Source organism: Xenopus laevis, chromosome 7S (genome assembly GCF_017654675.1).
Source record: "Xenopus laevis strain J_2021 chromosome 7S, Xenopus_laevis_v10.1, whole genome shotgun sequence".
NCBI lineage: Eukaryota > Metazoa > Chordata > Amphibia > Anura > Pipidae > Xenopus > Xenopus laevis.
Window position 1 is genome coordinate 106,815,153 of NC_054384.1, and position 144,179 is coordinate 106,959,331.

General features: G+C 40.5%; 5 protein-coding genes and 1 long non-coding RNA gene across 7 annotated transcripts; 1 reads left to right on the forward strand and 5 right to left on the reverse strand.

Annotated features, from left to right (window-relative positions):
- Positions 1-7,690: 7,690 nt before the first annotated feature.
- On the reverse strand, positions 7,691-12,984 carry MGC84384 (protein). The gene is given in 5 exon segments (NM_001093942.1): positions 7,691-9,249; positions 9,352-9,486; positions 9,718-9,867; positions 10,869-11,065; positions 12,937-12,984. Coding segments are annotated over 4 exon segments (522 nt in total). The 5' UTR covers positions 11,044-11,065; positions 12,937-12,984; the 3' UTR covers positions 7,691-9,187.
- An 11,245-nt stretch (positions 12,985-24,229) lies between these two features.
- LOC108705601 (hepcidin) lies at positions 24,230-25,961 on the reverse strand. The gene is made up of 3 exons (XM_018242493.2): positions 25,818-25,961; positions 25,137-25,199; positions 24,230-24,780 (listed from the first exon to the last, which is right to left on the reverse strand). Exons 1-3 carry the CDS (start codon positions 25,896-25,898, stop codon positions 24,676-24,678), a joined length of 249 nt encoding a protein of 82 aa, XP_018097982.2. The 5' UTR covers positions 25,899-25,961; the 3' UTR covers positions 24,230-24,675.
- A 6,900-nt stretch (positions 25,962-32,861) lies between these two features.
- LOC121396180 (hepcidin-1-like) lies at positions 32,862-35,096 on the reverse strand. The gene is made up of 3 exons (XM_041570744.1): positions 34,760-35,096; positions 34,588-34,650; positions 32,862-33,390 (listed from the first exon to the last, which is right to left on the reverse strand). Exons 1-3 carry the CDS (start codon positions 34,838-34,840, stop codon positions 33,289-33,291), a joined length of 246 nt encoding a protein of 81 aa, XP_041426678.1. The 5' UTR covers positions 34,841-35,096; the 3' UTR covers positions 32,862-33,288.
- A 19,457-nt stretch (positions 35,097-54,553) lies between these two features.
- On the reverse strand, positions 54,554-74,097 carry usf2.S (upstream transcription factor 2, c-fos interacting S homeolog). The gene is given in 10 exon segments (NM_001095231.1): positions 54,554-54,839; positions 56,110-56,238; positions 56,437-56,531; positions 58,080-58,138; positions 59,687-59,774; positions 62,359-62,512; positions 64,677-64,796; positions 65,744-65,859; positions 66,171-66,217; positions 73,963-74,097. Coding segments are annotated over 10 exon segments (933 nt in total). The 5' UTR covers positions 73,998-74,097; the 3' UTR covers positions 54,554-54,749.
- A 285-nt stretch (positions 74,098-74,382) lies between these two features.
- LOC121396598 lies at positions 74,383-75,360 on the forward strand. The gene is made up of 2 exons (XR_005963091.1): positions 74,383-74,504; positions 74,594-75,360. It is a non-coding gene; the product is annotated as an uncharacterized LOC121396598 (long non-coding RNA).
- Positions 75,361-102,226: 26,866 nt separating this feature from the next.
- LOC108697060 (free fatty acid receptor 2) lies at positions 102,227-140,920 on the reverse strand. 2 transcript variants are annotated; one of them, XM_041571700.1, is made up of 3 exons: positions 140,763-140,920; positions 120,427-120,588; positions 102,227-103,511 (listed from the first exon to the last, which is right to left on the reverse strand). In XM_041571700.1, the coding sequence occupies exon 3, from the start codon at positions 103,493-103,495 to the stop codon at positions 102,527-102,529; it is 969 nt and encodes a 322-aa protein (XP_041427634.1). In that variant the 5' UTR covers positions 103,496-103,511; positions 120,427-120,588; positions 140,763-140,920; the 3' UTR covers positions 102,227-102,526. The 2 variants fall into 2 exon arrangements, with proteins under 2 accessions (XP_041427634.1, XP_041427633.1); XM_041571699.1 differs by lacking the exons at positions 120,427-120,588; positions 140,763-140,920 and adding an exon at positions 119,059-119,117.
- Between the last annotated feature and the right edge of the window lie 3,259 nt (positions 140,921-144,179).

A 144,179-nucleotide genomic window follows, 5' to 3' on the forward strand; every position in this document is an offset into this window, starting at 1 on the left:
ATCTCTCTCTTTCCCTACTGTCTCTATCTTGCCCTACTTTCTCCATCTTGTCCTACTGTCTTCATTTACCCTACTCTCTCCATCTTGCCGTACTTTCTCAGTCTTCCCCTACTTTCTCCATCTTGCCCTACCTTAATATAATTTGAGTTGAACTCATGTCTTTGCTTTTCTAAGCTTTCTTATAACATTTTCATAATTAAAGGGTTTGTTTACCTTTAAAGGGCACCTGTTGCCAAAATATATTATCCCCAACCAAAGGTGTAAGCAACTAGAGCCTGAACTCTGGTTGGGGGTAATAGTAGTTTGTTTTTTTAAAATGCCCCTTGCCAGCTCTAGGACACCTGCACCAGGAGGGAGCTCCTGTTCGAGAGGCCATGTTTGGGCACACGCATGTGTATAATAAGCGAATGCTGCAACTTGCTCATTATGTGCATATGCAGGGTCGGACTGGGCCAGCGGGTCGCCGGGAAAAAACTCGGTGGGCCCCGGATCCGTTCCTTGCCTTTGCTGCCGTGATCTATGTTTCCGGCCCTAGTCGTGTAAAAACAGGTACGCACAAGCGGGGGTGGGGCGCTGGTAATGCCAAAGGGGGCTACAACCGAGGTCTGGAGAGGGATTTGCAACAAGGTCTGGGCTTGGGGGGGGGGCTTGAGACATCACCCCGGTGTGCCCTGGGCCCCCCAGTCCAACCGCGCACATACATGTAACATCAGATAAACGTTATGCACTATGAAGTTTCAGTTCCTCGTGAGGCAACTTCAGACGACTTTGGAAATGAAGCGCTCCGAGTGCAATCCCGCCGGCGATTTACATTCTAGCTGGTGGGAAGGCAGGGGAGGCAGTTTGGGGAGATTAGTCGCCCTGAAGAAGAAGAGATTTGTTGCCGGGTAAACTAATCTCCCCGAATCTGACCTTGTGTCTCTACCTTTAAGCATCAACATTGTATTTAATCCTACTAAGAATCCTACTAAGAACTCAAAACCCTGCAGTGAAATAATCAGTCAGTTTCAGATATGTGTGGGTCCCTGTGTCTGTCCCCTAAAACTCCCTGGCTGCCTTCTCAGCTGTTTCACGGAGTTGCAGGAACCGCAGTCCTATGAGGATACAGTTGATCACCTGAGTTTCCAATAAAAAGTCATATTAAAGCTGCTGTAACCACATCCTTCATTCCCAACTGACTGCACTTCCCCTCGTAGGTTACCCAACTATTTCCTGCTGCAAGAGTCCCCGGAGCCTCGGTGTTGGGCAATGCAGCAGGATATAAACTCAAACCACTGAACTGGCCGTCTGTCCTGCACTCGCCATCTCCCACAGTCACTATGAACCCCAACCGGCCAAGGTAAGTCAACACTTCTCTTCTAGACCTTTGTGGCTTCCATAATGAGTCCCACCATGCTGATGGCTAGACCTTGCCTTTGCCCTAAACATAGGAGGGTAACGAGAATTTGCAGCAACTCCCAGGAATCCCTGCAGCTGTGGGAGAGGGTTATGGGAAACAGCTGCAGTATAGGCATTGCCATGTCCTTGTGAACATTATTGTATTTGTTATTATCTATATATGTCACACATATATGTTTATTATTAGAGGTGTTTGCCTTAAAGGGGTTGTTCACCTTTAAATTAACTTTTAGTTTGATGTAGAGAGTGATATTCTGAGACCATTTGAAATTGGTTTTCATTTTTTATTATTCGTGTTTTCTGAGTTATTTGGCTGATTTAAATAAGAGCCATTTGAAAGCTGGAAGGATCCTGTGTATCCTGTGCTTGAATGGCTGCCCCCATGGCTACACAGCAGCTTGTTTATATAAACTATAGTAGTACTTATCTGTTATCTACTGTGTATCCTGTGCTTGAATGGCTGCCCCCATGGCTACACAGCAGCTTGTTTATATAAACTATAGTAGTACTTATCTGTTATCTACTGTGTATCCTGTGCTTGAATGGCTGCCCCCATGGCTACACAGCAGCTTGTTTATATAAACTGTAGTAGTACTTATCTGTTATCTACTGTGTATCCTGTGCTTGAATGGCTGCCCCCATGGCTACACAGCAGCTTGTTTATATAAACTATAGTAGTACTTATCTGTTATCTACTGTGTATCCTGTGCTTGAATGGCTGCCCCCATGGCTACACAGCAGCTTGTTTATATAAACTGTAGTAGTACTTATCTGTTATCTACTGTGTATCCTGTGCTTGAATGGCTGCCCCCATGGCTACACAGCAGCTTGTTTATATAAACTATAGTAGTACTTATCTGTTATCTACTGTGTATCCTGTGCTTGAATGGCTGCCCCCATGGCTACACAGCAGCTTGTTTATATAAACTGTAGTAGTACTTATCTGTTATCTACTGTGTATCCTGTGCTTGAATGGCTGCCCCCATGGCTACACAGCAGCTTGTTTATATAAACTGTAGTAGTACTTATCTGTTATCTACTGTGTATCCTGTGCTTGAATGGCTGCCCCCATGGCTACACAGCAGCTTGTTTATATAAACTGTAGTAGTACTTATCTGTTATCTACTGTGTATCCTGTGCTTGAATGGCTGCCCCCATGGCTACACAGCAGCTTGTTTATATAAACTATAGTAGTACTTATCTGTTATCTACTGTGTATCCTGTGCTTGAATGGCTGCCCCATGGCTACACAGCAGCTTGTTTATATAAACTATAGTAGTACTTATCTGTTATCTACTGTGTATCCTGTGCTTGAATGGCTGCCCCCATGGCTACACAGCAGCTTGTTTATATAAACTATAGTAGTACTTATCTGTTTATCTACTGTGTATCCTGTGCTTGAATGGCTGCCCCCATGGCTACACAGCAGCTTGTTTATATAAACTATAGTAGTACTTATCTGTTATCTACTGTGTATCCTGTGCTTGAATGGCTGCCCCCATGGCTACACAGCAGCTTGTTTATATAAACTATAGTAGTACTTATCTGTTATCTACTGTGTATCCTGTGCTTGAATGGCTGCCCCCATGGCTACACAGCAGCTTGTTTATATAAACTATAGTAGAGTTTCTGAAGCAAAAACACCAGTTGTACCAGTGCAGGACTACGGTACAGTATATTGTCATTCCTTTAAATTTTTTGGTGTTCCTGTTCCTTTAAAATGACTTTATCATGAACTAAGTTGCTACTGTGACATTTGATTTATTGCCTCTATAGTAACAAAATTCTTTATCTCCCTTCTTTACGTTCCCCTTCAGCGCGGAGTCCTCCTTCCGGCTGAGGTTGGCAGTGGCGCTGATGATAACCGCCAGTAATCTCTTCCTACTCATTGCTTTGGTGTCAGATTATTGGATCAATGCTCGCAATGGGTTACTCTACTTGGGCCTATGGAAAGGCTGCGATGCCAATGTTTGCTATTCACAGACGGGACTGGGTAAGTACAATATAATACGATAATAGTATAAACTGCCATAGATTCAGACACACCAAATGCAGAATGTAACCCTTTGATGAATTTAATTCCATATCTGTCTTATTCCATAGGACAATTTTGTCTCTTTTGGCTTTCCGTATGTCCTGATACTGTACATGTATTTCTGCCAACTTTCTCTCTCTTTCAGGGTACGTAAAAGCCGCCCTCATTACCTGCTTTATCTTAGCGCTGCTGTTTAATGCCGCCACCATGCTTCACTTCAAATACGACTTCTCCACCATTTCCAACTTCAAGAGAATGATCGGACGCGGGATGCTGGTTATAGGTAAATAGTGAGCCGCGGCGTTTGCCTGCTACACTCACAGGGCTGACAGCGATGATAAACCCCGAATTGCACTTGAGCAAATACAAAGGGGCAGATTCTCTAAAGAGCGAAGTGACTAATTCACCAGCTTGACGTCTTTTCGGAACTTCGCTGTTTCCCTAACGGGCGCAGGCGCCAGTTCGCTAGCGGAGGAGATACACGTAAGCATTGCTTCGCACTCTAACGGCAAATTTTCGCTCTGGCGAACAGACGTAACTACGCAAATTCACTTATATGCAGATTTTACTGAACGTTACCTCTTGCGCCAGACTTGCCTTTGCCAGCTCAGACCAGGCAAAGTGCACTGGAGTGTATAGATCTTCCTCAATTTTTAGTACAAAAAAAACTCTGGCGTCTTTTTTTTGGGTAACCGGGTTCCCCCCTACATTTCCTAACATATGGAACATAAACTATACAGTGGGCTCATGTGTAGGGCAATATAACAACTCTGTTGTCTTTATTAAGGTTCCCTGGACTTGTGTAGTGTAATGTATTTGCTGCAACAATTACGTCCATTCAACTTTATCATTTCCCGCCGTATGTAAATTAGGCAATGCTAGTGCATCTTCGCTTTGATTGCCGAAGTAATGCTAGTGAAAGTTCACCAGCATTCGGTGCCCTGGACGCGACTTGGCGTTGTCCTATCGAATTTATGCCTGGCGAAGTGTTGCGATGGCTGCAAAGCCGTTGCTGCCGAATTTTTGCTGGTTAGGGAATTTGCCCCATAGAGAAAGCAGGGGCTGCATTTATTGCCATTATTCCAGCTGGGGTTGGGAAGGCCTGGGCCAGAGCTGGGCCAAACCGAAAGGGCACCCTAGGCAACACCCTAGGAGGGGGGCTGAAAGTAATTGAAATTGCCAAAGGGAAGGAAGAAGACCAGACAAATACCGAAGCGCCGGAAGATGGCGCCAGTGAGCTTTGCTGACTCTGCATGTGCGGTCAGTATTTCTAGAGGGGACACAATTCCAGGGTAACACTGGGCCAGTGGGGACTTGGCTAAAGGAGGGTTTAGTTCTCCTTTAGGGATTCTAGTGTTGTAAATAGATGGACAAAGGACCAGTTATATTCTGTTAGATAGTTGTAGCGCACATCAGGCATGTTGAACCTTGCAACCCCTCAGCTGTAGTTGAATGGGATCTTGGGATTGTAGTTGAACAGCAGATGGAGGCCGGCCATGTAAATTATATTTTTCCTTCTCAGATAGGGGCTGTTCCTTCCTGTATTCTCAGTTCTGGCCTTACCCTGAGTGTAACAGTCATAGCGCCTGTAACAGGTCTGGCCACCTCCAAGAAACAAAATTGTGTCTTCTTCAGGACATAATTGACTCGATTCCAACTGAGGATCCACAGACCCTCCCACAAGGGGATTTATTCCTTTAATGCCATGTTGAAGGGATGACAGGCATAGGAGTTTGGCTCATGTTTTCGATTATAAAGCATTATTCCTGTGTTTACAGGATTTTTCGAGCTTTATGGAATGACCCACGGAACGATTCATTTCGTTCTCTCCATATTATTTGAGAGTGTTTCGTGGGCACTGATCATGGGTTGGATGGCGGCCGTTCTTGCATTTACAGCAGGTAAGATTTTCGCTAACTGGGGTAAAAACTTGCAGAATTCATCTTTTCTCATTAATAATATGCCATACACATGTGATATATGCGTAATATTAAAGGCATTAGGTTGCAATTATAAATTGGGGCCATAAAGGTGTCAGTTGATCTAACAGGCAATGATATATTGTGCATGAGTTTGGGTGCCACTAGAAAGGGGCCATCCTACTCCAAAAGTGTTCAAATAAGCATCTCCCAGAAATGGTAGGCCCCTTAAGTTATGGGCAATCTACAACACTTCTGGAGGAATGTTATCACAAGGGCAGTAGAATAAGATTGAGACAGTAGGGCAATATGGTGACAGAAGAATAAGGTGGAGACAGTAGGGCAATATGGTGACAGTAGAATAAGGTGGAGACAGTAGGGCAATATGGTGACAGTAGAATAAGGTGGAGACAGTAGGGCAATATGGTGACAGTAGAATAAGGTGGAGACAGTAGGACAATATGGTGACAGTAGAATAAGGTGGAGACAGTAGGGCAATATGGTGACAGTAGAATAAGGTGGAGACAGTAGGGCAATATGGTGAAAGAAGAATAAGGTGGAGACAGTAGGACAATATGGTGACAGTAGAATAAGGTGGAGACAGTAGGGCAAGATGGAGACAGTAGAATAAGGTGGAGACAGTAGGGCAATATGGTGAAAGAAGAATAAGGTGGAGACAGTAGGGCAATATGGTGACAGTAGAATAAGGTGGAGACAGTAGGGCAATATGGTGACAGTAGAATAAGGTGGAGACAGTAGGACAATATGGTGACAGTAGAATAAGGTGGAGACAGTAGGGCAAGATGGAGACAGTAGAATAAGGTGGAGACAGTAGGACAATATGGTGACAGAAGAATAAGGTGGAAACAGTAGGGCAAGATGGAGACAGTAGAATAAGGTGGAGACAGTAGGGTAAGATGGAGACAGTAGGCCAATATAGTGACAAAAGCAAAAAGGTGGAGAAGGGCAAAATGTTATGGTGACAGTAGAAATAACATGGAGAAATTTGGGCAAGATGGTTACGGTAACACTTTAGTATTAGCACCCACTACCAGTACCCACCAACAACCTAAAGTGGTTTAGATTTGCTGCATTCCACATTACTCCCAAAAAAAGTTCAGTAAATTTACCCCAGTAAGGTCTCTTTACTTGGTTTTGGTTTTTCCTTACTATATTTATTTTTATATATTTTAGGAGGGGTGAGCTACTATCATGCCAGGATAGAACCAGAAATACCAGAACCTTATACTGCTCCCATCTCAGCAACCAACCCCGTGGCTGTAATAACCACCAAAACAGACCCACCCCCCAGTTTTATTACTGTATCTTAATTTCTCTTCATTTCATTCTCATCAGGTGCCGCTTTTTTGTTCACCTGCCATTTTTCACGCACAAGATGCACTGAAGCGAATAAATATAATTGTGACAATGCTAAAAAATGCCGATGTGTTTTTCTCCCCCAAAAGTAAATATTCCAACCCTGCTGATCATTTCTGCATAGAATCTCCATTACCCCTATGCATACTGTTGTAAATATGAATAATAAAAAAACATTCTTGTGTGGGTTCTGGCTTCAATAAATGTGTATAAACAAAGTTGACTTTGTGGACTGGATCTTATTCATCATTTCTTTTCATACAGAACCATGATGGGCCCATTGACATCAGAATTTATGTGATGATTGGTTGACAGTTATCATTTGTGTACGTGGTGGTGTTTTGGGGAACAGAATGTGTGCGTGTTTAATCCTTTAAAAAATAAGTAAACCTTTAAAATAAGTGAATGTAAAACTGATGAGGGGGCTATTCTAAGCACTTTTGCAATGTAAATGCATTATTTATTTAGTTTTTATTCCAAGATATTAAGGGATACACATGCAGTTAATATGAATGAATTGTGTTACAACAGCGCCACCTGCTGGTCATTTTCCCACCAGTCTGACCACCAAGTAGTCAAGGAAGTTGTCAGGAGAAAGAAAGAGGCTGCTCTGATGTTCTTCTGCTTAGGAAAGATGTGAGAAAGGTTTCTAATTTTATTCCTAAGCAGAAGAACATCAGAGCAGCCTCGTTCTTTCTCCTGACAACTTCCTTGACTACTTGGTGGTCAGACTGGTGGGAAACTGACCAGCAGGTGGTGCTGTTGTAACAAAATTCATTCATATTAACAGTACATGTATCCCTTAATATCTTGGAATAAAAACAAAATAAATAATGACTTTACATTGCAAAATTTCTTAGCATAGCTCCCTCATCAATTTTACATTCACTTATTTTAAAGATTTACTTATCCTTTAATAAAATAAAAGTAATAAAATCAGAAAGGAAACACTTGGAACTTCTACTTCACCACTGAAACCTTGATGAAAACATCAGGTTTCTCTTTTATTATAAACACATTTGTGGGCAAATCAGAACTTGTAAGTACAAGAGGTGAATGTCCTTAGGTGTTTGCAAGTACCTTGATATGGTTATTTTTCCTCAGGGGCAACCGGTTAAAAAAGGCGACACAAGCAGTTATGCGGGGTAATTTATGACCTAGGAGTGAGACCATTATAATCTGTGTAAGCTCAAAAGGAGAGTTTAGATAATAACTGTAGTTTGGGGTCATGGCATCTGAGATGTCCAGAATCGAGAACCAAGCTGTGTAGAGGGCTACTGGCCAACCCAGAGGCTGCTAAGTTAGATAACTACCTAGCCAAAAGATGCCAAAATAAAATCCACTAATTCAACCGGCAAGCCAAATAGAAACAGCTTGTAAGGGACACTCGGTAGCAACACTGTCCCTCTGGCTTCCAATCTGGCCTTTGAGCACCCATACGTGAAAATACGGCTGATTCTTCCTTATGAACAAAACCATGAAGTGCCATTTGGTGGGATCACAGATTGGTCTGTTGAATCAATGGTCAAATAAGTCTAGTTTGCCGGACTACGTTGCTCAGTGTATGACTATCTTTAATGTTTAAAAAGTTGCTCATCTACAATTTCCAACACATCATTCTGTTCTGTTGTTTGTATAACCCAAAATATGCCCAGCAAATGCAGAAGAATGGGATAGTTGAATTTACATTGTGATAATTCTCTATAGTCTAAGATGCCTTTTTTTTTTAAAGCTCTACCGTCTTCAGACACATTCATGAGTGGACAATGTCATGTCAACTGAATATAAGATCTTCTGCTCAGTGTAGTACTCTAATATCTGAGTGCATGTCCTTACACATTTATATACAATTTGGATGATTTCCCATAGTCTTAAAGGATCTTCAGCTGTTCTTCAAGATATCTAGCAGGAGGCCTCTAGGGTTGAGTAGTACTTATTGGTTGTTTCCACCATAAAGGGTATTTTGTTTTATTACTAGTCAGAGATCATATATTGGGCAGCATTCAACAGTTTGGAAATTGGTCCTAGCTCAACTTATGCACTCAGCATATGTTAAACACAAAGGCAGGAGAAGACTTTTATGGACTAAAGGTTCTAAATGTACATACTGTTCAAAGTCTATGCATGGTGATCACCATCCAGCTTTTTCTAAACATATTCCAGAACCTACTACCCTCTATAGTCCTGGAATCTGTAGATCTTGGACACTATAATTCATCAGGAGTCGGAGAACTACATAAGAGAGTCCCTCATAAATGTATCTGAAACAGTTTGCCATAAAAAAGAAGCATGTTAGGACTTAACAGAAGACCCTTTTACATAGTGCATAGATGTACTGTGCAACCTGAGAAACGTGAGGTTATGGATACAGAGAGTAAGGTTTGGAGGTCTTTTCATTTGGAGGTTCATTTCTCAATCAGGACTTGCTTTGTTAATCTTCAATGGGGCTTCTTCACTATTAACGAGGTCCTGACCCTCGCCGACTATCGTGCATTCTATAAGCACACATGTAGAATATACCTGCAAATAAAAAGGTATTGTGTAACTAGACTGCAACTTGGGAGGGTGCTGGTCACTAAGAGGGGACACAAACAATGGGATGTAAAGGCAAAAGACACATACCTGCAAAGAAGGTCATGAGCATAGCCACCCAACCGAGGATGTAGGACCATGAGAATCGCCAGTCTCCGAAGCGCTTGCCAAGGTAATTGATGGTTACTCCAGTGTAGACAGCCATGGCCAGCAGTACAAAGAATGCTAGGGAGAAAAGGCAAAGAGAGAGCAATAATGAGAGAAGGAGGACCTTACCTAAAACTACTAACCCAGCCTCTTGTGGGTGTTATGATTTAGGAGACTTAAGTTATTCTGGTTACATATCCCAACATGCACTCAAGCAACATGATGCAGGCAAAGAGCTGATAAACGAAATCTAGGAGCTACAGTTTCATGAGCAGTCTGATATCCCTTGTTTATGCCCTGACTACTTACTGGAAATAAAGAACATGATGCCTGCAGCGAAGGATCTGTTAAACCTTTGGAAGGTGGAAAAGTGAGAGAAGGACAGAATTCCAGCGATGATCCCACCAAAGCAACTCAAAGCGGAGAGAATCATGAAGGCACGGGTGGCATTCCAGTAAGCTGCCACAACAAGAGGCAATGTTTTAACAAAGTGATACTCCAATACCTTATAATACCACATCATTATAGTAAAATACTTCAAGTTAGAAAAAGAAGCAAAGATAATAAGAATAATTGCCATGGGCTGATGGGACTGGTGCAGTTCAGCACTTATGTCAGAAAATCAGTCCCTATGATGGAGTAAATTTCTCCAGATACTAGATTATTCGGTGAAACCATACATCCATGGTTCAGTTATCCTTTATTAAGTAGATCATTGAGTAGTGTAGGACACAGGCCAGATATATGCCCTTCAGAGAGAAGATTGCAAATTCCATTGAATAAGTTGAGAGTTGGAGATATGATACACATTGAAGGGAGTAGTCCCTAAGCACTTGTTTAGTCCTACACATTTTCACTGAATAGTCTCATCAGGGTTGGACTGGCCACTAGGGCATCTCCTGTGTGCCAAAGCCTACGAGAATTTCCATGTACCCATCATTATTTCCACTGTGGGCTTTTGACGTAGTTTGACGTAGTTGGCCAGCTTAAATATATTGCAATATATGGACAAACAATCCCTGCTTTGTTTAAAGGGTAAGGCACTTTTAGTAGATTTAGGCAAAATGTTTCAATATTGATGGGTTGAGTGCAGAGGACCTCTTGTATTTGCCTTCATAAAAACCCATACCAGACATTAGGCACTACCCATATTTAATATATGTTGTTCCGGGTGTCAGGTTCTCTGATGGGCCCTAGAAGACCTGGTCTGAAACTGGTTTCCATGGAATATCATAAAACCTGGAGAGATAACACAGCTGTAGATAAAAGCCCCCGGGAAATTTAAGCCAAAGTCAGCATAATGCCAATGTTGGGAAACAACCGATTCCTCACTAGATGGGCAGTCAGTAGGGATGGATTAAGCTAGGCTGATGTGATTGTCTGCCCCCATTCCAACAATCCAATCCAACAGTTCAACAAATTTCCAAAATAACACGAGATGGTTGAGAAGAGACACTCACCGATGCTCTCTGTCTGCATGTGACACTTGCTGGACAAGCAGTATCTCCACAGGCCCTGATGGGCGAAGGCCCCAGACAGCCGGTACTGCATCCAGAAATCAGTGGCTGTAGAAACCACCAGCAAGATGTTGGCCACACAGGCACAGAAGAGTCCTCCACCCATAAAACTGTACATCATGGCGTCCTTGCGGTTCTACCTATGGGAAATGGAGATGAGAATAGAAGGATAGAAGTTTTGTGTATCACACACTGTGCAAATGTATCACGCATGCCACATGTATGATGCATGACACCCTATTGGACAGGGGTGTCCAAGACGTTGATCGCAGTCTACCATTCGATCACTTTAAAGTTCCTGGTCGACCACAGAAAAAATTGTTGCGCATAAAAGTCGCCCATAGACTTCAATGCTTTTCGACAAATTGGGGTACTTGGGGTATTTATAAATGGAATTGCTTCTGTGCCATCCTGCTATGAGTTCTCAAGGTAAAACGTCAGGTGCCAAGTGTAGATCATCAGGTGACAAAGTCTGGGCACCCCTGCTATAGGAGACACAGGAGACCCTATAGGAGATACAGGAGACTCTATAGGAGATACAGGAGACTCTTATAGAAGATACAGGAGACCCTATAGGAGATACATTAGTGGCCAGCCACAGAGCCATTTTGTTGCAACATGGAAATATCTCTGTATTTTCATGTAGACTCTTTTGGGTCCCAGCAATGTCCCTGTACTAAAAACAACTTTATTAAAGGTATGATGTCATCAAAAAAAATAATGTGATTGCGCCCCAAAGATTTTGGAAAAAATGCTACGCAAATCCGTTCATGTCCAAGCCAAACTCACAGACCCCTCCAAAAAGAACAATGAAGGCCATAGGCGATGCAACTTATATACAGGTATGGGATTCGTTATCTGGAAACCCGTTATGCAGAAAGTTTCCAAGCTTCCGATGGGAGAAGGCCATCTCCCATCGACTCCATTTTAATCAAAAAATTCAAGTTTTTAAAAATAATTTTCCCTTTTCTCTGTTATAATAACAGTAGCCTGTACTTGATCCCAACTAAGATATAATTAATATATATCAATATAGTTAATCCTTATTGGAAGCAAAACCAGCCTATTGGGATTATTTAATGTTTACTTGAATTTAGTAGGGTTATTTAGGGGGTTATTTATCAAAGTCCGAATTTATCTCAATATTTTCTGCTACAAACTCCGATCAAATCCACTCTGGTTTTTTACGCTTATTTATTATTAAATTTTGCCGAAAATTTGCTTTGCTGTAAAAAAAAAACAGATTTTCGAGATTTTTTCATCCCAATTTTTTCTGAATTTTTCTGAATTTTCACCGGAAAACTCTGGGGTATTGCACGAAACCCAGCACACATCAAAAAATCATTGGGACTTCTCCCATTGACTTATATACAACCTCGATTGATGCTGGATTTTCAGACTTTTCCATCCTCGGGTTTTAATAAATTCCAAAAAAATTTTGATTTTTTAAGTCCAATTTTATAAAACAAAAATCACAATTTTTTTGTGATTTTTGCATTCAGAGTTAAGTAAATAACCCCTTTAAGGTATGACAATCCTCATGATAGCAAGACCCCTTATCCAGAAAACCCCAGGTCCAGAGCATTATGGATAAAAAGTCAAATACCTGTAATTATATACACACCTATGTTTTTTAAGAAACATCTGTCAGGACTGCAGACCCCTTATTTTAAAGGGAGAACCCCCTTAAAAAGATTTTTTTTCTAGACCATGAAAGAAAATTGTATTTTAAGTAACTATCTAATGTAGATGAGTTCAAGAAATGAAATAGTTTTGAAGTTAAGTGTAACTGAAAGCAGGGTTTGTGTCTTTCTTTCTGATGCCTTTCAGGAGTCAGAACCAGCAGTGCAGAGAATATAAACAAGCAGACAGAGAGGGTTTCTAATGTCAATTACGTTTACAAATAACCACTGAACATTATTTAAAATGTATAAACAAAAGTCTTTTGGGAGGTTAAAGTTGTAAGTCCAGTGAGTGGCCATGTCCCATGCCAGTAACAAGATGTACTTACCTAGGTGTGAAGCCTTTGCAAGAGGTGAGTTGTCAGAGATGTTTCTCCTGCGCTGAGCAGAGCTGAAAAGACCCAGACTAGGCTGGGTTCCAAAAAAAAACCCCATGATGCCCAAACACTTTGCTTGTTTTTTGTTGACGCAGGTAAAAACAGTTTCCTCCCCCCCGTTACCTGATAATAGAAGTCACTAGATCCCACCCCTCTCTCCCGGAGCTGGTATGGTCCATGATAAAAGCATGTGCTTAGCTGGCACTCTGGGCCCTGAATGGATGTGATGAGAGGGACAGTTTTCTTTTTCTGCTCCTGGAAACGAGGCCTCTGCAAACAAAGCGTCCAGGGTTAACCCCTTTATTGCTGACACTCACTTTTGCACAATGTTTGGTACATGATTCATCACTAGGGAGGTGAGGGGGAAGGTTTGGTGCTTCCCACATTTATGTTATTGCCCTTTATTACTCTATACCTGAATTCAGTTATTTTTTTATACGCAGGGTAACTCAGTACAGTGTACATGTATGGGACCTGTTATCCAGAATGCTTGGGACTACTAAAATCAATCACATTACGGGCCTTATTTATCAAAGTCAGAATTTATCTGACTATTTTGATGAAAAAAGTCCGACCAAACTGGAATCCACGATTGGTCCTTATTTATTATTTAAAAAAATCACAATTTTATCGATTTGGGGCTAAACACGAAAAAATCGAGCTGAAAACTTCAAATTGTACGTTTTTTCTGACTTTTTACCCGAATTGTTCAAATTTTTCAAATTTTTGTCCGAAAAGCCCAAAATAGTCAGATTTTCGACCACAGAAACTTCCAAATAGGATAGGGACCTCTCCCATTGACTTATACACAACCTCAGCAGGTCTGAGATGCCGGATTAATAGATTCTGACTTTTTCCTTCCTCCGGGTTTAATAAATCTCGAAAAACTCAAGGTTTTTTTTCTACTAAAAATTTATTTTTTTATACGCAGGGTAACTCAGTACAGTGTACATGTATGGGACCTGTTATCCAGAATGCTTGGGAACCGGGGCTAAATACGAAAAAATCGAGCCAAAAACTTGAAATTGTACGTTTTTTTCTGACTTTTCACCCAAATTGCTCAAATTTTTTACATTTTTGTCCGAAAAGCCCAAAATAGTCAGATTTTTGGGCTAATTCCAGCTCAGAGCACAGAAACTTCCAAATAGGAAAGGGACCTTTCCCATTGACTTATACACAACTTCAGCAGGTCTGAGATGCCGGATTAATGGATTCTGACTTTTTCCTTCCTCCGGGTTTAATAAATCTCGAAAAATTAGAGGTTTTTTTTTTACTAAAAATTTATTTTTTTATACGCAGGGTAACTCAGTACAGTGTACATGTATGGGACCTGTTATCCAGAATGCTTGGGACTACTAAAATCAATCACATTAATGGGCTTATTTATCAAAGTCCAAATTTATCTGACTATTTTAAAGAAAAAAGTCCAACCAAACTGGAATCCACGATTGGAACTTATTTATTATTAAAAAAAATCTCATTATATCACATCGGGGATAAACACGAAAAAACGAGCAAAAAATTAAAATTGTATGTTTTTTTCTGACTTTTTTCCCAAATTGCTAAAATTTTTGTCCGAAAAACCTAAAATAGTCGCATTTTCGGGCTAATTCCAGCGCAGAGCACAGAAACTTCCAAATAGAATAGGGACCTCTCCCATTGACTTACTGTATATACAACCACAGCAAGTCTGAGATGTCGGATTTATGGATTCTGACGTTTTCCTTCTTCAGGGTTTAATAAATCTCGAAAAATTCCAGTTTTTTTTTCTACTAAAAAATTATTTTTTTATACGCAGGGTAACTGGTACCTGTTATCCAGAATGCTTGGGACTACTAAAATAAATCACATTAAGGGCCTTATTTATCAAAGTCAGAATTTATCTGACTATTCTGTTGAAAAAAGTCCAAACAAACTAAAATCCACGATTGGACCTAATTTATTATTAAAAAAAAATCACAATTTTATCGGATCGGGGATAAAAACGAAAAAATCGAGTGAAAAATGTATCAAAGTCTGAATTTATCTGACTTTTTTAATGAAAAAAGTCCAACAAACTGGAGTCCACAATTTTATCAGATCGCTGACAAACAAAAAATGTTGAATGAAAATTCAAATTGTAAGATTTTTTCTGACTTTTTTCCCTAATTGTTAGAATTTTTAAAATTTTTGTCCGAAAAATCTTTTTGGGTAATTCCAGCCCAGAGCACAGAAACTTAAGATAGGGACCTCTCCTACTGACTTATATACAACCTTAGCAGGTCTGAGATTTTTGGATTCTGACTTTTTCTAACCTCAGGGTTTAATAAATCTCGAAAAAAATTCTACAAATAATTCTATAGTAAAAAATATATATATATTTTTTTCGAGTTTTTAGCATTCGGACTTTAATAAATAACTACCTAAAACATGACTTCACAATTAACCCGATTTCGGGTGACAATGAAGCAGAAAAGTCAGCATTTTGGGGAGCAAGCATTTGGTCAGGCTACATAACAATGTAACATTATTACACCTCATGGTAATGTCACCCTGCTATACTTCCTGGATTGTTCAGGATATAAAACAACATTACAGGTATGGGATCCATTATCCGGAAACCTGTTATCCAGAGAAAGCTCTGCATTCTGAAAAGTCTCTCTCCTAAAGACTCAGTTTTATCCAAATAATTAATTTTTAAAATAGTTGATTTTAAAAAATGATTTCCTTTCTCTGTGTAATAATAAAACAGTCGCTTGTACTTGATCCCAACTAAGATATAATTAATCCTTATTGGAAGCAAAACCAGCTTATTGGGTTTATTTCATGTTTATATGATTTTCTAGTAGACTTGGGGGCAGATTTATCAAGGGTCGAATTTCGAGGGTTAAAAAACCCACGAATTCGACCCTCGAAGTAAAATCCTTCGAATTAGAATATCGAATTCGAAGGATTTTAGTAAAAAAAAAAATCGAACGATTCGACCGATTTTAAGCATAAAAAACTTAGAAAAGTGTTCTGGAAGGTTCCCATAGGCTAACATTGCACTTCGTTAGCTTTAATGTGGCAAAGTATGAAGTCAAAGTTTTTTTTAAAGAGACAGTACTTCGATTATCAAATTGTCGAATAGTCGAACAATTTTTACTTTGAATCGTTCAAATCATTCAATTTGATCGAACTCAATCGAAATCGACCAATTCGATGGTCGAAGTACCCAAAAAAATACTTCGAAATTTGAATATTTTTGCATTCGAACTATTCACTCGAGCTTAGTAAATCTGCCCCTTAAGGTATGAAGATCCAAATTATGGAAAGATTTGTTATCCAGAAAAGCCTGCGTCCTGAGCATTCTGGATAACAGGTCTCATACCTGTACCAGCCACCTAAAAAGAATATGGATTAAATACTGGCGTTCTGCTGTCACTATAAATATGATCAGATATGGAGTCCTTAAAGGGGTAGTTCCCTGTTAAGTAGTGATGTGTGGGCCGGGCTTTTCCTTCCACCACCAGCGCCCGACTTCCTTTTATAGACGCACCGCCCCGCCAATGATGTCACAAAAGGGGCAGGGCTAGAGGCGCGCATCTAAAAAAGATCAACCCGGATATCAGAAGCCGCATTTCGAAGATCGCGTTGGCGTGCGAGGTTGGCCCGAACATCACTTCTGCTAAGGTAACTCTTAGTATGTTATAAAATGGCTAATTCTAAGCAACTTTTCAGTTGGCCTTTATTTTTTTCTAGTTTTTGAATTACCTGGATAAATATATATATATATATATATATATATATATATATATAATATATATATATATATACGCCTTCTTCTTCTAAATCTTTACAGTTGATTTAAAGGTGAACAACCCCCTTAATTAAAAAAAAAATCACAGCTTTTTCACAATTCTACGTCAGGATAAATCCTTGCAAGGGGCTGGCTATGATCTGTCAATAGGATGTCGGGGGCTTTCAGTGCTTTCTATGTGGAATTTAAACAACCTGGCAGAACAAGGGATTATCTGCTCTGTTTTTTGACAGACTCAGGAAAAGCCTTTCCCTGCAGGTTTTGTGCCACTTCGGCTACAGCTTTATGGATTAGCCCCATTGTGTGCAGATATTTGTCTCTTGTTGGAAAAGTGACAAAAGTGTTCATTGTGTAATAAACAACTGACTGTACAACATTGTCTGTATGTCACATAGTGCTACCAATCTGCCATGGCTTTAATCTGTCCGGTCTGGTTTTTATTACATGGGATAATGTTTCCCCTGTCAAATAAAATATAGTATCACTCATAATGTACCCCCTACTGTAAATGATAAGGATATTAGAAGTCACTGAGGGGTTGTTCTGTGACCATATAAAGGCACAAGGCTGCAGGCTGAGTTATACAGGGAACTCTGAGTATCACTCATGTATTATAAGGGATAATGTACCCCCTACTGTAAATGATAAGGATATTAGAAGTCACTGAGGGGTTGTTCTGTGACCATATAAAGGCACAAGGCTGCAGGCTAAGTTATACAGGGAACTCTGAGTATCACTCATGTATTATAAGGGATAATGTACCCCCTACTGTAAATGATAAGGATATTAGGAGTCACTGAGGGGTTGTTCTGTGACCATATAAAGGCACAAGGCTGCAGGCTGAGTTATACAGGGAACTCTAAGTATCACTCATGTATTATAAGAGATAATGTACCCCCTACTGTAAATGATAAGGATATTAGAAGTCACTGAGGGGTTGTTCTGTGACCATATAAAGACACAAGGCTGCAGGCTGAGTTATACAAGATCATTTAAAGGTGAACAACCCCTTTAATTGACTAACAACATTTTTTCTACCGCCTCACACAGTGACGTAACTAGAGTGCACGGGGCCCCTGCAAAAAATCTTCAGAGGGACCCGACATACTCCGATTCCCATTCTCCCGAACCCTCTCACCCACTCTGCACCCTGCCTCCACCCACTCCCCATCCCGACTTGTGCCCCCCCTTCCTCGCCGCAGAGGAAGGGTATAAGTGGATATTGTTACATCCCAGGTGCAGGACTTTACATTTATCAACATTGAATCTCATTTGCCACTTAGCTGCCCAGATTGCCAGTTAGTCAAGATCCTGTTGCAAGTGTCACATCCTGGATGGAATTAATTGGGCTGATAGTTTTGTGTCATCTGCAAACACTGATACATTACTTACAATACCCTCCCCTAAGTCATTAATGAACAAATTAAATAAAAGTGGACCCAATACTGAGCCCTGAGGGACCCCACTAAGAACCTTACTCCAAGTAGAGAATGTCCCATTAACAACCACCCTCTGTACCCGATCCTGTAGCCAGTTTCCTATCCATGTGCAAACGACTTCATTAAGCCCAACAGACCTTAGTTCAGAAAGCAGTCGTTTGTGGGGCACAGTATCAAATGTGAATGTGATCCCTTAACACAATGAAAGCTAAGCCTGATTGGTTGCTATGTGAGCCAATAAATTATATATCTAGTGTGAGTGTGACCCCAATTTAGAAAGAGTAAATACTGCACTCTTATCTTTACTCAAAGTTTTCAATGAAGCTCCATTTTTTTATTGTGCTGTTGTAATATCTTCTGTGTACAGTAGGAGGAGCTCCTGCTTCACAGTGTGATAGGTTATTCTTGACCCTCCTCAATATTTGTACTTATCATTAATTTCAAAAATTAACCACTCTAAGGGGCACATTTACTATGGGTCGAATATCGAGGGTTAATTAATTATCGAAGTCGAAGGATTTACCGCATTTCATTTGTTCGATTGATCGTAGGAAAAATCCATCGATCGAACGATTTTCCTTTGATCCCAAATTGACAGGAAAGCCTATGGGGACCTTCCCCATAGGCTAATATTGATGTCCGGTAGATTTTAGTTGGCGAAGTAGGTGGTCGAAGTTTTTTTTAAAGAGACAGTACTTCGACTATTGAATGGTCGAATAGTCAAACGATTTTTAGTTCGAATCGTTCAATTCGAAGTCGTAGTCGAAGGTCGAAGTAGCCAATTCGATGGTCGAAGTTAGCAAAAAAAAACGTTCGAAATTCGAAGTATTTTTCCTTCTATTCATTCATTCGAGCTAAGTAAATGTGTCCCTAAGGTCATGGCCCCCAAATTGTTTTTTGGTGGACAAAGTAAGAGCAGAACTCACATTAGAAGTCGTAGAGTGGAGTTGTGTGTCAGGCAAGGCACAAAGTTGTCCAGGCCTTTGTCTGTGATGCTGGAGATGTCTACATAAAGCTCCTCTAGGGTCTCATTACTATTGAGCGCGTCCCACAGGTACCGCACGCCTTCTGAGCCAATGCTATTGCCACACATACTGGAAACTGAACAGCAGAGTAAGGTACAAACTGTGCCAGAATAAAGTACCGGCTGGCACCTTCTCCTGGCTGAAGACAGTGTTGCAATAGGATTGCTCTCCTAATTATTCATCTCTCGTTTCATTTTAGTTGGGTTGGCGTTAATTGGGGCTGTGAATGTGCTGGAGCCACGGTGGAGGGAACCCATGAGCAAGAATGTCTGCCCTATGACAATTCAAAAGTGTTAAACTACAACCCCTGATATGCAAAATTAATATAAAGTGTTACTGTCTCCATTTTGCCCTAATGTTGACAATTTGTCCTTCAGACCTGTAGAACCTTCAGGAGGCCACACAGAATGACTTTAGAACTTCCAGGAGACTTCTCACTTCACAGTCAGACTTCAGCACCTTGGAAACAATCATGGCGGCCTCCTTGGTCAGAGAGTTGTAGCGAAGGTTGGAGAAAAGGCAAAGGGGTAAATTTATCAAAGAGTGAAGTTCCGCCACTAGAGTGAAATTCTGCAGCTCTCCATTCATTTCTATGGGATTTTGAAAGGCGTATTTATCAATGGGTGAAAGTGAAATTTCACCCTTTGATAAATACGCCTTTAAAAACCCCATAGAAATGAATGGGAAGTGGCGGAATTTCACTATTAACTTCACTCTTTGATAAATATACCACCATGAGAGGGTTATTGTTCCTGGCTTTTTCTATCAGTCTTTCTCTTTTGCCTCTGTATTACAATTAATTGGTTGATAAGTTGTCTGTATTTGGAGCAGATTGTACATCTATTGCTCCTGATCAGTTGCTCTGGATCTCTAAACCTGGAGTAAACCATGCATCTGTTTTACTTTATGGAGCAAATTGTGCCCGTGCTACTAGAGGCCGAGTACTCTAGGTTACTATACTTGAATTGATTTGTCCCATAAGGCCTTACTTTCTAGTGTCCATTTACAGATGAGCAGTGATGCAGCCAATACTCACTAGAGGGTTTGGCAGAGATGTAGTAGAAGCTGTAGAATCCGCAACCCTTGGATCCCAATATTGGCATAGCCGATGTTTAAGATCTTGAGGCTGGTGTTGCAGTGCTGCAGAACGTAGCACAGATTCGCACAGTCAGCGGGGTTCAGTGTAACCTTAAAAAAATTGACTTCATCAATCTTGGAGGAAACATTTTGGACCACCGCTTCCTGCTGGAGTTCCCTCAGGCAGTGCCGCAGATTGAGGAGCTTCTGATTGACTTCAGAGGATCCAGGATGTCACAGCTCAGACAGTCTACAAGTCCTTTCAGCTTCCCTTCTATCCTATAACAGAGAAGGCTCATAAATAACCTGCAGAACATATGCAGCCTTTCCCATTGGTTGTCTGTTTGTATTTCCAGAATGGTGGAAAGAAGCTTGCATGGAATGACTCCAAAGCACCACAGATCAAGACCTTGTGTCAGCTCTTCTGCCATGGGAGTCAGAGATATGACACAGTAGAGAGCAGTAGAGAGCTTGAAATACCCTATGTACCATGGGCCTGAAATACTCCAACCTACCACATGCCTGAAATAATCTGCTTACTAAAGGCCTGAAATAACTACCCTACATAGACCCCCCTACCTGCCCCCCCAGCCTAGGTGTTACCCCTGGTAAATGCCCTTAACTCTTTACTTACCCTCGGTGCAGATTCTGTGCAGTGGAGTTCACGGGCGCCATCTTCTTCTCTTTGGAAATCTTTGGGTCTTCTTCCAGTGCTTTACATCACTTTCGGTGCATGTACAGTTGTTGCGAACCGGACGATTGTTCCAACTGCACATGCGCTGATACGTGGATCTCTTCCTGAACATTACCAAAGAGAAGAAGATGGAGCCTGTGAACTCCACTGCATAGAATCTGCACCAAGGGGTAAGTAAAGAGGTAGGGGTATTTACCGGGGGTAACACCTATGCTGGGGGGGGCAGGGAGGGGGGTCTATGTAGGGTAGGGGGTAAGGTTTTTTATAATTAAGGGTTTGGTTCTCCTTTAACATTGGAAGAGTGGATGAAAGATCTTTCGTATGACCAATGATGGGAAATATCGTAATTGTAGGGTGTGAGTCTTCCCAGCTTGGAGTGGTATGGTAATGATAAGCAAGTACTGTTATTCATACTCCTAAAATATACTAAAATACTAAAATAATGTATCCTTTACTCATATAAAGTATGGCTATCTATGAACACCCTGCAGGTTGGAGAACATCAGTACAAAATTAAACTTTTTACATTACTTGCATTACAGTTGTTGGCACTAAAGTTAGTCACCTCTGTTTGAAACCCATTATAAATACAGCTCTGTTCATGACTGGCTCCCTTTCTGGCATTTCCAGGATTAGCCTGGTGAGACCTGCTAAAATGAGCCTACCACCTCCTACAAAATGTAATTAACCTCAATATGTTTCCCATTCCATTTTCCTTACCAATTGACCCAGAGGTTTGCTTGAAGTAGACTGGGAAGGTGTTCCTCAGCCAGTTTTGCAGTTGTTGGCAGTAATAATGCTGCACCTGCTGGAGAACGTGGATGAACCTCCGACAAGACTCTTCATCTTTGTTTACCATCTCTAACATGGACATGACCTGGTTTCTTTCTGGTCGGCATTCCAGAAGCTTGAAGTATATCTTCTGGGAGAAATATCCCGCTTCATAAATGTGCCTGAGAATCATAACTGGGTTCCTTTCCAACAATTGGGTTAAAGCCGATAGGAACAACAGGACTTCACAGAGACATTTTTCTTTGAAAGACATCTACAGAAAAAAACATGATCAGCCATTATCATGAAGCTTGGTGCTAAGGAGGACCATGCCAACTACTGTATATAGCAATATATACTGAAACATGCTTTCGTTTTCCTACCAGTAAGGAATCAGTCACACTGATGACTAGTCTTAGACCGGTCATTCCTGGGGTTGCTATAGGCTGCCAAATCCACCACGTCTGATGGACAACATATTGCTTTCAATTGCAACTGCATTTACAAATCATTGTATTACTATTGAAATTGTGTAATTCATATATTTTGGAAAGTTGCCCAGAATTAGATTTTTTGAGGTACAGGTATGGGACCAATTATCCAGAATGCTTGGGACCTGGGGCTTTCCGGATAACGGGTCTTTCCATAATTTGGATCTTCACACTTTAAGACTACTAGAAAATCATATAAACATGAAATAAACCCAATAGGCTGGTTTTGCTTCCAATAAGGATTAATTATATCTTAGTTGGGATCAAGTACAAAGTACTCTTTTATTATAACAGAGAAAAGGAAATCATTTTTAAAAATTTGGATTATTTGAATATAATGGAGACTATGGGAGATGGTCTTTTCATAATTTGGAACTTTCTGGATAACGGGTTTCCGGATAACGGATCCCATACCTGTATAGGACCCCTTTTTTCTCCAGAAATTGACCCTGTCATTATAAATGGGACAATTTCAGGCAGAGAAGATTCTTGAGTAAGAGAATTGCACCCATGCATCACAGTTGGGATCAAGTACAAGGTACTGTTTTATTATTACATAGAAAAAGGAAATCATTTTAAAAAAATTGGATTATTTGGATAAAATGGAGTCTATGGGAGATGGCCTTTCTGTAATTTAGAGCTTTTTGGATAAAAACGTCCTCCTCTCTCACGTTTCACATTTCTTTATTAATAATAACACTTTCTAACCCTGTTCCCTTTCACTTTACCTTCCTTCCATAATCCTCCATCCCCAATATATCTTGTCCTCCCACCACTCATTCTATCATTTCACTCCTCCTTTGGGCCGGTTCTATTACTGGATTGGGCAGGAGGAACAAGAGATCCTTGGGTCTTGTAGCTTGGGGAGAGTAGGATACATATGGTGTGTTCCAGTTTCTTGTTAGTAGTAATACCAAACTCCAGCTGATTCCAGTTGTTGCAATATGAGCCACTCTCTCAGCTGGGCCCTCACAGGTTTGTGGAGGAAAGGAATAAAGAACGCTGCACTGTAACTCTCAACACTTCATCATTATTGAACAGTACAAAGATACAACAAAGAACGAGGCAAAACTGAGTTACATAGCAAATATAACACAGAATATGATGGCTCACACCACTATGTGCTTAGGAATTAGAACTAGTAAATGATTAGTTTTACCACTCTGTGCTCCTTAAACTTGAAGAACTAATGCCACACTATTACTCCTCATTGATGGATGTTGCCCTCTATAGGGTCCTAAGCTTGATACTGGGGCCTTATACTGCAGGCCACCACCACATATACCCCTGGGGACCAAAGAGATAGAGCTGTATTATCCATCCCTTTATATAATATAAGGACAGGAACTAGTCATAAGATCCCTGGGTCATTAGGGGAAATAGTCTACTTCCTGAACAGCAGAGAAGATTAACCTTTGGGTCTTCTACAGCTGCACATAGGCAAGGGTGACCAGCTGCCTAAGGGAAATGTTGGGGCTGAATTATGTCTGGACACACAGAGAGTTTTCCTGGTGGGATGTGTCAACTTGCCTGTTTTTCATACCCGATGATTTACTATTAGATGCTGAAGCAGAAGAGGGAAACCAGGCATACAAGAGGAGGAAAATCAGTAAAGAGGAGCAACTGGGAGCATAGCTGGAGTAGGTAGAACAATTATGAACATGCCTGAAGGGAAAGAAGTAGTAGAATAACATTTATAGCTAAGTTAAAGAACAATTATAGGAAAGCAAGACTCAAAACAATAAGGGGTCCTAGAGGACAGGGAAGTAGGAAGAGAAAGTTATCATGGTTGAAAGAAGAGCATCATTGAAAAGCCTGGAAACTCAATTCCTTAAAGGGAATGTTAGCACTGCGTCTGATGTATGAGGTTTGGATGGCACTTGACACTAACACCATTGTGAAAATTCAAATGAAAAATGTATTGTAAAATATATATATATACAATTTGTGTATCCACAAGGCAGGTTTTGTTCTATTATATAAGAAATTTTATTGTTACCGGTTGACCATTGGCAAATACTGTATCAAACATGTATTAAAGAGTCGACTACAATGAAATAGTTCTAATACAGAGAGTAAGTAGACATAGGCCTTATATAGTGATATAAAAAAAGAATATAAATAAATGAGAGAAGCAGCATTATAATAAATAAATACATTTAGTTGTTGAGGGGGCTGATGGGCAGAAGGAATCATTCGTAAGGACTGCAAGATCCAGAAGGTGTTTTACTCCTTATAGTAACAGGCAAGTCTCAATCAGAACCTGGATTTTATGGGGGTGGTGGAATGACCCCAAAGGACCTGGGCTGATCCTTGAAGACCATCAGGATCACAAGGGTGTGTTTGTAGCTGCTCAGCCTTGATGTTGGGTCTTGCTTGATGATGTTCCTCCTTTTTGAAGCAGAATGAAGAATTTTCAGGTCCGACAACACATGCCGCAACCCTTCTGTTTTTTGCAGCAGTTGCAGCAGTATATGCAGATGTGGAGGTTGGGCTCTCTCTTGGTCCTCAGCAGAGGTCCCTGCAAGACAAAGACAGTGGATATCAGAGAGGGATTCTGGCAGGGGAAACTGGGAAAGGGGAGAGATTAATATCATACTGCATGTTTAACTAAAATTTTGGGTCCTAACCTTGCACTGCCATTAGGTACTGACTGTGGATATTATTATTTTCTAATTCTACTAATCCTCCTACTATCAGGCTTGTACTCCCACCCCCAGTTTTCTAACCAACAACTTAAATATAGAATGCTGTTACAGTATCTTACATATTTTACATATGGAGATTATTGTGTAATTTTAGCTTCAAGAATACCATAGACATACGGGATATTACACTGAATGGGATTGTACAGGGGAAGACATGGGATTTACTCACCAGAGCATCAGATTCCCCCCACTGAGACTCAGAGATCGGGTGTTCGGGAGCCTTTATTTCATTCTGTTGATGGGGAATAAAATATAACAATATTAATAAACAGATCTTCAGCTGATGTGGAAGTGCAGCCTCCTGCATTGAAGGATGCTGGGACTTGTAGTCCAACAAAAGCTAAAGGTATGTGGTTGAGTGAAGGCCACCAAAAACTCTTGCCAACTTTCCTTACAGTTCTATGACCCACGGGCATTGCCCAAACAAGTGGAGCTGGGAAGTGCATAACCGCGGTCTTCTGATGCCCCATCTCCTGGTCTTCTAATGCCCAATCTCCTGGTCTTCTGATGCCCCATCTCCTGGTCTTCTGATGCCCTATCTCCTAGTCTTCTTATGCCCCATCTCCTGGTCTTCTGATGCTCATCTCCTGGCCAAGAGGAGCATGAGCAGTTTTTTCACTTTGGACTAACTATGCTCTGAAGGAATGTCTGTTACAGAAAGTCTGCCCAAAAGGTGTCCTAGATGGACTGGTAATATGGTCAAAGTCAATCAAATTTCCACCTAAACTTTAACATACACCACCTTGTCTTACTGTACCCAATATCCCACTGTTGAAGAACCATCTCCCGACATCTGGCCATACTATAAACACTCAATCTCTAATCTCTTTGGTTTGTGAGTGGCACTTACCCCACCAAGGGATGCGCTGTGGCCCCTGTGGCAGATCATGGAGAGAAGGAGCAGCAGGCAGCAGAATGGGAGACACTTCATGTTCCTGGTGGGCCTGTGACTCTCTGTTGAGCAGATGAATGGCTAATTCTGTCTCACCTGTCCCCAGACAGATGTATTTATGGGAAATATCTGGTTCAGGGGTCACTCAGTAGGTCACACTGCTGATAATTCCATGCGCCAGGGTGTCCTCCCTCTTATCTCCCCTCCTCCTTATCTGCTTTGTTTATTTCTTTCTTACTGGCAATCCGAGTTCCCATTATCCATTGGAAAAATCCAGAGTTAGGAAATATGTATAGATGTTACAACCACATGAAGTCACACTAACATATATGCAATTTCCTTTACGTAGAATAATCTATAAAAGGAGGTGCCAGCCAGTAATGGGCAACAAATAGTACATTGCTGTGAATCATGATACACTGATGTAACTTTTACATACAAACCATCTGTGATTTTCTGGGATTTATGTAGGGGCATCACTACAGAGACAGCAGATCCTTAAACTGCTGGGGGGGGGCAGGAGGAATAGGGTCCCATAAGCATTTTAAATATATGTACAAATTTGGTGGGGTCCTAAAATTGGTGGTGGCAGAAAGAGGATGTACATGATGGTGGCATTGGGGTTTGTGACCAGGATGGGTGATCTCCACGACAGAGTTGAAGGATTCTTGAGATGAAGGCCCCCTCCAGTGGGTCTCCAACACCAAGTCCAACAATGCCTATCCTTCATCGACTACACTAGGGGAGGCAGGTGCAAGTGCAACAGTTGTGCTCAATATCTGCATAGGGATTCTGGCATGATTTTTATGATGTCGTTTTTATTTCTAAAATACACTGTTTACACGGCAAATAATTAACTCAGCCATGTAAAATTGAATTCCTGAACAAGTGTATTTGGATTAACACCATTTTGTTTCTATTATGTACTGTATTTACTGTATATGGCTGAAATGACAATAAAATCCACTTGACTTGACTTGTTTTAGTTACAGTATAATATTGGTGTGTAGGTGCCATCTCAGCTCATGTTTCTTTTGAAGGAGTGGGACCTGGATTTTACTATTGAGTGTTGTTCTTAGATCTACCAGGCAGCTGTTATCTTGTGTTAGGGAGCTGTTATCTGGTTACCTTCCCATTGTTCTGTTGTTAGGCTGTTGGGGAGGGAAGGGAGTGGGGGGATATCACTCCAACTTGCAGTACAGCAGTAAAGAGTGATTGAAGTTTTCAAAGCACAAGTCACATGACTGGGGGCACCTGAGAAACTGACAATATGTCTAGCCCCATGTCAGATTTCAAAATGAGTATTAATAAAAGATGCAACACGTTAGGTGGGGGTTTGTATACTGAGGTGCTGCCCACCCACTGCTCATACTGGTTGTTATGGGTAATTGCACTGGTGTCATTTAGCCTCATGTCAGTAAATGAGCCCCAGAATGTTCTAATGATGAGGGAAAATAAGAGCAAGGACTGAATGGAGACAAGAGAAGGTTATTGGACAGGTTGGTCAGGTTCTAACGTTCCCACTTGATCTTTTACTTGATTCTGACGGGATGTATGAGAGAAGCTCGTCCACAAGAAACATCTGTGCAGTCAATGTGGCCCTGAAATTACAACCAGGTGTTTTTATGTTTTTTTAAATAAATGTAATAACGAGAAAGAAAGTTCTGATATGGAGACTGTGATCTCTACTTAAATTTCATCTCCACTTGCCCCATATGAATAATATCAGGGGATATTTGGGGTGGGGGAGACACTGTATAGCAACACGGCTATGGCTGATTAATATCACAACAACAAGGATCTTTCCTGTAATAATCTCCCTGATAAGGAGCAGAGTCCCTGCCTCTTACCCGTGTGTTGGGCTGAAGTCCAGAAGTTCTCGGCTCCCGGGTGTCGGTGACTGTCAGACCCAGGGTCGCCCAGCTGAGATCAGGACATCAACCAACCAAACTGGGGAGGGACAGGGGGGGGGGGATTCCTGCTATTTGTGCATAGGGGACAAAAAGTATAAAGAAATCTCCCCAAAATATTTGTACATGAATTGATCTTCCTGGCAAAGATGAAAGAGATTGATTAGAAATTAGATTTAGAAATGATTAGAAATGAGATTTAATTACAATGTTTAAACCATGGAAAATAGAATGACGTGTGATACAATTAAATACACATATAAAGTATACGTAGGCACAGACATCAGATTTTTTCCCGTCTTGGGCAAGTCCCATTCACAAAGAAGGTACAGTGTGTGTGTGTGTGTGTGTGTAAGTATGTGTGTAAGAGTGTGTGTGAGTGTGTGTGTAAGAATGCATGTGTGAGTGTGTGAGAGTGTATGTGAGAGTGAGTGTGTGTGTGAGAGTGAGTGAGTGTCTAAGAGTGTATGTGAGTGTGTGTGTGTGTGTGTGAGAGTGAGTGAGTGAGTGTGTAAGAGTGCTTGTGTGTGTGTGTAAGAATGTGTGTGTGTGTGAGAGTGAGTGTGTGTAAGAGTGTGTGTGAGTGTGTGTGTGTGAGAGTGAGTGTGAGTGTGTGAGAATGTGTGTGTGAGAGTGAGTGTGTGAGAGTGTGTGAGTGTTTGTGAGTGTGTGAGTGTTTGTGTGTGTGTAAGAGTGTGAGAGTGAGTGCGTGTGTAAGAGTGTGTGTGAGAGTGAGTGTGTGTATGAGAGTGAGTGTAAGAATGTGTTTGTGTATGAGAGTGTGTGAGTGTGTGTGTGAGAGTGTGTGAGAGTGTGAGTGTAAGAGTGCATGTGTGAGAGTGTGTGAGTGTGTGAGTGTGTGTGTGAGTGTGTGTGTGAGTGTGTGTGTAAGAGTGCATGTGAGAGTGAGTGTGAGAGTGCGTGTGTAAGAGTGCGTGTGTAAGAGTGCATGTGTGAGAGTGTGTGAGTGTGTGAGTGTGTGTGTGAGAGTGCATGTGTGAGAGTGTGTGAGTGTGTGAGTGTGTGTGTGAGAGTGCATGTGTGAGAGTGTGTGAGTGTGTGAGTGTATGTGTGAGAGTGTGTGAGTGTGTGAGTGTGTGTGTGAGAGTGCATGTGTAAGAGTGCATGTGTGAGAGTGTGTGAGTGTGTGTGTGAGAGTGCATGTGTGAGAGTGTGTGAGTGTGTGTGTGAGAGTGCATGTGTGAGAGTGTGTGAGTGTGTGTGTGAGAGTGCATGTGTGAGAGTGTGTGAGTGTGTGAGTGTGTGTGTGAGAGTGCATGTGTGAGAGTGTGTGAGTGTGTGAGTGTATGTGTGAGAGTGTGTGAGTGTGTGAGTGTGTGTGTGAGAGTGCATGTGTAAGAGTGCATGTGTGAGAGTGTGTGAGTGTGTGTGTGAGAGTGCATGTGTGAGAGTGTGTGAGTGTGTGTATGAGAGTGCATGTGTGAGAGTGTGTGAGTGTGTGAGTGTGTGTGTGAGAGTGCATGTGTAAGAGTGCATGTGTGAGAGTGTGTGAGTGTGTGTGTGAGAGTGCATGTGTGAGAGTGTGTGAGTGTGTGTGTGAGAGTGCATGTGTGAGAGTGTGTGAGTGTGTGAGTGTGTGAGTGTGTGTGTGAGAGTGCATGTGTAAGAGTGCATGTGTGAGTGTGTGTGTGAGAGTGCATGTGTGAGAGTGTGTGAGTGTGTGTGTAAGAGTGCATGTGTGAGAGTGTGTGAGTGTGTGTGTGTGAGAGTGCATGTGTGAGAGTGTGTGAGTGTGTGAGTGTATGTGTGAGAGTGTGTGAGTGTGTGAGTGTGTGTGTGAGAGTGCATGTGTAAGAGTGCATGTGTGAGAGTGCATGTGTGAGAGTGCATGTGTGAGAGTGTGTGAGTGTGTGAGTGTGTGTGTGAGAGTGCATGTGTAAGAGTGCATGTGTGAGAGTGCATGTGTGAGAGTGCATGTGTAAGAGTGCATGTGTGAGAGTGCATGTGTAAGAGTGCATGTGTGAGAGTGCATGTGTAAGAGTGCATGTGAGAGTGTGTGTGAGAGTGTGAGTGTGTGTGAGAGTGTATGTGTATGCCTTTTTATATGAGCTCCATAATGTATGTTTATTATAATTTTTTCAAAATTATTTGTGCCAGAAATGAGCTTGTCCTGTGTAGAAAGACTAAGGTCGTACAAAATGATTTACTTACATATTTAAAATGATCAAAATAGTTTTTTAAGTGGGAAGAAAAATGTGGATTACTAAATACATAAAGTAGTGGGGGCCCCAAAGAGCACAGTCTGTAGGTGGAAAGAATAATGAAGCAATATGGAGAGAGCATGAGAAAATAGACACAGCGGGGCAAGATGATCCCAGTTGTGTAATGTAGGGAAAGTAACACATTACTTGGGGGAAGGTGAAGTCAATGGGACAATATGGTTCCAGTGGGGCAAGATATGGACAATAGGACAAGAGATGGTGACACAGGGGCAAGAAGCAGAAAGTAGGGCAAGATGGAGATTTTAGGGCAAGATGATCCCAGTTGTGTAATGTAGGGAAAGTAAGACATGAGATTGGGTCACTAGAATAAGAAGGTGACAGTAGGGCAACATAGAGAAATTAGGGGAAGATGAAGACAACAAGACAATATGGTTCCAGTGGAGCAAGATATGGACAATAGGACAAGAGATGAGGTCACTGGGGCAAGATGGAGACATGATAAAGATATTGGGGCAAGATGGAGACATGATAAAGATATTGGGGCAAGATGGAGACATGATAAAGATATTGGGGCAAGATGGAGACATGATAAAGATATTGGGGCAAGGTGTCGACTATAGATGAACAGTAGAAAAAGGGACAGTTATTCTGAACAAAACATTTTTATATTATACTGGGGACAAAATGTGAGTGTTTAGATATAATCCCTACAGATGCTGTGCAATAACGGCCATATTTTTTCATTTTTGCCATAGGAAAAGATTGGTTGTCAGAACACAAATCAAGTGATGACGGCAAAATAAAACTTGGGAAAAAAATGTTTTTTTTTGCGCTCATGTTATCATAAAATTGGCCTCATTAATCAGTTCACTTTTCTTGACGTGCAACTCTGGCACTCACCAACATGGCAGAAATTTGTCAGCACTCTATAAATAAAACATAATGATTCCTTAAACCTGGGTTAAAGGAACAGTAACATCAAAAACTGAAAGTGTTTTAAAGTAATGAAAATATCATGTTGTGTTGCCCTGCGCTGGTAAAACTGATCTGTTTGCTTCAGAAACACTACTATAGTTCATATAAACAAGCTGCTGAGTAGCAATGGCGGAAATTGAAAAATGCCTATATGGCACAGGATAAATAATGGATAACAGATAAAACCATTATGTTCTACAGAGCTTGTCTGCTGTGTAACTTGAGTCTTTTCTCCTTTGAATGGCTGCCCCCATGGCTACACAGCAGCTTGTTTATATAAACTATAGTAGTACTTATCTGTTATCTACTGTGTATCCTGTGCTTGAATGGCTGCCCCCAGGGCTACACAGCAGCTTGTTTATATAAACTATAGTAGTACTTATCTGTTATCTACTGTGTATCCTGTGCTTGAATGGCTGCCCCCATGGCTACACAGCAGCTTGTTTATATAAACTATAGTAGTACTTATCTGTTATCTACTGTGTATCCTGTGCTTGAATGGCTGCCCCCATGGCTACACAGCAGCTTGTTTATATAAACTATAGTAGTACTTATCTGTTATCTACTGTGTATCCTGTGCTTGAATGGCTGCCCCCATGGTTACACAGCAGCCTATTTATATAAACTATAGTAGTACTTATCTGTTATCTACTGTGTATCCTGTGCTTGAATGGCTGCCCCCATGGCCACACAGCAGCTTGTTTATATAAACTATAGTAGTACTTATCTGTTATCTACTGTGTATCCTGTGCTTGAATGGCTGCCCCCATGGCCACACAGCAGCTTGTTTATACAAACTATAGTAGTACTTATCTGTTATCTACTGTGTATCCTGTGCTTGAATGGCTGCCCCCATGGCCACACAGCAGCTTGTTTATATAAACTATAGTAGAGTTTCTGAAGCAAACACACCAGTTTTACTAGTGCAGGGCAACACTGCATTATATTTTTATTACTTTAAAACAATTAAATGTATTTTATGTTATTGGTCCTTTAACCTGTGTAACTTACCAGAGAAACAATATATATTGTGTTATATTGTATGTATTTAAGACTTTAACAGCACCACCTACTGGCCACAGTTGAAAACATATTTGTCAGACATTTCAGCCCATTTAGTGTTTGATACTCAGAGTTCCCTGTATAACTCAGCCTGCAGCCTTGTGTCTTTATATGGTCACAGAACAACCCCTCAGTGACTTCTAATATCCTTATCATTTACAGTAGGGGGAACATTACCCCTTATAATACATGAGTGATACTCAGAGTTCCCTGTATAACTCAGCCTGCAGCCTTGTGCCTTTATATGGTCACAGAACAACCCCTCAGTGACTTCTAATATCCTTATCATTTACAGTAGGGGGTACATTATCCCTTATAATACATGAGTGATACTCAGAGTTCCCTGTATAACTCAGCCTGCAGCCTTGTGCCTTTATATGGTCACAGAACAACCCCTCAGTGACTTCTAATATCCTTATAATTTACAGTAGGGGGTACATTATCCCTGCGTGTGGCCAAATGACTCCAGTATGTAGAGATATATGTCTGTATATGGCCTAAGGCACTCCAGCTCTCCCGTGTATCCCACTAACCCCTATTGTTGCTTGACTGGATGAAGTGGTGTAGTTGATGATTAGATTGCTAATTTTGAGACCCCAATTTTATATTTCTTAGTATACTCTTGATGCCCAGTGTTCATAACCCACATGCCTCCCACGTGTTCCTTTCCCTCACAGTCGTGGAGTCAGTGGGTACTGGAAAGTGGGTGAGTTTGGGGTGAGTTGTAAGTTGTGTGTTGCTTGGGTGGGTGATGTCAATGCTCTTAAATGTCATAAAATGTTGTTAATCATGAATATTAGAAGATCCCATATGCCTCAGTAGCAATTAATGTCATTATGGCAAGTACGGATAGAATGGAGATTTCACATCTATTATGAAATATATAGTGTTTTCTTCTTTATTTTTTCCTCTTAAACATACACCCATAATAGATCTAATTGAACATTTCAATAACTACAATGTACAGGGTTCAAAAGCAAAACTGTTCTCTGCAAAAGCCACAGAGTCAAATAAAAACATCAGACGTAAAACACAAACCGAGCTATAAATACAAAGGAGCGGCCACTGGTGTGACAGAGAGAGTGTCAAATATAATAAATAAATACATAAATTCAGCCTCAGCAGGTTCAGAGAGAATAGGAATTGGCAAGACTGTATCTTGTTTTTGGGAGACAACGTCCAACCACAACTGAAGATCCAAAGAGCAGCCTCCTCCGACCATGAGTTAGGACTATTTCTCCAGCCAGACATTGTGTCCCTTGATAAGGTCCCTCCTCTCTGGTGTAGAAGGCGGAGTCTTTAGGTGAGACAACATTTTCCACAGCCCTTGAATTTGCAGCAGTTGCAGCAGTGGATGCAGATGGAGAGGTGGGAATGTCTCTTGCTCCTAATTAGAGGCTCCTGCAAGATAAAGTGGCAGTTATCAGAGAGAAGCCCTGGGATAGGTTCCAAGTTGGGATGTCTATATTTCCAATTGGCTAGAGTTATAACAGATCCTGGTATAGGTTCCAAGTTGGGATGTCTATATTTCTGATTGGTTAGAGTTATAACAGATTATGGGATAGGATCCAAGTTGGGATGTCTATATTTCTGATTGGCTAGAGTTATAACAGATCCTGGGATAGGATCCAAGTTGAGATGTTTATATTTCTGATTGGCTAGAACAGGGATCCCCAACCTTTAGAATCCATGATCAACATTCAGATGTAAAAGGAGTTGAGGAGCAACACTAGCATGAAAACTATTCCTGGGGTGCCAAATAAGGGCTGTGATTGGCCCTTTAGTAGACCCTATGTGGATTGTCAACCTACATTAAAGCTCTATTTGCCAGAGTACGTTTTTATACAACCAAAACTTGCCTCCAAGCCTGGAATTCAAAAATAATCACCTGCTTTGAGGCCACTGGGAGCAACATCCAAGGGGTTGGAGGGCAACATGTTACTCACGAGCTACTGGTTGGGGATCACTGGGCTACAGTTATAACAGATCCTGGGATAGGATCCAAGTTGAGATGTCTATATTTCTGATTGGCTAGCGTTATAACAGATCATGGGATAAGATCCAAGCTGGGATGTCTATATATCTGATTGGCTAGAGTTACAACAGATCATGGGATAGGATCCAAGTTGGGATGTCTATATTGGGATGGCTAGAGTTATAACAGCTCATCTGGGGACCATGATGACTGATTCACATATTGAAACCAGACCCAAACTGCAGAGGGAGACTACCATAGAGCAGACCTCATGGCCCAGGCCCAACTCCCCCACCCTGTACCACTACTACTGTATGATAGTGATGCCACTGAATGCAGTCAGCATGATAGACCTATTTAAGAGACCTTGGTCAGTAAGATTCTGAGAGTTGCAGCAAAAGAAGACCAAAATCAGGTTGAGCATCACTGATGTATAGAGATTTGGACTGGCCAGAGTATCAGAGAATCTCCTGGTGGGCCTCAATTGAGGACAATTGAGGACAATTCCCATCTTCCCATCTCTTATTTCCACCCCTATAACATTTAGTATTAGATGCTACGCTGCTCGATGCTAAATCCAGACCCACCAGACGTTCTACAAGAGTAAGAGGAGATTTACTCACCAGAACATTGGTTTCCTCCATCTCAGTTTCGGAGATCTGGTTTCCCAACACCCTGACTTCATTCTGTTAATGAAAAGACAAAGGTGATGTTACAAAGCTGCACTTATCTAGGAATTTCTATAGAATGGAAGTGAGAATGTGTTGCCCCTCACTCTTTGTGGCCAGGACTTACCCCATTGATGGAGGCACTGTGGCCCCTGTTGCAGATGAGGGAGAGGAGGAGAATCAGGCAGAAGATTGGAGTTGATTTCATGGTCCTGAAGTGTCTATGACTCTCTGTTTTACAGGTGAATGTGACTCCGGAGCTGATTGTATCTCACCTGCCCTCACACAGACGTATTTATAGGCAGCTCCCGGGGTCACTCAGTAGGTCACACTGCTGATAATCCCATGCGCCAGGCTGTCTTCCCTCCTTATTATCTGTTTGTTTATCACACGGGCAATGTGAATTCCTGATATCTATTAAAAAACTAATTTAGGTTAACTTTTAGCATGTTAAAGAATGGTTAATTCTAAAAAAAATTTCAGTTGGCCTTAATTTTTACTTTTTCTATATAGTTTTTTAATTATTTGGCTCCTTCTGACTCTTTCCAGCTTTCGAATGGGGGTCACTGACCCCATCTAAAAAAGCAAATACTCTGTAGGCCTACACATTTACAGTTATTGGCACTTTTTATTACTCACCTTTCTTTTCTGGCTTGTCCCATTCATATTCCAGTCTCTTATTCAAATCAATACATGATTGCTAGGGTAATTTGGACCCTAGCAACCAGATTGCTGAAATTGCAAACTAGGGATCTGCTGAATATGAAACATCAAAGCCAGTTGCAAATTGTCTCAGAATATCACTCTCTACATCATACTAAAAGATAATTCAAAGGTGAACAACCCTTTTAAGGTCAAACCCACTTTAGGGTCCCATGTGTAGTTAGTAGGGTTGCCATCTTTTCTGGAAAAAAAATACCAGCCTTCCTATATATTTATCTTTATTCCCTATTAATAACATTGGGATCATATCACTGACCTTCCTATATATTTATCTTTATTCCCTATTAATAACATTGGGATCACTGACCTTCCTATATATTTATCTTTTTTCCCCTATAAATAACATTGGGATCACTGGCCTTCCTATATATTTATCTTTATTCCCTATTAATAACATTGGGATCACTGACCTTCCTATATATTTATCTTTATTCCCTATTAATAACATTGGGATCACTGACCTTCCTATATATTTAACTTTATTCCCTATTAATAACATTGGGATCAACTATCATTTTTACTGGCCAGGCTGGTAAAATACTGGCCAGGTGGCAACCCTAGTAGTTAGGGCCCTCCATCCCAAAGTTACAGATATGGGAAAATATTGCAGTATCTGCAGTTCAATCATAGCCCCAAGAATAACTAGGGTTCACCCCCCAAATCTCATTGCTATTAACCTTTGAGGTGGACTTCTATAAGTATCTAGGAGAGAAGATACTCACCTTAAGTGGCCTATAGGCCTATAGCCTATGGCCCCCAGCCATTTCTTCAGACTCACCTAGAGGGGACAGACTACTGTATAGTTTGGTAACCATTGGTCACCACTGAGATTGGCTGCTCATCAAACACACATCAGAAAATATCCCATTGTCAGTCATGGTAGTTCATCCAGATCAACCTCAATTTCCAAGCTTTGTCCAGTGTAGGGCTCTCACCAATAGTTGTAGTCTCATCAATTTAAATGGGTTGGCCCTCCTGCTTGGGGGTATTTGTTAAAATAAAATAACCTAGCTGTCTCTGTCCCCTCTCAGGACTAATATTCTCTGTGTGCATGTTAGCAGTCCCAGCTTTCCACCTTCAATGACCGATCTGGTCAGTGTGAAAACTCAAGGGTACAAACTGGCAAATGTGTCATTGCCCTTTCTTTGTAGATCTTGAGGGAAAGGACGCAGAGGGTGTTGCAAAGCCCCCATTAATATTTTACCTGCAGTAGCTACTACCTACATTGTGACCTTTTGGTACTACAGAGCTGTTGGATAACATTGAGCTTGACCACATATGAACCTCCATCTTACCACCTCTCCCAAGCAATAGCATCATGGGTCCAAGCTTTATCCAGCCTAAAGTTGTGCAATAAGCAGTGCTCCCACCAACGTATAGTTGTAGTCTCATCGAATTAAATGGGTGGGTCCCCCTGCTCTGGGCTCTCATAGGCTACTGGAATTTTGTGGTGGCCCAACAGCCTCATGACTTTACTTCAGTAAACAAACATTTTATTGAATCCCAGGATAGTTTGTAAAGTGGTGATTGATGTCTGAATAACAAAGCCCCTTGTTGGAATAGGCTCCTTGTAGAGGTGATGGGTTCCTCCCTCTAAACGTGTGCTGGGCTGAAGTCCAGACCTTCCCGATTCCCATCCACTGGTAGACGCAGGGGCGCCAACTCAGACGAGGACATCAACTGACCTCACTCCAAAGGGGAGGGAAAATATTGCAGTCCTTGGTGACTATGTGACAACAAACAAAGATCCGACAGAGATTCCCAAATATAATGTCTATATGACAAATTATTCCATGAATGTTATAAAAAGATGCTTTAACTTTATATGTCTCATTAGCATCTGCCTATTACTGGTCACGTTTCCAAACAGCCAGTTAACTGGCCAGTTTGGACACTGATTTATATAAATATATACTCCTGAAGACTTTTCAGATGAATAAGTAGCCGGCAGAAGATAGAAGTCCACATACATGGGCCTTGAAGGTCGTATAAACACAGGTTGTTGTGATAATTGCCTGAAAAGATCTTTCTACTATCTCCATTCAGAAGTTCTAATCATTCTAAATAATACACACCCACTTTCTGTGGTTAGTTATGGTGGGCCATGTTCTAAAAGTCTCAGACTGGCTCCATGTCACAGCAATTTGGAACAGAGTTGCAACTACACAGCTCTCTCTCTCTTTATTGCTGATTCAGGATACCAGAGGTACCTTCAGATGTCCAATTTCTAGTCTTCAATCTGAGATTCAACCAAGTCTATCCAGAACACCATAGAGTTCCACCATAACTCAACACCAACACCATCTGATATCTCACAGCCCTCATTTGGAATTGTAGTCTGCACAAGTATCTGAAAAGTGACAGTGTCATGGCATCAAGTAGGAACATGTTGGATGACTGGGTTGGTATTTTGGCTAGAGCCTTTGGCTGCTATCGTTAAGCAAGTCATGGTGGGGAATGCCAGGAAGTTCCTTGAGAAAAACTAAAGGCATCAGTGTTTTGGGGAGATCATCTTGTATGGCAGGACAGAAAACATTTTATCTAAGGGCTGCCAACCAGAGAAGGGATCTCCTTGGGTATACGTTGAAGAACATATCATCTGTAATGCTTGATTGATGTTTGTAATACTAATTTCAGTACTAGTTAGCTGTTGTACAACTAGTTTTCTAACTAAGCCATGTCTGATGGATCTGAGTGTATTTGTCAAGTCAATGTTCCATACATATTGGCAGACCATAATAGTTATTATCCAATATGGGGCAAAATAATGCCGAAAATTGTGTGACAAATGTGTAAAGGCCGTATGCCTGTCTCCAACAAAAAAGCTTGTATATGCCCTTTAAGCCTAAAGGGGAAGCAGGAAAGAGTGTACAAACATTCACATGTTTAAAGGAGAACTAAACCCTAAAAATGAATGTGGCTACAAATGCCATATTTTATATACTGAACTTATTGCACCAGCCTAAAGTTTCAGCTTGTCAATAGCAGCAATGATCCAGGACTTCAAACTTGTCACAGGGGGTCACCATCTTGGAAAGTGTCTGTGACACTCACATGCTCAGTGGGCTCTGATTGGCTGTTGAGAAGCTAAGCTTAGGGCTCGTCACTAATTATCCAGCAGAAAATGAGCTTCCCTGGCTGTAATATAAGCTGATGCTACAGGTTTGCTGATTATTCAATTCTGATGCTAATTGCACTGGTTTCTGTGCTGCCATGTAGTAATTATCTGTATTAATTACTAATCAGCCTTATATTGTGACATTTCTATTCTATGTGTACTGTATATTGTGAGTGGGTCCCTAAGCTCAGTAAGTGACAGCAGCACAGAGCATGTGCAGTGAATCAGCAGAAAAGAAGATGGGGAGCTACTGGGGCATCTTTGGAGACACCGATCTTTACTGCCAAAGGGCTGTGGTTGCCTTGGGCTGGTACAGAAGCACAAAACATCATGTGCAACATTTACAGCTACTTCTTTAGTTAAGCTTTAGTTCTCCTTTAAAGGGAAACTATACCTTGCTTTTGATACAGAGATCCAGATTGCAAGGAAGCCAAGATAGAAAGGAAGCCAGTCCCCCACTGCCCCTTAGGCTCACAGTGTAATGCAACCCCCTCCCTCGTCTTTTCCCATTGTGAAGTGATGGATTCTGGGACTTAAAGTCTCCCTGCACCACCCGCTATGGCAAGCAGAAGAACTTCAAGTTACAGAACACCTCACTCCGCAAAAGAACAAGGTGAGTATAGCGCCTCTAGTGGCAAAACAATCAAGAACATGGCAGAACATCTGACTTTAACTGGCACTACCTATCATTTACATTGCAAGAATCGGTTTGCACGAAAGTCTAAGTGGGTAGTGCAAAACAGAAAGTTGTTTCCTGGGGGTTGTGAAACCCCCAGGAAAATATTGTAACCCAGAAGTTGGGCTTGGAAGTATAGGATGAGTTACTGTGATGTACATGAGCTTGGGGCACGTCAGAGAGCAGCGTTGCCAGAAGAGGGCTTGTTTATTCCTCGGCTCTTGTAATTTCCCAGCGATTACAACATGTTGTGACAGAGAAAGGAGACAGAGGTAAAGTTCAAACACAGCAAACAGCAGTGGCGCCGCTCGCAGCCGGGGCGTCAGGGAGACTGGCCAGTAAATGGGACACAGACGAGAGGGACACTGGACAAGGACCTTAGGGTTTTTTAACCCTCACTCCTGATAAAGGTCACATATAACAAAAACACAGAAATATGTGTATGTAAAGGAGAACTAGGAATTGCCATAGCAAACACTGCATTACATTGTCCATAACAGACTATATACACACATATATATCTATCTCCATGGAAACATTCCCTGGCCTCAATGCTGATGACGTTTAGTGGAGGAGGAATAATGGCCTGGGGCTGTTTCCATGGTTTGGGCCAAGTCCTGGTTTCACTTTAAAGGAGAACTTAACCCCCCACTAATAAAAACCCCTACTCAGTACCCTACATAGTCCCCCCTCCCCCGCACAGGTGATAACACCTATAAGTGCCCCTAATCCTTTCATTGCCAGGAAGTTGGATGCATGGACACGTGATCATCTGGAACCTATTGGTGAGCTCCACACTAGTGAGAAAAAATGCCCCTAATCCTATACTCACCTATAGAGTAAGCGCAGAGGAGCTCATGGCGCCATCTTCCAACTCTTCTGTATTCTTTGGGTCCCCTTCTTTCCCTTCTGCAATTTCCGTCACTTTGTCAAATGCCCAGTTCATACAAACAGGAAGACTTCTCCAACTGCACATGCGCCAATACCACATTCAAATACACAGAAGAGGTGGAAGATGATGTCCATGAGCTCCATTGCGCTTACTCTGCACCTAGATGTGAGTAATGAATTAGGGGCATTTTCAGGGGTAATCAACTATGCGGGGGGGCTATGTAGGGTAGTGGGTATGGGTTTTTGATTAGTGGGGGATTTCTCCTTTAAGGTAAGAGTAAAATTACATTCTTGGCTATTCTACACTTCCCACCTTGTGGCAACAATTTGGTTTCAGCACCATGATTCCCCATGCATAAAGGCTGGAGTGATACAGAATAGGTTTGCTGATATGGGAGTGGAAGACCCTGACTGCACAGAGCCCTTAGCCCAGCCCAATTAAACCCTTGTGGGATAAACGGGAACCCCCACTGTGAGCAAAGCTTGATCCCCAACATCCGTTCCCAACCTCACTGATGTTTTTTTTGGCTGAATGGAAGCAGCTCCCACCAGCAATATTCCAACATCTAGAGGAAACGTGGAGGACCAGCTTTAGAAGAAGAACCTTGGTTTGGGAATGAGACATTAGTATTGTTTACGATTTATTGTTCCCCACTTTCCTGCGGGCTGAGAATATATATATATATATGTCCTCAGTGTATGAGGAAGTTGCCAGTGAGCAAGCCTTTCTTATCAGTGACTAAAACACCCTGTGGTGCCCCACTACTACATGATTCCATTCATGGTCTTTAGCTCTACAAGGTCAGGTTTTTATCCATATTTTTATCTATGGAATATTTATATAATCAAGCACACTGTAACCAGAGCTACCCTAAGTACCCACTGGCACCTCCAGACTGTCATGTCAAAACAAAACCTTTTTTAAAAAATTTTTTAACTCCTTTGTACCAATTACTTGCAGAATCCACCAACAAAGGCTTCTTGTTCCTGTGTTATAGGCTCTATGACCCTGCAATGTATACAGCTGTGTTCAGAATAATAGCTCAAAATCCTTATAAAGGTATCAGATATTTTATCCAGAATGCTTGGGACTTGGGGTATTCCAGATAAGGGATCTTTCCATATTTTGGATATGGATACCTTAAGGGTGCTAAAAATCATATAAACATTAAATAAACCCAATAGGCTGGTTTTGCCTCCAATAAGGATTAATTATATCTTAGTTGGGATCAAGTACAAGTTATTGTTTTATTATTACAGAGAAAAAGGAAATAATTTTAAAAAATGTGGTTTATTTGATTATAATGGAGTCTATGGGAGATGGCCTTTTCATAATTCAGAGTTTTCTGGATAATGGGTTTCCGCATAACGGATGTCAATCTTGTTGCTCTGGAACCAAGATGTCACTCATTTACTGGTGTGTTTGGGGTCGTTGTCTTGTTGAAACCCCTATTTCAAGGGCATTTCCTCTTGGGCATAAGGCAACATGATCTCTTCAAGTATTCAAAGTATTGAAACTGATCCATGATCCCTGGTATGTGATAAATAGGCCCAACACCACAGTGTGAGAAACATCCCCATATCATGATGATTGTGCCACCGGATTCTTTCTGTACTGTGACTTGAATTCAGTGTTTGGGGGTCGTCTTAAAAACTGTCCCCTAGACTTAAAAAGAACAATCTTGCTTTCATACTCTGTAGGCCAGTCAATGTGCTCTTTGGCAAGTCTTTTTTTCAACAATGGGACTTTGCCATTTTGGCTATTCTTCTATCCATTCCAATGGGCGTTTTCCCTTTTCTTCCACATCTTTCAGGTTTTGATGCCATGTTTAAGCATTTGAGATCATTTTAGCTGAGCAGCCCATCATATTCTACACTTTTTATATGTTTTTCCCATTCCAATCAACTTTTTAATCAAAATCCCCTGTTCTTCTGAACAATGTCTGGACTTTGTCTTGAGCAATTTGATTTTCAGAGAGAAATGCACTATTACCAGCAGCACAACATTTGCTCCTTCCTAACTTAAAGGAGAACTAATGTTTAACTAAAGAAGTAGGTAGAAACGTTGTACATGATGTTTTGTGCTTCTGTATCAGCCCAAGGCAACCACAGCCCTTTAGCAGTAAAGATCTGTGTCTCCAAAGATGCCCCAGTAGCTCCCCATCTTCTTTTCTGCTGATTCACTGCACATGCTCTGTGCTGCTGTCACTTACTGAGCTTAGGGAGCCACTCACAATATACAGTACACATAGAATAGAAATGTCACAATATAAGGCTGATTAGTCATTAATACACATAATTACTACATGGCAGCACAGAAACCAGTGCAATTAGCATCAGAATTTAATAATCAGCAAACCTGTAGCATCAGCTTATATTACAGCCAGGGAAGCTCATTTTCTGCTGGATAATTAGTGACGAGCCCTAAGCTTAGCTTCTCAACAGCCAATCAGAGCCCACTGAGCATGTGAGTGTCACAGACACTTTCCAAGATGGTGACCCCCTGTGACAAGTTTGAAGTCCTGGATCATTGCTGCTATTGATAAGCTCAAACTTTAGCCTCGTGCAATAAGTTCACTATATAAAATATGCCATTTTTAGCCACATTCATTTTTAGGGTTTAGTTCTCCTTTAAAGAGATTGTGACACCTGATATTAAACCTTTTTTACATTTATCATAACATTGTCTCTGCATGCTATTTATAATTTTGCCATAAAAGTATTTACTGATGATTTTACGTTACCTATCTGATCCCCCATGTTCCTATATGAGGGGGCTGCCATATTTGTGCAGCAGGAGTCCGTTAGCATTAGAAAATTTAACCGACAGGTTGAGAAGGGACAGTCAGGTTTAGGAACTTCAACACTTACAAAAGCAGAGCTATTAGTGAAAAACTGTCAACATGACCCACAGGTAATTTTTTGGGTACATTAATATTTTGAAGTTGTTTTTTAGTGCCAGTATCACTTTAAAGGAGAAATCAACTTCCCAACTAATAAAAAAACTCTAACTTACATAGTTCCCCCATCCCTGCTCCCCCCTCCCCGCACAGGTGTAAATGCCCCTAATCCTGTAATTACCCCTCGTTGCAGTCAGCTCAGCAGAGCTCACGGGCACCGTCTTCTTCTCTTCGGTCTTCTTTGGAAAGTACCGTATATACTCGAGTATAAGCCGAGGTACCTAATTTTACCTACGAAAACTGGGAAAACTTATTGATTATAAGCCTAGACACAACTACAGCCCTGTCTCCCAGCAGCGCACATTCCGCCAAAGCGACCCCCCCAGCGATCAACCGGACTTCTTTGCAAAGTTGATGGTGACAGAGAATTGCCAAACAGATTACTGTGTGCATTGTCCCACTGTCCCACTACCATGTGCAGAGGGTTCTGTGTGATATTGCAGTCACTGTTAATCCTTCATATAACCAACAGAGGGCGCTGTGTGATATTGCAGTCACTGTTATTCTTTCATATAACCAACAGAGGGCGCTGTGTGATATTGCAGTCACTGTTATTCTTTCATATAACCAACAGAGGGCGCTGTGTGATATTGCAGTCACTGTTATTCTTTCATATAACCAACAGAGGGCGCTGTGTGATATTGCAGTCTCACCCCAAGCGAACTGTTGGTATAGGAACGATTAAAAGTGACTGCAATCTCAGCTACTGCCCACTGACTCGAGTATAAGCCGAGGTAGACTTTTTCAGCACATTTTGGATGCTGAAAAACTCGGCTTATACTCGAGTATATACGGCCGCCAGGGCCGGATTTCTATTTTGGACGCCCCTTTGGCCGGCCGAGTCTGTCTGTTCCCCTGCCCAGGTGTGTATGCAAACATGCGCACATGCTTTCGGCACTGAGGACTGCGCGCGGGTATGTAAGAATTGTATTGCGCGTAGTCCTCAGTGCATTTTGAAAATTATGTGGCTGGGAGGCATGCCGTCCCTGGAATCGCTCCGCCCTAGGCCCGGGCCGTTGTGGCCTCGCCACAAATCTGGGCCTGAGTGCCGTATCGGCGCTTGCGCAGTTAGAGTAGCCTTCTGCTTTGTGATAACTGTGCCGAAATTGCCATAAAAAAGAAAGAAGACCCGAAGATTAACGAAGCGCTGGAAGATGTTGCAGAGTCAGCGGAGCTCACGGGCGCCGAGGGGTAATTACAGAATTAGGGGCATTTACACCTGTGCAGGGGGAGCTGGGAGGGGGAACTATATAGGGTAGGTTTTTTATTAGTTGGGAGGGTTGAATTCTCGTTTGAATAAGGGCCGGAATTGACAGCTGATTTGTCACAGAATGAAGTTCACTCATTGAACCCCACACTGCTATTATTTGGAACAAGCCTCAATGAATGATTCAATGATACATAATTAGTGTACATGTGATGACTATTGGGTCTGTCAATTTCTATTACTCTACTACAGCTACTAGTAAATTATTAGCCTGTAGTAATAGAATTTCTACCAAAACCAGTGATTGTGAAGTCGGACTGGTATTATTCTGAACACAACTGTGCAACTTCCATTTTTGTATTAAGTGGCAGATTTATCAAGGGTCAAATTTCGAAGTTAAAAATACTTGGAAATTCGACCATCGAATTGAAATACTTCGAATAGCGACATTTTTTTCATCGAATTTGGGTATCCTGCGGTAGAACGATTCGAAGGATTTCAGCGATTGATCGAATGATTTTACTTCGACTTCCAAAAACGTGGAAAAAAATGCTCTAGAAGGTTTCCATAGGCTAACATAGCACTTTGGCAGGTTTAATTTGGCAAAGTTTTGAAATCGAAGTTTTTTTAAAGAGACAGTTCGAATATTCAAACTATTTGAGTTCGAATCGAATTTGAAGTCATAGTATACTATTAGATTTTTTCACTTCGAAATTCCCCCTAAAAGTGCCGCCAACAGTGGTCGGCAAACTATTGGGCTCAGTTCCTCTTTAATCAATCATATTATACTGCAAAACCCGTCTCTGATAAATCGATATCATGCAAATAAAGACAAGTGAAACGTCATGTTTAAATAAAAGTGTTTATCACCTTTCAACGTGCTATTTACATTGTTACACGTCATCCAGCGAATAAAAGAAACTCCCCCCCACCCAAAAAAAAGTATTTTTCCCATGGCAGCTGTTAAATGAAGGTCTAGGGGGTTGATAAAAATGTCTGATTGGAGCCATAAAGGCAATAGAAAAAGGGGCAGTTTTGGCATGATCCTAACATCATCTCATATCCAGTATTATTAACCCTAGGAAAACATACTACGTAAAAAACCTGCTACTTCTCTAGCCGGGGGTGGGGTGGAAGACACAGGAGACATGAGTGAAAGAATGGGGCTAAGCACAAATAAATACAACCTGCTATAGTGGCATGTGGATATTCTGCCAATAGTCTTCTTAGTGATCTTATGATGCAACAGGGGTCTTGTAACCCATAGCAACCAATCAGTAGGTAATATTTATCGGTTTCCTGGTTTGAAGCAGACATATTGGAAAGAGTGGCCATGCATTTCCACATCCATCCAATTGCCCTTTATATAAAAATGTTTCTATTTATAGCTGAAGTCCTTTTTTCCTGCCCCTTCAAACAGGTAAAGCCAATCACAGCAAGATCTGCTCACAGGAGAATCTCAGCCCAATTTGATCTCACACGAGTGAATTATACAGTTGGGCCTATAGAGATCTATTGCATTAAAACACTCCAAACCATCCAATAGATACTGGTTGGGCCCCACACATAGGTCAATAAGCTTTCAACTGGGTCTGAAAAGCCCATTTTATTGGCCCATGTCTGACCATCTTAATAAATATACACAACCTCCCCCTAAAAGTCCGACCAAACTGAGCTACAGGCAGATTTATTTTACGGATGATGAGGAAAAACTTTTGAATTTTTTCAGCCGTGAAAAGTATTTCTAGAGATGGCAAAGAAATTTCAAGTCATCAGCAGAGGGGTCCAACGGAACCGGTACATGGGATGATTTTGGTCACTGTGGGGGTTATCAAAATCCGAAAACACGGAGTATTTTCTGAAAACTACTCTAACCAAATCCACACAGGTTTTTTTTCCCTCTTATCTATCAATACATTTTCTCTGAAAGTTTCCTGTGCGAGAAAAAACAAAAGATCGAAAAATAGTACCAATTGTTTTGATTTTCCACCTGAAAACTCTAAAAAAAAAAAATCTTCGTATTATTGCACAAAACCCAGTGCAGATCAGGATATGTACTCAAAGTCTCCCAATTCAGTGAGTTATTTATCAAAATCCAATTTTATAATTAAAAAAAAGTTCAACTAAACTAGAATCCACGATTTGACCTTATTTATTATTAAAAAAAAGCTTGATTTAACCGGATCAGGGGAAAACTCGATAAAATCGAGCAAAAACCCAAATTGTACGATTTTTATCCCGAATCACTATTTATTTCTTGCTTTTTCCCCGAAAAGCCCACATTTTTTTTATATTTTTGCCGAAAAAGCCAGAAATGATCATGCTAATTCCAGCACCAATCACATAAAATTCCAAATAGGAAAGGGACCTCTCTCATTGACTTATAGACAACCTCGGCAGGTCTGAGATTTCGGATTCAGTCTTTTTCCATTCTCGGGGTATAATAAATCCATAATCCAAAGAGTTTTTGGCACTCGGACTTTAATAAATAACCCCCCTCAGTCCGCCATTTTTCTTTAAAATAGGCTGAAAAATGCAAGGCAAAATGGTCAAAATTACCCTCTTAGAACAATTTGAAAGTGTTTTGTGAATGTTATGAGTAATGAAGGGTAATTTGGGTGTTCAGGCCAGTATTTTTGGACTACTGAAACAAACACAGCTGTTAAAGAGCCCAAAAAGCCAATGGGTTATGGCTACAAACAGAAAACATACTTGGGGAAAGGTCAGCACTATGGCAGCCAAAGTACCTCCTCTTACTAGTATTGCTCTTTGTCTGCTCTGTCTGACCATGGATGGGACTTGACTTAGCTGTAAAATTGCAAAAGGGGGGGGGGGCAGCAACGGATTTATTAGCAATGGGGAAAAAAAAAAAAAACCAATCCTGAGGGCCAGAAGACACAAGAGTAGCAGACGTTTCCTATGACAACTCTGATCTTGTATAATGGCTGATAAAAATTTTGATCTCTTAACCTTGAACTGGAAGAGTCTCCCATTCAGCACTGGGAATATGTCAGATTAAAGAACCAGTAACTTGAAATATATTTTTTAAAAAAAAATACGTAAGTATACAATGAAAAAAAAAAAAGACAAATTAAACTTAAAAATCGCCAAGTCTTTATTAAGAAATAACCTACTGAAACTCCACTTGTGCTCCTCTTCAGAAAAGGTGATCCATCGTGTGGCGCTTGATTACTCCTCCCTGCCTTCCTTATAGGAGATGGCCAGGGTGGAGAAATCAAGCGCCGCACGATGGATCACCTTTTCTGAAGAGGAGCGCAAGCGGAGTTTCAGTAAGTTATTTCTTAATACAGATTTGGCAATTTTAAAGTTTAATTTGTCTTTTTTTTCATTGTATACTATTTAAATTTTTTTTTTATGTTACTGGTCCTTTAAAGGCCAACAAACCCCCTTCTTAGAATTATCAATGTAACCCCCCTGTGTAATAGAAGACAAAGTTTGCCCAGGTGCAATAACCCATAGCAACCAACAGGATATTTGCCTTTAAACAGGTGATCAGCAAATGCTCCTTGGTGATTGGTTGATCTAGGTGAGGGATCCCCAACCATTTTTACCTGTGAGCAACATTCGAATGTAAAAGAGGGTTGAGGAGCAACACAAGCATGAAAAATGTTCCTGGGGTGCCAAAGAAGGGCTGTGATTGGCCATTTAGTAGCCCTTATATGTGAGTATAAGCAGCCTACAGGAGACTGTTTAGCAATACACATGGTTTTTATGTAACCAAAACTTGCCTCCAAGCCTGGAATTCAAAAATAAGCAGCTGGGAGCAAAATCCAAGGGGTCGGGGAGCAACATGTTACTCATGAGCTACTGGTTGGGGATCACTGGTCTAGATGAAAAGACCTGCAGCAAACTTTGCACCTTTTATTACATAACCCAGTTTACCATGATTATATATCTACAAGGAGTAAATAATAAACAAAAAAAAAGTAGGTAGATCCAACCTGCACTCGTACAGCTCTTGGACGTTGCATTACAGTTGGATATGGATCTATAATCCTATATTGATATTACAGATAGGTGACTCTGCCCTAATGGCTATAGAATATAGAATAAACCTTGGCTAAACAACCAGAGCAAATGGCTAAGTCAAAGTGACAATACTTTATATACAAGTACAAAGTATGAAGACCACTTAAAGCCAGCGGCACCCATTATGTTTTCCTGCCAGCGCATTCCTATTTTTGGACCAAAAACTGCCATCAAGAGTGTTGGCAGCAAGAGGTAGAGGGCGGAGAACCATTGTGTGCGCCAGTGGCCTAAAGACAAGCATGGCTGCCTCTGCACCTCTTCACACAGACTGAATTAGAGCATACAATTGTTTCGGTGTTCCAGACCCTTTAATGGGCAACTCAAGTCCCGATGTAAAACTTTTAGGGGCAGATTTACTAAGGGTCTAATTGAAAATTCAAATTTCGAATTTTTTTATGGCCAAAACTGTCAAATTCGACTAGGGAATAGTTAAAATTCTAATCAAGTTTTTTTTTTTAAAAAAAAATTCAAATTCAATTGTCCAGATTTATCATACTCTGGCCCCCCAAACAATGTAGGTCTCCATAAAAAGAAATCACATAAAACAGCTCATATGTAAAACCCTGCTTCATGTAAATAAACCATTTTCATATTAATATTCTTTTTTAGTAGTATGTGCCATTGGGTAATCTTAAAAGGAAAATTGCCATTTTAAAAAAATAAGGGCCGCCCCCTGGGATCATATGATTCACTGTGCACACAAACAAACCATACATGTTAGGTCACATGAGCCAATTAACAGACAGAGTTGTGTCTATTGCTTCCACATTTCTTCCAGTTACAGCTGCAGTATTTCTGCTTAGGTGATCTCTTCCTGTTACAGTTAGAGCTGCAGTATTTCTGGTCAGGTGATCTCTGAGGCAGCCCACAGACCATCACTAAATGGTGGTTCAAAGTAAGAGATGGCACTCACCACTCGCAGAGTCTTAATTAAATGTAACAGTCCATGAAAGCACTCACAGCAATCACCATCTAGCATGTATCAAAAACTCATTTATTGGTGCATGGTGTATCCACGTGTTTCGGCTCACGTCACCTGACGACAGCTCCATGTGAGCCGAAACACGTGGATACACCATGCACCAATAAATGAGTTTTTGATACATGCTAGATGGTGATTGCTGTGAGTGCTTTCATGGACTGTTACATTTAATTAAGACTCTGCGAGTGGTGAGTGCCATCTCTTACTTTGAACCACCATTTAATGATGGTATATCACTATGATATCACTATAGATATATATATATATATATATATATATATATATACACACATTCATTCTTTAATATGCAACTTAAAAGTTTTCCTTTAAGAAGGCGAATTAGACTATTTGTCACCAAAAACCTGCCGAATTGCTGTTTAAGTCAATGGGAGACGTCCATGGATCAATTTGGAGTTGTTTGCAGCCTTCCTGACACTCCGTTTTTAAAACTCAAAATCGAATTCACTTAAGAGTTTTCAGATAATCCTATTCATCAGATTTTTTTTTTTAATACATTTCTTTAATTATTTTTTTTAAAAATTCCAAAGAATTTGAAATTCAACCTTTGATAAATCTGCCCCAAATGTAAGAGAACAGAAAATTCACCCATGAACCTTTGCTCTGAAGAGCTGTCTGCACCATATAATGGAGGCTACTGGGGTTATATCCTTGCAGGTTGTTGGGTATCGGGGTAACAGGGTTTATAGTCAGTACTTTGTAATACTAAAAAGGATTGCTGTGATTTTAGATTTCAAACTTTAATAAATGGTTGCCCCATGTACACCCAGAGAATTGTCCATTGTCCATGCTATAGAGGGGTTTATTTGAAACCCTCTGTGTTGCTCAGCCATATCCATTTAGGTTTCAAGTGAAGGGATTATAAAATAAGAGAGGTCGCTATTCATAATAAAGGTTATGGCAGCATGGGCAAGGGGCAAAAGCAATAATAAAATACATAATTCCATTGAACACATACACAAGGTAAAACAACTGAAGGTATAGTTGCCCTTTAAACAAAGTCTCATCTGTGCTAATCTTGTCCAGAACACATGATCAAACAAAAGGGCAGCGAGACACAACAGGCTGGATTAAAAAGGTCAATAACACCAAAAAGGGAAAAAAAAGATAATTTTCACTTAACATTCTACTTATTCGAGCATGTAAAAAGCTTTGCTTTTAAAAAATAAAAAACAGAGTTTAACACCAGCCCAATGATATTGCTTCAGAAATGCCTTCTGTCGATCTTTAATAAGTTGGAGGACTTTAAATCAGTTTGCCGTTCTTAAACAACCCTGTGAAAGGGACTCCTCCTTATCTGTAAAATTGAGACAGACAATTTAAAAAGAAAAAATCAATATAGGCAGAACACATTTTCAATAGTTGTTCCATCTTCTTTCTAAACAAACCCACCCCCCACCAGTCTATTGTGTTTGACGTAGGGTTGCCACCTTTTCTAAAAAATGGTACCGGCCGCTGGTGGGCGGGAACAAACGGGGCGGACCATGATGCAAAAGGAGGCGGAGCCACACAGTGACGTAAAAGGAGGCAGAGCAACACGCACAATGGCCAGAAGCCTGAAAAAAAACAAAAAAGTCAAGTTCTGAGAGAATTAGGGGCTGGCCAAGGGCTTTTTTTTTTTTAAAGTGTATTACAAATTACCGGCAAATACATTGCCGGTTAATTTGTAATACCGGCCCCGGCCTTGGCAGGTGCTTTACCGGCCGGGTGGCAACACTAGTTTAATGGAGACATATGTAATCTGGGCCCAGACTACCACCAATGAAAATGCAAGTAACTGTTAACGACCAGTGACATAAAAACATTTTTTTAAAAATTAGTTTGTACTTAACGAAAAAAAAAACAGCCAGACACATTTAACTTTAAATTCGCAAAGTCTTTATTAAGAAATAACTTACCGATTCTCGGCTTGCGCTCCTCTTCAGAAACGAGGATCCATTGTGCGGCGCTTGATTACTCCTGCCTGGCTATCTCCTATAATAAAGGCAGGGATGAGAAATCGAGCGCCGCACAATGGATCATTGCCCTGTCTGAAGAGGAGCGCAAGCGGAGAATCTGTAAGTTATTTCTTAATAAAGACTTTAAAGTTAAATGTGTCTCGGTGGGTTTTTTTTTTTGTTATGTAGAAACTAATTCATTAAAAAAATTTTTTTAATGTTACTGGTCCTTTAAGTACAAATATCAAGCATTCTAGACGCGGTGATCTCAAAAGTTCAGAATCTGTGGACATTACAAGAGATTGGTAAGACAATTCTATTTCGCTGGACCGATGAAGACCCTGCCTATTTTAATTGGAGACTATCGGCAATGAAAAAAGCGTGGCCTTTGTTATCAAGACCTGCCTGACCAATCAGCTGCTTGTGAACCCATTTGCCAACAACCAATAAGGGGGATATTAGCTAGCCATCCCATCTCCTTGAATTTGCCGGTTACAGGAGTCACATTCTGTGCATCAGTACAGTAGTTCCCAACTTGTAGGGCAACATTTTGGGCACTTATTTAATGGCTGATGCAGAAATGTTTAGATATTTCTACCTGTGTTATTGGCTAAGAGAGGTCCTGGCCAAAAATTCGGCTTAAACGAAACAAGCCTGATTACCACTGCATTACAACCATACTCAATACTGTCATTTATACAGTTATGGGATCAGTTATATGGAAACCCATTATCCATAAAGCTATGGGAAAGGCCGTCTCCCACAGACTCCATTTTATCCAAATTTTTAAAAAGGATTTCCTTTTTTTTTGTAATAATAAAACAGTCGCTTGTACTTGATCCCAACTAAGATACAAGTAATCCTTATTGGAGGCAAAACCAGCCTATTGGGTTTATTTAAAGGAGAAGGAAAGCTACTGAATCAGTTTATTGCCAATAGATTATGCAAAATAGTGCTATAACACTATTTATTCTGCAGAATACTTTACCATACCTGAGTAAAAAGCTCTAGGAGTCTCTCCCTGCTCACTCATAGCTCTGGGCTCAGATTACAGCAGGGAGAGAGGAGCAAACTGAGCATGCTCAAGCCCAAGCCCTGGAGGTTTAAGCTGAAAACAGGAAGTCTGATACAGAAGCCCATAAGTACACAACAGAAGGAAAGAAGCCCATAAGTACACAACAGAAGGAAAGAAATGTGTTTCTTTTGACAGAGGACTCAGAGCAGCATTACTTTGAGGGGTTACTGGTGTATTTATATAGACTTTTCTGATAAAGCTTACTTAATGTTAGCCTTTCCTTCTCCTTTAATGTTTACATGATTTTCTAGTAGACTTAAGGTATGAAGATCCAAATTACAGAAAGATCCATTATCTGGAAAGTCCCAGGTCCCAAGCATTCTGGATAACAGGTCCCATACCTGTACTTTGTTGAATTGCTCGACCCCACAAAATCACCCGGTTAAAACTGCACCCCTATACATGCAAGCTCATGACTAGTCCATAGTTCCAATGGAACTCCCAGGGGCTGCATGAAATTTGAATGAAATGAAACGCCCTCAATGGGGGGAATTCACAAAAGTGTCGGTAAAAAAAGTAACCCAGAAGTGGTGGTCGACAAATTTGTAAAATGTCGTACGAACCGTAAATTCACAAAGGCAGATGTTACCATCTCAGAATGTCTCGTAAGTCTGTCAATTTTCTAAAATGTCGTATATCTTTTCATCGTACAAATGACATTTACCAAGACTTTTTAAAAGACAATTTGACTGACATTTTCATTTTGGAGAGCCTAATGTGTCTGAAAAATAGTCAGTAAAAAAAATGAGTTTACGAGAAATTCATAAAAATGTCGGGAAAAGTGGCGCCGAAAAAACCACGCCCACTTTTAACGACACTAATTCAAAAGTGTCGTACATGTCGGAAAATTGGCAGCTGTTGCTACGACACTTTCTACGACATTTTAAAGACATTTTTAAGACATTTTTAAGACATTTTTTCGTTCCCGACACTTTTGTGAATTCCCCCAATGACTTCAGTTGCAACTATGTGAAATCATGACAACACCTTCAGACTTTAAAAGGAAATGCAAACGTTTTAATTGGAAAGGTGTTAAGCCCAAATAATTTTTTGGTAGTACTTTCCCTTTAAAAAAGCAGAATAAAGTAGAGGGATGCATAGATGCAAGGACTCTGGCACATCCCTGCTCAGTATATCGCTCCTGCTCCTTGCAAAACCGGTTGTACAAACAGGCTAGCTAAATCGTTTTTGGCATCCACTTTAAAGGGGTTGTTCACCTTTAAATTAACCGTTTGTATGATATAAAGAGTGAGATTCTGAGACAATATGCAGTTGGTTTTCATTTTTTATTTGTGGTTTTTGAGTAATTTCAAGTTTCAGCTGGTTGCTAGGGTCCAAATTCCCATTTACCATTTATTGACTGGAATATGAATAGGAGAGGCCTGAATAGAAATATGAGTAATAAAAAGTAGCAACAACAATACATCTCTAGCCTTAGAGCTTTTTTTTTTTTGGATGGGGTCAGTGACCCCCATTTGAAAGCTGGAAAGAGTCAGAAGAAAGACAAATAACTGAAAAACTCAGCAGCTCTCCAGTTTCAGCGATGTGGTTGCTAGGGTCCAAATTCGCCTAGCAACCATGCATTGGTTTGAATAAGAGACTGGGGTATGAATAGGAGAGTCTTAAATAGAACTATGAATAATAAAAAGTAGCAACAATAATACATTTGTAGCCTTACAGAGCTTTTGTTTTTAAGATGGGGTCTGTGGCCCCCATTTGAAAGCTGGAAAGAATCAGGAGAAATAGGCAAATAACTCAAAAATTATTAAAAATAAATAATGAAGACCAATTGAAAAGTTGCGCAGAATTAGCCAACATACTAAAAAAAATTGTTAACTTAAAGGTCAACCACCCCTTTAAAGATGCAAGTACACAGTAAACTGGATGATCCTTTCTGGGCTGCAGAAGCAACCAAGTTTTTGCGGAGGGGGGGGGAAATGGCTCTAGCGCATAAGGGCAACTAATACTACAATCTGCTCATCCACACACTTGGGTTTAAAAATAGTTTTAAAACGCAAAAAAAGAAAAAAAGAAAAAAAAAGGCTGTGTTGCCTATATTCAATTGCTAAAAGTCTAAAGTATGTTCATATTTATATATTTATAATAAAAAAAAATGGTAAAGCAATTCATTAACCCTCTTCTGCTAAGCACAGACCTTGAACATATTGCATTGCAATAGTGTGCAGTGGAATGAGGAGGGGGGTGAAAAGGTTCTCCCCAGCGAGTGTTAATGGCTATTGCTGAAACCCCACCCTTGTGGCTAACAAATCCACAAAGTCCTTTAGAGGGATCAGTGAAACATTTTTTTTGACACCTTAAAGGAGAAAAAGCTGGAGGGGTCGGGGGAGGTTTGAATGACGGGTGGTGGCAAGTGAGATGCTCAATGAAGGAAGGGTGCGGATAGTTCTGTCTCGTGGCTTTTTTTCCCCCCCATTTACTCTCCCAGGAGAAGGCTCTTGTTGATGAGCGAGTGAAGAACGTTACTGCCTCGGAGATTCTTCCACCACTTCAATGCCGTGCTGCTGTAGCTGTGCCCTCAAAAGTGCATTCTCGTTCTTCTGATCTTCTATCTGCAAATAGAGGAGAAAGTAGCACAATGGTGAATATTGAATCCGTTCCTTTAAAGGAACAGATTTTTTTTTACATTTAATTTTTTAAATCTGACATGGGGCTAGACATATTGTCAGTTTCCCAGCTGCCCCCAGTCATGTGATTTGTGCTCTGATAAACTTCAGTTACTCTTTACTGCAGTCATATCACCCTCCCTTTCCTCCCAGCAGCCTAACAACAGAACAATGGGAAGGTAACCAGATAACAGCTCCCTGACACAAGATAACAGCTGGCTGGTAGACTTAAATAACCAGTAACATTAAAATTCTTCATTTAAAAAAAAAAATCGGTTCTATAAGCTACAAATTATAGCCATACCCCAAAAGATTTATATAACATAGCTTACATTTAAAAAAAAAAAAAAAAAAAAAAAAAAAAAGTCAAAATCTTCTCTCCATTTACTTTGGAAAATGGCAAAAGGATGACCAGCTTGCCACTGTGTACGCGCCCCCAACGCCTTCACATAGCACTTCCGGCTGTAAGGAACCCAGATGTTGGAACTAATTCAGAGCAGCTGGGAGGCATGTATGGTCATGCTGGCTGGGGACAGGCAGAAGGACTAAACAGGCTGTGGTGAGGGAATGGATGGCCAAGCGAGGCTGTGGGAAATGAAAAGTTATGGGGAGGGAGAGAAATGCTGGGGGGGGGGGGAGAAACAGAATGGCTGGGCAAGAGAGGCTGTGAGAAGAATGGGAAAAGCAGCATTCCCTGTGACAGTGACTGCCCAATACAGGAAGCCAAGTCACGAAGAGGCTCAAAGCAGCGCACAAGTAGGGGAGAAGAAAGAAGAAGCAAGAAGATGGCAGGGATCCCTTGGGACAGTGGGGATTTGATTTTCTAATGGCTTACTTAAACAGCAGGAAAGAGCAGCATATTGGAGGTAAGTAATGTATATCCATTATTTTTATTATGAATTAAAAATGGTGTTACTGGTCCTTTAAGAACAGCACTTAATAGTAAAATCCAGGTCCCACTGCAACACATTCAGCACTGGCTCTTTCTGAAAGCACATGACCAGGCAAAATGACCTCAGATGCACCTACACACCAATATTACAACTAAATACACTTGCTGGTTCAGGAATGACATTTTATATTGTAGAGTGAATTATTTGCAGTGTAAACTGTCATTTAGAAATAAAAACTACACCATAAAAATCATGGCAGAATCCCTTTAAACACCGACAAGCAATGCAACTGATGCAAGGCCTGCTATGAAATCACAACTGACCTGTTGTCGCAGCAGTTCGTTGTCCATCTGCAGTCTCTCCGCTTCTTTGTAAGTCTCCTGCACGCGCTGGTTTGTCTGCCGGAGCTCACGGATGTAGTCACAAGCTTTAGACAGTATGCCACCTTTACTCTATTGGAAAAAATATAGGAATAATAAAAGGATCTCTGACAAGTAACAAGCCAAGCAAGAGCATGGGAGCAAGATGGTGGTGTTGCAGATCAGCCCTCCAGTCGTACTGTGGTATAGAGACTTTTTTTCTGATTTGTATGTGCAATGAGGATGGCCAGAAAAAAAGGGGGGGGACATAGGAACAGAAATTCTACTCACTGCTGCGGTTTTGGTGCTTTCTGCGTTGCAATCTGGAATGATTTTTGACAGCTGAACGATCCAGTTGTTAATCTTGTCTCGCCGTCTCCTCTCCACTAGAAGTAAAAAATACACTGAATAAGTGAGGCAAAAGCAAAAATAATTCACTTAAAAGAAAAGGCTAAAACGAAGTAAGCTTTATCAGAAAGGTCTATATAAATACACCAGTAATCCCTCAAATGCTGCTGAGTCCTCTGTCAAAAGAAACACCACATTTCTTTCCTTCTATTGTGTACTCATGGGCTTCTGTATCAGACTTCCTGTTTTCAGCTTAAACCTCCAGGGCTTGGGCTTGAGCATGCTCAGTTTGCTCCTCTCTCATCCCCTCCCTTCTGTAATCTGAGCCCAGAGATAAGAGTGAGCAGGGAGAAACTCAGGCAGGAAGTGATGTCACACCAAGCTAATATGGCAACTGCTATCCTAAACAGACAGTATCCAGAGCCATTTACTCAGGTATGGAAAAGCATTCAAAAGAAAATAAATAGCCTTCTAGCTTTCACTATTGTTGCTGATCTATTGGCAAAGCTACATGGACAGCGTTCCTTTTCCTAAAAGTAAAAAATCTCCTAAAATTGGTCCCAAAACTTGTTAATTGAAATAGAAACTGGTTAAGAAATAGAATTCTCCTGTTAAAGAGCAACTAGCTATTGAAGGAGAGGCTGCATCAAAATACTCCTATAAATGTCTTTGCTTGTGAAACATTAGCCTAGAGAAGAGTTATGAGCTGGCAGCTCAGATCAACTAGGCCACAATAAGTTTAAAGGGGAACTACTGTGAAAATTAAAACTGAATATAAACTTCATCATACTGAAATAAGAAACTTTATTAATAAAACATTCTGCATTGTTTCTGAAATAATCAAGTTTATCTTCACTATCCCTCTCTCGGCATCTGTTTCTCTTCATTCTCTCTTCATGCATGCTTTATAATGCGCCTCCAAGTCTTTTAAAGGGGAACTATCACGAAAATTTTATATAAGTTTTATCATACTGAAATAAGAAGTTTTCTAAATACAATCAATTAAAAATCCTTTACTGTTTCTGAAAGAATCAAGTTTATCTTCACTATTCCTCTCTCAGTATCTGCTTCTATTCATTCTCTCTTCATGCAGTAGTTGGGTGTCAGATATTCATTGACAGTTAGATCCAATATATCTTATAGGGGGGGCTCCTTTCCTAGCAGATGAATTTGAGTTCACTCAAATAACCGATTCCAGTACAAACAAAAGCTAACAAAATAACTGCCTTTTGCACAAAACCTGCATGTAGAGAGACATATCTGGGGATTTTAATAAAGTGAGCTCTAATTCATCTGCTAGGAAAGGAGCCCCCCTATAAGATAAATTGGATCTGTCAGTGAATATCTGACACCCATCTGCTGCATGAAGAGAGAATGAAGAGAAACAGATGCTGAGAGAGGAATAGTGAAGATAAACTTGATTATTTCAGAAACAATGCAGAATTTTTAATTGATTGTATTTAGAAAACTTCTTATTTCAGTATAAGCTTTTATTAAATTTTCATTTTCGCTATAGTTCCCCTTTAAAAACCAAGACTTGGCAGCACATTATAAATCATGAATTATTAGCTCCCCATACCACTTACCTTCATTGTGCTGAGCTCTGCGCCTCTCATCGCGAGGGGTTCTGTTCCCATCCATTTTACTGGTGGCAAAAATAAAAAAATAAATTAAAAAAAGAGTTAACAGACACACTGAACCCCACATCCTAGGCTTCCATCTCTTCTCTTTTAAACTTACAACCAATAGTTTAAATTGACAACATGACTGTGGCCTCAGAAGTTTAACGTATAACTACATATTAACTAAAATTATAACTAAATATTGCACTGGATTAACTGTTTCTCAGTGTGGAGCCCCTCACAAGGGCAGGGACTTGGCTTCATGTTTCTTTTAGATATTCATTTAATACACTAGAAAACATTCATGGAAAACTTTACAGATAACCAGCAAGTATATAATGGTCTTATAGCACCTCCAATTAATTTTTCTACATTTTTACGATAGTTAAGGTTTTATTTGCCGTCATGCTACTGCCATCTATGGGCAACTTTATGGAGCGACACATTCCCTGGGCTGAAATATTCCAGCACGGAGAAATTCCCAAAAGAGCAGGGCAATTATTTGGAATTTCAAATTCATGCGAGTTTTTTTTTTTAGAATCAAATTAGACTTTTCTCCGAAACATACTAACATATCCAAATCGGTTCCTGGACCTCTCCCATTGGCATATATAACAGAACTTTCTGTAAATTGGATCTTCATACATTAAAGGGACACGGTCATGGGAAAAAAAATGCTTTTTCCAAAACACATCAGTTAATAGTGCTGCTCCAGTAGACTTCTGCATTGAAATACATTTTTCAAAAGAGCAAACTGATTTTTGTATATTTCATTTTGAAACCGGACATGGGGCTAGACATATTGTCAGTTTCCCAGGTGCCCCCAGTCATGTCACTCGTGCTCGATAAACTTTAGTCCCTCTTAACTGCTGTACTGCAAGTTGGAGTCATATCACCCCTCCCTTTCCCTCCCAGCAGCCTAACAACAGAACAATGGGAAGGTAACCAGATAACAGCTCCCTAACACAAGATAACAGCTCTCTGTAGATCTAAGAACAGCACTTAATAGTAAAATCCAGGTGCCACTGAGACACATTCAGTTACATTGAGTAGGAGAAATAACAGCCTGCCAGAAAGCAGTTCCACCCTAAAGTGCTGGCTCTTTCTGAAAGCACATGACCAGGCAAAATAACCTGAGATGCACCTACACACCAATATTACAACAAACAAAATACTAATTTGCAGTGTAAACAGTGTAATCTACACCATAAAAATCAAGACAGAAACTCTTTAAGTCTAATAGAAAATTATGTAAACATTAAAAAAACTAAAAAAACAATAGGCTGGTTTTGCTTCCTAGAAGGATTAATTTTATCTTAGCTGGGATCAAGTACAAGCTACTGTTTTATTATTACACAGAAAAGGGAATTTTTTTTTAAAAAAAGTTTGATTATTTGGATAAAATGGAGTCTATGGGAGACGGCCTTTCCATAAATCAGAGCTTTCTGGATAATGGATTCCGGATAACTGATCCCATACCTGTACTTATTAGGCATTATGGTTGGGAAATGTAGCAAAGCACTATAGAGGGATGCAGCTTAAGAATAGTTATCACTTGCTCATATACATACGGCGAATAGGGATGAGTACGTGGAGCAATCGACCTTTGTTGTCCAGCAGGAAGTACATCTTGTGGGGTCATCATGACGTAGAACTGACCTATGGATAGAAGACAGTGTTAGCAAAAGTATCAGGAGCTCTTCTGTTGTGTGTTTATAAACCATATAAGGTTATTTTCATGTACATCAGGAGTGCCCATACTTTACTAATGCTACTACTTCGTGATGTTGTCCCATTATGATCTACATCCGTATAAGCATTGTTAGCATTCTGTTCCATGGAAAATATTACTTAAATATTGAATTATGAGAGAATTTATACCGCTAATTTAAAGAGGAAATAAAGTCTAAAATAGAATAAGGCTAGAAATGCTGTATTTTGTATACTAAACAAACTTATTGCACCACAAGTCTAATCAAACAAATGATTTATGCTTTCAAAGTTGGCCACAGGGGGTCACCATCTTGTAACTTTGTTATACATCTTTGCAAGACCAAGACTGTGCACATGCTCAGTGTGGTCTGGGCTGCTTAGGGATTGTCATAAATTATCAAAACAGCACAAATAATATCTGATAGAAGCCGATACAGCAAGACTGATATAATCAGAATATACAGACTGCACTGGGTCCTGTAGTCATGTAATGCAAAATTTTCTGGGCCCCCTGGTCCCCGACCCATATCTCACAGTAAAAAAGCTAAACAGAAATCAGAGCTAAAATAGTAACCACTATTGGTGGCCAGCCCCCCGACACGTTATAAAAAGCCACTGGAGATTAGGGGCCCCCTGCAAGTAAAAAGATTTTGATGGTCTGCCCCCCCCACAAGTTACAAAAAGCCACTGGTGGCCAGGACACTCCTTTTAAAAAATTGCTTGCCAGTACACCGTAAGTTTGGCTCTTAAGAGGGGGCCAGCCATGCTTCACTTACTGGATTGCCAGGCCCCCGCTGCCAGCATTCTGCAAAGTTTAGAAGAGAAGACAGGAGTTCCAGTGAGTCCCAATGAAGCTGCATTGGGATTGGATAGGCTGGAGGGGATGTTCCTACTTCACCAGATAGAGAATTGGCTAAAAGATAGACTACAAAGATTGGCCGCAGGGCTCTGTACTAGGTCCTTTGCTTTTCAACTTGTTTATTAATGACCTGGAGGTGGGCATTGAAAGTACTGTTTCTATTTTTGCAGATGATACTAAATTGTGCAGAACTATAGGTTCCATGCAGGATGCTGACACTTTGCACAGTGATTTGTCTTAGTTGGAAAACTGGGCAGCAAACTGGAAAATGAGGTTCAATGTTGATAAATGCAGGTTATGCACTTTGGCAAAAATAATATAAATGCAAGTTATACACTAAATGGCAGTGTGTTGGGAGTTTCCTTAAATGAGAAGGATCTTGGGGTCTTTGTAGATAACACGTTGTCTAATTCTGGGCAGTGTCATTCTGTGGCTACTAAAGCAAATAAAGTTCTGTCTTGTATAAAAAAGGGCATTAACTCAAGGGATGAAAACATAATTGTGTCTCTTTATAGGTCCCTGGTGAGGCCTCATCTGGAGTATGGGGGCAGTTTTGGACTCCAGTCCTTAAGAGGGATATAAATGAGCTGGAGAGAGTGCAGAGACTAAGTGCAACTAAACTGGTTAGAGGGAGGGAAGAGTTAAATTATGAGGGGAGACTGACAAGGTTGGGGTTGTTTTCTCTGGAAAAAAGGCGCTTGTGAGGGGACATGATTAGACTTTACAAGTACATTAGAGGACATTATAGACAAATAGTAGGAGACCTTTTTACCCTTAAAGAGAATCACGTACCAGAGGCCTCCCCTTCAGACTAGAGGAAAAGAAGTTTCATTTAAAGGAACAGAGTAGGGGGTTCATCACAGTCAGGACAGTGAGGTTGTGGAATGCACTGCCGGGTGATGTTGTGATGCTGATTCAGTTAATGACTATAAGAGGGACTTGGATGATTTCTTGGACAGACATAATACAAAGGCTATTGTGATACTAAACTGTATAGTTAGTATAGATATGGGGATATATAATTTATGTGACAGTAGGGAGGGGTGTGTGTGTATGGGGCTGGGTTTTCATTTGGAGGGGTTGAACTTGATGCACTGTCTTTTTTTCAACCCGATTTAACTATGTAACTATGTAACTCATCCAATCCCTATACAGCTTTACAGGGACTTAAACAACCAATGAGTGCACACCGGAGCTCCTGTCCTCTATTCTAAATGTTGCAGCAGGCTGACAGCAGGGGGGCACGACAAATCAAGTTGTAAGTGAATCATGGCCAGGCCCCCCCCTAACACACAAAAACCAGCAGGCCTAGGACAACTGTCCCTCCTGATAGTGGCCCTGTCCAGAAGTATGGAACAGGTTTGAACAGCAAAGGTTCACTGTAAGAATTGTGGTAACTCCATTAGTTACACAGTAACCTTGTTAACTGCACAGAATACAAGGTAGAAAGCAGCAGATTGGCTGTAAATGATAAAGAATAATATCAGCTGCTATCAGGAAAAATTACTTGTTAGGGCAAAAATCAGTTTCTGGAAAGATAAGCCTCTGGGGCCTAACAACTCGCTGAAAGATTAGCCTTATATGAAATTGTATAACAACTAGTCAGTATCTGTAGCTAGAAGACGCCTTCTAACTTGCATGCTGATCTGTTTGTGCAAAGTCTAGATTCACCTCCTGCTTGTCCCAGTGTGGGGTCGGACGTCTGCACAGACACAGCTGTAGTGTCCCCCACGGTGGAAGCTGGAAAATAAGCAAATCGCGCCTCCCCACTAACTGCATCTGTAGTAGGGCTTCCGCCATTGCTGAACGGGTTCTGGATCACAGCCTGCAACAGACAAAAGAATAAATGGATAGACAAGAGTTGGAGAGGCTGAATGTTAAACTGGAAGGGAAATTTAGATTTTGCATTAAAGGGATACGGTCATGGGAAAAAAGGTTTTATTTAAAAACAGATCAGTTAATAGTGCTGCTCCAGCAGAATTCTGTACTGAAATAGGTTTCTCAAAAGAGCAAACAGATTTTTTTATATTTCATTTTGAAATCTGACATTTCAGTTTCCCAGCTGCCCCCAGTCATGTGACTTCTGCTCTGATAAACTTCAGTCAGTTTACTGCAAGTTGGAGTGATATCATCCCCCCCCCATCAGCCTAACAACAAAACAATGGGAAGGTAACCAGATAACAGCTCCCTAACACAAGATAACAGCTGCCTGGTAGATCTAAGAACAACACTCAATAGTAAAATACAGGTCCCACTGAGACACATTCAGTTACATTGAGTAGGAGAAACAACAGCCTGCCAGAAAGCAGTTCCATCCTAAAGTGCTGGCTCTTTCTGAAAGCACATGACCAGGCAAAATGACAGGAGATGCACCTACACACCGATATTACAACTAAAAAAAATACACGTGTTCATTCAGGAATAAAACTTTATATTGTAGAGTGAATTATTTGCAGTGTAAACAGTGTAATTTAGAAATAAAAACTACACCATAAAATCGTCAGACAGAATCCCTTTAAGGTGATAGCATATGCTATTTATAAGGCCTGTATAGTTGAACTACCTAAACATCCCTGTGGCTGCACAACTACTGCAGTGCAGGACTATAGCTAATCATATGTTAGGACAAGTGCAAATAGTCATACTCAAAATATAAAACGGCAAGCTCCAATACAGACGTGTGAAAGAGCTGCTACATAACACAGAGTAACAGATCCAACTTCTTAGATATTTCAATTGAACAAAAACAACTGGCTTGGTCACATGACACTAAGTAAAATAACAGCATGTGACTGCCAGTGGTCATCTGACGCTTGTCTGACAGAACATGTGACCAGTTCTGGAATGTAAACACACTACAGCTGGGACTCGCTATATGAGTTATGCAATAAGTGGAAAATAAAGTAAACTATAATAGACATGAGTTATAGCAATATGTCATTGTAGCATCAAGAAAAGGTTGCTACTGAAGAAACGACTTCGGGTAGGAAAAATTTGGCTAATGGCAAACTACTAGGAGGCTTGTATGCATGTAGACAAGTGCAACTAAGGCATGGCAAATCATTTCCTATTAATAAAGGGGAACTATCGTGAAAAAATGAAAATTGAACATAAGCTTTCGCATACTGAAATAAGAAGCTTTCTAAATATAGTTGCACCGTTTCTGAAATAATCAAGTTTATCTTCACTATCCCTCTCTCAGTATCTCTTCAATCTCTCTACATGCAGCAGTTGGCTGTTAGATAATCACTGACAGTTAGAGCCAATATATCTTATAGGGGGGCTCCTTTTGCCTAGAAGATGTATTACAGCTCAATCTATTATCCAGTCCAGACATCATGTCTCTCTACATGCAGGATTTGTGCAAAAGGCAGTTACTTTGTTTGTACTGGAATCAGTTATTCGAGTGAGCTCTAATTCATCGGCTAGGGAAGGAAGCCCCTGGCTGGATGTACTACACCGTCTGCTGAACATACACACAATGCTGAACAACATGAGAGAAATGTGAGAACAGATGCTGAGAGAGGGATAGTGAAGATAAACTTGATTATTTCAGAAATAATGCAGAATATTTAATTTATTGTATTTAGAAAGTTTCTTATCGCTTATAGTAATTTTTCATATTTGAGATAGTTCCCCTTTAACAATGGAAAAAGCTATGAATATGGAGCACAGAGTTCTCTTGCAGACCAGGCTCTGTTGACATAAATCTGACACTAGTGCATGCAAGACCAGTAAGCTCAGGGGCACTCAGCCTTTGGTGGGTTGGATAACTTTAGTCACAACCCCCTTCCTGGTGGAAGATTCCAGCATGCTCACTTTACCACCAGGCCTCCTAGCGGGCAGTCCGGCAGGTCCTACTGGGGACCTGGATGCAGTTGCACCCACAGTGGTTACGCCATCGAACGTTAGCTACAGAGGGATCTGTTGCCATTTAATCTGTCTGCAGCCAACTGTCAACAATCCCAGAAAAACCAGTCCCTTCTTACCTGTGCTACTGCCTGCTGAGTGCCACTAAATGCTGCTGTTGACACAACACTGACTGCCCCTGTTGCATCCCCCTGGCCATCCAGCTGACCATCTGTCACCTGGACAACTCTGTATGTCACCTGAGAAGAGAAACAATGTAAAACCTGTATTTCACACAGTTCTGTTACATACAAAACAATGTTCAGTTTAAAGAGGAACTATCGCAAAAATAAAAATTTAAGATTAGCTTCCTCATACTGAAGTAAGAAACTTTCTACATACAATCAATTAAATATTCTGAATTGTTTCTGAAATAATCAAGTTTATCTTCACTATCCCTCTCTCAGCATCTGTTTCTCTTCATTCTGTCTTCATGCAGCAGTTGGGTGTCAGATATTCATTGACAGTTAGATCCAATATATCTTATAGGGGGGCTCCTTTTGCCTAGAAGATGTATTAGAGCTCACTCTATTAAAATTAAGGGATGCACCGAATCCAGGATTCAGTTCAGGATTCGGCCTTTTTCAGCATATGCAAATTAGGGGCAGGGAGGGAAATCAGGTGACTTTTCACAAAACAAGGAAGTAAAAAATGTTTTCCCTTTCCCACCCCTAATTTGCATATGCAAATTAGGATTCGCATCCCTATTAAAATCACCAGTTATCACGTCTCTCTACATGCAGACCTTATGCAAAAGGCCGTTATTTTGTTAGATTTTGTTTGTACTGGAATCCGTTATTTGAGTGAGCTCTAATAGATCTTCTAGGCAAAATGAGCCCCATAAGATATATTGGATCTAACTGTCAGTGAATATCTGACACCCAACTGCTGCATGAAGACAGAATAAAGAGAAACAGATGCTGAGAGAGGGATATTGAATATAAACTTAAATTATTTCAGAAACAATGCAGAATATTTTATTGATTGTATTTAGAAAGTTTCTTATTTCAGTATGAGGTAGCTTCTCTTTAATTTTCACAATAGTTCCCCTTTAAGATGAATATGCAATCCTGCAGCAAATTAGTACTGCCATTCCAGTATACATATATCAGTCTTATTATAAAGAGCCTCGTATTTATTTTGTTACCTGTCCACCATTGTTTTCTGTGCGAAACTGATACTGGATATTGTGGTCTGCGAAGGCAGCTTGCTGGACAGTGGCAATGGCCACGGCAGTATGTTCTTCGGCACTCGTTTCATCTCCTGTATGTGCAAAAGCAAAGAGAAGACAGTGAAAATGTGTTGCTGCTCCTACTATTTGGATATTCTCACCACCACAATGCTACAAGGTGTGGCATACACACATTGGGGGTGATTTATCAACACTGGGCAAATTTACCCATGGGCAGTAACCCATGGCAACAGATGAGATTGTTGCATTCATTGTTCTACTTGCAGATAGCTTTAAAAAAAACTACTCACTGATTGGTTGCTATGGGTAACTGCCCATGGGCAAATTTGCCCAGTGTTGATAAATGAGCCTGATTGCCTTCTATCATCAGAGCCGCACTCACCTTCATGTAACTCTACAACTTCTTCCGTGTCCTGTCCTTTGTCGTGACTAGAAAAGAAATGACAACCTTAGAGATCAAAGCAGATATGATGAACAGTTAACCATCAAACCAGTGATTTTAATTTTTTATTCAGGTGTAATGGCATCACAGTTTTTTAGAATCTTCATAATCTAGCCCTCCCTCTACTATTATAATTCATCTAAAACATGGGGGACTGGATACAGTGATTGTAGGTGAGGTAGAGCGGAGGTTTCCAATGGGAGACTTCTGTTGCTTATGTTCAGATTAAAGGGATTCTGTCATGATTTTTATGGTGTCGTTTTTATTTCTAAATTATACTGTTTACACTGCAAATAATTCACTGTACAATATTAAATGTCATTCCTGAACCAGCAAGTGTATTTAGTTGTAATATTGGTGTGTAGGTGCATCTCAGGTCATTTTGCCTGGTCATGTGCTTTCAGAAAGAGCCAGCACTTTAGGATGGAACTGCTTTCTGGCAGGCTGTTGTTTCTCCTACTCAGCGTAACTGAATGTGTCTCAGTGGGACCTGGATTTTACTATTGAGTGCTGTTCTTAGATCTACCAGGCAGCTGTTATCTTGTGTTAGGGAGCTGCTACCTGGTTACCTTCCCATTGTTCTGTTTTAGGCTACTGGGGGGGAAAAGGAGGGGGCGATAACACTCCAACCTGCAGTACAGCACTTAGGAGTGACTGGAGTTTATCAGAGCACAAGTCACATGAATGGGGGCTCCTGGGAAACTGACAATATGTCTAGCCCCATGTCAGATTTCAAAATTGAATATAAAAAAATCTGTTAGCTCTTTTGAGAAACTGATTTCAGTGCAGAATTCTGCTGGAGCAGCACTGTTAACTGATGGTTTTGAAAAAAACTTTTTTCCCCATGACAGTATTAAGAAGAAGAATCAAAAACTCTCAATGATACGAAAGATTTTTCTACCGAGTTGAGTTAGTAAACAAACCCTAGAAAAGGGGCTAAGTGCAGATTCACATGCTCAGATTCGGCGTGATTAGTCGCCTCTTCTTCAGGGTGACTAATCTCCCTGAACTGCCTCCCGCCACCTAGAGTCTAAATGGCTAGCGGGATTCTACACGGAATACTTTGTTTTCCGAAGTTGCCCAAGTTTCCTCATGAGGCAACCTCAGAAAACAAAGGGCTGATTGCCATCTCACCGGCGAATTACATTCTAGCCGGCGGAAGGAAGTTCAGGGAGATTAGTTGCCCCGAAGAAGAGGAGATTTGTCGCTGGACAAAAAGTTCAGTTGAGTTTGCATACCATATTTACCCTATTAGCTTTGCACACAGAGGCATCGGTACGCAGCATTATAAAGTCCCAGATCCCCAATATAGATATTTTAACAATTAAAGCAGTTTAACATCAAAAGAGAAACTCTTATTTCACAGTCATGCGGTTTCTGGGTCATATCATTCATTTATCATCTTGTGACACGGCTCTCTGCGCCTGCGTTCTGAGACCATTAACCGTTCCCTGATGCCGTGGGCACTTCATTACTTGCTGTGATGCGTTGGTTTCAGATCAGGAGAACCTACGTGCCGTCTTATCAGACTGAGTTATTCTGTGTATTTTTTCAGAACATCTGACTGCTTTTCTTTTACTTAAAGGGAAATTACTGCAAAAATGAAAATTTAATATAAGCTTCATCATACTGAAATAAGAAACTTTCTAAATACAGTCAATTAAATATTCTGCATTGTTTCTGAAATAATCAAGTTTATCTTCACTATTCCTCTCTCAGCATCTGTTTCTCTTCATTATGTCTTCATGCAGCAGTTGGGTGTCAGATATTCACTGACAGTTAGATGCAATATATCTTATAGGGGGCTCCGTTTGCTTAGAAGATATATTAGAGCTCACTCTATTAAAATCACCAGACAGATTAACTGTACTAAAATCGATTTTCTTTGAAATTCGATTGGGGAGTTATTTATTAAAAAAATCGAATATCTAAAACTCGGAGGCAGATTTATTAAGGGTCAAATTTCAAATTCGAATACAAGTTTTTTTTTTTAACTGTAATAAATTCGATTTTCTTTGAAATTCGATTGGGGGGGTTATTTATTAAAAAACTCGAATATCTAAAACTCGGACGAATGTTACCGATCCAAAAACTATCAAATTCAACCAAACATGATTTGTGTTTTTTCTCGGAAAAAAAAAACTGAATGTCAGGAAGGCTCCAAACATCTTCAGATTGGTCACTGGACCTCTTTCATTGACACATATTCTATGAATTTATGTTATACATGAATTCGGGAGGTTTTAGGTAGCGAATAGTCGAATTTGAATTCTTAAAAGACCAGAGTTTGATTAATCTCAAAAATCTAATTTAAAAAAAAAAAATCTAATTTGGTTAATTCCCTAGTCGAATTTGACAGTTTTGATCATAAAGAAGAATTAAAATTGGAAATTTTTTTCAACCCTTCATAAAACTGCCCCCCATGTCTCTCTACATGCAGGATTTGTGCAAAAGGCAGTTATTTTGTTTGTACTGGAATCCGTTATTTGAGTGAGCTCTAATACATCTTCTAGGCAAAAGGAGCCCCCCTATAAGATATATTGGATCTAACTGTCAGTGATTATCTGACACCCAACTGCTGCATGAAGAGAGAATGAAGAGAAACAGATGCTGAGAGAGGGATAGTGAATATAAACTTGATTATTTCAGAAATGATGCAGAATATTTAATTGATTATATTTAGAAAGTTTGTTATTTCAGTATGAGGAAGCTTATATTACATTTTCATGATAGTTCCCCTTTAATATTGCTAAGACTGGTAAGTACAGAATAAGTAAAGAAAGATGTGCCTGCCCGGACAGAGGACCAGGTGAGAGGCCATCTATGTGAATGGGTGAGCACAAACATACCCTGCAGAGACACAGGGAAAGGTAGGAAGGCGGACATTTTTCATCCCAATCCTGCTACTGCCACAGGTTTTAGGAAGGCTCACTCACCACTAGTATCCACTTATACCCACTAGGATAAATGTGAGCGACAGATTCAGAATGAACAACCATAGAGGCACCCATCCTACTTAGAGGGACAGTTCACCTAAAACGTAACTATTAGTATGTTAAAGAATGGCTAATTCTAAGCAACTTTTCAATTGGTCCTCATTATTTTTATAGTTTTTCAATTATTTTCCTTTTTCTTCTGATTGTTTCCAGCTTTCAAATGGGGGTCACTGACCCCATCTTAAAACAAATGCTCTGTATAGCTACACGTTTATTGTTACTTTTTATTACTCGTCTTTTGTTTCAGGCCTCTCCTATTCATATTCAAGTCTCTTATTCAAATCAGTGCATGGTTGCTAGGGTAGTTTGGACCATAGTAACCAGAATGCTAAAAGCATTTTGTTTCAGGCCTCTCCTATTCATATTCAAGTCTCTTATTCAAATCAGTGCATGATTGCTAGAGATCCACAAGTGCATATCAAGTAATATAGAGATCCACAAGTGACGGCACACCGAGGGAAATAAACAAAGAAAACAAAAAAATTATCTAAAGCTGGTTTATTAGCAATAAACCAGCTTTAGTTTATTTTTTTGTTTTCTTTGTTTATTTCCCTCGGTGTGCCGTCACTTGTGGATCTCTATATTACTTGATATTGGACTGGCACCCAGGCATTCACTGCAATTTTGGTTGTGCATGTAATATGAAGGTCTATATTGAGTTTCCTCACACCATGGCCAACTTTAGTTTCACATGCAATTCGGGGTGCACAGTTTTAAGTTATATATATATCCACAAATATCAAAATCCGGCACACTCATAAAAATCTTTTATTTGTCAAACTCGGATGAATTAAATCAGCCAAAAATCGAGTCGAATTCTAATCAAACTAGATTTGAATTAAAAAAAACTTGATTCAAAATTTTTCTCCGAAAAAACATTTGAATGTCAGGAGAGCTGCAAACAACTACAAATTGATCCCTGGACGTCTCCCATTGACTTCAACAGCAATTCGGCAGGTTTTAGGTGCGAATAGTCGAATTTGAGGGCATGATAAATAGTATGATAAATCTTGAAAATCTATTTTTTTTAAAAAAACATGTTTTACACCAATTTCACACCCTCCTCTCTCCTTAGAAACAATTATTTCTTAGAGACATATGATGCTCTATATAAACAACCCCTTTCCAACGATTGAGCCTTTGAAATAAGAATCAGCTCACAGCACAGCGAGCTTATCTGCTAAATAGTTTGATCAGCTTCTCCTCTGTAAAGTGACTCAGCAGAAGGAGAAACAGGAAAGTGAAAGTGTTTTCTGTTGTTAAGAAGAAATAACAAAACCCATAGCTCAGTCTTCATAAAAACAACACGGAAAAAGTCTGTTTAGCACAAGTCCCTATTCACTGAGCTCATGCTGAAATACTGGGTCCCCCAGTATCTATCTGGTTGGTTCAGTTCTCTGCACTGCTGGTTCTGACTTCTGAAACAATGCAGCAAGAGAGTTGATTAAGCAGCTTTAAATTAAGTTTTAACATGACATAGGGAGTGATAATACTGAGACAAATTGCAGTTGGTTTTTGTTTTGTTTTTTAAATTTTAGTTTTTTTATTCAGCAGCTGGCCAGTTTCCAATTTTAGCAATCTGGTTGCTAGGGTCCAAATAACCCTAGCAACCATGAACTTATTTGAATAAGAGACTGCAATATGAATAGGAGGGGTCTGAACAGAAAACAAAGTAATAAAAAGTAACAATACATTTGTAGCCTTACAGAGAATTTACTTTATAGATGGGGTCAGTGACCCCCATTTGAAAGATAGAAAGATTCAGAAGATTAAGGCAAATAATGTAAAAACTAAAAAAGAAAAAAATGAGGAACAATTCAAATGTTGCTTAGAATTAGCCATTCTGTAACATACTAAAAGTTATCTTAAAGGAACAGCAACACCAACATTTAAAATAGTTTAAAGGAAGGGCAATATATAATGTAGTGTTGCCCTGCACTGGTAAAACTGGTTTGTTTGCTTCAGAAACTCTACTATATAAACAAGCTGCTGTGTATCCATGGGGGCAGCCATTCAAGCACAGGATACACAGTAGATAACAGATAAGTACTACTATAGTTTATATAAACAAGCTGCTGTGTAGCCATGGGGGCAGCCATTCAAGCACAGGATACACAGTAGATAACAGATAAGTACTACTATAGTTTATATAAACAAGCTGTTGTGTAGCCATGGGGGCAGCCATTCAAGCACAGGATACACAGTAGATAACAGATAAGTACTACTATAGTTTATATAAACAAGCTGCTGTGTAGCCATGGGTGCAGCCATTCAAGCACAGGATACACAGTAGATAACAGATAAGTACTACTATAGTTTATATAAACAAGCTGTTGTGTAGCCATGGGGGCAGCCATTCAAGCACAGGATACACAGTAGATAACAGATAAGTACTACTATAGTTTATATAAACAAGCTGCTGTGTAGCCATGGGGGCAGCCATTCAAGCACAGGATACACAGTAGATAACAGATAAGTACTACTATAGTTTATATAAACAAGCTGCTGTGTAGCCATGGGGGCAGCCATTCAAGCACAGGATACGCAGTAGATAGATAAGTACTATTATAGTTTATATAAACAAGCTGCTGTGTAGCCATGGGGGCAGCCATTCAAGCACAGGATACACAGTAAATAACAGATAAGTACTACTACAGTTTATATAAACAAGCTGCTGTGAAGCCATGGGGGCAGCCATTCAAGCACAGGATACACAGTAGATAACAGTTAAGTACTACTATAGTTTATATAAACAAGCTGTTGTGTAGTCATGGGGGCAGCCATTCAAGCACAGGATACACAGTAGATAACAGTTAAGTACTACTATAGTTTATATAAACAAGCTGCTGTGTAGCCATGGGGGCAGCCATTCAAGCACAGGATACACAGTAGATAACAGTTAAGTACTACTATAGTTTATATAAACAAGCTGCTGTGTAACCATGGGGGCAGCCATTCAAGCACAGGATACACAGTAGATAACAGATAAGTACTACTATAGTTTATATAAACAAGCTGCTGTGTAGCCATGGGGGCAGCCATTCAAGCACAGGATACACAGTAGATATCAGATAAGTACTACTATAGTTTATATAAACAAGCTGCTGTGTAGCCATGGGGGCAGCCATTCAAGCACAGGATACACCGTAGATAACAGATAAGTACTACTATAGTTTATATAAACAAGCTGCTGTGTAGCCATGGGGGCAGCCATTCAAGCACAGGATACACAGTAGATAACAGTTAAGTACTACTATAGTTTATATAAACAAGCTGCTGTGTAGCCATGGGGGCAGCCATTCAAGCACAGGATACACAGTAGATAAACAGATAAGTACTACTATAGTTTATATAAACAAGCTGCTGTGTAGCCATGGGAGCAGCCATTCAAGCACAGGATACACCGTAGATAACAGATAAGTACTACTATAGTTTATATAAACAAGCTGCTGTGTAGCCATGGGGCAGCCATTCAAGCACAGGATCACAGTAGATAACAGTTAAGTACTACTATAGTTTATATAAACAAGCTGCTGTGTAGCCATGGGGGCAGCCATTCAAGCACAGGATACACAGTAGATAACAGATAAGTACTACTATAGTTTTATATAAACAAGCTGCTGTGTAGCCATGGAGCAGCCATTCAAGCACAGGATACACGTAGATAACAGATAAGTACTACTATAGTTTATATAACAAGCTGCTGTGTAGCCATGGGGGCAGCCATTCAAGCACAGATACACAGTAGATAACAGATAAGTACTACTATAGTTTATATAACAAGCTGCTGTGTAGCCATGGGGCAGCCATTCAAGCACAGGATACACAGTAGATAAAGATCTGAAGGATCCCTTGTATACTCAGAGCGTACTGTTATCTACTTTGTATCTGTGCTTGAATGGCTGCCCCATGGCTACACAGCAGCTTGTTTATATAAACTATAGTAGTACTTATCTGTTATCTACTGTGTATCCTGTGTTTGAATGGCTGCCCCCATGGCTACACAACAGCTTGTTTATATAAACTATAGTAGAGTTTCTGCAGCAAATACATCAGTTTTACTGGTGCAGCACAACACTACATTATATATTGTCATTCCTTTAAACCACTTTCATGTTTTTGCTGTTATTGATTCTTTTTATTCCTCATCTTTCTATTCAGGCCTCTCCTATTCATATTCCAGTCTCTTATCCAAATCAATGCCTGGTTGTTAGGGGAATTTGGACCCTAGCAACCAGATTACTGGAATTGCAAACTGGAGAGTCGCTGAATAAAAAGTGAAATAACTCAAAAAACACAAATGTTAAAAAACGAAAGCCAATTGCAAATGGTCTCAGAATATTATTATTTTTAACATGTATTTATATAGCGCCAACATATTGCGCAGCGTGTTGTACATCATACTAAGAGTTAATTTAAAGGCAAAGAACCCCTTTAGTGGGATGAGGAGCCCCATTAAACAGAAGTGGAGGAGAAGCAACTGCTACAAGTTTGTATAAAGAGTCAGAAGCAGAGAATGTAAAGGAATAAAGAAACGTCAGCTTTATAGTTGGCCAGTGAATGTACATTGAGACAATGAATCTAATTCCACTTTCTATGATAATGCTGCAATAATAACAATGATAATAATGATGATGATAATAAAGATAAATCAATGGAGTGTCCAGTGAGTGGCTGGGAGCTGCAGTGTGTGTAGGGGAGTGTAGGCCGCACAGCCTGGGCCTAGATTATCTCACCTGGCGGAGTCGAGGCCCTGATCCAGCATGTCCATGTGTCGAGCGTGGGGCTGGGAGTGAGCGGGCGAAACCTTTAGCCCGTGTCCCCCCGTCTCAGGCGTTACAGGCCCAGGGCCCGGGGCGACCCGGAAAGGGGGAGGCGTGAGGGCCGGCGGTGCTTGTCTTGATCACGGGGACAAACAGACGGGTCATGTGAGGAGCTTTCCCTTCCCTGTACCGCCGCCGGGACACGTGAGGAGGGAGGCGGGGAGAAGAGACTCGCTGTTTCTCTGGCTAATGCGCCACGCGCGGGAGACACTTCGAGCGCTCCGGAACCGACAGTCACCGAACGGCAATATCGGCGGGAGCGCGCTTCACACGGAAACTGCGCCGAGAAAGAGAAGCGGGCGGGCCCGACACGCAGTGCATTCATACAGGAGCGCGGGCGGGCCTAACCATCTGCACTCACACAAGCGCGCGGGCGGGCCCGACAAACTACAGGCTGACACACGCGGGCGGGAATATCTTAAAGCCGCAAACGGAGATAAATAGGGCGCCGACGGGTGTGTGACTTTATATCGACACCATTTATAAGAAAATGCTCCACAACTTCCGCGTGGGACAATCTAGAAAACGCGCTTTTTTTTTATAGATATGAACAGGAGCGGGCGGGCCCGAGAAACAAAAACCAGCTTCACGGACTGACGAGCTTGGAACGGAGAAACATAACATTTATACAGCGGGAGGGAAATAGTTTATTGATACTGGAGAATAGAGAAGACCAATTAATTTTGCCCACACTGCGCTGAATCCAGTTACTAATCGCCCGATTAGGCTGCACTTTCCCATAGTAAAGCCGCGCCCTCTGCTGGGGGATTTCTGACTGTTGTGACGCGCGTGCACGAGCCCTACCCCACCCTTTAGTCAGACAAAGCAAGAGCGCGGGAACTGGGAGCGACTGTCTGAGAGGGCGGAGTTAAGAGCTGTCAGGGCGGGGGAATTGTGGGTAGTTTGGAGACTGCCAGGCTACAGAAACAATAAGATTTTGAATCCTGACAGATGTGAGCTAAATAAATATTATATTCCGCTGCATTTCTGCCTTTACTCCGACCAGTACAGTGTCCCTAATAATAATGATCAGTATGTAGAGCTTAAGCTCCCTCAAAACCTCAACAAAATGGCGCTGGCCTGTACAGATTTTATATTCTGAGGTAAATTTGAGTCCAGAATGACTGGAAAATATGTAAAATGGTCTTGAACCGCTTTCTTTGCGTATGATACGTCCGGAGATCCTTTGCTTGGTGTGTAGCCGAAAGGCAGCCTTTTGAGAGGGGTGTCAAATGCAAAACTCCACGTCTAGTAACCCCTAGCAACGGACGTTTCTTGTCTTATTGGTTCATCAGGGTTGCCAGGTCTAATTCTCAAAAGCAGCTAAAAAACCAGAGGCGCTTCAAAAGTAGCCCAAATATATGTGTAGTGAAAAAAAGTTTTAAATAATAAATGACTATAGGCACACATACACCTTTTTCAAATGATCACAAATTTTTCCATGAAGTAAAATGGGGCAGATTCGCCCATCACCAGAGGCGTAACTACAGAGGGGGGTACAGGGGTCCCATAAGGCCCTAATTCATATACAATCTCTGTAAATATTGGTAAAACAGGTCAACCTCTGGACATTTTGGTGGCCAGCAGATTTTTGCCCTAAAATTGTCTGAAATTGAAGAAAGTCACCAGAAAATGCGAGAGTGACGGGAGACTGGGGTACAGAGCCCAAAATCTCCTGACTTCTTCACAAGTCAGCCCCATTGCATGCTGGGCATTGTAGTCTTACATTAAACTTGGCAGATGGTAAATTGTTAAACAAAAACTACATTACCCAACATGCATTGGGAGACGCAGGCTTGACACGTTAGGGCAAGAAAGTACCAACCAGCCAAATGCTCAAAAACTAGGCCAAATCAGTGCATTGGCTTGTTTGTACTTTCAAAACCTTCCTGGGTTTTAAAAGGGAACAATCACGAAAATGAAAATTTAATATATGTTCCATCATACTGCAATAAGAAACTTTGTAAATACAATCAATCAATTAAAAATTCTGCAGTTTCTGCAATAATTAAGTTTATATTCACTGTCCCTCTCTCAGTGGGATGTCAGATAGTCATTGACAGTTGCATCCAATATATCTTAAGCTGGCCATAGACGCAAAGATTTGATCGTACGAATCGAGGATTCGTACGATATTTGGACCGTGTGTGGAGAGTCCTGACAGTTTTCGTCCGGCGGAGATCCGTTATTTGGTCGATCGGACAGGTTAGAAAATTTCTGTCGGCTGCCGATAATGTCTCTGTGTGTATTGCCGATCGTACGATTTTCAGTGGGAGACTGTCACTAGCTTTGTCTATCGTATGATTGCTGTCAGGGGCAGAACATTGGCTGATCTTTTCTTTACTCTATTTGATCTGACTGGTAAGACTTTGATCCGAATGGTTAGTGGCAAGTCGGGAGATGGGGAAGTCCGATCGTACAATGATTCGTACGATCGGATCTTTGCATCTATGGCCAGCTTTATAGGGGGCTTTCTTTCTTAGCAGATTAGAGTTCACTCAAATTACTGATTCCAGTACAAACAAAATAACTGCTTTTTGCACAAATCCTGCATGTAGAGAGACATGATGTCTGGTGATTTAAAAAAAGTGAGCTCTAATACATCTTCTAGGAAAGGGAGCCCCCCCTTATAAGATATATTGGATCTAACTGTCAGTGAATATCTGACACCCAACTGCCACATGAAGAGAGAATGAAGAGAAACAGATGCTGAGAGAGGAATAGTGAAGATAAACTTGATTATTCAGAAACAGTGCAGAATATTTAATTGATGGTAGTTAGAAAGTATGAGGAAGCTTATATTACATTTTCATTTTCACAATAGTTTCCCTTTTAGGGCATTTTTATAATGGTAATTCATTAATTGGACTGAAGGCTATTGAAAGCTGTTTCCATTCTCTGCACTCTTGGCTTTGACTCCTGAAACATGTTGAAAGCCCCCATCTGATTAACAGACCTGGCGGAGATATGACTCCTGTTACATTGTTATAAGAGTTTAATGAATGTATATTGAAAAGTTTCTTGAAGTTGCGTCGGCCAACATGTCTTAATGGAATCAAATTAATTCTGATGAACTTTCTTAAGAAGCACACGGGCAGATATCACTTGCAGACTGAGTTTATATATGTAACAGCACAAAGTCATGTGATGGACAAATGCTTATTATTATCCCTCTACTTTCCAGATTGTACCTGAAATGAGCCATGGGTTGCGCCTTTTCTTCTTTACCGACTGGAAAGAACTTTCTGGATCTATTATACAGAACTGTAGGAGAGTGTTTGCCATTCACCTTTCCCACTTACAATTAAAGGCAACATTCAATATTGAGCTTTTTTTGTTGTAAAACTTCAGTAATGCACATCAGCATTTGGATTTGGGAACCTTATTTATGTATTTAAATGACCAGGAGCTGCCATACTTGTTGAAAGAACCAGTTATTTATCATTTCTCCACTGAAACTATGGCCCCAGTTGATCAGACTGTCATTAATAAGTGGTAGAATGTCTTCTTGGTTTTAGCAGCATCTCTTAGATAATAAGATAATTGTTTGATTAACATGGCAAGAATAAAGATTTAAGAGATACCGAAAGCTTAAGAAAAAATGATAGGTATATATATCTGCAGTAGATCCCCAATTTGACATTTTTCAGCGAACCTTGTAAAAAAAAACACAAGGGGAAAACCTCAGTTTGTTTCTGTGGGACTAGGTAAAAACAGTAACAATTCCAGGTAAGTTTAAATTCAGGGTTCTGCTGTAACTGGGAGTTGGAGTAGTTGCATGATGAAAACTGGATTAACAACAAAGTTAAAAGAGAGTACCCAAGACTCGATTGAATTTAACTATATAAAGATGCTTGATTTACTAGAGATGTGGCACCATACAATAATATTACTGCCCATCACACATCATCCATGCCCATGCAACCAATTTGTACCTTCACCGTGGTGATGGACGTGCATCATGATATAGGAAAGTTGCTTCTCTGATGCACAATATCTGTAATATCCCAGTAAGGCAGTTGTATTTAGGCTTCCTAGGTTGCGTTGAGGTCTAATATTTGGGCACCCCTTTCTTCTTTACAAGAGTCACAAACTATAGGCATCACATTATCATTTCCCTCAAATCCTACACTGGTCTTTCCCAGAAGACTTCTTTAATATCCTAATGGATCTTGTTCTTACGCTCTGCTAGTAAATCAAAGTGTCGGTGCTTCAATCCTCATTAGGGTTACCACAATCCCTCTGGAAACTCAAATAGTCGTATTTTTGAGGAGAGCACTCAAAAGCAAAATTCACTGCAACATATATTTATTTAGAGACTACATATAACACAGCGTTATATGAGGAGGGCTCTTCTCAAAAATAAGACTATTTGAATTCTTTTTTGTCCTATCATTGCAAATATAATAGGTACATGAGCTATTTCATAGAGCCGTGGTTGCTGGAGTTGTTCAGTTCAAGTTCCCATTTGATGTCCAGCCTTTGGTCAGGACCTCTCTTAACTCATAATAAGGTCATGGATATAAGAAGAAACCACTTTATCAGCCATTCAGTCTTAAGTAAGGCAATGATTTGAAGCCAAATCTACCCTTAACTGCTCTTCAAGTTAGACTTTAAGGAGCATCTAGGAGAGGAAGTAAGCATTTTCCCCAAATATGACCCTAACTGGCCTTTAGTTTTAGTACCAGTGCTTCAGACCCCCTGGGGGTTTGCCCTTCTGGCTTAATTGTGTAAGACACCCATAGTCTGAGTAATTCTAAGCCACCTTTTATGGCAAGGGTACCTCTGTCTTATGCCATTACCACCAGGACCCTGAATTAGATGTTTAGTAAATAATTGTCTCAATATATGAAAATACAATACACTTTGGGTCCAGCTTGTTGGATAGCAGTACAAAATGGCATTTTTGGTTTTCACATGACATTCATACTTTGTCACCAGTGTGTCAGATTTGGCCCATGAAGAAATCCAGTTCTGACACTTTGGTAGACTTGCAGTCTCAGGCTGCTTCTGCTGGGGGGATTTCTAACCAAAGGTATGTGATCAGTTGCCCATACAGAGAGATATAATTAGGTTATTTTATTTTTCCTGAAGAATAAAAGCTTGCCCATTCCATCCAGAACACAGTAAATCTCTTATTATGTAGAAATTAAAGGGAAAGTCACCTTTTTACTGATTTCTTTGGTCACTCTACCATATATATATATATTTTTTCCCCAGTGCTACAGCTTTGATATTAAACCTACATAAACACAATATGAGCTCTCCCCAACTTCTTAGACTAACCATCATTGCATGTCAGGGGACATATCTATATTATAATGTAGCCTACAGGAGTCAGACCAAATGGAAATTCATTGGTCCTCACTCCAAGCAAACAAATTAGAAAACGACACAGTTGAATTTCTTATTAAGATTATTTTTTTATTATTATAAGATACAAACATGAAATGATGACAATGAAATCAATGAGCAGATTAGAAAATCCCACTGGGTATATAGGTTTGCATAGGTTATAATGATCCAATACCTTTCCCTGGGGCCAAAAGTTCAGGTGAGCCTGATTCAGCCCAGCATGTTGGTGTCCAAATTGGGCAAAGATCATTTCTTCATTTTCCTGGTTCACAGCCTGGTTAGGAACATTTACTTTCCGGCTCTTCTGTACACACTAGAAGATCTTTTCTTTAATAAAATTGGGAAAATAGTGGGAGAGGGACATGAGCCTCATCCATAAGGTTTTCCAGTTTTTGCCTGAACCTTTAAGTCTATTGATTTCAGCTCTTGTCTCAGCTATTGCTTTGTTCAACTGATACACAGTCTCATGCATGGTCTGAACCTTCAGAATGGCTTCCTGCTGTTGAAGCTGCATGGTCATGATATTTTCTGTTAATTTGGCGGCCATGTTTCTTGTTATTTTCAGAAACTGCTCCTTCTCTTTTTTCTGCTTCATCAGATCCCTCACTATGTATTCCTTCTCCCAGAGCTGGGATCTGGATAGGTCCTCAATAAATTCATCTAAGGACAAATCTGATGTTTTTGACTTATCAAATGTGTTTTCCTTGACATCTGTATCCATGATGCTATTCCTGCTGAAAGTAGCGTATTCATTAAAGACTCTCCAGTTCCAGCCAGTAACACATCCGATCAAGATAGCAATTACAAAAAAGAAGAGGATGAGTGATTTTGAGATAAAAGATCTGGCATGGTAATTCTCATTCTGCTTGTTTGTCTTGATCCTTTGCGGAAGATGTAAAATCTTAAATTCAGGTTGGGCTGTAGAAACAATGTTATGTCTTATTTTCTCTTTATAAGCCTGTATACGGGCACTTCTTCTTGGTTTCTGTTGCATTTTTGAAATATTCTTTGATAAAATACAAAAAGGTTTGATGAAGTTTGTTATAAGAAAAAAAGGTTTTGAACTGCTCTCAACGAGTGTCCAAATCCAAATGATCTCTGTAGAGTTGTTTGGTCTTTAAGTAACCTTGCATTGTGCAAATACCATTGTGACATCATCAAAACTCTATGACATCACCATCATTTCATTTAAAGGTCAATGACCTTTTTACTCTTCATTATGACGTCATCAACAAACTATTGTGACCTCACCAGCAGTCAATTTAAAGGTCAATGACCCTTTGTAAAGGCCTTGAGTTTTACACTGTATTATGACATCATCACATTTAACTCTTGTATGGCTTGAATTCTACCTGCAGTATCTTCAAACATATATAAATGAATCCATAAATATCAATTTATCAAAGTATAATTCTAGTGTTATTGGAATGTTATTGACCCTAATTACATATGAAAAAACATTAATAAATTAAAAAACAAATGTAGCAAACTATACTACGTCACAGGGACTAATAGCTTATTTTTTTTAGATAACACTGTACCAAACATAGCCAAACACTTTAATGGGCAGGTTTATCAAGGGTCGAATTTCAAGTTTATGGGAGTTTCTAAGAACGCCCATTAACTGGAAATTTGAAAAAAACACGTCCAATCGAAATTCATTAAAAATGCTCATTTTTTACATTTGGGTGAATAGGATCGTCCAGCAAACTTGATTCGAATTTGAATTTAATTTGATTTGAGATTTTTCACCAATAAATGAAAAAAAAAGTCCACCAAACTACTCCAAATTGATTGTAGGAGGTGCCCCAATGACTAAAACACCAATTTGGCAGGTTTTAGATGGCAAATATTCGAATTTCAGGAAAGTATATTAATAAATAAGCCAAAAAAACCCATGCGGATTTGGTCAGAGTTTTTTTCAGAAAATATTGAGATAAATTCAAACTTTGATAAATAACCCCCTTGGGGTCCACAGCTTGTTGGATAGCAGTACAAGATGGCATTTTTGGTTTTCACATGACATTCATACTTTGTCACCAGTGTGTCGGATTTGGCCCATGAAGAGATCCAGTTCTGACACTTTGGTAGATAAAGTTTAAGCCTCAGTGTGACAATGTGGTCAGGAAGGGGATTGTATTGTGTCACAATAACATGGGCAGGTTTCCATTCAGTTGTTGCTGCTCTAGTACAGGAATATATAAAGCACAGATTTATTTAGTTGCTATATGTTACTGGGTGGGTGGAACCCTCTGCCCATGTTGCTGCCCATCTCTCATAGTAATTACTGTACATAGAATAAACTGAATATAAATGAGAGACCACAGGTAGAGACAAATTACTAACTGTAGACAGAGCCCCAACAGCTCCATCTTTTGTAAGGGCTTAAAGAATGAAAGTGTTTTCTCTATTTCCGGTACTGACAATCATGCGTATGGACTTGCAGTCCCAGGCTGCTTCTGCTGGGGGGATTTCTGCCCAAAGGTATGTGATCAATACATACACAGAGATAGAATTAGGTTAATTTTTTTTTCTGAAGAATAAAAGCTTGCCCGTTCCATTTAGAACACAGTAGCTTCCAGGGCAGTTTCTCTTTAATTTCTCTTATTATGGAGAGATTAAAGGGGAAACTCACATTTTTACTGATTTCTTTGGTCACTCTACCACTAATATATATATATATATTATATATATATATATATATATATATATATATATATATATATATATATATATATATAATATATATATATATATTATTTTTTTTTTTTTTTTATTATTTTATTTCAATGCTACAGCTTTGATATTAAACCTACATAAACACAATATGAGCTCTCCCAACCTCTTAGACTAGCCATCATTGCATGTCAGGGGACATATCTATATTATAATGTAGCCTACAGGAGTCAGACCAAATGGAAATTCATTGGTCCTCACTCCAAGAAAACAAAATAGAAAACGACACAGTTGAATTTCTTATTAAGATTTTTTTTTATTATTTATAAGATACAAACATGAAATGATGACAATGAAATCAGTGAGCAGATTAGAAAATCCCACTGGGTATATAGGTTTGCATAGGTTATAATGATCCAATACCTTTCCCTGGGGACAAAAGTTCAGGTGAGCCTGATTCAGCCCAGCATGTTGGTGTCCAAATTGGGCAAAGATCATTTCTTCATTTTCCTGGTTCACAGCCTGGTTAGGAACATTTACTTTCCGGCTCTTCTGTACATACTAGAAGATCTTTTCTTTAATAAAATTGGGAAAATAGTGGGAGAAGGACATGAGCCTCATCCATAAGGTTTTCCAGTTTTTGCCTGAACCTTTAAGTCTATTGATTTCAGCTCTTGTCTCAGCTATTGCTTTGTTCAACTGATACACAGTCTCATGCATGGTCTGAACCTTCAGAATGGCTTCCTGCTGTTGAAGCTGCATGGTCATGATATTTTCTGTTAATTTGGCGGCCATGTTTCTTGTTATCTTCAGAAACTGCTCCTTCTCTTTTTTCTGCTTCATCAGATCCCTCACTATGTATTCCTTCTCCCAGAGCTGGGATCTGGATAGGTCCTCAATAAATTCATCTAAGGACAAATCTGATGTTTTTGACTTATCAAATGTGTTTTCCTTGACATCTGTATCCATGATGCTATTCCTGCTGAAAGTAGCGTATTCATTAAAGACTCTCCAGTTCCAGCCAGTAACACATCCGATCAAGATAGCAATTACAAAAAAGAAGAGGATGAGTGATTTTGAGATAAAAAGATCTGGCATGGTAATTCTCATTCTGTTGTTTGTCTTGATCCTTTGCGGAAGATGTAAAATCTTAAATTCAGGTTGGGCTGTAGAAACAATGTTATGTCTTATTTTCTCTTTATAAGCCTGTATACGGGCACTTCTTCTTGGTTTCTGTTGCATTTGTGAAATATTCTTTGATAAAGTACAAAAAAGTTTGATGAAGTTTGATGGAAGAAAAATTTGTGAAATATTCTTTGATAAAGTACAAAAAGGTTTGATGAAGTTTGATGGAAGAAAAAAAGGTTTCGAACTTCTCTCAACGAGTGTCCAAATCCAAATGATCTCTGTAGAGTTCTTTGCTCTTTAAGTAACCTTGCATTGTGCAAATATCATTGTGACATCATCAAAACTCTGACATCACCAGCATTTAATTTAAAGGTCAATGACCTTTTTACTCTTAATTATGATGTCATCAACAAACTATTGTGACCTCACCAGCAGTCAATTTAAAGGTCAATGACCTTTTGTAAAGGCCTTGAGTTTTACACTGCATTATGACATCATCACATTTAACTCTTGTATGGCTTGAATTTAACCAGCAGTATCTTCAAATATATATAAATGAATCCATAAATATCACTTTATCAAAGTATAATTCTAGTGTTATTGGAATGTTATTGACCCTGATTACATATGAAAAAAACATTAGTAAATTAAAAAACAAATGTAGCAAACTATACTACGTCCCAGGGACTAATAGCTTATCTTTTTAGATAACACTGTACCAAACATAGCCAAACACTTTAATGGGCAGGTTTATCAAGGGTCGAATTTCAAGTTTATTGGAGTTTCTAAGAACGCCCATAAACTCCCATAAACTGGAAATTCAAAAAAAACACGACCAATCGAAACTCATTAAAAATGCTAATTTTCGAAATTTGGGTGAATAGGATCATCCAGCAAACTCAAATCTAATTCGAATTGAATTTGATTCGAGATTTTTCACCAATAAATGAAAATATATATATATTTTTTTAAAAGTCCACTAAACTACTCCAAATTGATTGTAGGAGGTGCCCCATAACCTAAAACACAATTCGGCAGGTTTTAGATGGCAAATAGTTGAATTTGAATTCTTAAGGTGACAGTACATGATACATTTCAAAATCGAATTTCAATTTTTTTTTTAAGTTCGAATTGAGTTTGGACTACTCCCTAGTAGAATTACACGAAATAAACTCAAAATTTGAATTTTCAATTAGACCCTTCACAAATCTGCCCCTGAGTATCGCTTATGTACTCAGTGTGACCATATAAAGGCACAAGGCTGCAGGCTGAGTTATACAGGGAACTCTGAGTATCACTCATGTATTATAAGGGATAATGTACCCCCTACTGTAAATGATAAGGATATTAGACGTCACTGAGGGGTTGTTCTGTGACCATATAAAGGCCCCAAGGCTGCAGGCTGAGTTATACAGGGAACTCTGAGTATCACTCATGTATTATAAGGGATAATGTACCCCCTACTGTAAATGATAAGGATATTAGAAGTCACTGAGGGGTTGTTCTGTGACCATATAAAGGCACAAGGCTGCAGGCTGAGTTATACAGGGAACTCTGAGTATCACTCATGTATTATAAGGGATAATGTACCCCCTACTGTAAATGATAAGGATATTAGAAGTCACTGAGGGATTATGTGACCATATAAAGGCACAAGGCTGCAGGCTGAGTTATACAGGGAACTCTGAGTATCACTCATGTATTATAAGGGATAATGTACCCCCTACTGTAAATGAGAAGGATATTAGAAGTCACTGAGGAGTTGTTCTGTGACCATATAAAGGCACAAGGCTGCAGGCTGAGTTATACAGGGAACTCTGAGTATCACTCATGTATTATAAGGGATAATGTACCCCCTACTGTAAATGATAAGGATATTAGAAGTCACTGAGGATTATGTGACCATATAAAGGCACAAGGCTGCAGGCTGAGTTATACAGGGAACTCTGAGTATCACTCATGTATTATAAGGGATAATGTACCCCACTATGTAAATGATAAGGATATTAGAAGTCACTGAGGAGTTGTTCTGTGACCATATAAAGGCACAAGGCTGCAGGCTGAGTTATACAGGGAACTCTGAGTATCACTCATGTATTATAATGGAGAGTGAACCCCCTACTGTAAATGATAAGGATATTAGAAGTCACTGAGGATTTGTGTGACCATAGAAAACATAAGATTTAAAGCTTTTATATACATTAGGTCATGGAACATCAAGGTAACTTAAAATAGTTTTTAACATAATGGAACTTATTTACAAATGCAAGGACAGTTGTTGATAAAATAATATAAATACCTTAGTGTTAATATTAGATTTTCATAGACATTTACGCTTACTCCTTGGGTTATAAAAACTGGAATAAAAAAAATGAAATTGGGAAACATATTCAATTAAATACATTACAATTCAGGATGATAGAAGAGGGAAATCAGTCTTTGCCATAAGGTTTAGGGATGTAGCGGACTGCCGAACGTTCGCGGACAGTTCGCGAACTTCGAACACCCGCTAAAATCGTTCGATTCGAACAATCGAAGGATTTTAATCGTTCGATCGAAGGATTTTCATTCGAAACGAACGATCGAAGCATTCGATCAAATGCTTTTCATTCGATCGAATGCTTACAATCGTTCGAACGAATGGAAATCGTTCGATTTTTAGCGGTCGAAGGAATTCGAATGGTCGAACGGTCGAACGATTTGTATTCGAATCGAACGCGAACTCAAAATGCGAACGTTCCCAAACGTTCGCGAACATTCGGCGGACGCGAACGGTCGAAGTTCGCGCGAACTAGTTCGCGGGCAAACAGTTCGCTACATCCCTAATAAGGTTCTGCAATTTTTGTTTGAACTACAAAAGTTCATCCATCTCAGTCTTTGTCTCGGCCCTCATGAGCATCGATGATTTTATCTGTCAGTCTGGCAGCCATGTTTAGCTTTCTCTTCAGACCCGGTTATAGAAAGTTGGGCGGGTTTTGAGTTAACAAACACACATTCCCTGCTCTCTGTATCCATCGGGCTGTTCCTGCGGAATGGAGTAAATTCAGTATTATTTTCCAGTTCAATCCAGCATCTAATCAAAATGGCATAAGAAAACGGCTAGATTTAGTCACCTGGCGACTAATCGCTTCTTGGGTGCGACAATCTTCCCGAACTGCCTTCCCCCTGCCTTTTTCCTGCTATAATGAGAAAACAGCAGCGCAATGGCACTCGCAGCTCTTCGATTTCCGAAGTCGCCCGTAGTTGCCTCACCAGGAAACTTCGGAAATGGAAGCGCTGTGAGTGCATTGGCGCAGCCGATCTTTCATTTTAGCAGGCGGAAGGCTGCAGAAGATGTCTGCCTGTAACTCTGTGGGACAGCCCAACTCATGTGGCTTAGCTTCCCCCACCTACAGCATCATCCGCTTAGTAACAGGCAGTGGGAGCAATCTAATTGGCGGGTGGGACAGTTGCCTGAGGGATGCTGGGAGGCCCAGGGATGTTTGGGAGAAAATAAGTACTTCAGGGAATCCTGGATTATCCCCCAAATAAGAGGTTATAAATTCCCCCAGGGAGGATAGACTATCTGTGAGTCAGTCCATGTCCATGTCTGTTGTGACAATTCAATACAAGGTAAATACAGGGTCTTGCAGGGGTGAAGTCTTGTGTTTTTAGATTTGCACTGTGCAATTAAAGGAAAACTATACCCCCAAAATGAATACTTAAGCAACAGATAATTTATATCAAATTAGTTGGCATATTCAAGTAAAAATAAGTGAATATTGCCCTTTTTCATCTCTTACCTTGAACCACCATTTCGTGATGGTCTGTGTGCTGCCTCAGAGATCACCTGACCAGAAATACTGCAGCTCTAACTGTAACAGGAAGAGATCACCTGACCAGAAATACTGCAGCTCTAACTGTAACAGGAAGAGATCATCTGACCAGAATTACTGCAGGTCTAACTGTAACAGGAAGAGATCACCTGTCCAGAAATACTGCAGCTCTAACTGTAACAGGAAGAGATCGCCTGACCAGAAATTCTGCAGCTCTACCTGTAACAGGAAGAGACGCCTGACCAGAAATTCTGCAGCTCTACCTGTAACAGGAAGGGATCACCTGACCAGAAATTCTGCAGCTCTAACTGTAACAGGAAGGGATCACCTGACCAGAAATACTGCAGCTAGGGTTGCCACCTTTTCTGGAAAAAAATACCGGCCTATATATTTATCTTTTTTCCCTATTAACTACATTCGGATCAACCATCATTTTTTCAGGACAGGCCGGTAAAATACCGGCCAGGTGGCAACCCTAACTGCAGCTCTAACTGTAACAGGAAGCGATCACCTGACAAGAAAACTAGCAGCTCTAACTGTAACAGGAAGAGTGACAAATGACAGAATACTGCATGCTCTAACCGTAACAGAGTATGGTAGTTTTTTCACCTGAACAGATAATTATCTCTGGCAATCTAATCTGGAACAGGGAGAGAAAACCTGACCAGAAATACTGCAGCTCTAACTGTAACAGGAAGAGATCACCTGACCAAAAATACTGCAGCTCTAACTGGAACAGGGAGAGAAAACCTGACCAGAAATACTGCAGCTCTAACTGTAACAGGAAGAGATCACCTGACCAGAAATACTGCAGCTCTAACTGTAACAGGAAGAGATCACCTGACCAGAAATACGGCAGCTGACCGGAAATTCTGCAGCTCTACCTGTAACAGGAAGAGATCACCTGACCAGAAATACTGCAGCTAGGGTTGCCACCTTTTCTGGAAAAAAATACTGGCCTTCCTATATATTTATCTTTTTTCCCCTATAAATAACATTGGGATCACTGGCCTTCCTATATATTTATCTTTATTCCCTATTAATAACATTGGGATCACTGACCTTCCTATATTTATCTTTATTCCCTATTAATAACATTGGGATCACTGACCTTCTATATATTTATCTTTTTTCCCTATTAATAACATTGGCATCACTGGCCTTCCTATATATTTATCTTTTTTCCCTATTAATAACATTGGGATCACTGACCTTCCTATATATTTATCTTTTTTCCCTATTAATAACATTGGGATCAACTATCATTTTTACCGGCCAGGCTGGTAAAATACCGGCCAGGTGGCAACGCTATTAGTTAGGGCCCTCCATCCCCAAAGTTACAGATCAACCATAATTTTTTCAGGCCAGGTAGCAACCCTAACTGCAGCTCTAACTGTAAAAGGAAGAGATCACCTGATAAGAAATACTGCAGCTCTAACTGTAACAGGAAGAAGCGGAAGCAAAAGACAGAAGTCTGTCTGTTAATTGGCTCATGTGACCTAACAAGTATGGTTTGTTTGTGCGCACCGTGAATCTTACGATCCCAGGGGACGGCCCTTATTTCTCAAAATGGCAATTTTCTACTCATGATTACCCAATGGCACATACTACTAAAAAAGTATATTATTATGAAAATGGGTTATTTACATGAAGCAGGGTTTATAGGCTGGTCTGCTCAGTATTGATAATGTATAGGTTTAATGAAAAGACTTGTGTTGCCCTTTTATGCACTCAAGTACCACCTGCTTTACCTTATGCTTGGACCCGCGACCTTACCCGCAAGTACCTTATCCGCAACCCGCTGACCATCAAGAAACAGGAAGTGACATCATTCGAAGTAGGCGTGATCAGAAAAAAAACTCACTATTGAGAAGACCCACTACGCGACCCGCAAACCCGGAGAACCGCGTCTATACCTGGTTCCGAAACTTCTACCTGCAACCTGCGGGTTACCCGACCCGCTGCAGGACTCTACCTTATGCTGCCCAGTGGGTTGCAGATAAGACCATGAATACCAGATGCCCAAAAGCACCAACCAGGGCTTTGCTTTATTTTTTAATACATGTAGTCCCAAACTGGTTATTGATTGGCTGTGTACTTGTGAAGTTTTATATTTGTAAATCAGCCCCTATATGATATGCCACTTTGTGCAATGTCAACACTTTCATGCCCCAGTATTTGTAATGTCTTGCAATAATGCTGCTTTTTTTTTTTTTAAATAGTTAAGAATTATCACATTTTAATGCATACCGTATTTTTAGTATGAGCAGGAGCTCAAGGACCAATCCTCCACACAGACATGTAAAAGAAAGTAGTACTTACAGCATTGCCTTACGCGTTTTGTATTGCCAGACACTTAATTATAACCTATGATTATGGGGCAGATGTATGAAGGGTCGAATATCGAGGGTTAATTAACCCTCGATATTCGACTAGGAACTAAAATCGTTCGAACAATTTAGCGCAAATCCTGCGATCGAACGATCAAAGGATTATTCGTTCGATCGAACGATTAAATCCTTCGAATCGAACGATTTCGAAGGATTTTAATCCAACGATCGAAGGAAATATCTTCGATTAAAAATGTCAGGCAAGCCTATGGGGACCTTCCCCATAGGCTAACATTGACTTCGGTAGCTTTTAGCTGCCGAAGTAGGGGGTCGAAGTTTTTCTTAAAGAGACAGTACTTCGACTATCGAATGGTCGAATAGTCGAACGATTTTTAGTTCGAATCGTTCGATTCGAAGTCGAAGTCGTAGTCGAAGTAGCCCATTCGATGGTCGAAGTAGCCCAAAAAACACTTCGAAATTCGAAGTTTTTTTAATTCGAATCCTTCACTCGAGCTTTGTAAATGTGCCCCTAAGTGTCTAGAGATACGAAAAATACCAAATAAATACTACTATCTTTTATATGTCTGTCTGGAGGATTGGTCCTTGAGTGCCTGCTCATACTACAAATACGGTTTGAATCCGCTCCCTTAGCTAAAGGGTCAGGGCAGTGCAACTGAACCTTCTCCTTTTTTTTTTTCTTTATTGCATATATTTATACATACCCTTATTTTGTCCTGTATCAGATAACCATTCTTATTCCTTTGTTTTATTCCAAGTCTCTCTGTGCTACAGTGGTGTATGAATAAAGTGAACTGTGCGCCTTTAATTGCCCCACATATTATACATAATATGACATATAATATAATCAGAATGAATGGATATGTGAGCAGTCTGGTGACACGTGTATAAGGGACTGTTTCGGTGTTAGGAGGAACCAATGATACACAGAGTAAACTCTGCACTGCTGTTACTTCCATGTCAGACTTTTACTTTAGGGCAAGGCCAGACGTGGCGTTTTTCGCTGCGTTTTTACATTGCGTTTTTAAAAAAGAACAGCCAGACGTAAATACGCATAAACTGCACTACCACTGAAACGAATGGAAACCGCACTATGGCAATTCACACAGGGCGCTTGCAAGCTCAAATCCGCCACAGGACACCAGTATTGGCGTTTTTTAGCGGAAATGCCAATACGTCAAGAAACGACCAAATCAATAGACTCTATGGGATCTGCACGTTTGAAACCACACTTTGCGTAAATACGCAGCGTATTTTAAATATGGCGTCCAAATTCTCAATGAGAACAATGAAAACAATGAGAAGTGCATGTTGGGAAAAGAATCGTACGCGTGGTTTCAGTGGCGTATTTACGCCTGGCTGTTCATTTTTAAAAACGCAACGTAAAAACGCCACGTCTGGCCTTGCCCTAAGGCAGTACTCACAGCTGGATGTTATTGGTTACACTTCATCCTAATGATAGCATCGTTGTTCCTCTTTAAACTAACTTTTACTATAATTTAGAGAGTGATATTCTGAGACGATTTGCTATTGGTTTTAATTTTTTATTGTTTGTGGCTTTTGAGTCATTTAACTTTTTATTCAGCAGCTCTCCGGTTTCCAGATTACCCAAACAACCATGCACCTGGAATATGAATAGGAGCGGCCTGAATAGAAAGATGAGCAATAAAAAGTAACAATAACAATACATTTGTAGCCTTACAGAGCATTTGTTTTTCAGATGGGGTCAGTGACCCCAATTTGAAGGCTGGAAAAAGTCAGAAGAAGCTGTCAAATAATTAAAAAAATAAGTAATAGAGATCAATGGAAAAGTTGGCCATTCTATAACATACTTAAAGGTGAACCACCCCTTTAAAGGCTTATTTATTCAAGGCCGTTTATTTTTGGGGGAACCGTTTAGTGCTTGGAGTAAGAGAGAAATTTTTTGTTTTTATAGGTGCTGTTTCGTGTAAATGAAAAACCATCTTGTGTAATACATGATTAGTGCCAGTAGGTGGTAGAAAATCCATTTTTTCTGTATACAATTCTGTAATCTGACTAGGCAGACCAAAAAGGGGTTAATATCCAGCTAGTTGTGGGAGCATGGGTTACATGTGACTCAAAACACTTCAGGCTGGGGCCTTCGCTACATGGAAGATTTCCCAGGTGGAGTAGTATGACTACAACTCTCACGCTACTGTGCTACACCAAATAGAAATAATGGGCGCCAGGAGATTCTTGTGATGAACCAAACGAATAACAGTTTATTTGTACAAGACAAATGAGTAAAAAAAACTTCGAATTTCAAAGTAGTTTTTTGGGTACTTCGACCATCGAATAGGCTACTACGACCTTCGACTTCGATTAAAACGATTTGAACTAAAAATCGTTCGACCATTCGATAGTCCAAGTACTGTCTCTTTAAAAAAAACTTCGACTGCATACTTCGGTAGTTTAAACCTACCGAGGTACAATGTTAGCCTATGGGGACCTTCCCCATTACTTTTCTAAGGTTTTTTTGATCGAGGGAAAATCCTTCGATCGATTGATTAAAATCCTTTGAATCGTTCGGTTCAAAGGATTTCATCATTCGATCGAACGATTTTTCCTTCGATCGTTCGATCTTAGGATTTGCGGTAAATCCTTCGAATTCGATATTCGAATTCGTAGGATTTTACTTGGAGGGTCGAAGATCACTTCAACCATTTAATGGATTTAATGGATTTAATGGATTCTTCTTAATCATTTTATTGGCAGGGGAGCACAGGCCGTCTGGGAACCAGCTTATAGCACATGTCAATATAATAAAATGTGTCTCATTTTGGGCCTGGTAATGAGCATGGTATCAACATCAAGGGGAAATGTAACCTCCTCTGTCAGTCAGACTTCCCATGAACAATCGGTTCCACACATTAGCTGTTCAGAAATCTGATTAGTAACCCCTGTGAGCCTTGTTAAATGAGGTTAGTTTTATTTTTGGCTTGATTTATTGTAGTGCATCTCTCTGTACAGAGTATGAGCAAACTTTGGGGGCTGTTCCTTCTAAATTGTGCTTAGTACAGGGAATACCTATGCTGTCATAGTTTTATGGGATCTCTCTGTACAGACTATGAGCAAACTTAGGGGACTGTTCCTGCTGAATTGTGCTTAGTACAGGGAATACCTATGCTGTCATAGTTTTATGGGATCTCTCTGTACAAACTATGAGCAAATTTAGGGCGGTTCCTGCTGAATTGTGCTTAGCACATGGGAATACCTATGCTGCCATTGTTTTATGGGATCTCTCTGTACAGACTATGAGCAAACTTAGGGGACTGTTCCTGCTGAATTGTGCTTAGTACAGGGAATACCTATGCTGCCATAGTTTTATGGGATCTCTCTGTACAGACTATAAGCAAACTTAGGGGACTGTTCCTGCTGAATTGTGCTTAGTACAGGGAATACCTATGCTGTCATAGTTTTATGGGATCTCTCTGTACAAACTATGAGCAAATTTAGGGCGGTTCCTGCTGAATTGTGCTTAGTACAGAGGAATACCTATGCTGCTATAGTTTTATGGAATCTTTGTACAGGCTATGAGTATAGTTTTCTTGGTAAATGATGCTGGGGCTGTTCCAGGTAAATGGAAAATGTGACTACAAAAACTTCCCATCGAGTTGTCTAAATGGTAACGAAAGTGATATGTAGCAAATTAACACACACAATAGAGTTTATTTATAATTTGAGCATACATTTGATTTGCAGATGGGAAGGCAAATGATAAGGGTAAAAATAGTTTGTAGGTAAGTGTCAGCTTCTGCTGTTTCCCTCACAAAATGCTGTTGGAATAACAGGGGACAATGGTACTGATAATCACAGGTACCCGGTTTCCTGTGGGCTATAAATGCAGCCACTTGATGGAACAGTAACATCAAAAATGAAAGTTGCTACAAAGCAGCTTGTTTATATAAACTATAGTAGTACTTATCAGTTATCTACTGTGTATCCTGTGCTTGAATGGCTGCCCCCATGGCTACACAGCAGCTTGTTTATATAAACTATAGTAGTACTTATCTGTTATCTACGGTGTATCCTGTGCTTGAATGGCTGCCCCCATGGCTACACAGCAGCTTGTTTATATAAACTATAGTAGTACTTATCTGTTATCTACTGTGTATCCTGTGCTTGAATGGCTGCCCCATGGCTACACAGCAGCTTGTTTATATAAACTATAATAGTACTTACCTGTTATCTTCTGTGTATCCTGTGCTTGAATGGCTGCCCCCATGGCTACACAGCAGCTTGTTTATATAAACTATAGTAGTACTTATCTGTTATCTACTGTGTATCCTGTGCTTGAATGGCTGCCCCCATTACTACATAGCAGTTTGTTTGTTTATATAAACTATAGTAGTGTTTCTGAAGCAAACAGATCAGTTTTACCAGTGCAGGGCAACAGTACATAATATTTTGATTACTTTAAAACACTTTATTTCTTTTGGTGTTACTGTTCCGTTAAGCTGTTTCTTGCTGCTTTATTGTTATATTGCCTTCAGTGACTGCACAATAAACAGCCCTGAGTGTATATACATCAGAAGAACAAACACCTGTAATAATAATAACTATAATAGTCTGGTTCTTTTGTAATAATGAATGTTTTTCATATTTCTATATGTATAAACTGTGGGGCTCTTTATTATGGGGTCAAAGACATGACACAGCTGTGGCCTCATATTTTAAAGATAGAAGCTGGAGGTGGCACAGGGTTTGGTGAGCTGTGGTTACTGTTGGACATACAAGATCACAGAGTCCTTACACCAAGTGCCATTTTTTGATTTTCAAGTTCATGTGGGAAGTTCTGGGGATTTGAGGGATTATTTATGACCTGAAGTGCAGTGTGAAATTGCAGTACTATGTATTTTAACCATAATTCCCACAGTTCCCACAGTCTCCTAGGGCAGGGGTGTCCAACCTTTTGGCTTCCCTGGGCCACATTTGAAGAAGAAAAAATTTCTGGGGCCGCACATGAAATACACAACACTTTTGATTTATAAAAATAAAGGAAATACACAGAAATTAACTACAATACCAGCTAGATAACCAGATTGAGCTATACACTGGAATATGGGACAAATATAGAGCAACCTTCTCAGGGTTGCCAGGTCTAATTTTCAAAATCAGCCCAAAACTAGCCAAGTGGCACTTCAAAGGTAGCCCAAAAATAGTTCAATATTTGCAGTAAAAAAAAGTCTTAAAAATAAATGAATGTATGTGAAAATATGCCTTTTTAAAATTTTCACTGTTTTGCTAATTTTCCAACAAAGCAAAATGGTAGGTACAGACTTGACCATCACCAGGGGCGTAACTAAAAGAGGCCCAATTTGTAACTGGCGTATTTTCATAAAAAATTTTTTATTTCACTGCACATATTGTGCTATGTTTGGGCTACTTTTGAAGTTGAATAAAAAATTTATTTATAATTCATTTTTCAGTTACAAAATTTATTCTCTATTTTTGATACTATGAACTGTGAATTTAATTAAGAAGTGATTATTCATTGCAATGCACTTATAAGCTATTAAGTACATTTACCTCATAATTAATTATCTTAAAAAACAAATCAATTGATTATTGGGAATCACAGGGGGCTTGGGAATTCATTTCTTTTTAATTCATTTTTGTATTAATTCTAATTTATTGCACTGCTCTTTAATTAACATGATTGAATAAATAAGTTGAGTGAACAAATTGGTTGTCAAATAGATTTAATAGTGAATTAATGCCTTATCCTACAGACCTACACACAGTGAATTTAGTAAAAATAATAATTCCAGAAAATTATGGAATAGGTATATGGCCCAGGGGTGTTATTACACAAATCCCTACTTCCAAATTTATCATATCAAATGCAAAGCACTAAGACAGACTAAAAGAGTAAAAAATTCTGTACCTGTAAAAATACTGTGCAGGTGTATTGTGCTGAACCAGGGGAGCTGAGGTAATCATAATTGGTTGCTGTGGAGTGCAAGAGTGCCCAGACTTGCCAGTAAGCTGCAGGCTTAGAGCCACATAGTTTTGGGAGTTGCTCTCTCTCTCTGTGTGCCTTTATCACGCTGCCAGACAAGAGGGGGCAGGGCCCAGCAAAGCCAGGAAATTGGCGCCAAACAGCAGCTGCTAGCTAGCAGCCGTTGGGGAGACTGGTGCGGAGAACACAGGCGGTGACGTCATACGCAGAGCGCCGGCGCTGACGTCACACGCAGAGCGCCGGCGGTGATGTCACACGCACCGCGCGCACAGTAGAGAGGCTGCAGCCAGTCCAGCAAAGCTGTGGGGAGAGGAGGTGTGCCTTTGCTCTGACGCGCAACATGGCAAACAGATTGCTTCCTGCTGGGCCGCACGGATCTCCATTCCGGGCCGCATGCGGCCCGCGGGCCGCGGGTTGGACACCCCTTTCCTAGGGCCTCCGGTTGGCTTGGCCCGCACTGTTAATAAAAATAAACTTTACTTTGCCAAATGCAGGCTCAATCTAGATCTAGATACATCAATTCATCTTGATCTAGAGATTGGCAGCAGCAGATTTATTCAATACTTTTTCTTATTTGTGTGTGGGTTTTCGGAGTGTGCGTCCCGGAACGCACACGCTAAATACAGTCAGTGCCATTTTGCGGAGGTGGGGGAGGAGTAGTAGGAGATGCTGAGCGGTGGACAAACACTTTGGGGCAAATTCACTAAGATGCGCCAGGCGCAACTTCGCCGCACTTCGCCGCACTTCGCCAGGCGTAGTTTCGCCAGCGCTTTGCAAATTCACTAAAATCCGTGTTGCGCACAGGGGTAGTGTAAGGTTGCGGAGTTGCGCTAGCGTTGTTTCGCTATATAAAGCGAAGTTGCGCTAGCGAAGGCTAATTTGCATACGGCGTGAAATTCAAATTTCAATGGAAATGCCTAGAAAACCTTCAAATCTGCAAATAAAATTTTTATTTTGCCCTACACATGTGCCCACTGTCTAGGTAAGTTGCCATGAGTCAGGAAATGTAGGGGGAAGGAGGGGAGCCCCAAAAATTTTTCGACCTTTTTCAGCCTATCAACCATCATGTAGAAAACACGCCAGCGTTTTTTGGGACTTAGAAAAAATTTTGACTTTTTTTTAAACAATCCCTATCTACTCTATTGCGCTTCGCCCGGTCTGAGGTGGTGAAGGAAGTCTAGCGTAAAAGGTAGCGTTCAGTACAATGTGCAAGTTAGTGAATTTGCGTAGTTTCGTCGCTAGCGAAGTTTCGCCTGGCGTAAGGTTGCGAAGTAACACTAGCTAAACTATGCCAGCTTTCGTTAGTGAATTTGCGCAGTAGCGAAAATGCCAAACGCTAGCGAATTAACGCTAGCGTTCGGCGCTTCGCGCGTTAGTGAATTTGCCTCTTTATAGGAGGATAGAATCCAGTGCCAACACAGAAGCCCAATCAAAGGATTGGGTGAGAAACACTTATGCGGCTATTTATTAAAACTCAATTTTCGCATTATATTAATAATAAAAGTTCGACCTAACTTCCAACCACAATCTGGCTTGATTTACTGAAAATTTCGATCGAAAATTGTCCGTGGGGTAAAAGTCTCAACAAAATCGCGCAACAATTCGAATCGTGCGACTTTTTTGAATTGCAGCCCGACAAACCCAAATTATTCGGCTTTTCGAAAGAAAACCACACACATTTTTCAGATTATCGAATGAAAACCAGCGCCAAACAGCCGGAAACCTTGGAACATCAGGCAAAAAACATGTTCCAGCTGTAAAAAGGAACGTCTACCACTGACTTCTATATGACTTCAACAGGTTTTAGCTGGGGTATTTTCAGATTCGGAATTTTAGCAGTTTTGGAGTATAATGAATCTCGAAAAATTCAAGTGTTTTTTTATCTTAAAAAATTTAGTTTTTTCCCCGTAAAAACTGGTCCAGAAAAATTGAAGGTTTAATAAATAGGCCCCTTAGTTAGAAAGTACGCTAATTTTGATTGGAGGGGGGATGCCCCATACTATCACCTTACTCAATAGGCTCTGGATACCCTTTGTAAGACAATTATGTGCATATTTTAAGGAATCTGGCGGACTTTACTTATATCACTACCCCTCCATGATTGTCTATAAATAGTGAATAAACGCACAATTTTTATTAAGAACATTTTTAACTTATACACACATAGGGGCACATTTACTAAGGGTCGAATATCGAGGGTTAATTAACCCTCGATATTCCACCCTCGAAATAAAATCCTTCGACTTCGAATATCGGAGTCAAAGGATTTACCGCAAATACTTAGATCGATCGATCGAAGTAAAAATCGTTTGATCGAACGATTAAATCCTTCGAATCGAACCATTGGAAGGATTTTAATCCATCGATCGTACGATTTTTCTTCGATCAGAAATAGCTTAGAAAACTTATGGGGAAGGTCCCCATAGGCTAACATTGTAGCTCGGTAGGTTTAAAGTGGCAAAGTAGGTAGTCAAAGTTTTTTTTAAAGAGACAGTATTTCGATTATCAAATGGTCGAAGTAGCCTATTCGATGGTCGAAGTACCCAAAAAAAAAACCTTCGAAATTCAAAGTTTTTTTTACTTCGAATCCTTCACTCGAGCTTAGTAAATGTGCCCCATATGAACTTTTTAATTATGTTTTTTTTTAAATTATGCTGCCATCTCCGCTTATTCAGTGACACTCCTGCATATTGATATTAATTTATTGTATTGAATCTATAGTATAGTAGTATTCTGGCCCAACAGTTTTTTTGTGGTTTTAATAGGATAAATTGACTGTTATTTATTTTGTTAGTGTTATGACTGCTGTCTTGAGGCAAATAAAATATAAAATAGCGGTCACATTTATTTCATCGCTTTATTCTTTGAATTTCAATTTTTGTTATCCCTCAAAAGGACCTGGGGGATTTGTGGTGGAAATATTCCGACCTTCTGTCTCTCCTATAAGGCCACTAATCTCTTTTATATACATTCTAATTTTGACAGACCAAGTGGGCAGCTTATTGGCTCGTGTGTGGGGCCATCCCATCTTGATTGGGCAGGTTAAAAAATCCCGTCGGATCGCGGCCGCATCTATGCGTGTATGCGGTCCCGCAATCCGATCGCCAAACGAGCGGATCTCTGCATCTATGGCCACCTCTACAAGGCTTTGAGGAATACTGTATTTAATTCAGGGGTCCCCAACCTTTTTTACTTGTGAGCCACATTTAAATGTAAAAAAGAGTTGGAGAGCAACACAAGCATGAAAAAGTTCATGGGAATGTCAAATTAGGGCTGTTATTGGCTGTTTGGTAGCCCCTATGAGGACTGACAGCCTATAGGAGGCTCTGTTTGTTGCTCGCAAGCTACTGGTTGGGGTCACTGATTTAATTAAAGGACAACTAATCCTTAAAAAAATAAATGATATACATACCCTGTATATATTGGGCAAATACTGGAGTTTGGGCACAGGCAGGGGCCCCTACCGACCACAGAAATGAAAGCCCTGGAGCGATAAGCACAGGGACTTCATGACAAGGGATCCGAATGACAAGCAGTCTGATTACACTAGGGGGCAAATTCATCAAGGGTCGAATTTCGAGGGGTTAAATCCCTCGAAATTAGACTGGGGAATAGAATCGAATAGGCAATTAGAGTGAATTTACGCGCTGGCGAATAGTCGAATTGGCGAATATTCACCGGGCGAATAGGCGCTCGATCGAATATTCGCTCGAAGGATTTTTTTATTCGATCAAAAACTTGGAAAACAAGCCTATGGGACTTTCTCATAGGCTTTTAAAGCAATTCGGTAGGTTTTAGGTGGCGAAGTAGGCAGTCGAAGTATTTTTAAAAGAGACAGTACTTCGACTATCGAATGGGCAAATAGTCGCAGCGTTTTTGCGCTCGATCCAGTACTTCGACTATCGAATGGCGAATAGTCGCAGCGTTTTTGCGCTCGATCTATTCGAATCATTCTACTCAGGCGAATTTACGCCAATTCGATAGTCGAGGAGCACAAAAATTCGAAGTTTTTTTACTTCGAATCCTTCACTCAAAGTTAGTGAATCGGCCCCTAAATGTCATGGCGCTCAGCGTCAAACTATGGTGTCAGTGGTGCAGAAGACCCGGAAATGTGCGCCTGTGCACCAGCAGCCGAGCAGAGACGCGCCGGGAGGAAAGGGATTTCGGCAATCTCCCGTTGCGTCTTATCCGGAAACTTCTTGTGAAAGGCTCAGGATCTCCTGAACCTCAAACTCTTGGTGATCATGAAAAATTATGGGAGCAGGAGGAGGTTGATCAGCTGAAAATTTTTTCTGACAAAAGGCTTGAGCAGGGAAACATGAAAATAATTGGAGATATTCATGGTGGAGGGAAGTTCCAGATGAAAAGAAACAGGATTAATCACTCCTTGATCTTGAAGGGACCCACATAACGAGGACCAAACTTAAGGTGGCCATAGACGTAACAATTACGATCTTTCTTGGAAAAGATCTTTCCAAGAAAGATCGTTCGTTTCAATACACACATGTAGAGCTGAATCGTCAGATATACAGGTAGATATACGGGAAGAAACAATAGAATTTTACCTGTATCTGACGATTCAGCACTAACAATGGGCGATGTTTGGGTCCCTTCAAAGGCACCCGATCAAAATTTTCCGTCCAGCCCGATCGATGAGCCGACCGATATCCAAGTCTTCTGCCGATATTGGACGGCTCTTTTTCCACCATACACGCAACGAATATCGGACGAAAATTCGTTTCGTACGATATTATCTGTGCGTCTATGGCCACCTTTAGGCGAGGGTAGACAAAGCTTGATGTGCTTTGTGGAAAGCCAGACGAAATCTCCAATCTGGTATGGGGCATTGACACGACGATGCTTGTCGGCCGAAATCTTCTGGGAAGACGAAGCTTTTATTAAAGATTGGCGGGCTTTGGACAAAATGGTCTTGAAATTACGAACAATAGCATCAGCCGCAGGAATCTCAGTCTTGAAAACCTCAGGTAGACGAGCAGAAGGATTGTAGCCAAAAACAGTGAAGAACGGAGAAAACCCCAGCGAATCATGTTGTAAGTTATTGTGAGCAAACTCAGGCCAAGGAAGAAGATCAACCCAATCATATTGGTTTTCGAGAGATAAAGCATCTCCCATTTACAAGCGTCATGATGCTCAGCATCAAACGCTGGTGTCAGCGGATCCGAAGACCCTTAAGTGTGCGCCTGCGCACCAGCAGCCGAGCAGAGACGCGCCGGGAGGTAAGGGATTTCGGGAATCTCCCAGCGTGTCTTACAGAACAGTAACATCAACAAACAGCTAAAACTGATGTTTGCTTCAGAAACTCAACTATAGGTTATATAAACACCTCTCTATAATATTGCCTTGGGGTGAGGCTCGCAAGGTCCTATTTATTTGATAAAATGTGAATAAATGTGTTTCGTTAAGGTATGTAACAATCGGGTGCAGTGGGATGGCTGAAAGCAAATGGTCAATTTAGGAGTCCCCTTGTCAAAAAAGTCAAAAGTGTTTACAGGGCTCTCTGTGGCCTATGAATGTTATGGGTTCAGGTGCTCCCTCCATGGGCCCTTAGAGGATCTTTGGGTCTCTTAGCACTCCATCACATGACACTGTCTCTTTTAGTGAACCTGCTTTGAAATGGGGATTTTCCACTGGGAGAAAGCAGAAATGTACAGCTCCGTACCTTTAATAATTCAGCAAGTGGTTTATAAGGTCAGGCAGCTACAGAGTCAGATCTCACTGGGAGCAGCTGCGTTTTGCTGTTCAACTGTATCACATTAATCTGGTACTTAATGAAATGTTCTGATCTAATTGTCAGCCTGTGCCAATATGTCCAGACTAACAAAACTCAGCAGGGTGACTGTTCCACCAGTGTTTCCAGGTATCAGTAACCTTGTTATGAGCTAAGGGGGCCCAGTCTGAAGGTCAGTAAGGGGGAGATTTGGGGTGAGTGCTTATTTGTGCCCTGGGTACCCCTGAAACTATAGCAGGGTGACTGTTACCCCAATGTTTCTATATATCTGTAATTTTGTTATGAGCTAAGGGGGCCCACCCTGAAGGCCAGTTAGGGGGAGATTTGGGGTGAGTATTTATTTTTGCCCTGGGTACCACTGGAACTATAGCAGGGTGACTGTTACCCCAATGTTTCTATATTTCTGTAACCTTGTTATGAGCTAAGGGGGCCCAGTCTGAAGGTCAGTTAGGGGGAGATTTGGGGCGAGTGCTTATTTGTGCCCTGGGTACCCCTGGAACTATAGCAGGGTGACACCCCAATGTTTCTATATATCTGTAACCTTGTTATGGGCTAAGGGGGCCCAGTCTGAAGGTCAGTTAGGGGGAGATTTGGGGTGAGTGTTTATTTGTGCCCTGGGTACCCCTGGAACTATAGCAGGGTGACACCCCAATGTTTCTATATATCTGTAACCTTGTTATGAGCTAAGGGGCCCAGTCTGAAGGTCAGTTAGGGGGAGATTTGGGGTGAGTGCTTATTTGTGCCCAGGGTAACCCTGGAACTATAGCAGGGTGACTGTTACCCCAATGTTTCAGCTATAATCTGTATACTGTACCATCTTGCATAAACATCTTGAATCTTGTGTGCATTGAATAATATGCTAACACTTGTAATAATTGTTTATCCACCATTTTTCTTTACATTTATTTGAAGTTTAATATTTTAGTTTTCAGGCTTCTTTTGCAAAAAAAACCCAAAATAAGTTATGTTTGCTTTTAAACATAGGAACAAAAAAACACAACGTAGTTAACAGCGGTGCACAGAACTTATACAGAGCCAAAAGGTGAATGTGGGGGAATTCTGAAACTTGGTCAAAGTTGGAACTTGGTCCATATAAAGAGGTGCAAGGCTGCTGGTTTCGTCAAATTTTAATTTCACTAACTTTCCATTGGTTGATATTTCTTATAATGAACTAATAAACAAGGCAGAACCATCACACATTTTCTGGGCATTGCAGTAACGTCTGTATCTTCAATTAACTGGATTTTATATACAGAGATGTGGGTGTTTGTACCACTGCAGAAACCATTGTCACTGTATATTGTTGGAATGTACCATTGTATGCTTCAGATACATGCACAGGGACCAAGGGAATTACCTACACTTTAGATGGATTTGTGACAGTAGTAACAACAAAATCAAAAGTTTTGGTCACAACTAAATATTAAAACTTTGAACTATGAATTTGGCTGTCAGAATTGTCAGGTGGACTCGTTTTCATGTGGGGTTTGACTATAATTTTTTGCAACGTTGAATGAGTTTTACAGAGCCTCAGCTTTACTAAGCAGCTCCTGCAGGAATGCTGTACGGCAGTGGAAGAGAAGTAAAATATGATGGGATCCAGGCAAGCGTTGAGGGTACTGAGGAGCAGGGCCTCATCTCTCCAGGCTACGTTCTTCTTTTGTACAAACCCAACCAAGTGAGAAGCATTATAAGGGGCAAAGCATATGGCGAAGACACTCAAAGTGGTAATGACCAGTCCAATGGCCCTTTGCTTCTTCTCTCTGTGGATGTGGGGAGAAGATACCAGAATCCTGATAAAGCTGCAGTAGCAGAAGCAGGTTATGAGGAATGGAAAGCAGAAAAGCACTATTCCTAATTCAAGACGGAAAGGCCCAAGAACTTCCATCTGTTTCTCTGTGAAGTTGTCAAAACAGACAATCCTCATACTGGTATTGGCATCATGGTTGTACTCCGTGACGTAGACAATGCTGCAGTGGGCAAAGGAACAAACCCACAAGAAGCCACTTATGGCTGCGGCATAGCTGGGTTTGCGGTACAGTTTGTACTTTAGAGGGTAGGCCACCCCCAGGAACCTCTCTACACTGACAGCAGTCAGGAACAAGGTGGAGGAGTAAATGGTGCTGAAGTAGAACAACCCACTGAGTGGGCATAGGAACGATGGCATTTTCCACTGACCTTGACAGATTTCAGCTACCTTGAAAGGGAGGAACGTTAGGAATGATAGATCTGAAATAGTCAAGTTGAAGAGGAGAATGGCATTGGGTGTGGCCTTGTGGCGCAGCTTTCGGATCAAGGCATGGAGCGCCAGGAGGTTTGTTGGGAATCCAGTGAGGATGGTAATAAAATAAATAGCCAGGCGCATATTCTTCTGAGCTGGTGATGGAGCCATGGTAAATTCATCTCCTCTACAATGGAAGACAAGGTCAAGATTAGTCAAACTCTTTAAATTGAAAGACAAAGTCATGATTAGTCCAATTCTGAATGACATCAACAATAAAAGTAATGTTTATGGGAGGCCTGCTTTATTCTGAAGTTTTTCCTGTTTGATCAGGTCAAATTAAGAGTTGTTGTTGGAGATTTGAGAAGACATTATGAGCAACCAGGGTCGCCATCAGAAATCACAGGGCCCAGTACAGCAAAATTTTCTGGTTCCTGCCCTCCCCAGATCTTGCCCACTCCACACCACAGTAGGTGCTAAAAAACTATAAACCACCCCTCACTCTTATATCTACCAGGCAGCTGTTATCTGGTTACCTTCCTATTGTTCTGCTGATGGGCTGCTGGGGGGGATGGAGAAAGGGAGGGGTGATATCACTCCAACTTGTAGTACAGCAGTAAAGAGTGACTGAAGCTTATCAGAGCTCAAGTTACATGACTGGGGACACTTGGGAAACCGACAATATGTCTAGCCCCATGTCAGATTTCAAAAATATTAAATAGTACACAATTCGGCGCTATATAAATAAATGAGGATGAGGATGATTATATCCTAGATGGGATCAAGTACAAGTTACTGTTTTATTAGTACACACAAAAAGGAAATCTATGGAATCTATGGGAGACTGCCTTTCTATAATTCTGGATAACAGAAAAAAATCAGCAAGATTAAAGTGCACTTCTAAGACTTTCAACGAATACTAAGGGAAGAAGAATATGCCAATAGTGTCACCCTTAATTAAAATGGCCGTGGTATTATCGAACCTACTTACAATCTGTAGGAACAGTGATCAGTGCAGCTAAAACAGCGGGAGGCCATGCTGAATGCTCAGAACATACAGCAGAGCAAGAACAGTCGAGCAAAGCAATGGCTGAGACGAAGGTCAAGATGATGAATCTTAAGAATTCCAACAAAAATTGGAGAAGCTTATGGGAAATTCTGAATTTCCCTCTTCCGTCGCCATTAATAATGTAAAGGTATTTATAGTTATAATATTATTATTTTCTTTCTAGTAAACATTGTGTTTAATAATAATAAAAAAACTCAATAGATGATATTACAGGTATGGAATCTGTTATCTGGAAACCCTTTATCCAGAATGCTCCAAATTAAGGAAAGGCTGACCCCATTTTATCCAAATAATCCACATTTTTTCAAATTATTTTCTTTTTGTTTTTAGTAATAAAACAGTAGCTTGTACTTGATCCAGATAATTGATATAATTAATCCTTTTTGGAAGAAGAACCAGCCTATTGCGTTTATTTAATCTTTACATGATTTAAGGTGCGAAGATACAAATTATGGAAAGATCCATTTTCTGGAAAACCCCAGGTCCTGAGCATTCTGAATAACAAACCTGTATTTCCTTTTGTATTTTTTTGCTCATTGGAATCATTGTGACTTGTCCGGGAGAGGGCTTTTGGGTATAAAACAATTTTACAAGGAATATCCAACAAATATGAGCACTTTTCATGTTTTTTTCAAACAGGTTTGTCATTGGACTGCTTTAACTTCCCCTTTAATCCCCTTTTAAAACAGGATATTGCCAGTAGATTTCTAAGGCCAGACCTGTAAGTGCATTGGCAGGGTCCAGGCAATTACCACTAGAGTAAATTAAGGGATTTTGGAGCATTTACCACCTACCGAGTTGGACATTCCAATGGCAACCAAACAGAATCACCTCCTAGGGCAGTGAAATTCTCTCTACTGAATAAGCTGTTACATCAGGCCCTGTAATTATCTATTTTTATGGTTTTGCACAATCTCTAGAGAAATAAACAAACCCCTATTTAAATAATTTCAGAGTCTCCCAAGTAATTATATTGACTTAATCCCTATAACCCCTCATTGGATGAGCCTGAGAAATGAAGGATTCGGATACAGTCGGGTTATCTGCAAATGACAAGGAGATCTGCCAAAGCAAAGCATTCCTGGCCAATCCCGTAGCCCCTGCCAAAAATCTGACATTTTTTTTAAAATCTGCTTTGTTTAACTTAATTTCTGTTTCACTCATCCGTTTGTAGAATAATTACTAAAGGGAAAGCAAAGCTAGGAGTTGCGTGTAACCCTTTCTTCTTTATATAAGGTATATACTTTGGGAAAAATCACAAAAATGGTGTAAAAAGTGGTGTTGAAACTATAGAAAATCCGCCAAAATACCAACTCGACTTTTCATATTCTGGTGATAGAAAGAACAGTTTACAGACACATTTGTGAATGTCTTTCAAACCACAAAAATGACATTTTTAAAATGGAGTAAATTGACGAGTGCTATTCTAAGAAATATTACCATGAACATTCATAATTTATTTATTTTTAATTCCAAGATATTAAGGGATACGTGTACTGTTAATATGAATGAATTTTATTACAATAGCGCCACCTGCTGGTCATTTTCCCACCACGTAAACCCAGTAGAACTGTTTTGCTACCAATGTGGATTCATGCAGCTTAGTCAGAATATAGCACAAGGCACTGTTTTATTATTACAGAAAAAAAGGAAATCACTTTATAAAATGGAACTGATTTACTTAAAAATGGATATGGCCTTCCAGTAATTTGGAGCTCTGGATAACTATATATATGGTATATACAGATATGGGACCTGTTATCCAAAATGCTCCTGACCTGGGGTTTTCTGGATAATGGATTTTTAAATAATTTGGATCTTCATACCTTAAGGGGCAAATTCACTAAGCACCGAAGCGCCGAACGCTAGCGTTACTTCGCTAGCGTTTGTCATTTTCGTTACTGCGCAAATTCACTAACGAACGCTGGCTTAGTTTCGCTAGTGTTACTTCGCACCCTTACGCCTAGTGAAGTTTCGCTAGCGACGTAACTACGCAAATTCACTAACGCGTGCAGTGTACTGAACGCTACCTTTTACGCTAGACTTCCTTCGCCACCTCAGACCTGGCGAAGCGCAATAGAGTAGATAGGGATTGTTTCAAAAAAAGTCGAAAATTTTTCTAAGTCCCAAAAAACGCTGGCGTGTTTTCTACATTATGGGTGATAGGCTGAAGAAGATCGAAAAAATTTATGGGGCTCCCCTCCTTCCCCCCTACATTTCCTAACTCATGGCAACTTACCTATACAGTGGGCACATGTGTAGGGCAAAATAAAATTTTATTTGATGATTTGAAGGTTTTCTAGCCATTTGTAGTGCTGATACGTGTTCCTCCATTGAAATTTGAATTTCGCGCCGTATGCAAATTAGCCTTCGCTAGCGTAACTTCGCTTTACTTATCGAATCAACGCTAGCGCAACTTCGCAACCTTACGCTACCCCTGAGCGCAACTTCGGATTTTAGTTAATTTGCGAAGCGCTGGCGAAACTACGCCTGGCGAAGTGTGGCGAAGTGCGGCAAAGTGCGGCGAAGTTACGCCTGGCGCAACTACGAATCTTAGTGAATTTGCCCCAAGGTCTACTAGAAAATCCACCCAATAGGCTGGTTTTGCTTCCAATGAAGATTAATTATATCTTAGTTGGGATCAAGTACAATATACTGTTTTATTATTACGCAGAAACGGGAAATCAATTTTAAAAATTTGGATTATTTGAGTAAAATGGAGTTTATGGGAGACGGTTTTTCCGTAATTCAAAGCTTTCTGGATAACGGGTTGCCGTATAACGGATCCCACACACAGCATCAAGATTGGCATTGAACTTCTTATAGCTTTTTGAATTACATAAGCAATAAGAAGATCGTTACACCACTCCTTGGGGAACTATAATAGCCTTATAATGTGAGTAATATATATATAACAAGAAGATTGTTGCTGAACTACTCCCCCACACTAGGGGGATACAGTATCATGAGTATATATGCAATAATGAGATTATTTGCCACAGTTCAAGGAAAAATTGTGACAATGTAAACATAGCACACCTATATGAAACATTTCTGTTCTGCGTTGACACCATAATATGATAAAATGTTATATTATTGAGACCTGAGTTCAGTAATTGCCTCTAACCCACCTACATGCTACTTATAAATATCACATAATATGTTCCTTCTACAAGCGCAATGTCACTCTCTATTTCTTTTCACTCTATAGTAAAGAATGTTATGGAAGGGTTTTATACAATAACACAGGAATGGCCTTGTTTCCCTGCCATAACTAAAGCTGGCCATAGACGTAAAGACATAGTCGTATGAGTAAAGTTTTGTACGTTTTTCGGACCATGTGTGCGTCGTTCGGACATTTTTCGTACCATGGTCGTTTAGTCGATCATAGAGGTTAAACAATTTAATTATAATTTCTCTACAATTATTGTGACTGTCACTAGAATTTGTCAGACATAACTTTCATATGATCTGTATTCTTCATTTCCTACTCTTGGATCAGTGTACCAAAAGTCAAATCTCCTCCGGGTCTGTTAGCGGTAGATATAAAATACAAGACCCTGTCAAAACTTCTTCTGTTCTTGAGGTGCTTAGGACAAGGCCACTGATCTTTAAATATATTGAGCTCAAATTAGAATTCATTTTCTCTGTGACTGATCATGAGCTTGTGGCTGCATATAGCAAGTACAAATTGCTTTGGATTTCGCTGAGCCAGATGTGCTCCTGGAGGAGTCGTTCTTGAGAAAAGTTCAGAGCACCGCGCCGCCTAACCGTTGGTCCATGCCATGCCTGGTTTTTTATGACGAATGGCCCCCATGAATAGGCAACTATGGAGGCGCAGGACTATGAATCATGGTTAGTTAGATCATTTTATGATCTTAAAGGACATAAAAAATCACAAATATGGAGGAGGGCAATTTGTTTGCATGCCCAGTGGCCACAATTGCTAAACTTTTACCCAAGGCCAGTCTACCTCTTCTGTAACTTCAGTAAAATAAACTAGCCCAGGTTACTTTGCCAGGGAGCATGGTAGCAACATTCTTAAGATACTTCCAGGTGCCTCTTCCAGCAGGGTTTCCTGAAAATGTCAGGCACGTTGTTTTTTAAGGCCCCTCTACTCCCAGCAAATGCTGCTTCTAAAAGTAAGTTGCTGAAGAATCATGCCAACATGCCCCCAGGTCCTTTTTTATAGAATATTGAAGATGAAGACTGATTTTGGCCACTAGATGGTGCTTTATAAGAAAGGGCACTCCCACCCTCTGTACTTTGTCTTTCCCTGTCCTTAAAACCCTTATGGACCAATCCAGTGATGGCTGATTAAGAAGACTTACCATAAAGGCCAATGGAAGCCCAATACTTAACAACTTAGAACATAAAGGAAACTGGTATATTCTGAAGGGCAGAAAACTTGACACATTGCATGATGGGTCCAGGTTCACATGCCCCAGACCTTCAGCTCAATGAGGATCATAAGACCAATGTTTAGTTGACAGGCGCAATGACTAAGTGCCTCATGTAGGCACAAAATTTGTAAGGCTTTCTGTACAATGTGTCTGGAGCGCTCCGCTCAACATCCAAGATGAGTTGCCCAGCGCCGCTCTCTGACGTCATCTTGTCGATGTGTTGTCCGCACGCCAGGAACGGCATGAAAATAAAAGGTCTTCCAAGTCATAACAGTGTTGTTAGTGGAGTACCTCGGGGTCTGTGCTAGGTCCCTTGCTTTTCAACTTGTTTATTAATGACCTGGAGGTGGGCATTGAAAGTACTGTTTCTATTTGTGCAGATGAGACTAAATTGTGCAGAACTATAGGTTCCATGCAGGATGCTGCCACTTTGCACAGTGATTTGTCTAAACTGGGAAACTGGGCAGCAAACTGGAAAATGAGGTTCAATGTTGATAAATGCAGGTTATGCACTTTGGCAAAAATAATATAAATGCAAGTTATACACTAAATGGCAGTGTGTTGGGAGAAGGATGAGAAGGATGTTGGGGTTTTTGTAGATAACAAGTTGTCTAATTCTGGGCAGTTTCATTCTGTGGCTACTAAAGCAAATAAAGTTCTGTCTTGCATAAAAAAGGCATTAACTCAAGGGATGAAACATAATTATGTCTCTTTTAACCCATAAAGAGAATCACCGTACCAGACTAGAAGAAAAGAAGTTTCATTTAAAGGAACAGAGTAGGGGGTTCATCACAGTCAGGACAGTGAGGTTGGGGAATGCACTGCCGGGTGATGATTCAGTTAATGACTATAAGAGGGACTTGGATGATTTCTTGGACAGACATAATACAAAGGCTATTGTGATACTAAACTCTATAGTTAGTATAGATATGGGTATATATAATTTATGTGACATTAGGGAGGGGTGTGTGTATGGGGCTGGGATTTCATTTGGAAGGATTGAACTTGATGGACTTTGGTTGAACTTGATGTAACTATGGGTTGAATGCCTGATTAAAGGATTTGCTAACTGGTATTCCTGGGTGTTTCTAAATTATTTACAACTAGATTCCTGGACTTTTGACCTTGCCTGAACCTATAACTTTGATCCTTTCCGTCTGCCTATTGAACTACTGCCTGAATTCCGACTATGATTTCTCTTGATCCCATTTGTTACCGAACTTTACCCTAAGGCTTCCTCCTTGGTGCAGACTTCTCTACACTTGGAGCCGTTAGGGGTGTTGGAGCATCTTTTAAATGAAGCTACACGGCAGCTTACAATCGACTGTGGTCTAGTTTTGTTCCAGTCGTCTAAACAAAGGTCGTATGAAGCCCAATACCAACAAAGGTTATATCATGCCCAGGGCTGCTGTGCTTTTTTTGCTTTAGTTGAACTCAGTAACAATTATATAATTGGCATATTAGCATTCATATGCGCCCACCTCTCAATTGTACCATACCTATCCCCAGCTAGAAATAAGCTGCAAGACCCATTATCTTGTATCTGCTTTCCTACTTAACTCTATAAAGAGCCTGTGATCTTGTAATTATACCCAAATAGGTACTATTATGTATATTTCTCCTACATGAGAGCGCCTCTTATGATGTTGAGAATTCATAGATCAGTCGCATAAAGTACAAGTCCCTCTTATACAAAATCTCTTATACAAAATGTTATCACTTAACCTTTTTGCCCTTCCAAGGGATAAGAACTGCTATAGTTAAGGCCACTGTCTAGACAGATTATTGAGGACATTGCTCTTTCTCTCAATATAATCTATCCCATTTGCCGTAAAAGTTTGTTTAGGATTGTCCGGTTCTTATTGCAGATAATAACTTTAATTACGCTCTGGTTTCAAGAGAGCCATAAAGTACAAGAATATAAAATGTTCTGCACTTAGCGAGGGCACAGATAGTTCCTGCAGTTTTTTCTTCTCCTGTGGCATCACCTGGTTCATCCCATCCCTATTATCAAATATTTTATATGTTTTTGTTATTTTTAAGCTCTTGTCCAGCTCTATGATTGTCCTTAGCAACCAGATTGCGGCCCCTAAGGCAGCAGGCCCGGTGGGCCCTGCGCCCCCCAGTCTGACGCCGGGGGTTCAGAAGTCACATGTGTGCACTGGGGGCCTCGCTAATTTATTCCAGTTGCCCAAAAGACTGGAGAGTGCAGGGCATGGATTTATGGGACGTGAGTAAGGATTTATGGTAGTTTAAATAAACTTGATACAGGAGCAAAGAAGAAATTATGGTTTCCTGTTCCTGGAGTTTAATGTAAATTCCCTTCACCACGGAAAAACTACAATACACTGTACAGAGCCGCCAGTTAGTTCTACCCATGTACTGTATATCACAGTGTATGTTTGATGGGCCATAAAAGGATGCCACAAACTGAGAAATGTTATATTTTTGCCTCTCCCTAATGTGTCAAGTATGAAAATCCAGTAGTTCCAGGATTCCCAAACCATAATTAGAGACCCAAGAAACGGTGATGGGTAACAGCTGAAATATATCAGTTGTCAGCCTTTTGGCTAAGATCAAGTGTAGTATCTTTTCTTATCAGCGGGTGGGGACATCCTAGCTAAGGGATGTCCTCTGGTCAGCCCTACGTTTGGTGAGGCAGAGAGGCACTTGATTCTCGGCCAAAGGGTGTGCGTATTGATGGAGCTCGAGCTATGTTCCCCAGACCTTGCAAACTGGGGTGGCAAAAGTTCACTGTTGGTCTTTGGCACCAAGTAGCACTGGCACTTTAGCACACTCAAGCATTTTCTTTTGCACTTTACATCATATTCCCCGGGCCTTTTGGCTAGAAACTATGCAATTTTTAAGATTCGGGCAATAGGTCGGGGCTGCACACAGCTGCACTTTTTATTAAATTCCCCCACCCCTATTTATTTTTTTAGCACTTATGCACTTTAGCACTTTCTAAATGATGGGTGCAATACCTCCGGGTCTAGGGGGGAGATGTGTGGCCATCTGGTTCCTTTTCCCCCCGAAACCTGGCCCTGGGTAGGCGCATACTATTTTTGGACCTCTTCAGAGGTCATTTGTTTCCTTTTCCTTTGGGGATAGGAGAAAGGGGCCCCCTAGCCTTGTGGCGTAGGGGGTCTAAAGACCTTTGCCCTCGTCTGTGCCTTTTGGCTGGGGGGGCGGGGATAAAAAGTGCCACCTTAGCCTTTGGGAGAAAGTGGTTCCGAAGAAACACAATTGTCACCTTTTGGGCCGGATAACTCCGAGTTTTTATGGGGGGTGGTCTTAGTCCTTTTTAAGACTAAGGCCCATTGCATCCCCTTGCACTTGTGACACTTTGCACGTGGTGGTTTCTGTTGAAGCACGCTCAAGCTCCTTAAAGTTTAACAGAAAAAAATACAATAAAATATCAGTTGTTTTAGGCAATTAAAGCCAACAAACTCCTTCCTTTTTGTATAATATAACACCAAATACGATAACAACATAAAATTCCTCTCCCTGTGTGGATAGCCCCGTGGATTAATTGAACATCAAGAGCCAATTTACCATGGTTGCATTAAAGGGTTACTTTAGAGGGTAAACTATTTGAAACAAACTAATGCCAAATTGTTGTCAATTTTCACATCAAGATTTTAGCAGTTTTATACTGGAAATGTAAAGAAAAGAGTTTGTTTCCTTAAAGTGTTGTAAGTTTTATGCTAAATTAAAAATATCAGAACGTTGGTGGCCACCTAGTTCCTGCAGGGAAGGGGGCACATACCACCATGTTTTTTGCATTTTGCACCCTGTTAGTAGAGGAATTGCTACAGATGTGGATAAGTGAAGACTGTAGGTGCCCCCTACCTGTTTCCTAACCTCTGACATAACTACCAGGGGTGCAGCATGTGCAAATGCAATTTGGACAACCAAGGAGGAGTAGTGGCAGGGGAAGCCCAGTTGCCCCTGTGGCCCATCATCACCTGATCCACCTGCTCCTAACTTGGGTTAACTCATATATGTCCAGTAAATGGCCTTCATTGCATAGACATATATGAATTAAATGATTAATTATGATTAAAAACTAGATTTGTCTTACTTATAAGAAGAAGAGTTTGTCTAGGCAGTGATCTGACTTTCTACAGGCCTTTCTTATCTCCATTCTCATGCTGTCACTTTAAGGTGCATTGTAAATGTGGCTTTTTCTCTGCTTGGTCTTGGCTGTGTCGACATTCATTGACTATTACTGGAAATTAGCAGATACGACTGATAAAGGCCTACCTAGTCTATGGGGAAATTTGCTTGGGGTGTAGAGATGTATATGGTATGCTGCCGGGGCGGTATCTTTGCTGAAATTAAGAAAAAGAAAGGGCAAATATCTCATTGTATTTTTTTTTTGATGATTCAAGACAAGCGTGGAAATAAATTCTCCATGGTTTTATCGAAACAATAAAAAAAAAATTTGAATGGAAAAAAATCAGCCTGGTGGGCTTCCTGGTGGGGGAGGGGGGATTGCATTTTCAACAAACGAGGGTTCTGGAGGGGGGCCCTGAGACAGCAGCCCTGGTAGGCCCCGGGCCCCTCAGTCCCACCCTGATCATGTTGTCTTTCTTATAGGTGCCCCAAGGTGACCAAATATCAAGATAGGAATCCAAAGTGTCTTCCAGCCAAGCCCTTAGATAATACATATTTTGTATAGAGTTTAGACTATAGTGGACTTGTGAAAGTGTAGGTGCCAGTTGAGGGCAAATACCCATAAGGCAGAAGCCAATATCTGGGATAACAGTGGATTATGCTGATGTATGACATTCTTACATGGAAGGGACCATAAAGCTGCTTTTGATGCAGGATCTATTGGAACCTTTAAGATCTTTGCGGCTCATAGAAACACTTGTGACCAAAAGTTCTTAACAATGGAGCATAGCAACCACACATGTAGGTAGGTACCTGTATCCCCAAAACCCCTGAAACACAGAGGAGATGCAGATGGGACCATGACGTGCTTCTGTTGAGGGGTAATGTACCACTGATAGAAAGAAAACTTTATAGGCTGTTTCTTTGATGCTGACATTGGGGAAAACGTTGTATGTATAGCTTTCCATATTTTAGGCCATAAGCTTTGGGAGTTGTAAGTCCAACATCAATTGAGACATGTATGGACCCTCAGGGGGTTATTTATTGAAGTTCGAATGCCAAAAACTCAAAAAATTTGAGTTCTTTTTTACTATAAAATCCGAATTTTTAGTGGGAAAAGTTTGAAACCGAAAATCCAGCATCTCAGACCTATGGAGAGGTTCCTATCCTATTTGGAAGTTTCTGTGGTCTGCGCTGGAATTAGACTGAAAATCGGACTATTTCGGACATTTCAGGCAAAAGGCCCGAAAAAAAACAAGCGATTTGGGAAAAACTCCAGATTTTCGCTCGATTTTTTAGTGTTTGTACTCAACCTGATTAAATTGTGCTTTTAATATAAATAAATAAGGTCCAATCAAGTTTGGTCAGACTTTTTTTATTTAGATACTCAGAACAATTCGGATTTTGATAAATAAGGCCCTCAGAGTCTGAAGGTTGTTCTATTTATTGGTTATAGATCCAAATGGGTGCAGACAGACGTGTTCAATTAGTGAGCCATGAACTGAAGTCTGATTTAGGGCTTGGGAATGATAACAATTCTGTATATATAATTTATAATGCAATTTGAGTTTTTTTTTTAATTTGCTAGTGATCTAGATTAAAACAAAATTATCACCGTTTTTCCCACAATTGAGATTTAAGAAAAAAAAATTGGATTTCAACATTAATAAAATGGATAAAAAATGTAGAATGAAGGATTTCTAGATGATTTTGCCATGTCAGGAGATAGGAGAAAGGATCCAGAGAATCAATACTGGAATGGCATAGAGATCTGCCCTTAAATAACATTAACAGGGGTGTAACTACAGTAAATGTTACTGGGCCCCACAGCAAATTCATTTTAGGGCCCCCAACATTTACAGAGTTTGTCCTGTTTTACCAATATATGTTGAAATTGACTATAGTTTGGGCCTCATGGGCCCTCCTGCAGCCACAGGGTCTGCTTCCTCTGCAGTTACGCCCCTGTACATTAAAGGAATACTGTCATGGGTAAACATGTTTTTTCCAAAACAAATCAGTTAATAGCGCTACTCCAGCAGGATTCTGCACTCACATCCATTTTTCAAAAGAGCAACCAGATTTTTATATATTTAATTTTGAGCTCTGACATGGGGCTAGACATATTATCAGTTTACCAGGTGCCCCCAGTCATGTGACTTGTGCTCTGATAAACTTCAGTCAGTCTTTACTGCTGTACTGCAAATTGGAATGATATCAACCCCCTCCCCCGCAGCCCATCAGCAGATTAATGGAAAAGTAACCAGATAACAGCTGCCTGGTAGATCTAAGAAGAGCAGTCAATAGTAAAATCCAGGTCCCACTGAGACACATTCAGTTACATTGAGTAGGAGAAACAACAGGCTGCCAGAAAGCAGTTCCATCCTAAAGTGCTGGCTCTTTCTGAAAGCACATGACCAGGCAAAATGACCTGAGATGCACCTACACACCAATATTAAAACTAAATACACTTGCTGGTTCAGGAATGACATTTTATATTGTAGAGTGAATTATTTACAGTGTAACTACACTGTGTAACTACACTGTGTAACTAACTATGTAAAACCACATCATAAAAATCATGACAGAATCCCTTTAAGGTGACTTTTGGAATATGCCTAATGGAGACAGATATATATATATATATATATATATATATATATATATATATATATATATATATAAGGGCAAAACATTTCAGCCGTGTCCATACATTTTATGATCATTCCTTGGAATATTGCATTTGGCTCATCAGAGCCTGCAGAACATGGGGGGGTTGTTACATCTTCGATTTATGGGAACCTTGTGATGTTTTATGTTTGTTTAAATGATCTTGAGAGAAGGTAACTATGGGTCCCTGCCCTTGGAATTGTGAATAAATTCTCTTCACTGGGAATGCAATAAACAGACTAAATGCCTGATGCCTTTCATTTGCTCCCCACCAATCACAGGCAGAAATCATTAATGGAAGGACGGCTCATCTAAAATTAAAACCGACCTAGTTATTTATAGGGATGCACCGAATCCATTATTTTGGATTCGGCTAAACCCCCGAATCCTTCGCAAAAGATTCGGCCAGAATACCAAAGCGAATCCTAATTTGCATATGCAAATTAGGGGTGGGAACTTTTTTTTACTTCCTTGTTTTGTGACAAAAAGTAACGAGATTTCCCTCTCCGCCACTAATTTGGCCAAATTTGGATTTGGTTCAGCCAGGCGAAAGCATTCAGCCCAATCTGAATCCTGTTGAAAAAGGCCGAATCCGGAACCGAATCCTGGAATCGGTGCATCCCTAGTTATTTATACTCCTGCACCAGAATTGCTGCTTTGTAAAGGTAAACTTTCTCCAATTTTATAACCTGGCCACCAGAGGTCAGTGTTTTACCAAGGGATAAGGGATATAGCAAACTAAAAAAAACTAAAAATCTATTGCATCCGCTTATTTGCCTTAATCCCAAACTAAGAACTATACTTTTACTAATAATACCAGTAGCCTTGTATTCCATCCCTTTCTTGAAACTGCAGAGCAGAGAATAGAAACTGACACAAAGATTTCAATAGTAAATCCATATGCAAATAACTTTAAAGGAAAACTAAAGCCTAACTAAAGAAGTAGGTAGAAATGTTGTACATGATGTTTTGTGCTTCTGTACCAGCCCAAGGCAACCACAGCCCTTTAGCAGTAAAGATCTGTGTCTCCAAAGATGCCCCAGTAGCTCCCCATCTTCTTTTCTGCTGATTCACTGCACATGCTCTGTGCTGCTGTCACTTACTGAGCTTAGGGAGCCACTCACAATATACAGTACACATAGAATAGAAATGTCACAATATAAGGCTGATTAGTAATTAATACACATAATTACTACATGGCAGCACAGAAACCAGTGCAATTAGCATCAGAATTGAATAATCAGCAAACCTGTAGCATCAGCTTATATTACAGCCAGGGAAGCTCATTTTCTGCTGGATAATTAGTGACGAGCCCTAAGCTTAGCTTCTCAACAGCCAATCAGAGCCCACTGAGCATGTGAGTGTCACAGACACTTTCCAAGATGGTGACCCCCTGTGACAAGTTTGAAGTCCTGGATCATTGCTGCTATTGACAAGCTCAAACTTTAGCCTCGTGCAATAAGTTCACCATATAAAATATTACATTTTTAGCCCTATTCATTTTTAGGATTTAGTTTTAAAACTAATTAATGTGATCATCACTGTATACTGGAAAATGTCTTAGAATTAGATTTGTTTTCATTGTGCCGAAAAAGTGCTAAGTTCCCCTTTGATAGTGAATAACCCGTTTGCTGTCGAAGTAACATCTAAATCCTTATATTTAATATGTTATGATTTTGCTTTATCCTCTCCGCCTGGGGCCTCTTATTAACATGTTTGTACTATAGTAAAGCCTCTGTTTAATTGGTTAAAGGGTAACTAGTGCTGATAGTGAAACAACAGGGGAAGAATGTACCAGTTCAATTACACATGTCAGCACTATGGTATTTACCCTCATTAGGTTTTATTGTTTTATTGGGCTTTAGATTGTACGAGACTTGCCAATGAGTTTGTTATCTGCATTGTTTACTTAGCTCCTGGCACAGGTCCCAATATGGTGCAATTAAACTTAATTGGCTTTGTCTTGTTAAAGTGGCTATAGGCAGTAAAATGGGGTATAGACTAATGATGGACGAATTTATTTACCAGGCATAGATTCGCTGCAATTTTTCAGATTCCGCCTACGGGTAATGTTTTCGTGAAACTGCCACGAGTGAAAACTCTCTGCATCCAAAAAATTGTCGCTTGTCAAAATTGTCGTACATCAAAAATATTCGGAATCCCATTGACTTTAATGCACTTGGACAAAAGAGTTGCGCGTGTAAAAATTGTGGCTCGTGTCAAAATTGTTGCGCGTCAAAATAATTTTGACGCCCATTGACATCGTGAATTTTTTGCCGTTTTGCAAATTTTTCCAGAGTTTCGCGAATTTCTCGGCGAAACGAAACGGGACAGATTTGCCCATCACTAGTATAGACGTAAAGGAATATGCATATGGCTTTAAGGGAAGCAGACACAGTAATTAACATAGAGCTGCATTTCCAGCCCATAAATCTCTGCCAGTTGGAAAGACTTTACAAGAGGGATTTAATCCCCCTTTAAAGGAGAAGGAAAGACTAAGTAAGCTTTATCAGAAAGGTCTATATAAATACACCAGTAAACCCTCAAAGTATTGCTGCTCTGAGTCCTCTGTCAAAAGAAACACCACATTTCTTTCCTTCTATTGTGTACTCATGGGCTTCTGTATCAGACTAACTGTTTTCAGCTTAAACCTCCAGGGCTAGGGCTTGAGCATGCTCAGTTTGCTCCTCTCTCCCTCCTCCCTTCCCTGCTGTAATCTGAGCCCAGAGCTGTGAGTGAGCAGGGAGAGATTCAGGCAGGAAGGGATGTTACACCAAGCTAATATGGCAGCTGCTATCCAAACAAACAGAGAGTTTCTAGAGCTGTTTACTCAGGTATGGTAAAGCATTCTGCAGAATAAATATAGTGTTATAGCTTGCACTCGTGTGGCTAATCTATTGGCAATAAACTGCTTTTATTTATTTGTATAGAATGAAAAAAAGACACCAAGACATATGAAACTTTAAAATTGCCAAGTCTTTATTAAAAAATAACTTAACGAAGCTCCGCTTGCGATCCTTTTCAGAAAAGGGCGACGATCCATTGCGCAGCGCTCGATTTCTCCTCCCTGCCTTGTTTAGGAGATAGCCAGGGAGGAGAAATTGAGCTCCGCACGATGGATCGTCGCCCTGTCGGCTTTTCTGAAGAGGAGCACAAGCGGAGTTTCGGTAAGTTATTTTTTAATAAAGACTTTACGATTTTAAATTATATTAGAGGGAAATTGTGGAAGCACTCAAGGCTAAATCAAAATATATTTAAATATAATGGAAGTGCTACTTACAATGCACTTCCCTGGGCCCCTGTCTCATAAGTAATTCAGTATAAATGCAAGTGCATGTTTACAAAACAGGGGTTTTTAGTTACCAAAGTTATGATCATAAAATTGAAAAGCCACCATACCACGTCAAGGTAAACCCCATATGGCGGTCCCTAACTTACTTATTAAAAAGAAATGTTTCTCTGCATAATAGCATTACCTGTGTTCAGTGTATGTTGAGCATTGGTTTCAATTTGAAGGCTGAATCCTCCCCCGCCAGTAAAGGCTTTTAAGAGAGAGGGATTGCCCAAACCAACGCCCACATTTAAAAGCATAGGACCACCATTAGTTTTAAGGGGTGGGTATGGGGTGCTATTGAAAAACCACATGAAGCTAGGCCACAGCTTCAGGCCAATATACTATATTAGAGGGAAATTGTGGAAGCACTCAAGGCTAAATCAAAATATATTTAAATATAATGGAAGTGCTACTTACAATGCACTTCCCTGGGCCCCTGTCTCATAAGTAATTCAGTATAAATGCAAGTGCATGTTTACGATTTTAAAGTTACATATGGCTTGGTGTTTTTTTTTTTCGTGCTATACAAATGAAGTTTTTTATCATTATCACTGTAAGTGCAAACACATCCCATGCCAACAACCAGGCCGTATCTTTTTTTTATAAGCAATTTAACACCTTTATTGTACACAAAGCTGCCACTGTTTTCATTCCGCAAAGAGTACAACCCTCAGGCACAAGGATGTGTTGTTAAATTTATTCTACCAGTGACGGCTTCCATTAGAAAAGAAGATTGAATGTTATGCTTGTGTTGAATTGAGCACGTCTTTTTATTTCCTATATAGAAATGCCTATTAAGAGTTGATTTAAAAGTACACTGTTGTCAACAATGTATCCTGTGTGATAACCCATTGGAAGCAGCAGTCCTGTCCTGCTTTATGGCAGCTGAGATTCTAGCTATCTGTATAACAGAACATTCTGTCCCAGTGGCTGCACAGATCCTATCTGATCCCCATTGTAAGCAGCAGCTTTTATGGCAGCTGAGATTCTAGCTATCTGTATAACAGAACATTCTGTCCCAGTGGCTGCACAGATCCTATCTGATCCCCATTGTAAGCAGCAGTCCTGTCCTGCTTTATGGCAGCTGAGATTCTAGCTATCTGTATAACAGAACATTCTGTCCCAGTGGCTGCACAGATCCTATCTGATCCCCATTGTAAGCAGCAGTCCTGTCCTGCTTTATGGCAGCTGAGATTCTAGCTATCTGTATAACAGAACATTCTGTCCCAGTGGCTGCACAGATCCTATCTGATTCCCATTGTGTGCATTACTATCCATGACAAAGTTAGAAGAGACAAAGGAAACAGGTACACAGCAGAAATGAAATAAAAATGTATATGAAATACTATAAACAGGGCTCTGCCTCCAAAGCATGTTTTGTTTATCAGACGTTTGCATGGGTTTCAGATTCCCTCAGCTCTCCAAAATCCTAATTGCAGATTTAGAGTATCCTGTATTAAAGACAAACATAACATATAAACAATGAACTATATTATATAAATGTTCTTACTGTCTTTAAACACAGGAGGTGGGATCCCTTGATCTGCATTCCCCTGCCGTAGACTTCCTCAGGTCAAATTCTGGTGACGTTGTGAGCCTTTTGCAGCAATGCCATTTTCCACAGATGTTAGCAGAGAAATTCTCTTCTTTTAGTCTTCACTGCTTGCACCACCTAGTGGCAGAATCCAGAATGTGTATATTACTTATAGTGTTCCTTCAAAGGGGATGTTCACCTTAAGGGTAAGGGCACACGCTAAGATTCAGATTAGGAGCCTGGCGACAAAGCGCCTCTTCTTCGGGCGACTAATCTCCCCACAATGCCTTCCCGCTGGCTAGGATCTAAATGACCGGCGGGAAGGCACTCGGAGCAATTTTTTTTCAGAAGCTTCCTGGAGGCAATGTCGGAAAACGAAGCACTCCGAGTGCCATCCCACCACCAATTTAGATTCTATCTGATTGTATCAGTATATCCCTCTCTACGTCATGCAAACCTTTAATTTAAAGGTCAACAACACATTTAAATATTCTTTGTAAAACCCTTGTGTAATAGGTTAGTGGTATGTAAAGAAAGGTTAATTATACTGCAGAAAGCTGTCTGGTGATAATTCAAAGAAACAGCACAGCTACGAGTTGGGTAAATTCATAAACATGTGCAGTGCTTGTGGATGGACAACTCCATATTTTAATTGTTTTTCCTTGGGGCATCCAGGTTTGCTGAAAGGTCACACTGTGGCACTTTTTAGGATAATAATGGCATTTTACTAGGTTAGTGCGACAAGCTGATAAAAGGAAAAAACTTTCACATGATTCACATTAAGAACTTTATTGGTCCCTGTTGGAGAGCAGGACAAATGGTGATAACTCGGTTTTCTGGCCTAAAGCCACTAATACATAAAAAAGGTGTTTTCCAACCTCATTCCGTTAACAAAACAATGTAAAGGGTTTCAGCCAATTATAATCCATGATTTAAGTTGGCCATACACGGGCCGATAAAAGCCGCCGACAGACCGAGTCGGCAGCTCATTGGCCCGTGTATGGGGCCCCCCAACGGGCTTCCCCGATCGAGATCTGGCCAGATCTCGATCGGATTGGACATAAAATCCCGTCAGATTGCGGCCGCATCTGTTCGTTTATGCGGTCCCGCAATCCGACCTCCCGTAAATCCACCGTTAGGATCCGATCGTTGGGCTCTAGGGCCCACGATCAGATCAGCCCGATATTGCCCACCTCAAGGTGGGCATATCGGGGAGATATCCACTCGTTTGGCGACATCGCCAAATGAGCGGATCTCTCAGTGTGTGGCCACCTTTAGGCACAGGTGGCACATATAAACTGGACTATTGTGTCTGGCCCTGTGCCATTATATGGTCCTTAGTGACTTCTAATATATCTATAATTTACAGTAGGGGGTACATTATCCCTTATAATACATGAGTGATACTCAGAGTTCCCTGTATAACTCAGCCTGCAGCCTTGTGTCTTTATATGGTCACAGAACAACCCCTCAGTGACTTCTAATATCCTTATCATTTACAGTAGGGGGTACATTATCCCTTATAATACATGAGTGATACTCAGAGTTCCCTGTATAACTCAGCCTGCAGCCTTGTGCCTTTATATGGTCACAGAACCCCTTAGTGACTTCTAATATCCTTATCATTTACAGTAGGGGTACATTATCCCTTATAATACATGAGTGATACTCAGAGTTCCCTGTATAACTCAGCCTGCAGCCTTGTGCCTTTATATGGTCACAGAACAACCCCTCAGTGACTTCTAATATCCTTATCATTTACAGTAGGGGGTATATTATCCCTTATAATAAATGTTCTCTGACCCACATAAGGCAACCTGCAGCCTGTTATTCTTTTGGTCCAGGGAACTGTTGTACTGTTTAATAAAGAATATTAATCCTTATGTGAGCATACACTATGCATATATTGCAGTGTCTTTATAATAAATTGATGAATCTACATTGAAACTCTTAATATATATTCTGAGAAAATATGTATTTGGTTTCCATTTTTTATTATTTGTGGTCGCTTTTTATTCAGCAGCTCTCCAGTTTTCAATTTCAGCAATCTGATTGCTAGGGTCCAAATTTATTTTTAGATGGGTTCAATGAACCCCACTTGAAAGCTGGTGTAATGTATGGAATCCCAAAATCCAGAACAAACACCAAGGTCCCGGTAATGGCTCATGCTTCTGCCTATAGCAGCCACCTTTCACTTTGGGAGGAGCCCTCCGCTACTCGGATGCTGCTGTCTTAAAGGAGAACTAAACCCTAAAAATGAATATGGCTGAAAATGTCATACTGAACTTATTGCACGAGGCTAAAGTTTGAGCTTGTCAATAGCAGCAATGATCCAGGACTTCAAACTTGTCACAGGGGGTCACCATCTTGGAAAGTGTCTGTGACACTCACATGCTCAGTGGGCTCTGATTGGCTGTTGAGAAGCTAAGCTTAGGGCTCGTCACTAATTATCCAGCAGAAAATGAGCTTCCCTGGCTGTAATATAAGCTGATGCTACAGGTTTGCTGATTATTCAATTTTGATGCTAATTGCACTGGTTTCTGTGCTGCCATGTAGTAATTATGTGTATTAATTACTAATCAGCCTTATATTGTGACATTTCTATTCTATGTGTACTGTATATTGTGAGTGGGTCCCTAAGCTCAGTAAGTGACAGCAGCACAGAGCATGTGCAATGAATCAGCAGAAAAGAAGATGGGGAGCTACTGGGGCATCTTTGGAGACTCAGATCTTTACTGCTAAAGGGCTGTGGTTGCCTTGGGATGATAGAGAAGCCCAAAACATCATGTACAACATTTCTAGCTACTTCTTTAGTTAGGCTTTAGTTCTCCTTTAAAGCAAGAGGACGAAGGAGAGCTTTTTTGACACAGTAGAGAGACAGTGTAGATTTCCATTATATTTCTAAGTCATTCATCATTTGTGTGTTTATCAGTCGCGGATGCAGGTGTTGTTTTGCTTACAGGGAATCGGCTAACAGGTAATGGAGGCTGTTCATCATTTAGTGACACTAACAGACACTATTAATCATTCAATTATTTACTGGAAGTAGGAAATACAAATTATGTTGCCAACTAACAACAGGGCTGGATATAAGAAATCACCAGTTCACTTTGTAGCCTTTATATGGACCAATACCAAGGATGACATTTGGAAAGATCTCGTTCAGTTTGCATGCAATGCTTTCTGCCTGGGGGTTTATCCATTGTCACTTTTATCTCCCTCATAACTGATTTATTTCAGACCACAACAAGACTTTGTCTAACCTTGGAAAATCTATTGATTTGTTAAAAGAAGCCCCAGGGCCCTTGAGAGCATGGGAAATATTCTTTCCTGTTTCACGCCAATAACTCTTCAACATAAGAGTTCATCCTAGGGCATGAGGACACAGGGTAGAAATAAAAGGACTATACTATAATGCTTCATCAGAAGAGGATATGTTTGTTTCCAGATACTGGATATATTAAAAACATGTGTAAAATAGTAATTACTATTGGATCTATCTTTAGTACCATACAGTGCTCTATCAGAAGTACCTTTTGTGCCATGTTTATTTTTTAATCTATAAACTGTCAGAGAAAATAGGTGTCCTAGACACAAAGATGAGAAAGATAAGTGGTTTGCAAGTGCAACCAAATCACTGAAATCACACATAGTGCTTGTTCCTCTTGAGTTAGGATTTACGCTTGGTTTCGAAGAACGTAAAGGACATTTCTGGACAACATGATAGTGTCACAGCCGGCACCCAATACCAGAACAAGTGCCAAGGACCCTGGTCTCGGCTCGGCTTCACCAGTAGTGTGACCACCTTTGGGCTTCGGGAGGAGCCCTCAGCTTAATTGGGTGCCACCTGGACTTAACGAGGGGTACAAGGCGAGATGTTCTGGCTGGCAAAGGGGCACGACCGGATAGCAAGAGTCTTTGGGCAGAAGGTCAAGGAACAAGGCGTCTGGTAGAAACGGAAACAGGACAGACCGGATCAGGACAGGCAGATAACAGAATCGTCAGGCAGGCGAGGGGTCAAAACCAGGTAATCAGACAGACTGGATCAGGCAGAAGGAGTTGTCGTTAGGCAGGCAAAGGGTCAAAACCGGGTAATCAGACAAACAGGCAGGATCAGGATACAGAGGTCAGAATAGTCAGGAACAGGCTGGGTCAAATACGGAAATAACAGTTAGGATAGCAAACAGGTAGCAGGAACAGGTAGCACAAGACTCAGGAAACCACAGGATCCTATAACGGGCACTGGCTACAGGTCTGAATGGGCTTTAAATAGGGTCCCAATTCGCGCCAAAACGTGCACAAATTCGTGCCATTGTGTGCTGGTGCAATCACGCCAGCGTGCCTGCGCCTTTAAGAGATGCGCAGGGGCGCCGCGCGCACCCTAGGAAACACAAAATGGTGCTGGCAAGGGGAGGACAGGAGCGGTGTAGCAGTCATCCACGCCAAGGATGCGGCGTGGACCCTTCTGCCCACTAGACCACCAGGGTAGGTTCTTACAGATAGAGAGATTGAAAGGAGTGAGAAGATAGTTGGGTTTGGTGGAAAGGAAAAATGTTTCTGCTTTGGATACAGAACAAATGGGAACATAAGCCTAGAAGATCGTAAAGAACATTTCTGGACAGTATGATAGAGAGAATAAAAAGAGTGAGAAGAGAGTTGGGGTTGGTGGTAAGGAAAAATATTGATGTTTATGAACGAATGAGAGAACAAGCAGCGCCGTTTCGGTATGCATTGCCGCCTGAGGCGGCTCCAGTAATGCCGCCCCCCCAGCCCGATTCGATTTCCGGGGGGGGAGGCAGCAACGCTATTGCGGAGAGCGCAATTGCGCTCTCTCGCCCTAGTAAAGCCGAATTTCCGGTTCAAAAACCGGAAATTCGGCTCTTAAAGGCACCAGGAGCGGCTTTTTGCCGCCCCTGGAAACCTAGCTGGCGATGCCGCCTGAGGCGAGCGCCTCAGCTCGCCTCATTGGCGGATCGCCCCTGAGAACAAGACTAGAGGTATAGGGAGGCACAACAGAGCAAAGGCCTTGGATAATTAAGAGAAGACATCTGCATATCATGTCTATAAATCCAAGAAGAAGATAAGATGAATGAAAGTGCAAAATGTGCATGAGCAGTGTACTTGGATTTATCACTAAACCTAAAACATGTTAAAACATAAACATAAGCCACGTAATCATTATAACCCACCATCCAATAGATATGAATAAATGCTCCCGAGGAGAGCTCTTCCACCAGCGATGTAAAAGTAATGTTCAGATTCACTGTTTTGTGGACATTAAAAGGAGCCTCCAATGGACTCTGTGAAGAAAACATACTTTACTTTCAAACCCAGTAATATATTCACTGCATGATGTTTCAAAGTGTTATTTAATAAATAAAATATGCCCTTCTTTAGGTAAAGGCAGAATAGTTTATTCAATAACTATGCCTGCAAATAAATAACCAATGAAGATAACAATATAAATGAAACTCCTTATCCAGACCCTGGGGCCGCTTCGTTGGCAGTAACCAGACCCAATAACATTCACCCTGCAGGAACCATTATCTTTTCTATTATCGGCCATATTACACAGGGAACCCTATTGATATGTGAAAACTGGCAAATGTCTTTTTCACTTCATAAACAGAATCAGGATTTTTCCATCTAAATAATGTTCTAACTGGGAAAGTAGTGCTAAATAGATCATTAGCTCTCTGCCCAAGCTGGGATGGGTCCACTGACCCTCCAGGTGTATAAGATCCCGTGCACGTGCCTCCTTTAATTGACTATATCTGATCTGATTGGCTCAGTCAATGGGATCAATGCAGTTGCGTAACTAGATGTTACTGGACCCCACAGCAAATTTATTTTAGGGCCCCCAAAATATCCAGAGGTTCTCATGTTTTCAATGGCATAGGAACCAGTAAGAAAGGGTCTAATCAAACCCGCACTTTGAATGGGAAAACAGTTGTTTTGCAATAAAAATACCCTATTAAGTGCTGTGACTCCTTCACCAAAAGTGATCTCTAGGGGGCACATTTACTTAGGGTCGAATATCGAGGGTTAATTAACCCTCGATATTCGACCGTCGAAGTTAAATCCTTTGAATATCGAAGTCGAAGGATTTAGCGCTATTCATTCGAACGATCGAAGGAATAATCGTTCGATCGAATGATTAAATCCTTCGAATCCAACAATTCGAAGGATTTTAATCCATCGATCGAACTATTTTCCTTCGATCAGAAATTGGCTAGAAAGCCTATGGGGACCTTCCCCATAGGCTAACATTGATGCTCGGTAGGTTTTAGGTGGCGAAGTAGGTGGTCAAAGTTTTTTTTAAAGAGACAGTACTTCGACTATTGAATGGTCGAATAGTCGAACGATTTTTAGTTCGAATCATTCGATTCGAAGTCAAAGGTCAAAGTAGTCAATTCGATGGTCGAAGTAACCAAAAAAAAAACCTTCGAAATTCTAAGTATTTTTTATTCTATTCCTTCACTCGAGCTAAGTAAATGTGCCCCTAGGTGTGGGTAGCCATGGTGGGGCATATGCATACAAACAATAAGCTAGCATAGGATATGCAATGCCCTAAATTTGATAAATTGTTTTCCATGCCACCAATTTAGTGTCTTATTAGGGTAGAGCCACAAATGGAGATTCGGGGAGATTTGGTTGCCCAGCAACAAATCTCCTATTCTTCGGGCAACTAATCTCCCCGATTTGCCTTCCCACCGGCTAGAATGTAAATCGCCGGTGGGATGGCACTTGGAGCTCTTCGTTTCCAGAAGTCGCCCGAGGTTTCCTCGAGAGGCAACTTCTGGAAATTGAATCACTCCGAGTGCCATCCCGCCAGTGATTTAGATTCTAGCCGGCGAAAAGGCAGTTCAGGGAGATTAGTCGCCCGAAGAATCTCCCTGAATCTCCTCATGTGTCGTTGCCCTTGGGACCTGCAATCCAGAATGCTCGGGACCTGCAATCCAGAATGCTCGGGACCTGCTCGGATCCTTCCGTAATTTGGATCTTCGTACCTTAAGTCTACCGAAAAAATCATGTAACGTTAAATATACCAAATAAACTTTCTTCCAATAAGGATTCATTGTATATTGGTCTGGATCAAATACAAGATACATTTGGATTATTTGATTATTGATTTTATCAGAGCTTTTTTGGATAAGCGGTTTCTGGATACCTGTACTAATGAATCGTTGAAGCCGTGCATCTCCTGTGCCATCACTAGGGATGCACCAAATCCAGGATTCGGTTCGGTATTTGGCCATTTTCAGCACGATTTGGATTCGGCCGAATCCTTGAGCCTGGCCGAACCAAATCTGAATCCTTAAAATCATGTGACTTTTCGTCACAAAACATGGAAGTAAAATTTTTTTTAGCCACGCAGTTCGTGCGCAGCACTACTTTTCCCTCCCTGATTTGCATATGCAAATTAGGGTTTGGATTCGGTTCAGTATTCAACAGAATAATCAACGAAGGATTCGGGGGTTCTGTCGAATCCAAAAAAGTGGATTTGGTGCATCCCTAGCCATCATTCACTGTATTGCTCCATTAGTCTAGATCAGGGGTCCCCAACCTTTTTTTACCCGTGAGCCACATTCAATGCAAAAAGAGTTGGGGAGCAACACATGCATGAAAAAAGTCCCTGTAGATGACAGAAGGGGCTGTGATTGGCTATTTGGTAGCCCCTATATGGACTGACAGCCTTCAAGAGGCTCTGTTTGGCAGCACATATGGTTTTTATACAATCAAAACTTGCCTAAAAACCAGAAATTCAAAAATAAGCATCTACTTTGAGGCCACTGAGAGCAACATCCAAGGCGTTGGTGAGCAACATGCTGCTCGCGAGCTACTGGTTGGGGACCACTGGTCTAGATTAATGATAAATGGATACACAACAATTTATTATTTATACGATTTATTCCCTCGGGTGCTATCAAAACCCAGGTGTATATTTAGTGTCACGTAGCCTCTCAGCTTCCAATAAACCCCATACAGATGCCCATTCGTTTGTGCTTTAATTCTAAATAAAAAAAAGTCCACACACTTTACTGTATATATTTTCTTAACAGGCACTCGTTTCTATTAAAAACATAGAATATACAAACACACCCAGGATAACATGGGATAAAGAGCTAGCACTCTGTTCTCATGGAAATTCAAGCTGAATTCTGCCTAGAGCTAATGACTTCTTGCTCTCCTGATTCCCTTTCTGATCAGAACCGTCACAATTTATTTATTCACTGTTTTTAATTGTTTATGAATTTGATTATTTAGGTCTTTGATCATATTGAATTAAAGTATGTATACAAAAGTATATAACATTTTAATTCCACTATCTGTGCTTTAAGTGTTTGATTCCGTCCTTGGAATTTTTTGTTGGTTTGAGCCAACACATGGAATTGAAATTTGAAGTTATAATACTGAGAAGTGGTACGATTGATTAATTCCGGCATATACAACATATTCCAAGCCAATTTACACCTTGTACATGTCCCTTGCACTTTCTGTGTATGAGAAATAAGACATCATTGTGCTTCCCAGATGGATTTCACGTTAATGATAGTGCTGGGACTTTACTATAATAAACATTATAATATATAATACCGTATATCTAGTCATAATATATAGAATAATTAGTACAATGGCCTCGTATATTGAATGACTTGCCTTGAATAACATTACTATGGAAACTGAACATTAATGGAAGTCTTGATTTCCCCAACAGAAGTACATTGCACATTATGTAGATATTACATAACCCACCTGTTATTTTCTGCCCATAGGAAGCTGCTTATCTTGGAACTAATGATGAGTGAAATATTCAGGCAGGCATCGATTCGCAGCGAAATTCCACACTTTGCCGTGTGAGAATTTTTTTCGTAAAAATGTGGCAAAAAATGTGGCGGAAAAAAATCCATAGTGTCAAAAAAGCCATCAAGACAAAAAAGTCGCCATCAGAAAAAACACCCATTGACTTTAGTGCATTTGGACAAAAACGTGGGCTAGACGAATAAGGCGCCACAAGAAAAATGCCATTGACTTTAATGCATTTGGAGTGAGAAAAAACTGTTGCATGTAAAAAAAAAAAAAAAGTTGACATGCATTGACTTCAGTGCGTTTCGCAAATTTTTCTCCGTTTTGTGAATTGTTTTGCAGTTCGCTCATCACTACTTGGAAGTGGTTCATGCAGATACAAGCTGATACCCAAGCTTATTAGTAGCCAGTACAGGACAATGGAAATGGGAAGAAGGGAGTGGATAACCCCCAGCATGTCCCTAATTCAACCCAACTGTGATAAACCTAGTCCCTAAAGCCTACACACTGGGGTATATTTATCAAAGAGTAAAGTTAGAGATCACTACCGTGCGCTAGACTGAAATACCACCTCTCTCTATTCATTTCTACAGGTTTTTTAAAGGGGAAGTAAAGTGTAAAATAGAATAAGGCTAGAAATGCTGTATTTTGTATACTAAACATAAACATGAACTTACTGCACCACAAGCCTAATCAAACAAATGATTTATGATTTCAAAGTTGGCCACAAGGGGTCACCATCTTGTAACTTTTTTATACATCTTTGCAAGACCAAGACTGTGCACATGCTCAGTGTGGTCTGGGCTGCTTAGGGATCGTCATAAATCATCAAAACAGCACAAGTCAAATAATATCTGCCAGAAGCCGATACAACAAGACTGATTAATAATCAGAATATACAGACTGCACTGGGTCCTGTGTTATCATGTAATCTAATGTGGATTTTATAGTTTTTGTATTGTTTAATACAAACTTTCTCCAACTCTGCAGAACCAATGGCTGCAGCAAAATAATCCTCCAAATAGAATCCCAGTTTATCTGTTTAAATCTGGCTCCATGATCTTTGTCCCTGCAGATGAAGTTGGAAACAGTAAAGGGGATGTAAAGCCAAAAATAAAATCCAATACAAATCTCTACACAGTCGCCGACTGCTCTACAGGGAAACAAACAAAGCTGCTTGAGTTCTGCATGGCTGGGAAGTAAGGCGGGGGCTCCCCCTGCTGTTCATAAGTATGATTGTTTCCCTGCAGAGCAGTTAGGGACCGTCTGACAATTCCTATCCACAGCAGTAAATGAAGGGAGAATTTCACTGCATACAGTCAGGTTTCTTATAAAAACGGTACACATTTTTTAATTAAAGTAAATTGAAGATAGGTTTCTTTTTCATTAAAGAAAGTAGAAATTGGATTTAATTTTTTTGCCTTTACATGCCCTTTTAATGCATATTTATCAAAGGGTGTAAGTGAAAGTTCACCATTTGAAAAATACGCCTTTAAAAACCCCATAGAAATCAGCGGAGAGATAAATATACCCCACTGTGTTTGGGTCCAAAAGATGAGATTATATTTTGGCAGCTGCTGCTTCCTTTATAATTTGCTGCCCAACTGATAAAAAATAATAAAACCCACTACCCTACATAGTCCTCCCTCCCTGCTCCCCCCCCCACACATAGGTGATTACCCCCGAAAGTGGAGACACGCCAGAAAAATTGCAGACGCGCCGAAAGATGATACGAAGACCTGGAAGATAGCTGCTGTGAACTGCGATCCCTGAATCTGTACCGAGGGGTATGTAAAAAAGTTAGGGGTATTTGCCCGGGGTAGCAGCTAGGCTGGGGGGGGGGAGAAGGGAGGTCTTTTTTTTAATAAGAGGTTTGTTTCTAGGGGCCACTGATCTCATCTAAAAGAAAAACAAATGCTCTGTAAGGCTATACATGTATTGTTATTGCTACTTTTTATTCCTCATCTTTCTATTCAGACCTCTCCTATTCATATTCCAGTCTCTTATTCAAATCAATGCATAGTTGCTAGGGGAATTTGTCCCCTAGCAACCAGACTGCTGAAATTGCAAACTGGAGAGCTGCTGAATAAAAAGCTAAATAACACAAAAACCACAAATAATAAAGAATGAAAACCAATTGCAAATTGTCTCAGAATATCCCTCTCTGCATCATACGAACAGTTAATTTAAAGGTGAACAACCTCTTTAGCCTGTGACTTAACTGGCACATGAGTAGCGGCACCAGGAAATTAGCTGAATCATTATTGCCTTGTTCTGATAACGGTAAGACAATTAATGCGACTGACTGAGATGTCAGTAATTGGATTGGGCAAATGGAACACGGCACATTTAATCAGATTGGGGCTGGAGGCGACGTGTTGGTCTGACCCTGTTTATATGAGTCTCGCTGCATCTAAATCTTCTTTATTTGCTGATGTGCTGATTTAGAAATGATCCGTATAGTACAGAGACACAGAGCGAGTAACTAAACTGAGATAACCACACAGAACACACAGTAATCCAAGAACAAGCATTAGAAAGATAAATAGCTGAGATAGGTTGGAAATAGCGCATAGATCATAGAAAGGTATTGGCCTAAATTTGACCTTTAATAGGGTATAGGTGATCCTATTTTAAATATCTATGATTCTTAAAAGGGTGGTTCCCCTTTAATTTGTCTTCTAGTATGTAATAGAATGGCTAATTCCAAGCAACTTTTCAATTGGCCTTTGTTTTTTCTTCTTTATAGTTTTTGAATTATTTCCCTTCTTCTGACTCTTTCCAGCTTTCCAGTGAGGGGTCACTGACCCCATCTAAAAAACAAATGTTCTGTAAGGCTACAAATTTATTGCTATTGCTACTTTTTTTTACTCAGACCCTCCCCAATTCATATTCAAATAATGCATGGTTGCTAGGGTAATTTGGACCCCAGCAACTGAATGGCTGAAATGACTTCATTTTTAATAAAACGCTAAATAACTCAAACACCACAAATAATAAAAAATTAAAACCATTTGCGAATAGTCTCAGAATATCCCTCCTTACATCATACTAACAGTTAACTCAAAGGTGAACAGCCCCTTAAATTAGCTGCAACTGGAAATCTGGCTATCAGGGTCGCCGACCCCAACAATTTTAAAACAGATTGATATGGCAGATTCACTTTTTTTTTTTAAATATTTTTTTTTGATTACCATATTTTTATAGGATTTCTACTATATATACCTTTGGATTTCAAAAGTTTCTGGGGAAATTAACTATCTAGCAACCAGACTACATTCCAAGCCTAGACAATTTATAAATAATACAAAATAATCCAGAATACAAAATAGTCTCAGAATATCCCTCCTTACATTATACTGAAAATTAACTCAAAGGTGAACAGCCCCTTAAATTAGCTGCAACTGGAGATCTGGCTATCAGGGTCGCCGGCCCCAACAATTTTAAAGCAAATTGATATGGCAGATTCACTTTTTTTTAAAATATTTTTTTTTTGATTACCATATTTTTTTAGGCTTTCTACTATATATACCTTTGGATTTCAAAACAGCTCTCTGGGGAAATTAACTATCTAGCAACCAGACTACATTCCAAGCCTAGACAATTTATAAATAATACAAAATAGTCCAACTGCTGAGGGAACAAAGGGCTTCTAAGGGCAGAGACACACGGTCAGATTCGGGGAGATTAGTCGCCCGGTGACAAATCTCCTCTTCTTCGAGGCGACTAATCTCCCTGAATTGCCTTACTGCCGGCTATAATGTAAATCACCGGGGGGATTTTACTCGGAGCGCTTCATTTTCCGAAGTCGCCTGAAGATGTCAGTTGCCAATAACCAATAAGTGATGAAATTGAGCAATTATGGGAACTTTTAGAAACTAAGAGATGTTAGTAAAATGGATCTCAGTTAAAGCTACACTTGGGGCTTAGCATTGCTCTATACTGGACTTTCCCAATCTAATCGCACTAGACATACGATATGTTGGAAGAGCAATTTCTCACCTTTCCTCAAAGCATTAAACTATGTGATTATCAGTAATAGAACCTACTGTATTGTACCTTTCAATTGCTTTGTGCCAGGCTTTATGTCATTAGCCAATAAGCCCAGGGAGACCATAACACCATATAAAATAATTAGGGATGCACCGAAACCACTATTTTGGATTCAGCCGAATAACAAAGCGAATCTGAATCCTAATTTGCATATGTAAAGGGAAGGGGAAAACATTTTTTACCTTGTTTTGTGACAAAAAGTCACACGATTTCCCTCACCGCCCCTAATTTGCATATTTAAAGTAGGGTTCAGATGCGCTTCGGTCAGGCAAGAGGATTCTGCCGAATCTGAATCCTGCTGAAAAAGGCTGAATCCCGAACCGAATCCTGGATTCAGTGCATCCCTAAAAATAATAATACCCTTATGGAATGTATAAAATAGAAACCCATTATCCAGAAAGTTCCTAAGTAAACCATTACCATATCTGTCCTATTTAAACAGACAATTCAGCATTTTTTATTTATTTTTTTTTCATTTCATAGCGAACTTTCTGTAATATTCATTAGTACTCTTACGCTTAGGTCAATTAGAATATGGCAGGTACATATAGGTCATGTATACGTCTTTATTAGAGATGTTGCTGCAAATGCTATTACCATACCTCCCAACATTTTGGAAAAACAGTGGGACAAAACAGTTGGTGTGCGCAACGCGGCAAATTTTTTTGATCATGATCTTTTTTGTGGCCACACCCCCTAATTACCATGTTCATTTTACAAATTTTGTCAGGTTATGAAAGTTTGAACATATTTCTGTGTTTTGCTAATGAAGGTGAATTGCCCTTTAAGCTGTGAATCTAACTTCTCCCAAGAGACCTGTTATCTTATGTTACTTATTTGCTTATCTCAAAATTGTTATTTCTTATTTGTACCTGTTAGCTGTTCTGGGCTCTCTGCCAAAAGCCAATTAAGTTAGAAACTTTGTTTCTTTTTCGGGCTGTTCAGTGCAGAGAAAAACATGACTTTCCAGTACAAACGAGGGACTGCGGGTTGAGCTGTCAAAAGAGGGACTGTCCCTCTAAAACGGGACAGTTGGGAGGTATGCATTACACATGTCCAAGGAAGCAAAATAAAGACAAATAGATCCTCTAATGTCCTAGACACGAGCCCACCCTAAAAAAAATGTGGCATGTCCCTCAAATAATTGGAAAAAAATGTTGACACAAAAATCTTTAATAGTTAGGACTTTTGAAGACAACCCCGCTTTAAAATATGAAAAAACCCTGCCTTTTTTTTTATCATTTTAACAACTTTCCGGCAGACAGGATATGATGTCATAAGATTGAGGAGGATGAAGCTTCATCTTATAAGTTGGCCTGGTCTAAGGTGGTGAAGGAAACTCTTGTGAAACGTTCTGTAAAATTTCACACTAGTGAATTTGCGGAGTAACAATCGTACACCTGAGCGAAAATTCGTCTGGCGAAAGGGAGCGAAAGCTCCTTAGCGATATACTCTTTCGATAGCGAAATTGTCCTCTACGTCTGTTAGTAAATTGCCGATGTTTCTGGCGAATTTTCACTGGCGATAACAACTTTGCCCTTTAGTAAATCTGTCCCCTGGTCTCATGCAATCTGGATAACAGATCCCTGTAATATTCCTGAACCTGAACCAGGGCACAAGCTGCCGACACCAACCGAATACTTAATAATAATATTAAAGGGCACCACCCTCTCTTCTCATTTCCTCCTCTTATTTTTCACATCCACGGGCCTTTTTGAAACCTAATCTGCTATTTTCCAGGATATCCACTTTTATCCAGATATAGAAACGCACATCATTGACTTGACAAACGATGATTGCTTTGTTTGCCGTCCTCCTGCACGCGAGCAGGAGGCACCCTATGCCCAGTCTTATCGCTTGAGCTTCCAGATCTGCAAACAGTTAAATGGCATTGGCCCGTGTGCAGCCATAGGAGTCCTCCAGTCACTATTATAGGGGAAGAGAAGAGAACTTCATAGACAAGTGAAGGCCAATGAACTGTAACACAATGTAAATATGGCACATCTGGAAGCCAAGAACAAACAGTGATGTGGTTGGGGAGGGGGCAGAGGGGCCTCGGTTGGGGAGGGTGAGGGGCTTAGTTGTCTGTATCTAAACCCACAAAGAGTTAAAGGATAAGGAAAAGTAGAATCAATGGGGAATGGCAAATTCTTAGACAACCCTAGTGATACTTGTCCCTTACTTCAGTCCCTGCCTTGCCCTTTAATGTAAAATTCCCTTTTGAGATGCGTCTCCTTAGATATTAGCGGTTTTTAACTGCTGATCTCTTTCAGAGCTGCTGCGCTTGCCATCAAGGGGTTAACAGACTGTAGGTGACGTCTCCACTAGACACCAGAGTCACCGGTGCATTGGGTCCATGTCACATTGCTGACAATTCCCAGTTCTGAGCTGGAGGGAAACGAGGACTTAACTCCTGATGTCGGCAGCGCTATAAAACCGACAGCAGACATGAAGTAGTGGCGCCTAATCACAGTCAGTTAGACCAGTAGAATGTGAACGAGTGAATGAGAGCTGAACAGCAGAAAGCATGACCAGGCCAAAACTGCTAATATCTCAGAAAACAATATAAAATTAATTTATCTTGCAAAAGTGCTCAGAAGAGCATTCTTGTGTCCCCGGCGCTGCCTCTACACGTAAAAAAGGCCTTCGCTTTTATGTTGCAAATTATGTCTCTTCTAATCAGTTAATTCTGTATGTTAGTGTCTCTTTATAACGAGATGGATTAAAGGGGTGGTTCACCTTAAGGGCTCTCACTGACGAGCGGTTGTAGCTTCGCTCCCCTGCGTTCCGTTTTTCTGCGTTCAGCCGCAGGGGAGCGCAGGAATAGACGCATTACATTTTTTCCAATGGGGCTGTACTCACACAGGAACACAGGAAAAATGCAGCATGTTGTGTCTCAAAAATGTAATGCGTCTATTCCTGCGCTCGGACTGGGGGGCCCAGGGCCCATCGGAACTGCAGCTCAGGGCCCCCCTACAGGCCCCCCATCCCCCCGCACTGTGCTCTGATGTGCGCCACCCCCTTGGCACACATGGCGCCCCCGGCGCATATGCGCACAAGACGCCCCATCGGCGCGCATGCATGTCGCGAAGATCATTTTTTTAAAAAAAAATCTGTTTAAACAAATCATTGTCGGCCAGGGTCCCACATAAAAGTTTTTAAAAAACATTTTAAAAAGAATCATTGGTGGTCAGGGCCCCCTTATAAGTTAAAAAAAAAAAGCCGGCTTAGGCTCCGTTCGCGGCTTCAGGATTTCAGATCTTCGGGACTTAGGTGGTTCATCTCAGTTTTGGGGTTCTGTACCCATCCAAGGCCACCTCAATCTTTAGGAGGGAAGATTTGTGCCACAGACGATGACTACAGTATCTCCCCATCATCTTATCTTCTGATTCCCAGCACATACTCTGGGCTACTGTCACTTACCTGTGCTTATAGGGGCCCACTCTATATATACCATGTACATTCAATATAAAGTGTGGAAATGAGGCTGATTATTATGTATTGTGGGTAAAGATCTTCCTTATGTTTATTTCAAGCAGTCCCTATGGGGATTAAGCCAGTATGGGGCTTATTTTTCAGCAGGGAGTGGACCCGTGAGTATTATCTGGCGGTTCCCTTTAGTAGCCATAAGATGACAGGTTTCCCTAGTCTTTATAAGCCAAAGTCACCATTGGGTCTTACTCCTCCACCTGAGAGGCAGAGAGACAGGTGTGCTGGGGATACCGCGGTGGAACCAGGTCTCAATTTCTGGATTATATTGGGCTGCTAGAATTGGGATAAGATACTGGCAGTCAGACCCTGTTAAAGTTTACCCTAGGGATATAAAGCAGGGAGGGTTAGTGAGTAGGGCAGCCCAGTGCTCCAGGTTATGAGATTGATTGGTAATAATGCTCCTCAGCTAATGCTCCCAGTCCCTTCCACTAAAATAGGGATGCTTGTCTCATCCTGAGTGCAAGAGTCACATGTAATATCTGTACTGCTGGGAGTTACTGGGAGTTGGCACTCACCCAGCTGGGTTGAGACCAGATAAAGGTGGAAAATTCAGTGCCCCCTGGCTAAAAGCAACTGAGTACAGCACTGCATATACTCCTGCTGTCAGGTTTACATGCATGGCACCTCAGAATCCAGTGTATTTTGCAGGAGAATTAATAAGGATAATAATAAGCTCCTGTAATGGATTTTATGGATCCCACAAACTTGGCTTCTCAGAGGCAGCACAGAGCTCACTGAGCATGTGCAGTGCCCCTGACACACACAATATGGCCTAACAAGATCCAAGATGGCAATCTCCTGCAAACAACTTTCAAGGCCTGGCTCATTATTGTTGTTGAACCTCTGGGCTGGTGCTGTAAATTCAATATATAAAATACAGCATTTCTGATCATATTCATTGTTAGGATACACTTGTCCCTTAATGGAGGAATAACATTAACCTCTACCCGACACAGAAGCAAATACGATATTAAAAATAAAGGGGTTGATCACCTTTAAGTTAACATTTAGTACAATGTAGAGAGAGATATTCTAAGACAATTTGAAGTTGATTTTGTTTTAATTATTTTTTGTTTTTGCGTTATTTAGCTTTTTATTCAGCAGCTCTCCATTCTGCCATTTCAGCTATTGGGTTGCTAGGGTCCGAATTACCCTAGTAACCATGTGTTGATTTAAAAAATAGAAAGATGAGTAATAAAAAGTAGAAATAACAATACAGTAGCCTTAGGGCAGAGACAGACGAGAAGATTCAGGGAGATTAGTCGCACGGTGGCAAATCGCCTCTTCTTCGGGCGACTAATCTCCCCAAACATGCCTCCCCGCCGGCTAGAATCGAAATCGCCGGTGGGATGGCACTCGGAGCACTTTGTTTTCTGAAATCGCCCGAAGTTTCCTCGTGAGGCAAACCGGGCGACAATATCTATTCGAATATTCTCATCTCTCTCTGCCCTTACAGGGTATTTGGTTTTTAGATAGGGTTCTCTCACGAGGAAACTTCGGGCGATTTCGGAAAAACCGAAGCGATCCGAGTGCCATCCCGCCGTCGATTTAGATTCTAGCTGGCGGGAAGGCAGTTTGGGGAGATTAGTTAACCGAAGAAAAGGCGATTTGTCGATGGGCGACTAAATCTCCCTGAATCTTCTCATCTGTCTCTGCCCTTACAGAGCATTTGATTTTTAGATGGGGTCACTGACCCCCATTTGAAAGCTGGAAAAAGTCAGAAGAGGAAGGCAGATAATTCAAAGCCTATAAAAAAAAAAATTTCCCATTCTATAACATACCAAAATGTACCTTAAAGGTGAACCACCCTTTTAAAGCACAATACCAAAAGGACAGGGGTTGCAGGAGAAATATTTTGTGTAATTGAATAGCTGTTAGAGATCACAGAGAGATCAGCTATTCCCTTAGGAACCCACACAAGGTTTCCAGAAATGTGATCCCTGGAGATGCTGAGTGAGACTCTGAGTCATTGTGACATCACAACCTGTGCTAACGATGGACAAATACGTGTGCTAATTAATTTGTTATTGAATTAGCTGCTGAGCCGTCAGTATAATAATTACCCTGTTGTGCCACATCTCTCACCTAGGGATCATTGCAGCAATTAGTTGTCCTCTAATGCGACACTGGGATGTCCATATGTACTCATGGAAACAGTGGGAAAAACTTAGCTGACAGTGAACATTAGGCCATAGAGCATGATTTAAAGGGACACTACCACTATTACACAGTGCCTTTACTTACAGCAAACCCCAAAGACAAAAAACAACTTGCCCAAAAGTACAATAACTTGCATCCATATTAATGGAAGATGCTGCTTTGTGTGCCATAATATATACATGAAGCTTATGGAAAAAAAACATTGCATTCTGGGTAAAAAAAACCCATTCATCTCATTTAGGCACTGCATTGGTAAGTTTCCCTTTATTCCCTTTATTCGCTTCATTAAATCAGCAGATGCTGCTTGATAAGTAAGTGGCACCCAGTAGGTTTCATCAAAATGCAATAACTACTATTGTTTGCTCATTATTCTAGTGAATATTAAAGGGGAGGTTCACCTTTAACTTTTAGTATGTTATAGTCAATTCTAAGCAACTTTGCAATTGGTCTTCATAATTTTTTTTTATATATATTGTTTTTGAATTACTTGCCTTTTTCTTCTAACTCTTTCCAACTTTCAAACAGGGGTCACTGACCCCATCTAAAAAGGAAACACTCTGTAAGGCTACACATTTATCAGTACTGCTAGTTTTTCTATTCAGAACCTTTCCTATTTATATTCCTGTTTCTTGTTCAACCAATACATGGTTGCTAGGATCATTTGGACCCTAGTAACCAGATTGCTGACATTGCAAACTGGAGAGCTGCTGAATAGGGTTGCCATCTGTCCAGTTTTGACCCAGACAGCCCATAAAACTGCCTGCCCTGTTTTCCAAATTAGGAAACTGGGCAGGATTCCCTATGATTGATGCAGCAATCCCACCCCCCACATCATCACATCCCCGCCCCCATTGCATCACAGCCCCACCCCCTGCCCAGATTCAACCAGGCAAAAAAGGTGGCAACCCTATCCCCGAATAAAAAGCTAAAAAACTCAAAAGCTACATATAATAAAACAATGAAGACCAATTGCAAATTGTCTCAGAATATCACTCTCTACATCATACTTGGGGGGTTATTTATCAAGATCCGAATTTATCTCGGTATTTCTAATATCAAACTTCCAACAACTCAGAATTCCCAAATGGACCTTATTTTTGAAGAAAAAAGCCAGAAAAAGAGGCTGCTCTGATGTTCTTCTGCTTAGGGAAAAACATTATAAACCTTTCTCACATCTTTCCTAAGCAGAAGAACATCAGAGCAGCCTCTTTCTTTCTCCTGACAACTTCCTTGACTACTTGGTGGTCAGACTGGTGGGAAACTGACCAGCAGGTGGCGCTGTTGTAACAAAATTCATTCATATTAACAGCACATGTATCCCTTAATTTCTTGGAATAAAAACAAAATAAATTATGAATTCAAATGACAAAAGTGCTTAGAATAGCCCCCTCATCAATTTTACACTTTAAACGTTTACTTATCCTTTAAAGGGGATAGAACCCCCCAAAATAAAATCTTACCTAATGAAAGAAAATATAATTCTAAGCAACTTTCCGTTAAAAATACGGATGGGTTTAAGCAGAATCAGCCTGTCCCTGTTTATTCTCTGCTTTTGAAACAATGCAGCAGAAGCCATCTGGGAGGAAGCATGGCAGCCTGACCTCTGCTACATTGTTTCAGGAGACAGAACCTGCAGTTCAGACAGACGCTGCTTTCAATAATTGGTTTACAACCATTGAAATGTAGTTGTTGCTGGGAATGTTTGGATAACATTTTATTACGGGGTGTACGTCCCCTTTAAGATCAATATTGGACTGGAGGGGAGACAAGTCGGGGGGCTTATAATAGATTGCACTTACCCTTCCAAATCACCAAGTTATTCTGCAACTTCCTCACTGGATTATGAAATCTTTCTGTCCAGATGTCTGATAAGTGTCTGGTGTAGCTGCTGGGCTTATCTCTGCTGCTGCTGCTACTGGCTGCCAATTGCACGGCTCCTTCTCTGCCTGTGTCTGTGTCTGTCTGTGTGAACAGAGTCATAAAGCTCTGGCAGCTCAGTGGGAGAGGCAGAGAGATCTGCTCATTGTTTAACCCCTTCACTGGCAGCTGTCTACTCACTTGCATCCAGCAGGGAAAAAAGGAGTCAGCACAACTGTGGCATAGGAGATTCTATATAATAAAGGGACAGGAGAGTAATTATTATATTATAGCATGAAATCCAACTCATTTAAAGGTGATACTTTTTATAGCTGAGTATTACAGGGGTGGATATATTCAATGATGTCTGCAGATTTATCAGATACCTACTAACTGCCGCTACTAACTGCCACACTGCTCACCTGGGCTTCCCCTTATAACTCACTGCAGATTAATGAGCTGGATGCAGAAACTATAGGAAACTTGGTGACGGAGGTTGATAAGGACCTATTCCTCACTTATAAGGCCCCCCAAACATGAGGACAGGTGAGCTGTTTTGCAGACATAGACTACAAGTGTTCATTAGTCAGAGCTGCCTTTGTCCATGATGCTTCCCCTGTTTCCAACTGTTGCTTCTATAAAGAGGGGCTGTGATACATTGTGATACATTGTGATAAATTGTGATACATTGTGATACATTGTGCAGCTTCACCGGTGAAGGTTGTCTCCCCAGCAGCCACTATACTTTTTGCCTTGTTTAGTACTCACTGCCTTGTCTTGTTTAGTACTCACTGCCTTGTTTAGTACTCATTTTTTTAGTACTCAATGTCTTGTTTAGTACTCACTGCCTTGTTTAGTACTTAATGCCTTGTTTAGAACTCACTGCCATGTTTAGTATTCACTTCCTTGTTTAGTACTTACTGCCTTCTTTAGTACTCACTGCCTTGTTTAGTAGTCACTTCCTTGTTTAATACTCACTGCCATGTTTAGTACTCACTGCCTTGTTTAGTAGTCACTTCCTTGTTTAATACTCACTGCCATGTTTAGTACTTACTGCCTTGTTTAGTACTCACTGCCTTGTTTAGTACTCACTTCCTTGTTTAATACTCACTGCCATGTTTAGTACTTACTGCCTTGTTTAGTACTCACTGCCTTGTTTAGTAGTCACTTCCTTGTTTAATACTCACTGCCATGTTTAGTACTTACTGCCTTCTTAAGTACTCACTGCCTTGTTTAATACATACTGCCTTGTTTAGTACTCACTGTCTTGTTTAGTACTCACTGCCTTGTTTAATACTCACTGTCTTGTTTAGTACTTAATGCCTTGTTTAATACATACTGCCTTGTTTAGTACTCACTGCCTTCTTAAGTACTCACTGCCTTGTTTAATACATACTGCCTTGTTTAGTACTCACTGTCTTGTTTAGTACTCACTGCCTTGTTTAATACTCACTGCCTTGTTTAGAACTTAATGCCTTGTTTAGTACTCACTGCCTTGTTTAGTACTCACTGTCTTGTCTTGTTTAGTATTCACTGCCTTGTTTAGTATTCACTGTCTTGTCTTGTTTAGTACTCAATGCCTTGTTTAGTACTCAATTCTTTTTTAGTACTCAATGCCTTGTTTAGTACTTACTGCCTTGTTTAGTACTCAATTCTTTTTTAGTACTCAATGCCTTGTTTAGTACTCACTGCCTTGTTTAGTACTCACTGCCTTTTTTTAGTACTTACTACCTTGTTTAGTACTCAATTTTTTTAGGACTCACTGCCTTGTTTAGTACTCACTGCCTTGTTTAGTACTCACTGCCTTGTTTAGTACTTACTGCCTTGTTTAGTACTCACTGCCTTGTTTAATACTCACTGCCTTGTTTAGTACTTAATGCCTTGTTTAGTACTCACTGCCTTGTTTAGTAGTCACTGCCTTGTTTAGTACTCACTGCCTTGTTTAGTACTCACTGCCTTGTTTAGTACTTACTGCCTTGTTTAGTACTCACTGCCTTGTTTAGTACTCACTGCCTTGTTTAGTACTTACTGCCTTGTTTAGTACTCACTGCCTTGTTTAATACTCACTGCCTTGTTTAGTACTTAATGCCTTGTTTAGTACTCACTGCCTTGTTTAGTAGTCACTGCCTTGTTTAGTACTCACTGTCTTGTCTTGTTTAGTACCCACTGCCTTGTTTAGTACTTACTGCCTTGTTTAGTACTCACTGTCTTGTTTAGTACTCACTGCCTTGTTTAATACTCACTGCCTTGTTTAGTACTTAATGCCTTGTTTAGTACTCACTGCCTTGTTTAGAAGTCACTGCCTTGTTTAGTACTCACTGTCTTGTCTTGTTTAGTACCCACTGCCTTGTTTAGTACTTACTGCCTTGTTTAGTACTCACTGTCTTGTCTTGTTTAGTACTCAATGCCTTGTTTAGTACTTACTGCCTTGTTTAGTACTCAATTCTTTTTTAGTACTCAATGCCTTGTTTAGAACTCACTGCCTTGTTTAGTGCTCACTGCCTTTTTTTAGTACTTACTACCTTGTATAGTACTCAATTTTTTTAGTACTCACTGCCTTGTTTAGTACTCAACTGCCTTGTTTAGTACTCACTGCCTTGTTTAGTACTCACTGCCTTGTTTAGTACTTACTGCCTTGTTTAGTACTCACTGCCTTGTTTAGTACACAATGCCTTCTTTAGTACACAATGCCTTGTTTAGTACTTACTACCTTGTTTAGTACTCAATGCCTTGTTTAGTACTCACTGGAGCTCATTTACAAACAGTGGGCAAATTTGCACCTGGGCAGTAAACCATAGCAACCAATCAGAGATGAGCTTTTTTTAGCCAGCTGCAGGTTGAGCACTGAAAGCAATCACTTGATTGGTTGCCATGGATTACTGTCCAGGTGCAAATTTGCCCACTGTTTATAAATGAGCTCGATATAAATAAAGGAACAGACAGAGATGACCCGTAATTTTGCACCACCCCACACAATATTTAACATTTGACAAGAGGTCTGTATACAAGAATAAATAAAACTTAACCTTTAATAAATTCCTTAAAAATGTCCAGAATTTAGTGCAAGATTAAAAATTGTTAGTAACAGGTTTGCAATTGACCAAATGGCGGGTCAGTATCGGCTCAAAAATTGTTGTAGCCGTGGCGTTTGGGTGTAAGTCAAAGAGGTGGGGGATCAAAAAAAACCCGGTATGTCCAGGTGAAACCACACCATATTAAACAACAAATTGAAGTGCCGGAAAAAGACAAGGGGTGCCGGGAGGCCACTCAATCAAAGACAACAATTCTCTATTGGTCCTTTCGCCCACCTGGGTGTCCCTTCCCACCAAGAAGATGCACCAAAATGGTACACAAAATTC

Excerpts from the sequence above, each read along its gene's own strand:
- LOC121396180 (XM_041570744.1), bottom strand. The coding sequence starts at position 34,840 with ATGAAATCAACTCCAATCTTCTGCCTGATTCTCCTCCTCTCCCTCATC. Across the intron at positions 34,651-34,759 it reads ACAGTGCCTCCATCAATGGG|AATGAAGTCAGGGTGTTGGG; the intron begins GTAAGTCCTGGC and ends TTTCATTAACAG. Across the intron at positions 33,391-34,587 it reads TGGAGGAAACCAATGTTCTG|GAGCCTCTAATTAGGAGCAA; the intron begins GTGAGTAAATCT and ends TTTATCTTGCAG.
- LOC108705601 (XM_018242493.2), bottom strand. The coding sequence starts at position 25,898 with ATGAAGTGTCTCCCATTCTGCTGCCTGCTGCTCCTTCTCTCCATGATC. Across the intron at positions 25,200-25,817 it reads ACAGCGCATCCCTTGGTGGG|AATGAAATAAAGGCTCCCGA; the intron begins GTAAGTGCCACT and ends CCCCATCAACAG. Across the intron at positions 24,781-25,136 it reads GGGGGGAATCTGATGCTCTG|GGACCTCTGCTGAGGACCAA; the intron begins GTGAGTAAATCC and ends TTTGTCTTGCAG.
- LOC108697060 (XM_041571700.1), bottom strand. The coding sequence starts at position 103,495 with ATGGCTCCATCACCAGCTCAGAAGAATATGCGCCTGGCTATTTATTTT.